Raw genomic sequence first — 135,901 nt, 5'->3', positions numbered from 1 at the left:
CATAAAATAAGCCATAGCAGGATTTTTAAGCATTCAAGGAATATAAGCCATACCCCGAAAATAAGACATAGTGATAGGCGCAGCAGCAATGCCGGTCGCGGCAGGAGGAGGAGGAAAAAAATAAGACATCCCTTGAAAATAAGCCATAGTGTGTTTTTTTTGAGGAAAAAATAAATATAAGACATGTCTTATAATATGAGAAACACGGTATATCCTCATAGTATTTGTTACACTTTGTGAAGCAACTGATTTTTTTATTGTCCCATAAGGAGATCAAGGCTTTCAAATGCTTCTTGCCTTCTATGTGCCAAATGGTTTTATAACTCCTGACCTGTAATTGATTCATTGATCAAACCACAGTGTGGTCATTTCTGTCACATTACTCAATAGTTTTCAACGGCATAACTTGGTCAGGTTAAAAAACAAACAAACAAACAAACAAACAAACAAACAAACAAAGTTGAGGCAGATTAATCACTGAATCACAGGAGCTGGAAGGGATCGAAGATACCTTGTTATCCTAAAGCAGCCCCTTTCCTTCATTAAACTATATGCACGCTGTACATTAGTCATCCTGAGCTGCGGTACACAAGATTGCACCTTGTCCTTGAAATATTCTCAGTCACCAAAGCAGATTAGAATTCCCACATCATCAATAAAGTCATGTAAAAAGGCAAGGAAACTGTTTACACTTTTAATGTGCTGGTGGTGAGCTAAAGCAGTGTGTCTTGAGTGAACCCCACAAAAGGGAGCTCCCCCTCATTCTGATAAGGAGAAAAGACACACCAGGATACCTCATGGTATTGATGTTAGATTGACTATATGTCCCAGTCCAGCTACCCTCACTCATGATTCAGGCTACAATCCTACACAAATTTAGGAGTACACATACATAGGATTGCGCTACGGTCCACATTTTACTGAAACCAAAACAAGTTATTTGTGGCTACCAAAGTCCCATATCTTTCAATGGTCTTAGCAATTGCTAACTTTAGGTGAATTAGGACCATAATCTTTTACATCTATTTGCCACATTTCTCCCTCCCCTTTTGCTTTCTGCTTGCATGTTTCTTTCCCCTACCTCAAATCAATCAATGGTAACCACCGAGGAGCAAAACAGAAAGGAGAAGCAGAGTGTACTGCTACAGAGGTTGGGAGCAAGATGAGGTGGAACAAAACAAGTCCATTAAGAAAATGCATTCGGTTTAGATTTAGATCAATGTCAAGTTTTACCTAATTTCTGGAAGGCTCAAAAATGCCTATCAGATTAAACACCTCAGGAATAAACTTTTATCGCCAAAGATGCAATCACTCACTGCTCTTCACATTTTTTACCAGTGAGTTAATATTCATGAGGACAGGGTTTTACCGTATTACTATTTAAATGAATGGAGTACGTCTAGCCATTAGTAGAGCTGAATAGACTGGGCAGATTAGTTGTGTGATATTGTTCATGTAAAGAAGCATAATTACTTCATAATTATACTCTACCCCTCTCCTGAAGGCTCAGTGGTTTAGTATTTAAAAAATACTACTCTTCCCTTAAACAATCAAATGTGTACATTACTTTAGAATGTTCAGAGCCCTTCGTGTAAATCACTTGTGTCAGTGTCATGCTTGGCTGTGAACCACTTTGAATGGGATGTACTGTATACAGAAAAGCAACATACAAATAAAGTGATCATGATCTCAATGATTTTTACAACCCTGCAAGATGGGAAGGGAAGTAATATTTCTAGATTGCAGATGAGTCGGGGCTAAGCCTATGATAACAGTGGCTTGCCAAAGCTGGCCTGTAGCTAGATCCTATATTAATGACAGGCAAGTCTTTGCTATAGGGAGCAAGATTCTTCACTTTTGAGAGGTCTACTGCCTTGATGAAGCTTCCTGTGAGAAGGAGGAAGAGATAGCTCCAAATGAAAGAATCAGTCTTCATGGCAGTCGAGTTTGCGGTAGAGAAAATAGTGAGTGGGCATTAGGTTTTTACTAGAGGAGGAAAAAATTACATTGCTGTTGTTAAACTGTTCAATCTCTTTAACATTGTGCATTAATTTCCTAGGTGAAAAATTGTGGTGCCTGATTGTCAGGTTCTGGCATCGATACTCTGTCTTATGTCAAAATTAAATGGATTGTCATTATTTATTTTTGTGCACCTCAAATACTACTGTTCCTTATAGGAGTTATGTCATAAAATCAAATGGAATTATTATACTGCATGTTTATCTTGTGATTATAATGTTAAGTGATGGTTTTTGACAGGAACCTCATCCACGATACTTTTCAGTGGAGGCTAGTCACACATTCAGTCATAACTTACATGCATTTGTGCACTAGCCTATTACCGCATAATGCAAAATAGACGGAGCTTGAGGAATCTGAGCCTGAAGCTCTGGAGAAGTAGTGGACCACAGGAAAGAATTCTGGCTGTGCTCAGCTGTAGGTACAGGAATTGGAATAGGTCTCAACAAGCAATTGTGCTGCTACTGGTGAAGAAACAATACTCTGCCAACATTCTGTTTATGTAGTGCTGTCTACTAGAGTGGTTCAAGGCCTTCAGCCTGATTTACATCACAATATTTTAAAACTCTCAGTAGCCTACTGTGACCCATTTGCTAAGCATTCTTTGGGGATGAAGTCATTAGCATCTGCCAGGACTTGAATTCCACAAATCCATCAGTTCAATCAATTAATGGGTTCAGGGTACTGTCTGGTCCAATTTCAGCTGCTGAGATTCGAGAATATGGACAAGGTGCATGGTGTGTTGTATGTATGAAAAATACTGCTGCCCCTCCCTGCTCATAAACTCGGGCTGCCATACATATGCAGGATTTGTCCGGCGGAAATAGCCTCTGGGTGGAATTTTCAAAAATTGGAAAAAAGGAGCAGGGGAAACCTGGGTGTTTGGCAACTCATGTCGGAAATGTTGATATTCTGGCAAATTTCCATAAAAATAGCTCAAAAATTAGCTCAACAGTATGGCAACCCTACATTAATAGACACTGCATAGGTGAATGCTATCAGCTGAATAAGGAATGCTTCACTTTAGTATGTATAATGCTCTACTTTCAAAGTGCCGAGAAACCAATACTTTCAAAACTGAGGTAACCCCCCCAAGTTTCCATAAGTCACATGACTTGTACAATGCTGCTCAAAAGCTTTAGCTATAGAGCAAGAAGCAGAGTGGTTCAGAAGGAAGGCTGGAGTCTATATAGAACAAATTTGTGGTTTCAAAGGTACAATAGAACAAACATTGCCTCTAATTCTCCAATCTAATTTGGAGGTCACAATTGCACTAAAGCTTGCAGGATTAAGGCACCTAGGATTAAGCTCTCTTCAGTGAACTAGAATTTACACAGCAAATATGCTTAGTATCACGCTCCACACATGAAATTTGCCTAGAAGTAAGGTTCCCTGATGTCAGTGGTGTTCACTTCTAAATATTACAACCCAACAGTGTTAGAAACTCAGGTATATAAGCTAGACACTAAATGGCTCCTTAAACCAGGGTTACAGTCACCAAAATGGAATGCCTAGTTGCTATTTGGGGGCCAGATGGCACGAAAGTTATATTTTTCAATGCAACTTATTGGTTCCTGAAATTCATTCTGATTGTGCAGATAAAATATAACGGACAGAATTCTATAGGATGTGTTTGGTATTGTGTGAAAACAGTCAAGATCCAAGGATAGTCAGGCATGAACCTCCAGATGGTGGAGAAGTCAGGCGCTATCCTGGCAGCCAGGCAAAATGTGCCTGGCGAATTTCGAATGCTGCAACCCAACACTGTGCTCAGTACATTCACCTGAAATTAAATCTCAATTTAATTAGAATCTATTTCTATGTAACTGTCCTTGCGTTCAGAGCAAAACTGAAGCATCTGAGCAAATATTGTGTGAGGAGATATACAAGGGTGTATAGAATTCAGGGGTGGAGGAGTCGGAGTTGCTTGATATGTTTTTCTATATACAGCATGTACCAAAATACTTTGAGTGCCAGGCCCTCGTGCTTTTATTTTATCTTTTTACATTTGCATTCCATCCTTCCTCAAAGGAGCTCAGAGCACAATTGAACTTCTCAATCCTATGAAGTTTGGTGCACCTAAACTAATCGAACTGTGCACCTAACTATGCATAGAATTGGAGTCTTTGCCTCACACTATCCTTGCAAAGTGGGTGGGCTGAAAGGTTTTGGCTTGCCAAGGCCACCTAGCACGCTTCATAAGTGAGAATTGTAGCCTGAATTTCCTCCACTGGAGCCCAACAGATTGGTCCTCTACAGCTAATAAGCTAGCAAATCCATCGTCGCTTGGAAAGCAACATGGGCAGAGGCATTCCATACGCACAACATGGCCAGCTTGATAGATACTTGTGCAGTTTCTGTGTGTGCTTAGGACATTTTGCTTGCATTAACAACTGCTCTGGCACTATTTATTTCCTTTTCTTCAGCCACCAAATCTGCCTCTTCTGGAACTTTCCCGTTCAGCCTTTGCCAGGTCATCAGGAGGAGATCCTGGTCTTATGCCGGTGGTTGGGGGAAGAGGAGGAGAAAAATGGAAAGCTGAAAACATCCCCAAGTCATAAAACCTCTGCTCTGAGACGAGAAAAAGTTCCTAACAAAGCAGTAATCTTAACAGGCTGTCAACACAGAGGGAAGGAGTGAAGTGTTTCCGTTTTTCTATAGTCTCCATTCATAGGAGCTACTTTTTTTTCCCAGGCTCCAATAACACCAAATGGAAGCAATAAACCAGTATAGCCATATGACTCTGCTGCCATAGCTACAGACCTGAAACTGAGCCATGCTGAACTCTCCCCTTCCTTTCTGGATCATGTTTCCTTTAGAAAAAGGAACTCGGGAAGCTTTTTCTTCTAGCTCTGCTTATAAGTGAAAAAGGTACTTAACTCCCTCGCCACCTTACTAAAGAGAAAAACTTTCTAAATAAACCTAATTTATAAAATAAATAAGGACATATAGATTTAGGCAGGTTCTAAGCCACGCAAATAACATCTGCTTTAATGGGGGTGATTAGTAATGCATTATGTTGCTTCCTGTAAAAAAGATTTTTTAAAATCTCCCCCACTCCACCCCACCCCAGACAGTAAGATCACACTATTTTGTGAGGCTCCACCTAAAAGGAAAAACCTTGCATTTCACTGGGATGCAATCAAACTAATCTAATCTGGGGTTAATTAAAAATCTTCAGTTTGAAACTCCAAATGCTTAGGCCACTAGTGCGTGCTTTCAGGTTCTTTTTAGCAAAAATGTTATGATTAAATAAATAACACGGAGAGAGAAGAGTTGTTATTGAAAAATGCTGGGGGCGGGTTTTGGCAAGACTTGGGGCAGGTCAGTCAAAATAAAAGATATAGGTGTGCTTCCAGCTGTCTGGTTAAGAGAAAAGCCCATAAGAAGTAATTAAAAAGTGGAGGGCATCTGAATAGGAAAATACCATGGCTGATCATACAAACCATTTCAGCCAATATTGGCTTCCAGTTGTTTCAGGTTCTCCTACCCCACTAACTCTTCTGATGCCATGGGCTGAATCCAGTTTTTATTAAGGTATGAGGTGCTAACCACGTTCCTAGGCAAGGTAGCTCTGAATAGGAACACAGGAGGCTGCCTTTATTGAGTCAGACCAGTGATCCATCGAGATCAGTATTGCCTACACCAGTGGTTGAAAATCTTTTCAAATCTGGGGACAGATTTGGAATTTTGGTGCTGCCGGGGTGTGGCCTAACACAAAATGGCAGCTGCCTCAAAAAAGAGCAGAAAAAGAAAAGAGATTAAAACCTAGAATGGTCCAAAATATGAAAAATCTATTCAGATTTATTTTTGTTTTTTAAAAAATGTTTGAAAATACATTTTCTTTTCCAGACATTGTTAAGTCTTGGTATGCTACTATAGATTAGAGCTAGAAAACAAAAATCAACTGCGAGCTTCTCAAAATTAGGGAAGCATGGGAATATTATTATTTCTGCCTTTGCACTGAGCTGACCCCTTCCTCAAACAATGTGGGAAAAATCCCTGCTGTGAGCAGAGCAAGAGGAAAAGTTGATAATAATGATGGCACTGAAATGCTTTCCCCAAAACAACAACTAGGGAACAACCATGAAAAAGGTGATCCTTATTATCACCATCATTCTTACAATGCCTCTGGCCTCTGCCCTGAGCTCCCCCAACCCACCCCAAGCAACCATGTAACAATCCCACTGCCATATTCAACTCAGATTCCTTTCAAGCAGTTTCCTGTTCCACATGCCAGTAAGCAGAAGAAAAACCACAACAATGGGATTCCTGCATTTCTCCCCTCCAAGTTTTCAAGCCAAGCAGCTGCATGTTGATTGTTCCTTGTGGCTGGCAGGCAGCAAAAACGTGGGACAAGTGATTCCTGTGCTCCTTCCGCTGTCCCAACACACACATTTTTTAAAAAGCCTCTCAAGTAGCTGTCTGTTTTGTGTGGCAGGCAGGCAGCAAAACAAAACAAATAGTGCAGCGTATGGGCAGATCCAAGGCCTAGAAAATGAGACAGAAGCAAGAAAAGTGCACTAGAGAGGTGGCGGAAACACCAGGTCTTTCAACACCAAGGATTTCTACAGCTCGTTTCCCCCCCCCCCTGCAAATAAGTCACTTATTAACCACAGCTCTGTGGCCCTCTAAACATTGCTGGACTCCAACTCCCATTTCCTCTGGCAACATGGACAATGGTCAGGAATTATGAGTGTTGTAGTTCAGCAACAACCACAGGTTCCGCCCCCCCCAGATATGGGAGGATGAGGGTCTTCCTCCCAATGGAGGCATGCCTGGTACCCAATATGTTTATGTTTTACTTTCTGGGTGAAGCCATTTTTATTCTAATTTCAGGAATTCTAATGCTGTATACTTTAAAATGGTATCAGGAGGATGCTATATTTTTTAACATTGGAACCAGAGTTTTTATTTTGCTGCTTTCATTGTTCGTTTAAGAATGATTTCCGTGCAAATCATGCCATTTTTCTATTACCTTTCATTAGATTACTGTGCATTTTATTATTGTTTTGTTTTAAATTGTGTTGTAAACCACTACGGGGTACATATATAGAGATTGTGTGGTAAAGATATAAAGACTTTAAACAAATGACATTTTAAAACAGAAAAGCTTTGCAATAAAGACAGCTACAGTACTCTCATGAAAGAGGCTCAGTACTGTATTAGGAACTGCATCTTGCAGGCACAGGAACCAGGTATAAAAGCGTTAAAAGGAAGAGTTCTGCTAAATACACAATGTGTGACTGCCACAAAGATGATTGAGAAATGCTGAGCCTTGACTGTTTACAAGCCTAGTACCAGTAAGGCATATACAACTGTTTGCACAGCCCCTGCTGATGTTCCCTCCAGGGTGTGAACAGTTGCCCTCTAGCTTGAGAAACACTAACATATTGTCATTTCTAATGGAATCTTAAAAATTGCTATTTTATAGGAAAATAATTTCAGATTGAAAATGGACAGGTGTCTAAATCTGTTATAGTTCATTCCTAGAGAAACAAATGCCAAATTCGTTCTGGAGAAAGAAACGACAGTAATTAATTCAGTTTCTATTTTTCAGATTCCAGGTAGCCTTTGATTTTCTCCTTGATATTAATTGCAGTTGCATTTCTGTTTTCATTCGTTTGATAAACAAGCTTTTGCTGTACCTCTTTATACTGAAGCTCAAATTCTATGAGATATGACAGACTCTTAGTAACAAAACTGACTTGTAATTGCTATTTGTGTTTACATTTATAAGTGTCTCTTTAAATGTAAATGCAGCTTTCCACTAAGGATTCTGTTACCATGGCAATGAAGGCAAAAGCTATTTCTTATGGGCTTCCCCCACCCCCCACCCCATAAAGGGCAGCACTTTCATATAAGAATGGCTCTGTAGCAGAAACTGACTGCATGCAAGCTTCAGCAAATGTAACCCATAGAACTGGTAGATGTACTTACATTGCAAAATAAGTCTAACAACTTAAAACTTGTTTGACTAGTGCTTAATGGTTTTGCACACTTCTTTTCCTAAACGGAAGAAAATACAACCCCACCCCTTTTAGAGGATCGGTTTCTGCAAGTACTGGGTATTGTATCGCCTTTGTCATAATCTGGTTTTAAACGTACAGGTAGCGTTGAGTTGATTGAATCCAGATGATCCCAGGTTCAACCCCTGGCATCTCCAAGTAGGGCTGGGAGAGATCCCAGTCTGAATCCCCAGAGAGCTGATTCCAGATGGACAAATGATCTGACTATAAGGCAGCTTCCTAGGTTACAGGGGCACAGCAGCATGACCAGGCAAGATTCACAGCAGAATTACTAATTCCAAAGCAACTCCAGCACTCACAGGCACCTGGAAACCTTTATTTAGTAAGGCAGAGCTGGAAAAGGTGCAGCAGGTAAGGACAACCCAATTTATAACGGGGCTGGAGCAACTCACCAATGAGGAAAGCTTAAAACGTTTGTGGCTTTGTAGCTTGGAAACAAAGGCGAATAGAGGAGGACATGTTAGAGCACTATTAAATTATCTATGGTATCAAGAGAAAGTGGGTGGGGCAAGTTTTTCTTCTTCTCTCCCAATACTAGAACCCAGGGCTATTCAATGAAGGCAAATGGTTGGAAATTTGGATTGGCAAAAGGAAGTGCTTCTTCACATAGCTGTGGAATTAGTTACTATTTGATGTAGCGATGATGGCCATCACCTTGGACAGCTTTAAAAAACAACTAAGACTATATGCCACTGAGGAACAATTGCTGGGGAACACATGTATGAATAAGGCCATTGTATTCAGGTCCTGCCGGAGGGCTTCCCATAAGCATGTGGTTGGCCACCATGGGAACAAAACAAGGGACTAGGTAGGCCTTTGGCCTGATCCAGCAGGGCTCTTTTTACAGCCTCTCAGCTGCTCTGACAACCAACAATTTAAGCTGTTCCTTTCCTCCCTACCTCTTTGATCAGCCTACCCTCTCAGCTCCCATTCCCATGGCTGCAGATACCTTCTCCTGTCACAAAGCCTTGTCTTGGCTTCTTGTATCTGATGCCCTGTTATAGCCACTCAAAGAGTATCTTTCTAATACCGTAAGCAAGCATCCCTAGAGTGCCATGGACTTTGGTTTACTTCACCACCTTGTTACAGTCAGGACTTTAACATTTGCAGTCAAATACAGTACTTCTTATCTCACCTGTCTTCTACCCTCTCACATTAATTTAAGATGGCAAACTCAAAATGTAAGCAGCAGGCAATTTTCTGCCTCAGGCAGACAATCAAGTGTGGCACTGTTAGTGACATTGCAACTTCTGTAGGTATTGCACACAGAACCAGAAATCACTCGCTGTTCCTACACATCCCACCTGGTCTCACATACACCCTGCCTTCAGCAAAGCAAATACAATCCAGATTAGCTGATCAAAAGAAGACACATTAGCTCCCACAATATGTAGCAATGGCAAGTATCCTGGAAGGCTTGGAAATAGGTTTAGCCATAGGCCTTTTGCCTGATCCAGCAGAACACTTATTATGTTCTTAATGAAATATTTACCTAATCTATCTGTCGAAAGCGAGCTCGCAGTGGATCACACCGAGTAGGTGAAGTTAATTATTTAAACAGGATCTGCACAGGAGTGCCAGGCCTAATGAGCACAGCAATTCAGCACCACCTGAGGGACCCGGGTGGTGCTGTGGGTTAAAGCACAGAGTCTAGGGCTTGCTGATCAGAAGGTTGGCGGTTCGAATCCCTGCAATGGGGTGAGCGCCCACTGCTCGGTCCCAGCTCCTGCCCACCTAGCAGTTCGAAAGCACATCAAAGTGCAAGTAGATATATAGGGACCGCTCCGGCGGGAAGGTAAACGGCGTTTCCGTGCGCTGCTCTGGTTCGCCAGAAGCAGCTTTGTCATGCTGGCCACATGACCAGGAAGCTGTCTGCGGACAAACGCTGGCTCCCTCGGCCTATAGAGCGAGATGAGCGCCGCAACCCCAGAGTCGGACACGACTGGACCTGATGGTCAGGGGTCCCTTTACCTTTGCACAGGAGTGCCAGGCCTAATGAGCACAGCAATTCTCTTCGAATGTCTTGCTCCTATGAGGCAGCTGTGGAGACTAAAGGTCCCCGCCTTCCCACAGCTACCCAAGTCTCCTCCTCTCCAGGGTTTTCCCCAAGCAATCTGAGACTGACTGCACTCCTGTCTTTGCTCCTCCCACTTCATGGCTTCCTTGGTCCTAGGAGACAAGGGGGAGGGGAGTTTGTCACAGCAGGAGGGGGAGACCCCCATGCTTCTTCATTCATCTCTGCCTCTTTTGCCTGATCTGGACTTCCCTCTGCCACAGACTCCCAGCTCACTAAGTCCGTCACAGAATTGTGGCAGTTTCGCATAATCAGCTGACATCACTTCTTACACATATCTATTCCATTTTTTAAAAAAATGCTAAATTATTTGCCAATGTTTTCCTTGTAGCTGTGGAGGTACTGACTCAGCCTCCCAATTTTAGGCAGCATTTGCTGAAAAATGTTTTTTCTTTTATATTTTTTCCCTTTACATCCCCATGCCCATATCTTCCCCAATTCTCCATCTACACCATGGGTCCTCAGACTACGGTCCGCGGGCCGGATGCGGCCCAATTGGCCTGCCAATCCGGCCCGCGAAAGGTCTGGGGATCAGCATGGCCATCCTGCACTTTAAAAATTTTTTTTAGAGCCGAGAGCCATTTCTCCCCCTTCGTCGCCATTTCCCCCGTCCCCCCAGTAGCAGCCAATCAAAAAGTCGAAGTGCTTCAGGCCCCAGCCAATGGGTGGGCAGCAGCTGCACGTGTACAGGAGGAAGGGGGCTGTGCTAAGCTGGCTGATCGCCATTTGCAGCAGCCGCTTCTTACCAGAGCAGAGCCAGCCAGAGAAACCCCTTTCTTTGCTGCCGCTCCACCCTCCGTCGCAAGCAGTCCCTGCTGCAAGACACAGATAAGTGTTTTGTGTGTGTGTGTGTTTCAGCGCTCCTTCTGCGACTCCCTGCACAGCTGCTTAGCCGCGTTGCCGCTCCCGCCGCCGGAGCCGGGCTGGCCCGACCCTTGAAGAGGAGTTGGCCTGGCGCCGCCGCCTCCCCCGCCGCCGCTCTCTTTCTTGAGGCCCCTGCCGCCCGGATGGCCCCGCCACCGCCCCCTCCGCTCTCTTTCTTGCGGCCGCCCGGATGGCCGCCGCCTCCCCCCTGCTCATTTTCTTGCGGCCGCTACCGCGGCCGCCCGAATGCCCACCACCACCTCCACCTCCGCTCTCTTTCTTGCGGCCGCCCAGATGGCCGCCGCCTCCCCCTCCTCCGCGGCCGCCCGGATGGCTGCCTCCACCTCCCCCTCTGCTCATTTTCTTGAGGCCGCTACCGCGGCCGCCCGGATGACCAACGCCGCCTCCCCCTCTGCTCATTTTCTTGAGGCCCCTGCCGCCACCGCCTCCCCTCCCTTTCTTGCAGCCGCTACCACGGCTGCCCCGATAGCCGCCTCCGCCTCCCCTCTCTTTCTGCTGTGGCTGCCCGGATAGCCGCCGCCTCCCCCTCTGCTCTCTTTCTTGCAGCCGCTACCGCGGCCGCCCGGATGGCCCCCTCCGCTGCCGCTCTCTTGCGGCTCTCGGCGCCTGGATCACCTCAAAGAGCTGGCTTTGGGATCCTCCTCCGATGTTGCCCAGGCCCCTGACCCTCCCCCAGTCCCGGTCAGGCTACCTTTAGCCCCGGCCCCATCGCTGCCACTCAGCCTGAGCGCTCCAAATATGGCAGGCGGAGGTGAGCGGGAAAGCGGCTAGGGGCACTGGGGTCTGGCGGGCTCCTGGCGGGGCTCTGTATGGTGTTGTTTTATTTTAAATATTATTTTGTGTTTATTATTTTGTGATTAAAATCATTATTTTAAATTTAAATATTGTATTGTTTTCCTGTTTTTGTGCACCAAATGCAGTATGTTCAATGCACATAGGATTTCAGCTCCCCCCCCCACCCCCAAAAATATAGTCCGGCCCAGCACAGGGTCTGAGGGTGGTGGACCGGCCCCCGGCTGAAAAAGTTTGGGGACCCCTGATCTACACTCAACTTACACATTATCTCCCCTGCCCATAACTGCGCTCTCTCTCTCTCTCTCTCTCTCTCACACACACACACACATACTTCCCTGGTCCTTTTACATGCATTTATTCCTCCCATAACACCCTATTTTATCCCCTGCCATTCAATTCCCAGTCTATTTGTTTACTTATTAATAGTAAATATTCAACTATCTTTTTATTTCACAACCTAATTTCCTCAGCACCTCCTCCTCTGGATATTTGTCCTCAAAGGAGAGAAACCATATTTCCTTCCTCCCACCCAGACTTCTCTGTCTCATGACCACCTTTGCTCAGCAGACCAGACCACTGTTTGAAAAAACACTGACGTCAACAGTGGAAACCTCAAAAGTTTGCTTTTCATGCAGTTTTACCTTCTAGACACAACACTCTAGCACAAAGCCTGCCAAATCACACACTCTGGGAGTTCTAGTGGTCCTTTGCTCCCTTATGTTAAAATTGGTGGAGGGATGGGCAATTCACCATAGCAATCATGCTTGCAAAATTCACCTCCAGTTCATGCGCACTGCATGATTCACAGTTCGTGCATGCTGCAGCTTCAAGCTTTCATTACATCACTTCCTGCTATTTGTGCAAATCTGGATTGTAAAAAAAAGACATCTAAGAGTCAGAAACCTCATTAAAAGTAAAATAGATAAAAGCACTATGCATAGCCCTTGAAGAGAAACAAAGCAGGATTTGAAGAGAAACAAAGAGTGCAGGATTTCACATGTCCTGTAAAAGCTAGGAAGCACTCATCTTCATTACCTGTCAGACAGGCAGATCCGTAGTTATTTATTTCCACACTTTACAACACACATTATATATTGGCAGGATTACAGAACTGAATAATAGGAGGAAGGAAGCCAAGTTTGGAACATAGCACAAGGTTATATTTGAGGAGAAAGCACTAGTGCAAGAACTGCCTGTATTTCTTCACTAATTTCAGAAAACTACATCAAAAACAGATTTAGTGCTGCTCCTTGTCCTTTGTGCGCACCAATGGTTATGATTCCTCTTTCCACCTCCTTCAACCCCATTCTACTATCTAATGCCTAACACTTCCCTGGCAAATTATGCCCAAATCCAGTGCCAAACAAATGTACCCTTGCATATATTTGCCCGTTTGAAACTGTTCAGTAGAAAGGAAACTACGAGTCATTCCAGGATGCGGTCACCATTTCCAGTTACCAGGGGCGGGTAGAAGGTGGATCAGGATCTACTGGGAGATCTCTGGCTGATCTGCAGCAGATCAGCAAGGCTTTCCGATTGTTTAACGAGGGCGACGTCAGAGGAACCTCTGCAGTGGGGAAAAGGGTTCGGCGCAAGATGAGCAAACAAGGCCAACACCGTGCAGCGCTTAATGTGTGCAAAAGCGGCATTTCCCAAGACTTCCTCGTTTTCCAATTTCACCTCTCCAGCCGCACCCAAGAAGATCGGCTGCCTCCTCCCCGCAGTTTGGTGGGGTGGGGTGGAAACGCTGACGCGGCTGGGAGAAGAAAACAACCTCCAGGAGAAAGGAGCCTCGTGCGGAAACGAAGGCGCCGCTTTCTCCGGCCTTAGCGACACGGATCCATCGCGCAGATTATCCACAGAGGCCGCTCCAAGAGCAGCGACATGGAGGAAGGTGCGCGAACGTGGCAAAGCAACGAACCACGAGCAGAAGCCACCCGGGGCCTTGTGTTGTGGCACCTGAAAGGCTGCTGCATTTGTTGCGGCGCATCCATCGGATGCTTAATGGCAAGATAAACATTTGGGAAGTCTTTTTTTTTAAGGTGCACGAGACGCCGCGGCAAACTAACTCGGCTCCCCCACCCCTCTCCAAAAAGCAATAAATAACTCCGCATGCGACCCTACGGGAAAGGGGTTTAGCACAGCCTATATTACAAGCCACCACACAGACAGCAAAGGGGGGGGGGAAGAAAAAGACTGCGCCGGCGCATAGCTGCGGCTCCTTACATACCTATCCGCTCCTCGCCGTCCAGAGGCGCGCCGCATGCGCGCTGCAGCCCAGCTCGACGGCAGGCGGCGGACGAATGAGGCTGGGCGGCGCGAGCCAATCCGTTTATGGGGAGGCGCGGCCTCCGCGCCTATTGTGATGCCCAAGGCGGGAGGAGGGCGGGGCTTAGGCTGTGTTTGTCGGGCGAAGTGGCCTGGGCCATTCGGTGCCCGGCTCGGCGGAAAGTCACAAGCCGGGACGATAGGTAGTTCCTCGGCTGGCTGGACGGACTGACGGTTAAAGGTAGAAGCGGCGCCCACGGAACCAGGGCGCCAACATGGTGTCGTGTATCATCTCCCGAGTCGTTGTGTAAGTGGAGAGGGTGAGGGAAGCGGGGCCTCAAGAGGAACCGGTACCAACGGACTTTCCCTCGGACTTGCGCGGGAGGGGGGAGGCATATTCGCTCCTGCCTCTCTCGCCGCTGAGGCTTGTGGGGGCCGGAGGAAGAGAGGAATGCGGTACTACTGCGCTTGCGCGCACAGCGGGGGTGATAGAAGTGCCCTCTGGGACTTCCTGCTGCTTTTATTCCTGGGGTGGAGCGAAGTGGGCCTTTCCGCAAAAGCGCCGGTTCCCCCCTCCAGCGCATGGCAATTTTAGGGTGCAGGGAAAGCAATCCTTATGGGCCTCGTCGTGCTCTTAGGTGCGCCCCTAACATATGCGGCTTCCCGCGTACACCTGAGAGCGTCAGGCTTCGGTGCGGAAAACGCGGGGATTTTGCGAGTTCAAGTCACAGGGAGCCGCCCGCTTGGCTCTAGGTGTCGCTGTTTTGGGCCTACAATTCCCATCATCCTTGACCACTGGCCCTGTTAGCTAGGGATGATGGGAGTTGTAGGCCCAAAACAGCTGGAGGGCCAAGTTTGGCCATACCTGGCTTAGAGGCTGCCTACCTCACGTGCGATCATAGATTCACAAAGTTGTAGAGTAAGAAAGGACCACAAGGATCATCTAGTCCAACCCCCTGCAATGCAGGAACCTCGAACCCATGACCCTGACATTTAGAGTACCGTATTGTGCCCTACCTACTGAACCTATTCCTAAGGGATATTGTGTAAGGAGAGGAGGAGATGCGCTGGAGCAGGGCGGAGTCATGGCAGTTTTTTATTTCCCAGGTTTTGAAGGGGGGGGCGCGCGATCACAGCCTGTTTAGCTTTAGACTTTCCCCTAAGCTCTGGATATGTGTATGCAGTATATCATTGTGGTCATTTGGTGGCACTCAAATTATATAATGGCCATCTTTTAAAAAATCTGATTATGATTCCTGTTCACTCTAGAATCCAGAGCTGGTCACAACTAAAACACCACACTAAAAACAGTAAAGGCACGCTTGAGGCCACAGCTACCTTTGTTGTCTAGAGCTTCACCCTGTCATTGAAAACCGGTTTGGCGACTGAGCCCTAGCCCATGACTCTAAACAAGCTTTTATGTGACTGCTGGCTCATAAGTTTTATTTGTAAACATAGTACAATGAAACTCTGTAAACGAGAAACTCCTTATATTTTTGTAGATCTCCCCCCACCCAATTTTATTAACAAAATAAGGTTTTATTAGTATGATAATACTGGTGGGTCTACTGATGAGTATGACCCAACAGTGCCAGGTCTTCAACCTTGTCTGTTTGCTTAAATTCATACGATTTAGAAACTAATTGGGAGATAGATAAATGTCCACTTGATTGGTTTGGCTGGACCTTGGATACACAATTTTGTGTTTTTATCATAAATACCTTTGCCATCATTGGAGGGGGGGGAGCAGTAGTTGAAAAGTTTGTGTACTATTCCTATTGAAAGATTAACATTTTTTGGTCATTGGGCAAAGTGTTGAAAGAAGGTATATTTTTCTGAGAAATCCATTAATTTCAATGTTTAGATGATTAAAGAATGGCTTTTAAATGCATGCTGTAGTGATTATAACCTAGTTTAACAAGAATTTGTGGTAGTCCTCATAGCTATAAGAATGTGATCTGGTAAATGTAGTTCCAGTCCCAAATGACAATCTTGTGGCAACCCCTGTATAATTTATTTCTAAATACAGTGTGATTTTTTTATATAAAAAACAGTGCCTGTTCTTATTCTGAGGACTGTTTTAAAATTGTGGTATAAAAACAACCAAAGGGTTTTTTTGTCAGCCATATAAATTAGTATACACATGTTATGATTTGGAAAAGAGTAGGCCCCTGTTTCTCTGTTTGCTGCAGAGAACTCTAGCCCCAACAACACCAAACAACCCATTTCGAGTTCAAAGGGCAAAGTGATGTGGCCTTATGAGGCCCACACTTGAAGTGAATAAAATTGTGATGTAAACCAGGCATTTTGAGTGTCTCTGCCATGTGAGCAAGCAATTAAATAGTAAATGTATATTCTTAAATGCATGTAGTCAACCAGTAGGCATGTTTCAGATATTTGGAATTCTGTAATGATGGGTATGAGGTGGAAATTGCACAGACAACCATGAAACTGTCATCTCATGGATACGTTTCTGAGCAGGCAGTGCTACGGCATATCATATCCACTAAATTATATATGGACTGAAGGTGGCAGCAGTCGCAGCTTTGAAGGTATGCATTAGCCAAGAGCTTGTGAACGTTTCCTTTTAAATCAGTCTTTCAACATTAATATTGGTCTCCTGTTGGTGCATGTGTACAACAACTTTGCAGGTTACAGCAAATTTGCAAGCCTACATTAAAAATTACCCTCCCATCTACACATCCGTAGTGACTAATTATGGAAGTAGCAATTCATTTGCCTAAGGTGAACAACCATTCCTTTTTGCTGATTAGTCTGTGTGGTTCCTGTAACTTCTTAAATTTTAGCACAATAGAAGCAAAAACCTAATAACGTTCCATACCATATATGTACAGTGCATGCTTAATTAAATTAAATTAGATTAGAACATCATTCCACTAAAAGTAAACAAAATGGGCAGGATACACCTAATCAGTCGTTTCACCATAAGCTCTGTGCAAGGATGTCTGCTTGAGCAACAGGGCTTTCCCCTTCCCTTCCCCAAGTTGATTGTGGGGAGGAGTCAGGAGATCCCCCTGAACAGCACAGGTAGGGGGTGGAATCTTGGGGTAGATTGAATTATTAGATGAGCATGATGTTGAAATCCACCCAATGAGGAAGTGAAGCTAATGTTGGTGAGAAGAGACAATGTTCTCAAGCTTACTAATGAATTAAAAACTGACACATCACCAGCTTCCAGGTGGCATCCACCCAAGAATTCTTAAAGAGCTTACACACGAAATTAAATAGTAATTGCATGCTAGTTCAGGCGCACACTATGGACCTTTTAGTTTTCTTCTTCCAAGAAGCTTCCATGGAAGCAACAGTCCTGAGGATGATATAGCAAAAGTGTGTCTGTTTTTTTCTGCAGGAGGTTTCTCTGCTTCTTTCACAGTCTAGGAAACGAAACTGGAAGAGTAGAAATCTGATCTATTACTTGTGGCAACAGTTGGCCCAGTTGAATGGGTTGTGATAATGGAAAGAACAGTAGCTGCTGGTATGGTTGTTAGAATTTTTTTAAAGGGAGGGTCCTTGGGGTGGCAGTGTCAAAGAGAATTGTTTTTGTTCTGTGGCTGACAATGGCCAAATAGTGGGAACATTAACACATGGAAATATGTCTATCCTTGAGCATATTGATGAATGTGAATGGTTACAGCTGGGAGGTAGCATTCATGTAGCACTGGCTAGGGCTTTAGCAGGTCTGTGCAGTAACACACAATAAATAGTACTTGACTCTCCTTTTACTAAATATTAGTTTTGAGTAAGATGTTCAGTCAGTAAGTTAACGTTTATGAAATCTTAAATTAAAAAACCTTGCCTTTCAATGAAATGCATTTTTTAGGACGAATGGTGGTTCGAAGAAAGCTTTCTTTTAAAAAAACAAAACAAAACCCCAGCAACTAAATATTAGCAGTGTCTGGGAGAATCTCAGGATTTTCACACATGTTGTGCCTGTTGCCTTATATTTAGAGGCGTGTGTGGACTTGTCTCATTTCTGGAACTTTGTCCAAGATGTGTTACTGCTGGCTTCTGAATGAGATAGTTTTGATCTCCACTCTAGGAGTCATGTTGATCTCACCAGCTAGGTGATTCATTACGTGTTCATTCTCCAGAGTACTCCAATGTCAACCCTGAGTACACGTCTACATACTCCCAAAAGAGTTAACTTTCATGGCCTAGGTTCTTAAGGTGCCTTGGCCACACAGTTGACAAATAAGCCTCAGCTTGGATTCCTGCATAGCAGCGGGTTGGACCAGATGACCCTTGGTGGTCCCTTTCAACTCTATGATTCTAACCAACTTGGAAACTGGGGAGATGGTGAAGAATACAGTGGAACCTCGGTTTATGAACACCTCGGTTTACGAACGCCGCGGACCCATCTGGAACGGATTAATTCACTTTCCATTACTTTCAATGGGAAAGTTCGCTTCAGTTTATGAACGCTTCAGTTTAAGTACTCCGCGAACCCATCTGGAACGGATTAATCCACTTTCCATTACTTTCAATGGGAAAGTTCGCTTCAGTTTATGAACGCTTCAGTTTAAGTACTCCGCGGACCGTCTGGAACAGATTAATCCACTTTCCATTACTTTCAATGGGAAAGTTCGCTTCAGTTTATGAACGCTTCAGTTTATGAACAGATTTCCGGAACCAATTGTGTTCATAAACCAAGGTACCACTGTAGTGTAACTACCCAGGCAATCCCCACTGACCTTTGCATCTTCAAAGTTGGAAGGAAGACTGGCTGACTCTTAACTTGCCCAGAGGATGTGGCAAAGTAGATTTTTTTTTGGAAGCCTGCTTGCGGGTAGAAGTATGTAATGAAGGTGTAAAAGGAGGAGCCGGTAAAATTAGCAACAGAGAGGCTGTGTAATTAATAACCAGAAGGATCTTTGTATGTTCTTTAATTTTAAGTGGCGGAGTTGGTGACATTTAGAGAATTGCAGGTGGGTTGGATTAAAGATACATCTATGAGTTCTGTATTTCAAATGGTGTAATGTTTTAAAGAAGTTTTCATTGGTAGCAAAAGGGTATTTCCAGTACAAAAATGCACTCATGTGGATCCAGCTTTCTAAAATGCTGTTTAAAGAATGCATGTTTTAAAATAGCCCTCACATTTAAAAAATCTTTTTGCTTCTCTGTTTAATGTGAACTGCTAGCATGTTTGTATAATGTGCATTTTGTAGCACTAAGAACTGAAACAAAAGCAGCATTCAGAGAGCAGCTAGATTTTTAAAATGGAAATCCAAGTAGGTAATTCCTTAGAGGGAAGTTGTCCTTTAAAATCTGTCTTCAGTATTTATATATGTTTTAAAAGTAAACCCATCTGTTTTTGCCAAGGCAAATCATGCCACTGAACCATGAAAAATATTCCAGGACTTTGTAGGTGAATGACGAAAGCTCATACCAATGACAAACTTACTGTAGTTGGTCTCTAAGGTGCTACTGGAAGGACTTTTTTTATTTTGCTATAGATAAGCAATGACTGTGGACTAGGAATTTCAAGGGATGCTGTGACTAGAATTATTGGCAACAAGACATGCTAGCAAACCGCTACTGAGAGGAAGAAGTAGAAGCACTGGGCTGATGGGATATTTGTCCTATGATGTAAGATGCCTGTCATTTATTCTGTTCTGATAGGAAATAGTGGGCATCACTGCACATGAGTGTAACATCCGTCCCACAGTTATCTGCAGAATTGCTGCTGAAGGATTCTGCTGTGCAGAGTGATGCTAGTTCTGTTCCAGCCAGTGAAACTGGTTGGCATTTGTCCCTTGCTTAGAATTCTTCTTCCCCCCCCTTTTTTTTTGTTAAACATGCTGCTGAGCTGTGGCTCATGTCAACCATGTTTGCAATATTTATTTATTTTTGCTCTGAAGCTGTAAGGGCTATGAAGTCTTTGGACATAGTCCTGACAATGCCTGCTTTCATAAAGTCATAAAAGAAGACCAAGTATCGGTGGTCATCCTTATCTAATATATGTGATAAATTGAGATCGACAGTACGGCACTTTGATAGTAGATTTGTACAAAAATGCTACTTCTGCTTCATGAGCTATAGAGAGAATGCTCTTCCATTAACCACGAGGAAGAGTTCTAAAGATTAATTGATTCTTCACTATGTAAATTGAAACACGACTCAAAGGAATGGTGAAAAACTGTGCCTTCCCAGTTACGGGGTTAGGTTCTGGAGATTGCGCCAAAAGTCAAAATTGTGTATAGTCAAAACCCACTGGGTTTAATGGCAGATGGGATTGTCAAAGTCATTTTTCCCAGAACCCTGCCCTCTTTTTATTTATTTTGCCATGCACATAAAGCTGAATACGTATAAGTTAAATATGTTTACGTGTAACTATTATTGGGAGACATAGTATCACTATTAGAGTGGCAAAGAGTACCATAGAGTAATCGGGAACAATAGTTTTTCTAAATATTTGGAGCCCAATATGTATCTTTTTGGCTAGAAAGTTGTTTACAATTGCACTTTGTTGGTGGTGTCCTTAGATAACAGTTTTGGCTGCTTGTCAGACAATTGTTCATGAGTGCCAGGCAGAGAACACTGCATGTACAATCACAAATCTGTCTTTTCTGTGCTCTTCAAATACTCTGAGAAGAGTTGCTGTTTAAAACCGGAATGCAAATATTGGGAATAAAAAATCAGACCTACCGTGTTTCCCCTATTTTAAGACACCGTCTTATAATTTCTTCCTTAAAAAGAAGCCACCACAGGGTGTCTTATTTGGGGGGGGGGTGTCTTATTTTTATTACGTCAGTATGGTACGGTACAGCAATATACATTTATTCAATTATAATTAAGTCGTCTTCTTCTGGAACATACAGCAATCTACATTTATTCAGCAGATTTTTAAAAATCCTCCCACCTCCAGCCAACAAACAGCAGTGGCTGGGCAAGGAGGAGGAGGGAGGCGATCCTTGGGGCAAAGCTAATAAACGGGAGGAGGGAGGGAAGGAAGGAGAGAAGCTTCAAAAGTGCCAAGTTCCCAACGGGTTCCTTCTTACCGTACCTGTATTTATCTCCTTGCGCGCAACAGTGCTTCTCTCTCCCTCAATTGTCTTCGTCGGGCAAGTCTCTGAGCCCGCGGTGGCGGCAGGACCCCTGATCTCTGGCAGGATTCGGGCGAGAGGAGTTGTTCCCCACCACCTCTCGCTCTCTGGCTCCCTGCACGCCAGAAGCAGGCTGCAAGAGGCGCCTCCCCCCCCCCCGCACCTCTCGCTGGTTTGCTTCTCCCACGCGTCAGGAACAGGAAGAGGCGTCTTTTTCTTTTGCGCCTCTCCCCTTTGGTCTCCCCACACACCAGGAACAGGCGGGACAGAACTCCGGCAAGAGGCGCCTTTTTTTCCCTGCGCCTCTCGCTGGTTCGCTTGCAACAGGGACAATAGTGGCAACATGGCTTACTTACTGGGTACGTCTTATTTCTTGCAATTGTAAAAAAAACCCTGCTATGGCTTACTTTATGACTACATATTAAAATAGGGGAAACACGGTATAAGCTCCAACATGCACAAGATAGTATTTTCTAAACTGCTGGGGGAAAGGCTGTGACACAAGGAAAAACCTTGTGTTTTATTTTGTCATAGGGGTCTGCAAAACATCCAGTGATTTTGTTGAACGCAAGTCAAAAATGTACTGTAACAAAGTGGCATTATGGATGGATAAAGGTTTTGATGTGATCACTGCTTTTTAAAGAGAGATCTGTGTCCTTTCTCACAATTAGCTGTAGAGATTTTTCCTATGATTTTTGATGTGTTCTTAAAGGTAAAGTGAGCCCTGACCAGTTGCGGACGACTCTGGGGTTGCGGCGCTCATCTCACTTTACTGGTCATGTGGCCAGCATGACTAAGCTGCTTCTGGCCAACCAGAGCAGTGCATGGAAACGCCGTTTACCTTCCCGCTGGAGTGGTATCTATTTATCTATTTGCACTTTGACGTGCTTTCGAACTGCTAGGTTGGCAGGAGCAGGGACCGAGCAATGGGAGCTCACCCTGTCACGGGGATTCGAACCGCCGACCTTCTGATCGGCAAGCCCTAGGCTCTGTGGTTCAACCCACAGCGCCACCTGCGTCCTTAGCCTTTTCTATATCAGAGGCTATTTCCATACTCTTTGAGAACTTGTCTCTCTTCCAGATGATTTGGAGATGGTCTCTCCATATGTAAATCAAGGTCCATCTCCTTGAGAAGCTGTCAAAATAGGAAGGCTCAGTATTACTTCACATTCTATGCTTATCCTCAAAAGGAAGTTGGCAACTTCATGCAACCAACAGAAGTGTTATTTCCTGATTTGGAGGATGATGCTCGTACCAAGGCCAGCAGTAAAAAATATTTCTGAAAAACTTGACTTCAGATCTAGACATTTCTTAGGGAGAAGGATATACCGTATATGCTGGCGTATAAGGCGACTGGGCGTATAAGACGACCCCTTACTTTTCAAGTTAAAATATAGAATTTGGGATGTACTCCAGCCCTTTTTTGGCGGGGAGGGGAGGGGAGGCTGTCTTCTCCAGCACTCAAGTCTGCAGCCGGGGAAATGGTGGTTTGTTTGTTTGCTTGCTTGCTTAGTTATTGAGAGGGGGAAAGAAGCCAGCGAAAGGAGAGATAGAGAAGCAGAGACATCGATCAAAAGGAGGGAGGGGGAGAGGGAGAGGGAGGCAGAGACATCGAGCAAAAGAAACCATAGAGAGGATAGCGATAGAGGGGCAGAGACATCGGAGGCTCACACAGCCAGCGAAAGACGCTGAGCAGCAGTGAAAGAGAGAGCGGAGAGAGAGACAACGAGGCTGGCTCAGTGAGCAAAAGGGGAATAGAAGCCAGGGAGAGGGAGAGGGAGGCAGAGACAAAAGGGGGGAAAGAAACCATAGAGAGGATAGCGATAGAGGGGCAGAGACATCGGAGGCTCACACAGCCAGCGAAAGACGCTGAGCAGCAGTGAAAGAGAGAGCGGAGAGAGCGAGAGACGGAGAGATCCCTTTGCTTTGCGCTGACAAAAAGAGAAGAGGCAGCAGCTTGACACCAATGAAATACACAAAACTGTATCTCTGCGCTGATCCAGGTCACAAAGCCATGAGGGAGCCATTCTCCCTGGCGGGGAGCAGCCCCCTCCCGAGCGCGCTTCTTTGCGTTCATATGGTCACTGCATACAGTGGGGATGCGGCCGTTTTTGAGCTCCCCCCACCGTATGCGGTGACTGCAGATTCTTGGACCCGGCGTATAAGACGGGCCCCCAACTTTTGAAAAAAATTTCCTGGGTTCAAAAGCCGTCTAATACGCCAGTATATACGGTAACTTGTTCGGTTCTTTACATATGTGGTTCCACTTTTGCAATAACCTTAAGTTTTATGGATGACCCAGACTATGCAAAAAATTTTTATGGACCCAGGTTTTTTGGGGAAGTAGAGCTTGGTGTACTTGAACCCTTCACAATCACCTCATTATTCATTCTTCTGCATATCCCCCTAGGTAGTGGGATAGAGATGAATGTTGTGAAATACCGTAGTAAGACTGGAAACAACTATTTTCAACTTTGCTTATGGTAGTTGCTCACTATTCTTTTTGTCTTAACATCTGTATCTTATAATGCTTATCGACTCCGCAAAAAGTTGATTTTTTGCCAGTGTTGCCACATTGGATCAATTTATCCATTATGAACAGTTGTGGTGCAATTGAAGCAATGTGGCAAACACTTGATGATGATGACGACGAATTCCTGCAACTGATGTAATCGGTAACATTTTGGAAGACCACTATAGCTCTTGAAGACTTAAAAAGAATAAAATAGCAAATAATGTTTCAGTCTGGAAAACTAATAGGCTTTGCCCTAAGTGTCCCATTTCTAGGTCCTGGGGAAAGCTATGATCTATTCCCAATGTAAATGGCAATAGAAATAGCAGTACAGTGGCACCTTGCAAGATGAATGCCTCGCACAATGAAAAACTTTGCTAGACGAAAGCGTCTTGCAATGTTTTTGGTGACTCGCTAGACGAAGCGACTCGCGGCACGAATTAATTTCATCGTGCGAGGCACCACTGTATCCTAAATGTTCGGAAATGGGTTACTGAAACTGGGCAAAGTGTTCCAAATCAAATTTTATCAGTTCTGTGCTTTAATAATTCATTAGTCCTACAGAAGTTTTTATGTTGATAGCTGAATCATACTGATGGTTTGGTGACCACTTTGTTAATAAGTAGCATCCTGTTCTCTGTTTATCATTCCCAGCTGATTCCTAAACCATTGACCCTGTGCTTTTGTTCTGTTGAATTAGCTCTTAAGAAGGAAATGCACATGACTAATGCAGGTAAACAAATCTCAACCAGTAATCAGCAGTAAATGTCAGAGCCAGGTCAGGGCTGAGAGGCTGTATCTGATTCAAGGCCTATGTGCTCTTACTAGGGAAGAGCAGAGTGCAAATGACCCTAGTATGTATAAACTGCTTAACCAGGGCTGACATTATACACCAGGGGTCCCCAGACTACGGCCCGGGGGCCGGATGCGGCCCAATTAGCCTGCCAATCCGGCCCGCGACGACCCCCGCCACCGCCCGCTCTCGCGGCGCGCAGCGCGGCAGCGCTCTTCCGGGTTGGGAAAAAAGCGCCGAAAATCCTTTCTGCGCATGCGTATGGGCCTCTCCCGACCCGGAAGAAGTCATTTCTGGTGCACTTCCGGGTCGGGGGAGGCCTACGCGCATGCGCACAACGGATTTTCGGCGCTTTTCCGACCCTGAAAGCACGGCGCCGCGCCAGTAAGCACCCGTGCGCATGCGCACGGGCGCGCACTCCCCCGCCCGCCGACCCGCACAGGCGCGCACTCCCCCGCCCGCCGGCCCGCCGCGCGATCGGCGTGGTGGGAACCGGCCCAAACGCCGGTAAGTCTGGGGACCCCTGTTATACACCATTCCATTTTGTGCTTGGAGAGCATCTGAGGGCCTGCATTCAATCAATCCCAGGTAGTTCACTAAGCTAGGTCACTGCCCTGGCTCCTGAGATTCCTGATTCAAATCCCAGGATCACTGTCAGTAAGTCTAATCTCTGCCTCCAATGTAACAGTGGACACCGTAGGTTATGCATTTAGCGTTAGTGTTAATCAATTGGCCCCCACAAACTGAAGTAATTGATTGTAATTTTTATTTGGTAGGATTGCGAGCTGAGATTATTCGTGTCTGATTTTTGAAACTATTTTGTAACTGGAACGTTACTGTAAAACAGGTGTAGGGGGCTTGTGGCCCCTCAAATGTTGCTGGACTCAAAGTCACACCACCCCTCACCTAGCCATGCTGCCTAGGGCTGATGGGGGTTGGAATTCAAAAAATCTGGAGGGCCATAAGTTTCTCATCCTTCCTTTTAAAGAATGAAAGTCCATTTTCCTGCTTTTTCTAACTTTGAATGTTACCTTATGCTTTTCAGTATCTTGGAAGACATCTATATTGATCTTTGGTAAAGTGCATATTTAATTGTTGATTAGAAGATGAGTAGTTAACATATCTTAATGTGTTGCCACTCCTACTGAATTAGTCCTCTCTCATGATATGCATGTTGGGTGGGGATAATACACCTCTATAATTGCCATAATCACAAAGGTGATTTTTTTTTTTTAAAAAAAATGCTAGCCAATGCATCAAGAACATGGCATTTTCTTCTAAAGGAGCCCAGTATTAATCTTAAAAGTCCTAGTTGGTCCTGGTTTACCAGAAGCGAACCTTGTTGTGTGTTGAATTTTATTTATTCTCTTCATGTGGCAAACTGCTGTATTGATGTAAGGCAGGGGTCCCCAGACTACGGCCCGGGGGCCGGATGCGGCCCAATTAGCCTGCCAATCCGGCCCGCGACGACCCCCGCCACCGCCCGCTCTCGCGGCGCGCAGCGCGGCAGCGCTCTTCCGGGTTGGGAAAAAAGCGCCGAAAATCCTTTCTGCGCATGCGTATGGGCCTCTCCCGACCCGGAAGAAGTCATTTCTGGTGCACTTCCGGGTCGGGGGAGGCCTACGCGCATGCGCACAACGGATTTTCGGCGCTTTTCCGACCCTGAAAGCACGGCGCCGCGCCAGTAAGCACCCGTGCGCATGCGCACGGGCGCGCACTCCCCCGCCCGCCGACCCGCACAGGCGCGCACTCCCCCGCCCGCCGGCCCGCCGCGCGATCGGCGTGGTGGGAACCGGCCCAAACGCCGGTAAGTCTGGGGACCCCTGATGTAAGGTGTATGGGATCCTTGAACTTACCTGAGTGTCTAGTGTGGGTGGGGACAGTTGTCAGAACATGTTTGGGAAGAATGTAAATGGATAGTGCATATATTTCATAATGTGAAATCTACCTCTGGTGAACTATTGCATACATTTGCTATAGACCTGTTCTCTACAGACATGGATGCCGTAGGAAATACTTGAAAGAACTGGAGTGCTGCCAGTACCTGCTTTGTATAAAGAACAGCCATCTGGTGATTTAAAGCATGTTTCGCCAGACTTCCATGGCAACCAAGTATTAAACAGTGTCTAGCTATTTGAGTTTAGAAAAACAGCTTCCTCATTGAAAGAAAGTGATTCCTAAAGCCTGACTGTTCTGGTGAAGTGCACACACTAACATAACCTTACTAGGGAGATGGATCCCCTGTTTTGGAGACTCAGAACATGAACTACGGTAGATTGCATGCTGAATGTTCTTTTCTATTTCATATATTAAAATCCAAATGTAAGTGTGCTTCTGTAGGAATGGCAAATATGCAAGTCTTACTGCAGATTGTGTAATGGGGTCATCTGTATTAAAAGTCTAATAGATTAAATCATGTTTGCCAATATTTTCAGGTGTTTTTTTAAAAAATAAACTCACTATGCAGAACAAGAAATGTGTATATGACTGAATTTTAAATACTTCCTTCTTAATCAAAGCAGCCAATCTTAAAGATATGCATCAAAGACAATCCCCAATCAACTAATTTTTTGACCGAAGAAATAATACTTGGGAAGTATAGTATTTCATATTAAGAAGGGCGAATTACAGAGGCCATTACAATACAATATACAGAGACCATAGACAGGATTATGTTGGAACTTTTGTTAAGATTGGTTCACAAGTTGGCACTGAAATAAACTTCATATAGATTTCAGATGGGATAGTCCTGTTGCTGAAGCAGTTGTTCATTAGGTTATCTTGTGTTGTCAAAGTTTGCTTTTGAAGTTACTGGAAAAACCAGTTTATCTCTTTTTCTTTCTCACGCAATATTATAGATTCATTGCTTATTTACTGTGCCCTTCTTGTCATACCCAAATACTTTATTTTTTTTTCAACAGGCTGGTTTTTGGAATGCTGTATCCTGCATATTATTCATACAAAGCTGTGAAGACAAAAAACGTAAAGGAATACGTAAGTTTTGTTGCACTATTTTTGCATTACTGAGTTGCATTTGTGGTGTGATACAACACAGCTTCATCAAAAGTCATACAGTCTCAAGTTCAGTAGTGGTATGTTTGGTGATGCTGCTGCTTACTTGAATGGGGCTGGGACCAGCATTGAAACTCCCATTGTTCTAGGCGCATTTTGTGACAGGGAATTTCATTAATGCAAGCAGTTTCTGAGCTTGGAGCACAGTACCGCACCTAAAATTTCAGATTAAAGCTGCTACTGCTGGAAGGAAAGGAGGACCTTTTTCTGCCTCCCCACTTCCAGCCACTCTCTGAAGACTGGAAAAGGGATCCTCATAAGAATATTAGAGGGGCGGGCAGGGAGAGTATGGCTTCGTACGTTTCCCAGTACATTTCCGAGCACAATTCAATATGTTCAATATGACCTTTAAAGCCCTAAACGGCCTCAGTCCAGTACACCTGAACGAGTGTCTATACCCCCATCGTTCCGCCCGGACACTTGAGGTCCATCTCAGAGGGCCTTCTGGCGGTTCCCTCGCTGTGAGAAGCCAAGCTACAGGGAACCAGGCAGAGGGCCTTCTTGGTAGTGGCACCTGGTGGAACGCCCTCTCACCAGATGTCAAAGAGAAAAACTACCAGACTTTTAGAAGACATCTGAAGGCAGCCCTGTTTAGGGAAGCTTTTAATGTTTAATAGATTATTGTATTTTAATGTTCTGTTGGAAGCTGCCCGGAGTGGCTGGGGAAACCCAGCCAGATGGGCGGGATATAAATAAATTATTATTATTATTATTATTATTATTATTTATTTTTGCAGTCTTCAGATGAGGACTAGACCATGTGAAAAATGAACATAAGGTTTTAGCTGCAGTTCATTCATTTTCAGCATTGTATTTTTGTTGTAAAAAATAAAAAAGTATGTCTAGACACTCCATTGCGGTGCCCACAACCTAGGTTTAAGCTCCATTTAGCTCCTAGCTTTCATATCTCAGTTTCTAACGCTGGGTGGGACATGACAGCAGTGAGACAGCGACTGAGCAGTTGCACCAGCAGAAGTGCTGGATTGATGACAACAGTCATCTGCATGGTCCCAATCTTTTTGCCTTCATATCCCAGCCCCATTGATGTAATCAGCAGCAACACTGATACTGAGTGAGTGGTTCCACTCCATCTCATATACTGCTACTGCACAAGTTTGTGAACAGCAGACAATAATGTATTATAACATCTTGTGATCCTAATTCATACTTGAGTGAGTCAGTGTAGATTTAACACTGACTCCCTTCTTAAATTTGGCTGCAGCTGTTCCCTAATTTGATGCACATTTCCCTCTGCCTACCTCCTGGAGTGCTCTGGTCCATGGGTCGGACACAACTAAGCAACAACAACCTTAATTATGGTATAGGGCAGGGGTGTCAAACTCAAATTCATCGGGGGCCGCATCAGCAGTTTGGTCACCCTCAAAGGGCCAGTTGTATCTGTAGGACTATGTGTCCACTCTTTATTATCATAAATTATTGTCACTGCATTCAATTATTACTGTTTTTTTGTAATAATGTAAGTAATAACTAGCTCTGAAAGCAGAAACATAGTCAGAATAATGGCAAGTAGATATTCAAATGTACAATTATTGTACAATTTATTGAAAAATGATTTTTGGTAACTGCACTGGGTGGTGGAGGCTCGCTAGGGTTTCATGCAGGAGCTTTGCAGAGCTACTGGTACCTGGAGATGCTGGGGTCCTTCTGCATGCAGGACAGATGTTCTGCCAGTGAGCCACCACCCTTCACCAAAGGGACTGGCTGAGGTTGACTCACTGGAGCTGCTCTCCTGGTTCCAGGGTTTAAGGGCCAGAAGTATAAAGCAGCATCCTATGTTTCTGAGGAGAGGAAGAAAGATGGGAAGGACGGAAGGAAGAAAGGAAGGAAGAAAGAAAGAAAGAAAAGAGGGAGCAGGAGGGAGAGAGGAAGGAAAGAGGTGAGAGAAAGAAGAGTAGGAAAGAAGGAAGGGAATAAAGAAGTAAAGAAAAAGAAAGAGGGAGAGAAGACAGAGATAAAGAAGGAAGGAAGGAGAGGGAAAGAAAGAATAAGAACGAGAGAGAGGAAGGAAGAAAGGGAAGGGGGGGTCGTCGCCTTGATTCAGCGCCAGAAAAGAGCGCGAAGGGACCCAGGGGCAAAAAGCATTTCCCGTGCAGCGTGAGGCAGCGGGTGTCCGTTTTAGGAGACGTGCGTAAAGCCTCAGAGTTGCACGTTCATGAGGCTGAGCCGCTGCTGAGCTCACGTTCATGAGGCTGAGCCGCGGCAGGAGGAGGAGGAGGTGAGGCAAGAGGAGGAGGAGGAGGAGGCGGCTTGCCGGGTCGGTGCCCAGCAGCGCCATACGGAGAGTCCCGAGCCTCTGCAACGCAGCAGTGCTCTGTAGCACTTTGAATCCTCCTCCTCCTCCACACAGCGCTGCTGGGTGCTTTGTCTGTGCTGCTGCTGCAGCAGCAGCCGTTTCCAGGCGCCGAGCCGTGGCAGGAGGAGGAGGATTCAAAGTGCTACAGAGCACTGCTGCATCGCAGAGGCTCGGGACTCTCCGTGCGGCGCTGCAGGGCGCTGACCCAGCAAGCTGCCTCCTCCTTCTCCTGCTGTGGCTCGGGGCGCTCCACGCAGCGCTGCTCCGCCCGCCTTTCTACCCCCCCCCCAGGCCCCAGCTGTTTGTTGGCGCGGCGCTTCAGCAGCAAGGTCCCGCTGCTGGGTCCCGCTGGCTGGGGCGCTCGGCGGGCCACATGACGAGGTCTGGCGGGCCGGATTTGGCCCCCGGGCCTTGTGTTTGACACCCATGGTATAGGGTATCCTTTTCCTGTGAAGCCAACCCACCTTAGGAAGGCTGAGAGCTATGCTGCATACAGTGGTACCTCGGGTTAAGAACTTAATTCGTTCCAGAGATCTGTTCTTAACCTCTGGTGTGAGGCGTGCTTTCACTAATGGGGTCTCCTGTTGCCACTGCGCCGCTGGCACGCGATTTCTGTTCTTATCCTGGGGCAAAATTATTAATCTGGAGCAACCACTTCCTGGTTAGTGGAGTTTGTAACCCGAAGCGTCTGTAACCCAAAGTGTCTTTAACCCGAGGTACCACTGTATTATTACATTGTGCACTGACCCATAGAGTCGTGTGTCTTCCTCTTTCACTCTCCCATCTGCGGGGAGAGGAAGACCATCCAAGATTTGGAGTTTTGAATAGGTGCACTATACAGTCAGTGGAAGTAAGACTCAAACTTCTATAGTGCAAAACTATCCATTACATTTCTGCTCAAAAGTAAGGACCGCTGAATTCAGGCTTACTCTTAGAGAAAAGTGTGTAGGATTGCAGCCTTAGTTGAACTTAATGAAATAGATCTTTGTTCACCTACTTAAGCAGAAACTTTTTCATGTCTCCTGCTTAAGAAAAAAATAAGATTAGAATCTGTTCTGTTACAACCAGTTCAAACTTGAAGTGGAAGGCAATGATGCAAGTATTTCCAGTGTGTGCCTTGACTGAAATTGGAAGCCTACAAATATGCAGTTTCTTAAGTTGTATTATGTCCAGTTTTATGAGACTGTCGTTATGTAGTCAAATGAGTTGGAATCTGTGATCTTCTGCCTCTAGTGGTGTTTTCTTTTTAGATTCTGTTTTTTTTGGGGGGGGGGTGGGCTTGTTCGTATGTCTTTTTCAATGCAGCAGTCTATTCCTCTCCAGGAACAACCCCCCCTTCCAGTTTGAGAAATGGGCATCTGAAGCTCTCCTTCAAAACAAGGGAGCCAGAATTGTTATCACCTTGGTTGAATCATGTTGAGAACAAGTTTTCTCCACACAGCCTTCACAAAACATTAAACTTTGACAAATTTAGTGCAGATTGTATGTCCTTGAAGGTGAGATTACACAGGAACTATTCTGGAGGTGCTTTTTTCATCCCTTGGATGTTGTCTTACAAGGGAATAAACACTTTGACAGCCTTATCCGAGATAGCAGAGAGCTGACAAATCTTCTCCAATCTAGGAAGATTAAAGGTCTTTGATTCTTGTGACCCACACAAAGTGTTTTTTAAAGTTTAAAACAACATTTTGTACAAGTTGTATATTCTTGCTTGAAAAATTAATTAAAATGCTTCCCTGCTTTGCAATTGAGATTTCCCCTACAACTTTACTGTGGTTCAAATTCTCAAAAGGCAAGCACAAACTATTTTTAAAAAATGAAAGATTTATCACCTGTTAATTACTAGTAGAACTTCAACCAACACAATCTATATACAGATTAGACAGGAATTTAGGAGACAAGGCAAGCATACGCTTTGGTCTTAATAGGATGTCTTACTAAGTTTTTATTGTTCACTTAATATTCACGGATATGCATGAATGGAGTTCAACCACATATAACCCCTTTCCTGCTTCTATAGTCTTCCTTTTCATGGGTAGCAAAAACACCCCAGGATTCAGTACAAACATTATTTTCACCACAATGCTTCCAAACAAGCCAGGAATATAAGCCAGTTTTTTATTTGGAAGCACTTCACCATGGTTCCCTGTTTCAACACTGTGTAAATACTGTACATTGCCGTTATTTGAACTAGTATCTGTATATTGGGGATGGTGAAACTTTAGCCATCCAGATGTTGTTTGACTATAGCTCCGGTCACCGCTGGCCATTGGCCATGCTGGTTGGGGTTGATGGAAGTTAGTTCCCAGCAACATCTGGAGGTTCCCCATCTTGCTATATAATATGATTGTATGAGCATGGCTAATGAGATGGGGCCTGCTAAACCTTCCGCATGTGAAACTGAATTATTGCTTTAACTTGCCAGGTGAACTTTAGTTCCTCGAGACTGAATTAGCAAGCCTGTCATCCAGGATGTTGAGTTCGTAATTGCCCCAAGCAGGCACTGCTTGAAATACTGAATTATTAAACGAGTTCTCTAAGGAAGCATGTCTCTTAGTTTAAAACAGACTCTCTTCCACAAATCCCCATTGAGGTGCCATTTAGCTCATAGCTTTCATACCTCGGTTTCTAACACTGCACTAGGATGATTAACATGCCAGTGAATTACCCTTAAGTTTTAGAGCTAAGCCATTTCCCCCTATTTCCTCTGCTATTCTTCCCCATTTCCTCTGCATTAAAGCATTCTGCTCAGTCTATGGAAGTTCACATGAAGGTCAGTTTTTTTCAGATGAAGACAGCCCATCAGTGTAGTAACTTCAGCTGGCATGTACACTAATTTAACTCTGTTCACTCGTGCTTAAAATACCCTCTAATTCCTTTGGGAATTAAGCTTAGGATATGATCACATGACTGGTGCTCTGTTCAGTCTAATGCTAAGAAATCTGTCTGAACCTGAGGAATTTCAAAAAAATAAAGTGAGCAAAGTTTGCTACAAGGGAAAATACATCTATGAGTTCCAATGGTGCAATTTTAGAATTTATTATGTAAGGCTGTCAGCCATCTAAATAACTCTTAGTTGATTAATAATATGTATATAATTGCTCAATTGGATGATTAAGTTTACATATCACAAATAAAAACATGTCCTTGCTTATTAAAATCCCCTCCCCCCGCTAGTTAATTGGCTAAAGATATACCACATTTTTCCGTGTATTACATGCCACTGTGTATAAGACGCCCTTTACTTTTGGGGACTCAAAATTAAGAAAATGGGGGGAGATTGCCCCCGTATAAAAGACTCCCCCCTTTTAACATTATTTTCTAGTTTAAAAAAACCCCACAGAAAAGTACGGTAATTAATTGATCTACTATGTAAATTACAACTTGTAGTTTTACAAAAGCTTTTTTTTTAGTTTAGCTCTGAAAATTGGTTTTTTTCTTTTTTAAAATTCAGTAGTGCTGTGTCTGTTTCAATTTTTTGTATTTTAGTATGGTGGCATTTTGATATAGTCTGCCTTGTGGAGAACTGGGGTTAGAAGTGTCAGGCTAATGAGCCAGAGAAAAATGTTTTGCTCCAAAAAATTCTACTTCATGCATTTGGAAGCAGGATAACTTTGTAGAATATTCTCACAACCTGACTTGGAGAATTGCTTTTTAAACAACTAGAGCATAACTTTTATTATAAATTGAAATCCAGTACTTATTTACCGTATATATTTCTTTGTTTTAACGGGGAAATGGCATCTGGCTATATTTGTAGTGGTTTGTATAGCGTAGTTAGCAATAGATCCCTTCTGGTAACTGCTCTAAATTATCAAGTATGACATAAATGTGTGTAGGAAATGTAAAAGAGACAGATTAAAATATCCTATGGGAATAAATCCTTGGACTTAATACTGCAGTTCATTTTTCAAGCAGCAAAAATAGTGACTACAGACGCTTTTCTTGCCCATCACATGCTTTGAGAATTTGTGCTCTCTTTAAAAGCACATTTTAAGGAACACTTTCTGGCATTTCATCCAGTCTGTGCTTCTGCATTCATCTTTTGTCTAGTCCACTTACTGATCATGTTTGGATGACTATACTGTACAGTGATGGAAAAAAGTATTTGATCGCCTGCTAAATTTGCCCGTTTGCCCTCTGACAAAGAAATGACCAGTCCATAATTTTAATGGTAGGTTTATTGTAGCTGTGAGAGACAGACTAACAACAGGAAAAACCCCAGAAACCCAGAAGACAAAAGTCAGAGATTGATGTGCATTATAATGAGTGAAATAAGTATTTGATCCCCTATCATCCAGCCAGATGTCAGGCTACCTGGTATCTTCACTTGTATGTAAAGAGCTGAGATTAGAAGCACCTGCTGTAAGGGAGGGGTCTTACCTGTAACCCCAGCTCGTTACAGTACCTGTACAAAAGACAAGTAAATGGGCAAAAGACAGGTAAACAGGCAAATTTAGCAGGGGATCAAATACTCCCCCCCCCTTCACTGTATATTCACTTAGGTTGAGATTTGAACAAGATACACCCCTACACACATCCTTTTCATGAGCTGTGATTTAAATAAGGAAGTCTCTAACACTTTCACCTTTCTTTAGAACAGGGAGACCATGCCTACCAAGTTCAGAACAAGTCAAAATCTTAAAACAATGGTTTAAAACTGTTTTAAAGAGTCTGTCTTGTTCCAGAATCAGTAAATGGGTGAAATGGGAAACTGGTTAGAGAATGTGGTTCAATCACAGCTCATGCAAAGGCATTGTATGCACAGGCCACAGACTTATTTGGAGAAGGGCTATAGCTTCATAGGAGAGCATGTTAAGTCGTAGGTAGAGCTAGGAAAGACTTGCACCTGAAACTATGGAAAGCCACGGCCAGTTATAGAGTCAGTGGGTCAGTGGTGGAACAATGATTTGGATTGGTGTAAGGCAGGTACTTGTGTTTCTGTGTCTTATTAAAGCAAGATAATGAACTTCTGAACTGGATTGGAACACAGTATCATTCAGTGAGTGGAGCATGCCAGCAGAAGTGGATATTTTGCTCATAAATTATAAGCCCACCCACTGGAACGAGGGGTAGCTCTGATGAGCCTCTGTTTAGGATGCTGGAGGTCTGAAACTGAACACAGGCAATGGGACCCAGCTAAACCACTGTAATCTTTGCAATGATCTGGTAGCTAGCTAAAGGATGGAACTGTTGGGACTGTATAGATTGTCATAGGTTATATTATAGCTATCGGCTCAGCAACAGTCCTGTTATACAAAATGAGTAGGGTTCCATCTGACACTAACACAAAATTATCAGCACTCTCACAAAATTAATTTGATATAAAATTTTATTTTGGTGGAGATATCTATCTACCCATCTATCCTGTACTGTGTACTGCTACTGCCAATACTAGCTTAAATGGATATGTATCACTTTCTGCAGCTTGCTTAACTGGTAAGAATTATATTTAGAAGATTCTCAGTGGTGCTACTTTTCTGCTTTTGTCCGCATTAAAGGCTAGGTTATCTTTTTTGAAGAATGGGGTGGGGTGGTTTGCAAGCATGAGTCCCCATTTTAAGGAAAGTGATGGGATGGCAGGTATTTTCTCCTTGTTTAACTCATGGTTAGTGATTTAACTCATGGTAGTGAAACAATAGCTGCTTATTCCAAATAGGATGTTTTGTTCATTTTCTAGCAGAAGTTGGTCAGGCTATCAGAGCTGCTTTGATTTAAGCTAGAGTAAAAGGGCTGTTTATCAGAAAGGTTCTGACTCTTTCAGCTGCTGTCTTCTACCTATGGTTCCCATCTTTCTAAAACATATGAATACAAGCAGCAAGTAAGCATAGTTTAAATCATTGCAAAATGTGTATCCTGTGCTCCTGTCACTGATGTAGTGGAAATTAAAATAGTTGTCACATCTTTCCTTTTCAGGTGCGGTGGATGATGTACTGGATTGTGTTTGCTCTTTATAGTGTTACTGAAACAATAACGGACCTCATGATATCTTGGTATGTTTGGGTTCAGAGCATAATACAATTACAGTTGTGTTTTGACATATTGTAGTATATAGTGCCACATACTCCTTATCCGAATTATCCTATGCTAGTTCTGAAAAAGGTAGAGCTATAAAATAGCAATAATACCGGTATGTAAAACTATATTAAGGATTATAGATAATTAAAGTAAAGCCAAAAAAAGCTTTTGTTTAAAATGTGTTATTATTCAATATCATCCAGAGCTTTCTGCTCTGGAAGGAATGTACCTGTTTCTAAAAAACAGAACCCAATTTTGAATTCTGATTTGTTTTGCAGGTTTCCATTGTACTACGAGCTGAAGATTGCATTTGTTATTTGGTTGCTCTCTCCATATACTAGAGGGGCAAGTTTAATATATAGGAAGTTTCTTCATCCTCTTCTTTCTTCAAGAGAAAGGGTGAGACATTGCCCTGTTTGTGGTTTTAAAATAATTTATTCCATAATATATATAAAAAAATGCAATAGGGGTGGGGTGGGGAGGAGAAACTTGCATTAGTACTTTGTATTTAACACTGAGAATGTTATGTCTAATCAGATTAATGTCCACACTGTTTGCCTGTTTTTCCCCTTAGGAGATTGATGAATATATTGTGCAAGCCAAAGAACGTGGTTATGAAACAATGGTTAACTTTGGTAAACAAGGCTTAAATTTAGCTGCTACTGCCGCAGTGACCGCAGCTGTAAAGGTAAATATTACTTAACCATTCAGTATAAAAATACATTGCGTATTAAGTTGGATAACTTTTTTCTAACTGCATGTTCTAAAAGTATCTCCTCTCTTAAACACTAGCTATATTATAATTTTTTTAAAAAAAATAGTGAAGATGACCCTTTCTTTCTCTCTTGTTGCCTTTTCTTGCTGGTAATCACACTCCATAGGATTTCTGGCTTCTTTCTGCTGTTTTCCTTCAATCAAGTTGAGGTAATTGTTCATGGAAATTAAAGCATGAAGCAGTGCTACAGTACATATGAATTGGCAAATTAATATGAATCCCCACTGAATTCTCTTTACCTTTTAGAATAAATATTAATTCACTACATGAACTTGAACCGTAACTGTTCTTGCTTAGAGTTGTGTGATATTAGAAAACATTAATTTAATTGGGCTGCTGCTCTTGGACTCAAAAGGTGCTCCTGATTTTCTGTGACGTGTCTAAGTAATAAGCTTCTCAGCTTTTCCTGTAATTCAGGCATGTAGCTAATGGACACTAATGAAGTCAACATTTGTAACTATAGCAATATAAAAGGAGAATCTATACACCTCCAATCAAGGATGTGCTTAGAATAAATGGGACAAGATAGGTTGAACAAGATGGACATTGCCTGCAGTAAATTTCCATGCATTAGTGAAGGGTAGCTTCCTCTTTTCTCCTTGTCTTTCATATTTCTAGGAAATTATAACTGCAACTAGTAGAAGTGTATAGAAGTGTAACCTTCCTAATACTTGTAGCAATCCTTTGTAGACAGTTTCACCAGCAGTCAATGGAAACAAAAAGGTAGTGGAAATGCTTAAAAATATACTTAAAGCTAACAGTGCCCCTGCTTGTCAACTTGCCGATCCGGCTAACTTTAAAGAGGTATCTTCAGAGCAAATCCCCTGCCCTTCTGTTTCACTTTCCTCAAGATATTACAAGAGAAACAAAATCAAATCAGTAGAACAGGAAACACCAGCTTGCAGCAAGACATGGATATGTCAGAGCAGTCAGGCTGAAATCCTTCCTTTAAAAGGCAGGTGAACCTGGTGCCAGAAGGATCAGTTGTTGAAACCCTAGGGAGAGTATTTTATAAAATTAACACTGCAGCCTCAAAGGCCTTACTCAACTTCAGCTGGCAGCAGGACACTGAACATAGCCTTAGATCAAGAGTGGGAAACCTTTGACCTACCTGAGGTTTCTGAACTAAAACTCCCCATCAGACTTAGCAAGTATAGCCAGTGATCAGGGATGATGGGAGTTGTAGTGCAGCAGTATCTGGAAGGCTACATGTACCCCATTTCTGGTCTAAAACTTTGCATATGAGTGGCAATGTCTGTACAGCAGTTCAGTGGCCCATGCTTTTGGGTTTGATGTGCTAAGAATAACTGAGATTGTTACCACTCCTCATGGAGTGCTGCCAAGTGAAAAGCTTTCAAACAGCCATAATCTGTGTGTTGTGTTTAGGCAGCAGGATAACGTTTGAACTGGTTGTCAGATATTCTTGGTAAACAACTATTCAAATTCTGCACACGGCCATTTTATTCAGGAAATAGCTATTGCTTTAATTGATACTAGAGGAGATTCTGAGGAGGAATCATTACTAGTCGGCAAGGATATGCAGAATTTGCCATTCTTAGGGGAAATTGTTTGACTCCTTAAGGCCTCGGTTGATCAAATCATGCCTGTCTTTGGCATATGTGCACTCACTCTTGCATCTGCACCAGGGAGAGAGCATGTGACCGCATGACTTGCTGTGGCTCTTTTTTATTTTAAACTATGGCTTAGTGTTACCATATGTCTACCTCATCCATTCTTTCTGAATTGGCAGTAGCCTGGTTTGATGTGACCACTGTGTTTTTACAAACGCAGAGAAACCACACATCCAGGATTTCCTAAGGCTGAGACATGAGACCTAACCTTCCTCTCTTGAGTCTTGATCAAGGCAGGATTTTCCTGAACCTTGGAGCTCAATTTATTGAAAGAAAACAATAATGTAGGGTCATAATGTTCAGCTTTTGTCCTATTTGGCTTTTTTATGGCTTCCATTTTTGCTGTACCTACTATTCTCAAGGTTTCTTCTCCAAACGCTGCAAACTCCTGATGGTATGCAGCCAAAGCAGCTTCTCACTTCACTTTCATACATAGTATTTTATATTTGGCCATGCTTTGTCTATTTACTCTTATCCTGAGAACTACCGTAGCTGTTTAATGAAGACCATTATATTTCCAAATACATAATTTATTGTTCTGAGATGATTCCTCTGCTTGTTTATGTACGGAGGATCATAATGGCCTTTGGTTACTGCCAATTTGTAGCTTTTTGCTCGAGGACAAAGATTTGTATGAGACGTTCTGACCATTTATATCGTGTTTCAGATCTATGTTTAAATAGGCTATTATATATCATGCAACCTCTAAGGATGTTACTACTAATGTGTTGACAGCTGAAAACAAGAAAATGAATGGTGTACAGCTACTTTGTCAGCCATAACTGCAACCCTTTGTTAAACCAAATATCTCCCAAATGTCCTTGAAAGGATGCTAGTCCTATTAGTGAATTAATTAACATGGGCAGAACGTCTTAATATAGCACATGCAAGTTTTACAGCAAGGAAATTCACAATCTGCATTCTTTAAATAATAAATTAATAATTATAACACTTTTTAAAATAGAAGATTGGGGCTCATTCATATAGAAATTGTGATCCAGATGCTAAATAGAATTTCACAAAAATGAGTAATCTGGGTTGGGTATTTGAAATAGTCCTGACTACACTTAAGATGGAGGGAAATGCTTTTAGTCGAGAATGCTGTTTCTAACAGTAACAAGCCAAATGCTTCCAGGAATCCCACAAGCAATTCATGAAAGCAACAGCAACTTGTACATCCCAGCACCTCACGTTTAGTATAATGCCTCTGAACATTGAGGCTCCATTTAGCTATGGTAGCCAGTATCCATTGATAGACCAATTTTTCGTGATTTTGTTTAATCTCTATTTTAAAGTCATTAAGCTAGTAGCTATAACTGCATATTATGGCAATCAATTCCATAAATTAAGTGTTGTGTATGAAGTGCTTTCATGTGTTCTGTATCTACAAAGTAGTTACATGACAGGGGACTCTTTGCACAGCCAATACAGTGGTACCTCTGGATACATATCCTTCAGGATGTAACCTCCTTCAGGATGTAACGTCTGGAACGGATCCTGTCCGCAACCGGAGGTACCACTGTGCTGACTATCTGGGCAAATACATGTGGTACGTACTGCAAAACACTGAATACTGTGTTTCTGCCTGCTTTCTACTTAACATTTTAACTGCTGGTTTTCTGCATTGTCTTGCTAGTACACTCTGTCACTTTGGCTTCTATGACTTGGGTGGATCTCATGATAAACCTTGTTAATCACTATAGGAATGAGGCTGTCCGAGCCTCAAGACTTGTGCCACCACCACCACTTCTAGTGCAGCTGTGTGAGGAGCAAATCAGAAACTTTTGTTCTGTTTAACCACAGTTTAGCGTTTCCTCTGAACCCTAAACTATAATTAATCTGAAACTCTACTGGATTTGAAACAAGTTGTTTTGTTTCAAACCATCCATGGATAAAATTAACCACAGTTTGCTGGGTCTGGGCAACACAACAAGTGGCAGTTAATCTAAAATGGAAGTGAAAGTTTCAAAAAAACAACAACACCTTCTTACAGCCATGCCAGAGGAAAAAGCAGAGAGAGAAGTGCAAGAGCCTCAAGCTTGCACTGCACAGGCTTGTTCACATTATGATAAAGAAGGGGTTCCCAACCTTTTGGGCCCTGGGACACGTTTGGAGACTATAGAAACTATTGCAGGTGCTACATGCACTTGCATGCTTCAGCCCTGTCTTGCACATGTGTGCGCGCACACACTCCCCTACCCTATCATTTTTTAAAAAAACAGGTGTCATATTGACACTTGGCAGCATTGCTAGATAAGAAATCTTATTTATTGCATTCAGAACTCTCAGCTTGCCCAGGACTTTTTCATGCCCCTCATAATTATTTAAGGTTTGGCAAGGGCTAGTTTTTCCAGGTGTACTTTTTGCAGCTCCATTTCTATAGAGGCACTTGTACATGTGCTATACTGCAATAGTTACAGCACGATCAGGTATAAGCTCCAGTGATTTCAATGAGAATTATTCAGTGGAAGATGTATGTAGAATTGCGTTGTCACTCCCTTAATCCACAGTTGGGAGTGTAACAGTACAGTTCAGCTCTAATACAAAATTGGGAAAACTCCATTTGTGCAGGACATAACTTTTAACATACAGTCAAGATCTGACATTTTTAAAGTGAGAATGTGATTTTATAAATTGGTTTACTAGTATAAATTTTGTATTATGCAAGTTTAAGTTTATGCTTAAGCAAAGTGCTACACAAAAGAACACAATATGTCTTGGAATAGTACAGTTTGGATTTTGACAATTATAAATAAACTTTGGGGGGAAAATGATCCTTTCCCTCTTGAAACATTTCTCTTTCCCCTCCCCTCCCCTCTTAACTTTTCAGGGTCAAGGGGCAATAACTGAAAAGCTGCGGAGTTTCAGTATGCATGACTTAACAGCTATACAAGGTGATGAACCAGTGGGACAAAGACACTACCAAACATTACCTGATACAAAAAAGAGAAGCAGAAGCTCCACCACCAATGAAACTTTAGGTTTGTATATTACTAAAAGAACTGGGATGTTTCTGTTTTTGCTAGATCAGGTGATAACTGATATTGGATATTGCCCATTAAATTGTGCATAAAGCAAGCAGAGGATGAATACAACCATGTTATTTTACTGGAAACTGAGAAAGCCTTGTTCCTGCAGATTTTATCAGGATAGCCCAGCTTTGTCTAGTCCCCAGCATTTGCCTTATTTAAAGATAATTTATACCAATGATTTATAATTTAACAAACTTTCAACTTTGCAATATCAGGTTACAATGTTCCATTAAAAAAGGATTCTGAAGATGATAAAACAGATGAGGAGAGGGAAGGGACGTATTCAGAGGATGAGACGTTCACTCAGAGAGGTCTCCGGCGAACACAAAGTATGAAATCGGTAAAAACTATCAAAGGCCGCAAAGAGGCAAGTACATCTCTACGTAGTAATATAAAATTCTGTGTTCAGATGGTACAAAAAAAAAGGGCTGTATGTCATTTACATATTGGCAACACCTCACTCCAGATCTCCTGATGGACAGTAGTAATGCACTCTCACTCCTGTTTGGTTAGGTTCAGATAAGAATTTATGCTGTCTGCGCTTGAGCAGTTGATCTTCCTGTTTATCACATGAAGGTCACTAGAGTACCAAGGCAACCTTCATGCTCCACTATGTTGGTGAGGGGACTTGGAAGCCATTTGTTGATGTCCCTTTGTGTCCTGCAGTTCAGAGCCCTTTTAGCCAGAAACCCTCCCAGACCATTCTACCCCCAGTAGAGTGGGATAGCTGCTCCAGGCCATGTCTGTGGCAATGGGCACATGACATAACACCTAATAAGCGGAATATTTCCAGCTTGTTCTGCAGCAAGAACCATATCAAGAGAAATGTGTGTTTTATGCAGCTTTTTCAACGGTTGCTACTGACATCTTTTTGTTTTGCTGATCTTTTTGGTGATTCTAAGGCTGCCTGGAAGAGAGACTTCTTTTTTCTTCTTTTTTAGTGTGTTACGCCTCTCGGGGGGAATATTTTGAAACATAGCCTTTCTTTTTAAAAAATAAGGTTTTAGTAAAGCTTTTTCATAATACAAAAGGCCTTTAAATATTAACTATTGGCTCGTCATGCTACCATAGTTGGATGATCAAATTGTTACAATTCAAAAGGTGCACCTGGCAGTCTTCACCTATGAACTTTTTCTGAGTGATGCACTGGTTGCCTTTTAACAGTAGTTAAGCAGCCTTCCCCAGCATGATGCCCATGGGAATGGAGTCCCAACAAAATCTGGAGGACACCAGCTTGAGGAAGGCTGGGTAAGCAATGGGGAGCCCCCTGGTCATTCTTTCTACTCCCTTCCCTCTCAGGACTGCATTCCCCCTTCTCTTGTACCATAGGCCAGGGTAAGTTGGAACTGACGAAACATTTGGGTTCAACGCCTGCTTAAAGGAATGATGCTGAAATCCCTCTGAGTTATGCTGAAGCTGGGAGGGGGGGGAAATGTTTTCCCTAGGAGGGAGGGAGATTGCTGTTCCAGCAGTTGGCTCTGGATCTCTTTAATTGTTGTTTAAGTGACATTCACACAGCATTAATCTGTTCCAGCCTTCAGATATATTTGCTTTTATCTGTTTCTTTTTCATGTCCTACTTTGCCAGGTTTTTCTGTTCAGTGTTTTGTCAAATCATTCAAAATCTAAGGGAACTAAAAATGGGAAGGAGGTGCTATAGCTCTTGATGACTTTACTGTTTGCATCGACCTTGTTGTGTGTTCTGTAGTAGTCATTTGGGGGTAACCAACATAGAACCATCCAGATGTTTTGGCCTACTATCAGCTGGCATGTTCAGAGATGATGGGAGTTGTAATCAAACCACATGTGAAGGACACCATATTGGCTACCCTTGAGCACAGACTGGCAGTTTTTTAAAGGCTGCTAATGATCTGAAGCTGTTTTTATTGCACATAATTGGATTAACACTTTCATTCATGTCCTTATGCTGGATTCTATTCTTGACAGAAAATAAAGAGCCAGTTTTACAAATTTTGCACCAGATTTTGCCCTGCGTATCTAAATCTTCCATGCCATTTTTTTCTTTCAGGTGCGGTATGGCTCATTAAAATACAAAGTGAAGAGAAGACCACAAGTGTACTTCTAAACAATCTTCACAATTCAGCATGTCAAACTGCTATATTAGTTGCTTCCTGCAGGCCCACAATAGGGCCTGGTCCTGCATAGGACTTCTCCATTCTCTGAAGGGAAACACTTGGCACACATGTGGATTCCCATTGCCAGTGTAGAGCATTTCCTTGATCATTGAAGAGGAAGGGGAAAGCTCTGCATGCACAGAGCTCTGCGTGCATACCTGACTTAACTGGCCACTATGTTTAGGGATTATCCATATCAATAATTCAGTCATGGTGGTAAGAATATATTGCTTTAAAGAGTGGAGTTATGTTTAATCTCAGTTTCTTAAAACTAATTGCTAATATGTTTAGGTTAGCACATTATGCCTTTGTACTTCATAAGTGTAATAATTTAACGGCTGACTCTTAGAGACTTTTAATTGTGGCTTTTGTGGATGAGCATTAAGTGCTTGGTTAATGCCAACACACTGAAAATCTCAGCACTTCCAGAATTTCATTTTTATACTTGGAAAGCTTATACTTGAATGCATCATTGTGCTAGATTCCTTTAAAATGCAATGTAAGAGTAGTGAGTGTGAAAGAAAAAGTCATTCACAATTAATCTTCTTAATGGCTTGGATCCAAAGAACAACTTGTGGCCATTCAAGGGAGTTTCTGCTACCTTGTGGAATTCACTTTCTTAAAGCATGACAAACTGCTTTTGATAATTTCCTTACTGCTATGTGACATGGGGAGGCTGCTTTATTCAATCTGAAGTTGGTTTTAGTTGAAATTCTGTACACTGCATAGATATATTTGTATATGAATTTGCAGTACAGAACTAAAATAACCACCACCCCAGAAGGCTCACATAACTTGCTTCATTGTTTGGAGGTCTGTATATTGCTTTACTGTAACCAGGGATTTGAGGGTAGCCTGTGCATACAGCCGAGTTGATCACCCAGAATGCTATCTCTTTCCAGAGCAGCCCCTGTGCTAGTCTTTTGCAGCAAAAATAACAGGCATGAGCTTCCATGAACTACAGTTCACAGATACATGAAGTATTACCCTGAGTTACAGGTAGATGTGCACTGTAGTCCATAGAAGTTTGTGCCATAATAAATGTGTTAGGCTTTAAGGTTCCACAAGTCCCTTTGTTATCTGTATCTGGACACTTGCATGCTGTGATCTGTAGTATTGCAGTTCTAATTGGTTTTTCCAATGCAGTGTTGACCAAGGAGCATAGAAAGCTGCAACACACAGTCAGACCATTGGTCTATCTAGTTCAGTATAATCTACACTGGCAGCACCTCCTCTGTGTTTCAGACAGGTATTTCTCCAAGCAACACCTGGAGACCATCAGGGATTGAACTTGGCACTTTCTGCATGCAACTCTTACCAAGTTTATCTTTGTGTGGACTCTCGAGTTCACTGCTGCATGTAAGAGCACACAGCTAAGTAATATGGGCCAGGGCCTTTTCTTTTTGGAATGTATATAAAGGAATATAACTACAAGTTGAAGACCCAAAAGATTTCAAACCTTTTTGTTGGTTACCAGCAATCATATGGTGTACCGTGTTCTAGACATGTCAAACTCAAGAAACAGGAAAAACTTGCACACTCTAAAGTTAGTAGTTCTGTTATTTTAGAGTCCTGTGTTTCTAATGTTTAAGAATCATCATGCATATGCTTTTTATTGTGCTTGTGTGTTTTTATTCTTTTGTAAAACATTGAAGGTTTTATGTTGGGACACTGCAGAGAACTGAAGGCCATTTCAGGAACACAAAGGGTGGTATGCAACTAAGCAGTTGCAAAAATTTTCATTTCCAGTGTCAAATTTGCCCTTTCCCTGAATGTCTTCCCCAAATCTGCTGCAGAGGGTTGTTGAGGTCTCATGGGAGAAGAAAGAAGAGGGAAGGAAAGTTCAGCTACACAGCCAGATACTGAAATACTTTGTTGGATACAATCCAGAGCAACTGGATAGTTGGGTTTACGTATATGTACATATCTTACTTATGTAAAACAAGCATAATCTGTAGAGCTTGTGTTAACTTGATACACTTCTGTGGTGTTCGTTATGCCATTCAAGAGTAGCACTTGAAATGTTCTAAATCCTGATATACTTAATCACCACTTAAGTGCTGGCTCACAAAATACTATTCTTTTTGGCTCGATTCCTGAGGAATGTATTGTCCTTTTTAGACAGGTGAATCTTCCAACTCTAATTAGAATAGCCAGGAGTTTTAGTATTGCTTCTGGATGCAAGAACCATGTCAGACCCTCCGCCATTAAATGTTATTTAAGAAATCACGAAAAGAGATTCACATTTTAAGCCTGATCTTCACAGCTTTGAGTGCTGCACACTTTTTAACCGAACACTTGAAAAAAAATTGCTGCTGTTATATATGTTGGTACTATAGTTTTAACTTGGTAAAGTGGTTCCAAAGGAAGCTAAGTTTCTTGCTGCAAATACTGTAAATTTTCTCAAAATATGTATATGCTTCACAATTTTTAATTCATGCCATGTAGGAGTATCTCTTCTCCAGAGAAGAATTTCCTATTTATTCTGAATACTGACAGCTTGCCCCAAATGAGGAACTAAAGAACTGTTTTCTCTTCAGCTTCAGAAACAGGATTTTAATAAGAAACAATGCTTGCTTTTACATTTTTGTACCCAACTTGCTAAGATGCTGTTCACAAAATTAGAAAAGTGATTGATTTTTTTAAAAGGTAAATTATAGCCACCTATGTAGCTGCTAATTGTTGAATGGTATCTTCTCTAGTTTGGCCCTCAGAGTAGCTACTAACGTGGTTACACTGAGTGTAGGGAGAAAGTATAGTAGTCTTTCTGTTGTATAATCCCTCTGTTAACAAAATTTAAATCAGCATTAGGTTTTTTGGAAGCCTACATACTGGAGGACCGTAGTTCTAAAATAAGCCAGCCTTGTTTTCAACTTGTATCTTCCACTTTTGCTTTTAAAATCACTTGTGGCTTGTTGTGTAGAAGCACACCATACTGGGGTCAGACAAAAGAGTTTTGTATCTTCCTACAACTGATCCAACCAGATAATTTCAAAGGAAATGTATAGGAAGTAATTTTGAAATGATGTGTTATTGTATTTCTGCTATTTTTTAAAATATATCCATGCCTTTTGTCAAACAGACTTTGTAAGTATTAAGGGCTGCTTTGTATGTTCTATCATTGGTGTGTACTTGTATCATGAATATTCAAAAGTTACATGTAGTGCTTGCATGTGTATGGTGCAGGTGTGATTGTACTTGTATGGTATGGGTGTGATACAAAGGGAGCTCTTGGTTGGCTGAATCTTCCTGGTTCAAGTACATCGAAAGACTAAAGGCTGCTTCGTGCACACCCATGGAAGCTACAAGTGGCACATTCCTTGGACACTCAGTGAGGTTGTCCTTCAGTGAAATGAATGAAAAGCAATTCCTTTCTCCCATTTTAAAAATCCATTTTTTAGCTTCTTTGATTCAAATAACTTTTTGGATTCAAAGAATGGCAAAATAATTGCTGCAAATTAAATATAATGGTTTTACAATGTCAAAAACTAGGTATTTTGTTGAAATATAATAGGGCTTCCACTAGATCAATGTTGTATGAAGTACTTACTATGCAAAAGAAACAAACTATTTTCAAGGACTGTTTCTACTTACCAGCTCTTACAAATGCAATTTCAACATATTGACTATTTGCAGCTTTAAGACTGTAAGCTTTAACTTTCCCATCTGTAACAGACTGTCAACTTGTTTACATATTTGCAGTACTGAGTTTTGTACTGATACTTCTTTACCTATGTATATGCTATTTTTGAAGATGCAATGCCTCTTAAAAGATTTTTTAATAAAAAAACTTAATAAAATGAATACTTTCAATGTCTTTGTCCTGTCTCATTCAAATGCCATGCAGCTTAATATCTGTAGGGAAATAAAAACATTATAGGAAGTAATGTCATTCTTCCACATCTCTCTTTAAACCTGCTCTGATCTCGTGAATGCTTGCAGGGGCAAGACTCCTTTAGCCTAGCTAAAGCCTTTGTCTCCTCTCCAGAAAAGATGCCAAAAGTGATCTGATACCAAGCTGAACTACTTCACTTTCAAATGCAGTTGAGGGGTGGGGGTGGGGGGTGAACTGGTTGAGCAAGAAATAGCCTGAAACCTCTTTAGTTGTGCTGAAATAGTTTCATGATTGTTTTAGATCCTGATCATAATCTCAGACATCTGTCTAAATGTGGTGGGGTCATTTTTAGTAATGGTGGCACATGGTAGCATTTTATGGAAGAGTAAAATGCACAAGCTACTATTTATTTTGAGCCAGAATATCCTCAGAATATCCTCTGAGTTGCAGTGATCATGTCTTGCCAAGCTTGAGAAAATGTTCTCGTGTTCCTTTCAAAACTAAAATATAAGGATATGATTTCATTGTTCTTATAAAAACAATTTTTATTTTTCTTCTGATCATATTTTTCACTTCTATATTTTTTATTTTTTACAAAAAAGCTTACGCCAGCACTGCTGATAATTTTGGGAAGGAGCTTTTGATTGGAAACACTTGTGTGAGTGAGCTATATGTGACCTCCCAGCATTTTTTCTCCACTGGGATGGGAAACGTGCAATTTTGCTGAAGACGAAATGTCTTGGAATCAACTACGTGGGTTGGCTGCTCACTCCACCCCCTGAATTCTTCATGTGCAATGCTTTTAACTTTTGTATTAGATTGTCCGTGCATCTTGTCAGAGACAAGTACATCTTAGGATTCTGTTGATTTGTGTCTTGCCTTATGGTAGAAAGATGTTTGACAGTGGGGATTTGTAATGTTTTTGCTTTTTTCGCTTAAGATGTTTAGGGCAGGCTAATTTATTAAATAACAGAATGAATTTTTCGCTAAACTGCAATTTTGGTGTCAATGAACAGAGGGAAGTGGATTAGTGGAACTGCTGAGCAGGCAGGATCACTTGGAAAGATGGAGATACAGGCCACCATTTTTATATTTCTGAACAACATGGATATCTTTATGCTGTCTTGTTGGATGTGACCAATTTTCTCATGGGAATGCTATAGAGCAGGCATCCCCAAACTGCGGCCCTCCAGATGTTTTGGCCTACAACTCCCATGATCCCTAGCTAACAGGACCAGTGGTGGGAATTGTAGTCCAAAACATCTGGAGGGCCAAAGTTTGGGGATACCTGCTATAGAGCAATAAGAGGGATGGAATACATGAAAGGAAAAATGGGTAGTTTAAGTGGCATACATTCAACTAGCTGTTGGGTGTTGCCCAGGAAGCAGAACCCAGTGCCCAATGGCACTGTTAAGACTTGCAATCATGGTTCATAATTTTAAGTTGTACCAGTTTTGTACACTTGAAGAACTGCACATGGAAAATATTGATCTGCAAAGAGGGGGAGAGTGTTTGTTCCACTCCTTTTCCACTGTTCTGGTTTCTGATACCCTGTACCAGGCATCCCCAAACTTCGGCCCTCCAGGTGTTTTGGACTACAATTCCCATCTTCCCCGACCACTGGTCCTGTTAGCTAGGGATCATGGGAGTTGTAAGCCAAAATATCTGGAGGGCCGCAGTTTGGGGATGCCTGCCCTGTACCATACATGCTGCCTGTCTCTAACAATCTTCCTCACTGAATAAACCACTGGGTATGCTGCCTTAGAGATTAGAAAGGTTTTCATACATTTTATGAAATACGAAGCTGAATGCTGGAAGAAAGTACTTCTTCACATAGCGCATAGTCAAACTACGGAACTTGCTCCCCCAGGAGGCAGTGATGGCCGCCAACTTGGATGGCTTTAAAAGATTAGACAAATTCACAGAGGAGAGGGCTATTGTTGGCTACTAGTTGTCTCCCTCCATAGTTAGAGGCAGCAATGCTTCCAGATACCAGTTGCCAGAAACCATGGAAGGGGAGAATGCTCTTATGCTCATGTTCTGCTTACTGGTTTCCCACAGACATCTGGTTGGCCACTACGAAAACAGGATGCTGGGCTAGATGGGCCATTGGCCTGATCCAGCTGGCTAATCTTAGGTTCTTATGAGACTTAGTAGGATTGCATTCGGCACCAAACTGTTTGCCCTGCCCCCACAATATACTGCAGGCTTAAAGAGAAGTCTCTTCTCTGTTTCTGGCTTCCCAGCTCTTAGAGATGGCACAGTGCAGAAGCCCTTGAATGGATGCTTTTGTAATTTGTAGTCTTGTAATGTCAAATTGCACAGGATGAATGGGTATTGTGGCAATACCGTAATAGCAGTCACGCAGCAGCAGCAGCAATCGGACCCCACAACATACAGCTCCCCAAAGTCTCAAATGTCAGCAGATGCAGAAAACTTCTTTTGGATTGTCTTAGGCATTAAAAGTCCAATCCAATATTTTTCAACACATCTCTGCCTTCTATTCTTTGAAGAGTAAAGTATAACTTCCCTAGCAGTATTCAATTCTAGCCAAGCTGGCAATGAGAGTGAGAGAGTGCTTCTAAGAAAATGGCCCATTGCATGATCTTGAAGTACTGTCATTCCTGTTGTGATGCCCTAATTGGAAATTCAAAGAGAAAACCCCAGAGCAGTGTTTCTGTTTACTAAACTAAAAATCATCAAACTACAATTATCAGTGCTATTTGCATGCAAAGAGGAGAGATGCATGTTGTATAATGTTACAACCCTAGTCTCTTAATGGTGAGAAACTCCAAGGGTCCCAAGTGTTTTCCCCCAGGGTGTGGTTTCCTTAGAATGAATGTCAGTTAAGGCTGTGGATGTCTTTAGGACATATGGTTATATTTACATATACAATACAGTGGTACCTCGACTTCCAAATGCCTCGACTTACGAAGGTTTTGACTTACGAAGTCGGCAAACCTGGAAGTATTTTCGCCATGCGTGCATTCTGCGCAAAGCGCAAAATCGCGCTTCATGCATGCGCAAAATGGACGCTTCAACATCCAAAGCTTTCGACTTACGAAGAGCGCCGTGGAACGGATCGCCTTCGTAAGTTGAGGTACCACTGTATATACAACCTGAGCATAGGATGGAGGGGCATGATTAACACCCCAACAGATCTTGCTTTGCCTTAAGTTTCCAGGGGAACCCCAAAGTCCAGCACAGAGAAAAACATGGCTCAATCTTCAGCTTTTCAGCTCACAACTGTCTATTCTATGTAGCAGCAGGGTGTTGGAAGAGAGGCCCACCCATTAGCTTGGATAGTACCATTACTTAGTTGTAGCTCTTGCAACCTACCGGTAGTTCATTCTTTTACAGTAAGACCTGTTCTGACAGTGGAGCAGACTCCCTCGGGAGCGGGGGTGAACTCTCCTTCCTTGGAGGCCTTTAAGCAGAGGCTGGATGGCCATCTGATACGGATGCTTTAGTTGAGATTCCTGCATTGCACAGGGTTGGGCTAGATGACCCTTAGAGTTCCTTCCAACTTTATGAATCTCTTAATAGTGGATGCCAAGAGAAATAGTCATGTCGTTCTCATGCTCTGTGTGCATATTGATGGAGGGGTTGTGTGCATCTTGGAATGTTTTTGGAAGACCCACACAGTGAGACATAAGAGAACTTCCAACCACAGTGGTCACTAAAGGACAACAATCCCAAACTCTTGTTTTTTAAAGCAGGGGCTCCCTGATGAAAACAATTCTCAGATCCTGTATTATAACAGCCAAGAAAAACATTGGAAATAGTATACATAAACTTAGTGTCAGTTAAAGTGGAGTCGATTTCTTTACAGAATTAATTTTATGTTGTTTCACTACAACCTATCTCAAAGGCTTAAGATACAATGTATTTAATATGACACATAAAAATAAACTTTATCTACCCAAAACGGGTGGGCAATCTGTGGCCTTCCAGATGTTCAACTCCAAATCCCATCAACCGCAGTCACTGGTTAGTTGCCAAGGTTGCTGAGAGTCATTAGTGCCCCATCCATGATCTGAAAGATGGAATGCACACATCCCAACAAGCTCAAAATATTGCAAACAAAAACCTGTCCCTTGCTGCCTCTTTAGCCCCACCCACTAAGGGATGGGGTTTTATCTTCGGTCAGGTTGTTTTACAATGATTTTAAACGTTATATGTTAATTTGGATTTCGTATCTGTATTTGTGGGCTGGGGTATTGTGTAGCTTTCGTTGGGGAATGTTTGTGGGGGTTTTTTTTAGCTTGTATTGTTAACTGTTTTAATTCTTTTTATTACATATTTTGTACTTTATGTTGTGAACCGCCCTGAGGCCTAAGGGTATAAGGTGCTTTATAAAGAAGAAGAAGAAGAGGAGGAGGAAGAAGAAGAAGGCACAAGTGGCTTTCAGAAGTTGCTGGGCAGGCTAGTGAGAAGAAGGAGGAGGAGGAGGAGGAGGAGGCACAAGTGGCTTTCAGAGGTTGCTGGGCAGGCTAGTTTTCATCATCTGTGGCCATTGGCTATCCTAGCTGAGGCTGATGGCTGCACTGTTGCAGCCAAAACCACCACATCCCATAGGGTAGTCACTTCATACACACATGGCTTTTGCTGCAGTTTGACTTCAGATGATTTGGGCTTTATGGCAGTACCCAACCTGCACAAGCAACAAGAGTGAACTGGATGGGCTTTCAAGACTTCTATTTCCAGAAAAGTGCTGGAAGGCCTGCAAGGAGGAATATATACAATTATAGAAGGTGCAACGTCTTATAGAACTTCCTTTACACATTGCATATTTAGAGGTCCATCCTGTAGAAATCTTGAGTGTGGTCCCTATACTACATTTGCTAGACAATTCTATTTATTCAGGTGGTTTTGTGTTGTTGTTTTTAAATTCATTTTATAAATTGGCAAGCAATTGTGTTGTTTTCTTTTGTATTCTCTTTTTCTTTGCAGGGATTTGTTTCGGTAGCATTGCTTCAGTTGAATATATAATGGATTCATCTAGTTTCATGCCCAAAGCACTGTCATGATCTGCAAGAGACTTGGGTTGCCCTACTAACACTATGCCTTTTTTCTTTTTCTTTTAAGTAGAGAATGAAAGTGGAAATATGAGGTTCCCAGAAGGTGCTTGAGAGAAATCAATTGGGTCAGAAATTTAAATACGGATTGTGTGTCTGGTGTAATGTCTAAGCTCTTAAATCTAGAGTGCACCTCAAGGTGGTTGTCCAAAGAATAAGGGAACTGCGGCCAGTTCCGAGAGCTTATGCAAGCTTTATTTATGAACTGCTCTAAAATTTCAAATGTTTATAAACATTGGGTCATATTAAAGAAAATTATGTATGTAGGAATTTGCTGGAAACCCTTTCTATTAATGCCTAAGCACCACCAGCTGGTTTGCTGCTAGCTTAGCCTCTTATCAGGCAAGCCAGATGATACCGAAAGATACTGTTTTCCTACCATATGTGCCTTGAGACATAGGCATGCTAGGCTAAATTAAAAACAGCTTTAGTGCTATCCAGCCATTTCCTGACTTTTGTTAGTATAAGCCAGACATTTGTCACAGTTAGTTATTTTCTTGTGGGTATGTCTACATAAGCTATTGTGTTTGGGGGTTCATCCTGTTCCCCCTCCTCCCTCCCCATCCTATTCAATCCTGCCTATATTAGGTATGAAAAGGTAAGTTTGCATGAAGAGGAAAAAACAAGTAGCACACAGATGATCCACTCTGTTCATAAATGATTATAGGCTTATTTTTTACATTAAAAGGTATTTCTGAGCTGGGAAAGCTGTGCATATTATCTTTGCTTAGCCTAATTATGTATCAGTGCTACTCAGTCAGATGACATCCTTGGCTGCTTGTTTTATAGCAGTTATTCTCTCTCCCATAAGGCATGATCCTGATTCATGATCAGAACTTGTGTGTAAAAATAACAACAAAATCTACAACAGTGCTCCAAAGAGGATTGGGAAGAGATTAAACCATAATCTTCAAAGCACACATACTCCCAACAGAGAAAATATTTAGTCTCCTTATTTTTGTGAACAGCATAATATGAATTCCGGGAGGGCCCATTATTTGGCGTTTTGGTCTTAAATCAGTTTTTCTGATGCAGAAATATAAATTTCAAGAATGAGATGCTCCTGGTTTGTTTGTTTGTTTAAAAGCTCCCGTAAGTGACTTAGTATAAGAATGCAATAAGAAACCTGTGGGAGAAGTGGGTGGCGGAGTTTTGGTAGAGAACTTGCCCTCACACTGCAGGTTGCTTTGCCAGTGGGCATACCTTGTGTACATTCCCCTTGTCAGTCTCCCCCACTGGTTCCTGCTATACTTGCTCCTTTTCCTCTGTGTGGGGCTGATGTGATGAATGTCACAACCTTCCAGTTTCTCTCCATATTTATTCACCTGGAATGGAAGTATCTAGAGCATGGGTAGGCAAACTAAGGCCCAGGGGCCAGATCCAGCCCAATCGCCTTCTAAATCCGGCCCATGGACAGTCTGGGAATCAGCATGTTTCTACATGAGTAGAATGTGTCTTTTTCTTTAAAATGCATCTATGGGTTATTTGTGGGGCATAGGAATTTGTTCATTATTTTTTTCCAAAATATAGTCCGCCCCCTCCCCAAGGTCTGAAGGACAGTGAACCGGCCCCCTGCTGAAAAAGTTTGCTGACCCCTGATCTAGAGTGCTAATGAAAACAGCTGTATGTTAGCCTTATATTGCTATCCTTATGCACACTTACTAGTAAAATGGTTACAATGAAATATTGTTTCACTTCAAATTGTGCATGAGAGAGGATGACGACAACAGCAGCAGTCTAGTGACTGGCCCTCTTCGCTACCCAGCAGTTGCTTCCTACGGCTTATGCAGTGTCTTTTGCATGGGAGTTCATTTGCTCTTAGATGAGTCACCTAATTTTCCAAACTGAAAATTAAACAGCATGTTCTCCAGAGCAGCAAATGCATATGTACATCCATATGGAGTGACAATATTTCTAATTTTGGAAATTAGCATATACAAATTTTAGTGTTCTTATGTGATGTAAGTTCCTAGAACTATTATTATTATTATTATTATTATTATTATTATTATTACTACTACTACTACTTTAGGATTTCTTCAAATTAGATGTTAACGCTACAACTAATTCCGCGCAGACGCTGTCCCATTAGCAGCCTTTTGTCCCAGAAACCCTTGCGCGCTCAGCCCCCCCCACGCCTACTTTAATCCTTGCTGCTGAATCGGGGAGAAAAGGGGCGGGGCAGGAATGCGAGTGGCGGCGCCCTAGCCCCGCCCCCAAACGCTCCGGCATTGTCCTGTCAGCAACCGCCGCTAGAGGTCGCTTAGGAACCGCTTCTCTCTTCCTCCTTCCCCCACACTTCGGCCACCTCACCACCTCTAGGCGGCGGCGGCGGCGCGCGGCGGCGGCGGCGGCGGCGGCGGCGACCCCCTAGCGCAGAAGCGCTCGAGGCCCTACGGCGCTCGCTCGCTCGCTCTGACGGGGATGCTTCGGAGAGGCCCGACGGAGCAATGGACTTGGACGAGGCCTTCGGCTTGGTGGGGGAGTTCGGCCCCAGGCAGAAGCAACTCACCGCGTTCCTGGTGCTGCTGCAGGTGGGGGCGATGCGCGGGGCCCGCCAGGCTCCTCCTCCTCCTCCTCCCTCCCGCCCGAGCAGATGGCGGTAGCCCCCATAATTCCCTCCGCCTCAGACCCTTTTGTCACGGGGTGTGTTTTTGTGTGTGTGTGTGGCGCGTGGCGCGCGTTGCCAAGGCAACAGCCGGGGCGCTACGTGGACCTGGGCGCGGGGCGGGCAGGAAGCGGCTACGCTGCCTCGTGGAGGTTCGTGGCGCCTCCCGAGGGAGGATGCTGAGTTCGGTGGGGGGCGCTTTGAGGGGAGCCACGTCGCTTGTTTCTGCAACGCAGCTGCTTGTGAAAGGATGCTGCTTCATTTGGAAGCACCTGACCAGCGAGACTCACTCTCCGGGGTGCTGGGTGTGTGGAGAGGGGAGAGACCTCCCCCTGTGGAATATTTTATAGAATTGTAGAGTTGGAAGGGGGACCACGAGGGTCATCTAATCCAACCTCCTGCCCAGCGTGGGCCTCGGAGGACCCACAACCCTGAGGTCAAGATTCTCAGGCTCTGCACGTGCTGTGGAGAGGCTTGCCAGCCTGCGAAAGTAGCCCATTTGGTCCTAAACCTCCGCAGCCATGAGGGATATATTGGGGAGAAGAAAAGGCTGATGAGCTATTCCCCCCCCACACACACACACTACTAATTGACCAACTCACTCCCCCCTCAAAAAAAGTGCTGTTTAAGATTTTGAAGTCATTTATTGTTTTTATCTTGTATATTTATGTTGTGAACTTCCCTGAAATTGTGTATGAAGGGGGGAATACAAATTTAAAAATAAATAAATAATTTGCAGGTGGTGTTTCTAGTGTATCATTCCCAAGTTGTAATGGCAATATTAATAACATGATTATTACCCTGGCACAAATGTTAATGTTCTGGTTCTGATTAGTGGGTGTATGCTGGGCTACTCTAGATACAGTAAGCCCACAACTTACATTCATTTAACTTGTGCACATTCAGCTTCAGGCAAGTGGCAATAATAATAATAATAATAATAATAATAATAATAATAATAATATATATTATACCCCGCCCATCTGGCTGGGTTTCCCCAGCCACTCTGGGCGGCTTCCAACCGAATATTAAAAACAGTACTGCATCAAACATTAAAAACTTCCCTAAACAAAACTTCCCTGGAGAAAAAGGGGGGCAAGGTTCCAGGAAAATGACTTTGGTAATCCCACCCACCATTGAACCCGATGGGTTTTGACTATACAGTACGTGATTTAGGAAAGTGCACAAGTTGTGGGCATGCTGTATGATTCCTTTGAGTTCCACTGTTGTTAAAGGCTACAAAAAAAAAACCGTGGAAAAGGAGATGTGATCTTTTAATGGAAATTAAGATATACAACACTGCTGTCATGACTTGGGGATACTGCATTATCGTTTCCATAATTGGAGCCTTTATTTGAAAAATTATTTAGAAACTTGGAGAGGCCTTCAGCAGCACTGATTAAGCTAAGTCCAGTGGAACAAACTCAATGGGGTTGTAGATTCACTCAGTGGCAAATCATTAGTCTTCTCTTTTTTGTTGTTGGAATGCCTTTGTATGAATATTTCGATGATGCTAATTGTTTTGAAGGCCAGTGTGTTTGTGAAGTAGAAGATTATTGCAGACTGTGTGGTCAGCTACACAATAGAACCCATTGCAGGATTCTTGCCAGTGAGAGAAAGTCCAGCAAGCATCAGGTCTTGCCTTTACTGAAACAGTGGTCTCAAGTACAGTGCTTTACTTGGTCCCATAAAAATGAAATAGCAACCAATCATATGTATGGCAGACAGTAAAAGGGCCTAGACACAATAGGTGTAGGAGCTACCGTAAATTCCATTTTTCTTGTCTGTACAACTCTACTGCGTTCTGTTTCTTGGTCACACCAGAGCGTGACTGAATGTTGGGACCTGACGTGTATTTATTTATCTGACTGATTGCTCTAAATAAACTCCTTGTTTTGCTTTTAAGGTGTTTGTGGCCTTTCAATCTATGCTTATTGTGCTAGTGGGAGCAGTGCCGGAATATCATCTCGACCTGGAGGAGATTCAAACTAGTAGGGAGGCTCTAGCAAAACATGTCAGGTTTACCAGCAACTTCACATCCATAGCAACAGAGGCAAGTATATTTTTCTGCTCTTTCTTAACATCCTTTTCTATTTTTTAGGTTTCTTATTTTGCCCATATGGCTTCAATATAGGATGCTGTGTCTTAAAACCTTGGGCTTGTGTGTGTGTTGCAATTCATTTTTAAATGAGAACATGGAATTCACTGCTAAAGAAAAAGTCACTGGAACTAGTACTCTAATCTTTAGTGTTTCATAGTTCTAAAATTTCTCCTTATGCGGTTCTCCTGAGTAAAAATAATTTGTTAATTCTAATTCTTCAAGGCTTAGAATTTACTACAGTATGATCTGAATCCTTTTATAATGAAAGTGTCATAGTGTAACTTACACCACATGAAGAAATGTGCATGCACACGAAAGCTCATACCAATGACAAACTTAGTTGGTTTCTAAGGTGCTACTGGAAGGAATTTTTTTTATTTTGTTACACCACATATTTATGTTTATATACTTTAAAAGTCTCACAAGCCTAACTAGTCTGTTTAATGTATACAGTCAAATACTGCTGTGGGTATTTTGAGCGTCTTTTGCTGTTCATTTGCTCTTGGATCTCTATTCTCTTTTGTCGTCTGTATTTTTTAGGATCCAAAGAATTTTGCATCATCTTTCATGTGTCCCAGGGTACTTTGAGTTTATAGTACTTAAACAGCAAATGCCCCTGCTCCTGCTACTGGCAACCTTGCTTATGGAACAGATGAGTTTCACAAGTAGTTTGTAATATGTCTGGCCACAGTTATCCATGTCTAGGTGACTTCTCAGTTTGAATACTGCAATACCAGGCACCCCCAAACTTCGGCCCTCCAGATGTTTTGGACTACAATTCCCATCTTCCCCAACCACTGGTCCTGTTAGCTAGGGATCATGGGAGTTGTAGGCCAAAACATCTGGAGGGCCGCAGTTTGGGGATGCCTGCACTATACATGGGGCTGTTGTGGAAGACTGCAGCTAATGAAGAACACTATGGCTAGACTCCCAACTAGGACCAGGTGAAGAGATCACATTTCAGCTGTACTGAGTCCTATTCTTATTCCTATTCCTATTCCTATTCCAAGTCCTATTCTTATTCCTGAAAACCTCAGCATATTGGAACCTGAATACCTATTGCATTACTTCTTCCCACATGGGCTGAGATTGTCATCTGAGGCTTTTCTCCAGCTGCTGCCATTTTTGGTAGCAGGTAGTAGTCAGGATGAGAGAACCTTTCAGTTTGGTCTCATCACCTTTGGAATGCTCTCTCCAGGTACCCAGGCACCCTCAAAATTATTATTTCAGCATCAGGCAAAAACCTTTATGTTGAGAACCACTCTAGTTTAAACATAGAGCAGTTTTAACTTTACTGCCAATTTAACAATAATGTAATTTCCATGGTAGCCTTGGAATGACTGGCTTATAACGCAAACTTATAACTTACAAGATATGTTGGTATGATTGGATTTTTGATGTACAAAAGAGACAATAATAAGACGAAGAGGAAAGTATGTACATTAGTAATATAGATGAGGCGCACTCCGGGAGGTGACGGGAAGTCAATATTTTTGATTTAATTTGCTAGGTTTGACTAAGGATATTTGAGGAAATTTGATTTTAATATATTTGATTTAATACAAATAACACAGAAAGAAGGAAAGAAGAAACAAGTACGTTGAAAATGTAACAAATGTTTAATGATGTAGTAGCAATAATGTATATGTGCATAAGATTGTATAAGAAATAACATAATAAAAAAGCAGTAAAGTTAAGGCAGTAAAATGCAGGCAATTTTCATTCATAAGCATTGTTCTATATTCCTTTAAGAAGGCTCCGTTCAGTGAAAAGGAAGGTTGCTTCTAGCTGGATGTCTCTGGGAAGAGCATTCTGTAAATTGGATATCACTGTAGAAAAATCTCTGTTCCACATTTCTTTTAAATTGTGCCTCCACAAAGGAAGATCCACAGAGGAAGGCACCAACTCTCAGAGAATGTGGCCCCACGCACAGTGCTCTTGATTGCACCTGTTATTTTGTTTTTGTTTGTTTTAAGGTTCAAGAGATACAGGATGATGATACTTACGTTGCATTAATCACAGTTGACTTCAAATATCATCTAGAACATTTAATAATAGGTTCGTGCTCCACATGTGCATGTTTCTTACTAAAGAGGGAAACATTTTTTTAAAAGCAAAAATGATTTTATACCCTTGCTTGTTTCATTTTTGCTGAATAAAAATTAGACTTTTTGAACCACTCCTGCTGCCCATTAAAAGAAGGTTAGCAGTAACCACTTGATTTTACAAAAGAACAAGAAGGGGGGAGGGGCTTTTGCTAGAATCATCATGTTGATAACATAGAAAGTTAAACAAAAGTTCGATCATGCGTACTGCTTCTTCCTTAGGAACAATCTGGTCTGTTTGCCCAGCAGGAAATTAGTAGATTGGTTAGTAAGCAGAGTCTGCATTTTGGAAGTCTGCAAGCTGTTTCTACAACATGCAATTCTTTTAGCTCTGGTTCTATTACCAGCATTACCAATGTGCTTCACCACCGACAATTATCACTGTTTTTAGGGCAAATGCAATAAGGATTATAAAGTGCTTTAGAGATTACAAAAACCCTGGGAGCCACTGCCAGTCATTGTAGTAGGCAATTCAGAGCTACTTGGACTAAAAGTCTGACTTGGTATAAGGCAGCCTCCTATGTCTGTGCTCTTTTTGTGTCTCAGGGTGTGGTCTGAAGGCACATAAGTCTACCACCTTGCTGAAGCTAAGCAGGTCTAGGTCTGGTCAGTGCCTGGATGGGTGACCATCTCGGGACCACATGTTCGCTGCCTTGAATTCCGTGGCAGAAGAGAGGCAGGAAATAAATGTAAGGAAATAAAATTAATAAAGCAGTGATGAAAACCTATGGCTATAGAGTTTGCGTTTTTATCACCTCAGAATTGTATGTGAGGAAGTGATATTGTCAGGTAGCTTCTCTGACCCTTAGTGCTCTCTAGTGCACCTTTAGATTATTTTTAAACTTATTATTTCTCTTGCTACTTGTTAGCCATGCTTCCCTGCCTCTATGTGCATCTCTTTCAAACATTGTTCCAGGCAGCATTTACATACTTGAAAGGGCTTATGTAAAGCATGGGATTGGGTGTGTGCGACGCATTTGCTCATCTAGAGTTCCATGTGTCTAGCCTGATTTCAATGTTTAAGAATCATTTAGATTATTTTCTAGCCCTTATCCATGTGGCACTTGCATGCTACTGATTTGTGTCTGTTTGAAGATGTACATATGTGCTAGCTGTGTACATAAAGGGTGCTGCCCAGGTTATGAACCTTTTAAACATGGAACTAGGCTGCTTGAAACCCTTTGATGGTGACTGCTCTTGTGGGAACCAGCATTTTGTTTAAATTTGGGCCCATCATTGAAAGATGTCACGCAATTACTGTAGTATCTTCCAAGTAGCCTCATGTTGGTATTCATAGTATTTAAATTGATTTGTAAGCACATGCAAATATGGATACATTTTCTGCTTTCCTTCTTACTACAGTACACTCAAGTGTTTGTGCTCTCTAGCCTTAAACAGTAGCCAGCGTAGTGCCTTCCAGATGTTATTGGACTCCAGTTTCCATCAGCCCCAGCCAGCATGACCAGTGGCCAGGTATGATGGGAGTTGCAGTCTAACAACATCTGGATGGAACCAAACTAGCTACATTACATTGCATTCTGGAGAATTGAAATGGTGGGAGTGAGGGGTGGCTCAGTGATTTTTAACATAATAAAATTCCTACTTTTGCAGGTGTATGCATGGAAGTGCTTATGATTATTTCGAGCGGTGTACCTCTGTGTTCTGGTTAAAATCACTGCTGGAATAATCATATAATATTCTGCACATAAATCCTGATAGTTAAACGTCTATTCTTCATAAACTAGATGTTCTTGGTCATGTCAAAACTTCTGTTACATCTTAGCCAGATGGCTTAGTTGGTAGAGCATGAGACTTAATTTCAGGGTCATGAGTTCAAGTCCCACGTTGGGCAAAAGTTTCATGTATTGCAGGGGGTTGGACTGGATGACCCTCGTGGTCCCTTCCAATTCTACAATTCAAGAACTTGCCAAAGGCCTGAAGGTATGATGGGCTCACAAAGTGTATTAAAATTATATTGGTGTATGCTTTTCTCATCTCAAAACTAATATAAAAATAGGCATGATAAGGCTTGATAAATGTAATACTATGTCAGTTTTTGAAAACTGGCTCTTGTATTGCTTTGGTAATTGTTTAAATGTTTTAGTGTTATGGAGGGGGGTGTCATGCTAATATCTATATTTGAATTTTGTGCATTTATAAACTGAGTGAGAGCCAAACATGTAACGGTAGGTAAGAACTACAGATGTAATAAGAAAAAAAAATATGAGTTACAGAAACCAAACTTGTAAGAAATGTCAATGTAGATTAATAAAATGCTGGATGTGTTCTTAGCATCACTCTTAATTTCAATATTTTATCCAACTGCATTTTCATTTCTTATAACGGTGGTTCCTGTAGCTCGTCTCACCTTCCTGCTTGGATTAACACCCAATTGTATGGTGTTGTTTGTTTTTGTACTTGTACTGATCACTAACCTACATATCAATGACTTCATCAGAAGCTCTAAATCTGTAGCTTCCTAGAATTACACTGAAATATGAGGGCCAGCTGTTTAAACAAGGAGCCGTTATGAATTCAGCTCGATATTTTGCTAGTTACCATAGTAACCTATGTCAGACTGCAGTTCTTTCCTACGCAAAACTCCAAAATGTATTCCAGACCAGGGAGCTCTTCTATGTCCCTAATGGTCTGAGATGGATATGCTTCTGTGTTCTCTTCTTGAGATGACTTCTGACCTTGGGGGTTGTAGAAGGCATTTTACTGTTCCCATTGTGCAATTCTACCATAGTCCTTGTTCATTCACAGCCAGGCAGTTTTGCATGCCATGCGGGTATTAAGTAGCCTCTTGTAGAAAAACAACATATAATATGAAATGCATTGTAAACAGATGCTTGGGAAGTATAGTGCACCAACAATTTACCTTTAAACTTGAAATCATTTTTTTATTAAAAAAAATCTGATGTGGGAAGGTAGAATAAATTTATGTTCCGTGTGCCAGAATATGGGTCTTGTCTGTTTCCTGTAAAGTGGGAGAAAATTTTAAACTGCAGTTTGTATTGGCAGGAGGGATCCCTGCCTCTGTCATCTGGTAGATATTACTTTAGCCTGACTGGGAGTTTAATGAATGGGGAGCAGCAGTTTCAGGAGTATGTAAGCAAGTATGTATGCAAGCAAGCAGAGACAGGATTCAGCAGTCACTTCCCAACCGATCTCCTGGCTACATTGGAAACGGCAGCAAGTTGTTTCTGACTAATGGGCCTGTTGCCATTACACTAGTTTCTGATTAGTAGGCCTAGATAACTTTTCAGTGGTTTGTTACTATGTTTTAACTGAAAAGATTCCTTTTTTTGTTTTTAACAGTGGTATTTAATCAGAGATGAAGCATATAAGGTGAGCCTGGCAGCATCCTTGTACTTTGCTGGGTTGCTTATTGGAAATATATTATTTGGTCAACTATCAGATAAACTGGGCAGGAAGCCTGTGTATCTAACAGGTAAGATGATATGGAAAACTGTGTATCTAGCACAGTCTTTTGGTTGTTTCAAATTTGCAAGTTAATATCAACTAGGTTTTGGGTTTTTTTTTAGATTTAAGTGATTCATACTGATGGTGTGTGAGTGCCTTATTTGTGTGTGTATACACTTATACACACACATACACACATTATATTTCAGAGTTGTTTCAGAATCAGTACACAAAATTATGAAATTACAAAATAAAATTACGCTGTAAAACTAAATGCACTTAACTAGGGGAAATCCCCATTGGATGCTATGGGGCTTAACCTCTAAGTCAGCAGTCGCCAACCTTTTTGGGTCTGGAGCACACTTGGAATTTCCAGATGCTGCCAAGGGCACCACTCACAAAATGACTGCCAGCTCCAAAAGAATAGAAATAAAAATGAGATGGAAACATAAAACATCAGCTGAGCAGCTTAAGAAAGCCCTGCCGCTGCTCCAGCTCATGTGAGATGGAGGGGAAGTGGGACTTACTCAGCTGACATGCGGGGATGTTTCCTCCTGCGTCAGCTGAGCAGCCTCAATAGCTGCTGTTTTCTGGTACATCAGTTAACCAGGAGGTTGAACAGCCTCAGGGTTGCCGTACCCTGCCTCCCAATATTCAGCCGAGGCCCCTCTCCTGTAGCTGCCTGATCCATGGGAGCAACAGGCAGCAAAACAAGTGACAGGTGATTTCCACACTTCCTCTACTTCACACATTTGAAAGCCTCTGAAGTAGCTGCCTGTGAATGCTTCACATAGCCGTGATGCAGCAAAACAAACAAACAAACAGAAAAATAGAGCAGCAAGTGGGTGGATCTAAGGACGAGAAAATAAGAAACAGGCAAAGTGCATTAAAGGGAAAGAGTAGCTCTGTAGGACACATGGGATTCCTGCTGCCTGGTATCCAAACAACTCATCAATTGCAACTCTGATTTCACAGGAAGGAGCAGCCAGGCTTCATAATTTTCTTTCAGGGGGAATGAGGGCTAGAAACTTCTCCTTTTTGAATGAATGCTCAGTCAGGTGCCAGGTTGGCAACCCTCTGCTCCAAGTAAATATGCACAGAATTGCAGTGTTGTCTTGTAGATTTCCATTTGGACACCTTTGATATTTTAGATATTGCTAACGCATTTGCAAGTAACTGATACATTTGTGTCCATACTAAAATAACTTAGTAGGAAGACTTTGGGGTTAAGTGGTAGCTACATCCTGTTATAAATATAACATATTTGATTATTTCTAAACAATAAATCTTAATTTTGGGTACTGTCAACTTATGTGTGTATGCATAATTTGTCTTTTGATGTTTTAAGATACTTAAAGTACAGTATGATCTATTTCAGTGGAGCTAAGTTTTCACCTAAGGTGTGGGGAAAAACTTATTATTTCTCCTTTCACCATATTTTTTCTTCATTGAAAGCTGCAATCCTATACATACTCAATGGGACTTACTTCTTAGTAGACATATGTAGGATTGCACCACAAAACTAATATTTCTTTTTACCCATTATATGTTTTGTGCAGGTCTTTTCTTAGATGTCATTTTTGGGTATGTTTCAGCATTTGCTCCAAACTATGACATTTTTGCAATGTCACGCTTTTTCGTTGGAATTACAAATGGTGGTATGTCTCTAGTGTCTTTTGTTTTGACACAAGAATATGTAGGAAAATCCTTTTGGGCGTTGACAGGTAAGATATGAGAATTTGATTCAGTCTGCTAAATATGCAGTTCCTAAAATTCTGGCAATTCTTAAGAATATATTTAGTAGGTCTTTATTTCTGATGGGAAGTTGATTCTGTGATTCTGTAGAACCAGTTACTAAAAACTGTAAAATTTTAAGACTTTGAGGCTTTTTGCCAGTTGTGTCCTACTCAGAGTAAACATATTGGAAATAATGGCTATGACTAGCTTAGATTCATTAATTTCAATGCATCTATTTAGGTGGATACAACACTGAATTTGTTCAGTCAACTACGGTATGTTTTTTTATGATAGACATTTTTTCTTTACAATAGATATTTTACTTCTTTGCTTTTAATACTCCTAATTCTATTGCTCAAAAACTTAAGCATTGGCAGAAGCACATTCCCACTCCCCCCCCCCCATAAATTTCTACTGTGGGCTTCTTTTTCTTTTCTCTCCCTCCACCCAGTCTTCCAAGTAATGATTCTCAGTGTTTGAATGAGACTTTCCTGCCCCTTAAACCACACATGATGTTAAATTACTGTCTTGGGGGAGACTGAGCAACTATTAATTCCTCACACACCCATTTTGGTTTTCAGCAGGAACCTTAGAGCATTCAGGGAAGCCTTCATGACCTTTTCATTTTCTTTCTTGCATGTTGTCCTGCCTGTGACAGATAGGCACTGCATAAAATTACTTTAAAATGTTATCCTTGGGCAGGATCATATTCCAAACACTCTTGTTTAGCACCACTGAACTAACCGTATGTCAGAAGGCTAGTTTATCACTGAGGACAAATGATAACTTGTACTTTGCAAAGAATGGGCTTTCATAGATCGAACACAGCAGCTAGACTTCAGTGCTTTTCTCTGTGTATTTCTCTTTCCAGTGGAATTTGCCCAAACCCTCCAGCCACTATAGGCATTCTGTCCTTGTCCCATTACCATCATTTGGAGGGAACAGCATTCACTTGCCCCACACCTGCTGTTACATCCTCATTTCCACCCGCCATCAACTTCAGCAGGAGTCTGAAGACGGGAGCCTGCTCTACATGTTTAGGCCTCCCCGTGTCATTGTAAACCCTTCAGGATCAGGATTCTGAATGGTGCAGCAAGCCTACATGTGTAGAGAACGCTTCCCACTTCAGACCTCCCTGGCTTTGATCATTGCCTTTCACAACTGTGTTGATGATGTGTGTGTTGTCATGACAGCAGCATCTGAGACTCTGTAAGCTACAGGTTTTGAACTGCAGTTGTGAACTGATCTTATTGGTAACTAGTGCAGTTAATAATACATAAAATAAATAGCCAAGCTTTTTGTTAATCCACAATTCCCTTGACTGACAGATTGTTTAGAAAATTCTGAAAGTCCAAGTAGCATATAGATTAAGGTTGCAGTCATAGTAATGTGGCGACTCGCTGCACAATCTTAAGCATGTTTACTTGGAACAAGGTTCCACTGTCTTTAGAGGTGTTGAACGTAAGGGTGCATAAGATTGCAGTCTTCGAGTAAAGTGTATTAAAATTGGTGGGATTCTCCCTCCCCACCCCCCAATAAATAAATAAATAGTTCAGTTTGAAATGTTAATACTTTTGAAAATGGCTTTCGGTCTATTGCCTACATAATTTATGTAGTTCCTATCTCTATTCTGGATTATATTTTAGATTATGCTGAGAAACATCAGTTACAACATTTTCTTGCCAGTGTGGTGTAGTGGTTAAGAGCGGTAGATTCATAATCTGGTGAACCGGGTTTGCTTCCCTGCTCCTCCACATGCAGCTGCTGGGTAACCTTGGGCTAGTCACACTTCTCTGAAGTCTCTCAGCCTCACTCACCTCACAGTGTTGTTGGGGGGAGGGGAGGAAGGGAAAGGAGATTGTTAGCCACTTTGAGGCTCCTTAGGGTAGTGATAAAGCGGGATATCAAATCCAAACTCTTTTTTTCTTCATCTTTTTTTCAGTTCATGTCTGCTGATTGTTTTTCATTTTACTCACTTTAGAGTAAAATCCCCAAACTCCGGCCCTCCAGATGTTTTGGACTACAATTCCCATCATCCCTGACCACTGGTCCTCTTAGCTAGGGATCATGGGAGTTGTAGGCCAAAACATCTGGAGGGCCGCAGTTTGGGGATGCCTGCTTTAGATGCTTGAATTTCAAAAAGTGTTCTTAAACAATTGGGATCTAATTTCTTAAAGTAAGTTTGCTATGGCTTGCTAGCTTGCCTAAGATTCAAGAAGGTTAGAGTATGTAGTTAAGATAGTTTATTGTACTTGATTCAAATACTAAATTTTATTTCCTAAATGTTCGAGTTGGTTGCCAATTGGCAAAGTCCACAAAGGTGTTTCAGGTCTTTTAGCTTATAGGCTAAAACATGCATAAAGCACTTAACTAAACAGTTTTGGACTTCTCATGAGTAAGGGTTTATGAATTATGGTCTTATTATACAGTGATGTAGAAAAAAATCTGCTTCTTTTCCCTTCTGGGGTATCCAAGAGCCTGCACAGAGTCCTTAAGTGGGTTCCCTATCAGTAGGAGAAAATAACAGGGGCCAACCAGAGAATATTGAGAAGCAAAGCAGCTAGTAAGCCTGATCTTTATTAAACTGTTGCAACAGGGTGCTCACTCATCACATGCAGGAGGGAGGAGGAACCCAGAACAATGGTGTGCAAGCTTCTATATAGACTTTTGAAATTGCCCACCCTGTAGCTCACGGGTGTCAGAGACAAGGCCCGCGGGCCAAATCCGGCCCGCCAGACCTTGTCATGTGGCCCGTGTAGCCGCCGCTTGCCTGCCCGCCACTTGCCTGCCCGTTCGCCCGCCGCTTGCCACTCGCAGCTTTCCCTCCTCTTGCTGCTTGCTGCTGGCTTGCAGAGGCGCTTCCCTGCAATGCCTGCAATGCCCTGCAGGGGGCGCAGGGCCCCGCAGGCGGGGAGGCGGTGGAACCTGAGAGCGCGCACGCCCAGCTCCTTCCCCTTCCTCGCCCTGTCGCACTTCCTCCGTTCCTCCGAGTCCGAGGCGACGAGCAGCAGCTGCAGCAGCGACGGCGCTGGCTGGCCGAGCGCCAGGGCTATCTTCAGCTTATCTGGCGCCGTGGTGCACAGATTCCTCAAGCGCCCTCACCCCCACGTTTCCCTCTGGGCGGGCAGCGGCTGGAGGGCGGCTCCTCTGGCTGGCTGGAGGCTCCGGGCACCGTGCATCACGGCATGGTGGAGGCGGGCAAGCGCTGTGGGGCTGAAGGGCAGCTCCTCCAGCAGGGAGGAGATGTCGTGGAGGAGCCGGGGGCGTGTGAGAACCATGCACCCCTTTTTGAACTCCTGAACAACAAGAAGATATGATTCTGGGGTTTCAAAAGCAACTTTAAAAACCCAAACCAGAAACTTGTTCGTTACAGCAAATGGGGAGGAGCAGCAGTGAGACTGGGCGGGGAGGGGAGGCAGAGAGAGTATGTTAAGATTCAAGAGAGCAAGAGTGAGATCGATGGTGGGGGAGATGTTTAAGAGAGGAGGGAAGAAACTTTTTTAAAAAAATCTGCACTGATCGAGGGAGGATCTCCAGGATCTTTCCAGCAGTTCTCCCGAAGTAATCACCCATGTAAACACAGCTGCTGCAAACCCCAGGAGTTACGAGAGAGAGAGAGAGAGAGAGAGAGAGAGAGAGAGAGAGAGAGAGAGAGAGAGAGAGAGAGAGAGAGCGCTTTTACGCACGTATCTCTGCACCCTGCCGAGGTTTTCCCCCCCTCCCCGCACCCTGCTTTTCTTTTGAAAGGCGTTCAGAATGAGTGGAAAGTAATCACCGTGTCAGTTAAAGTGAGTGTTGCAGGGAAAGCGGATCCTAGGCGCTGTGTGTGTGTGTGTGTGTGTGTGTGTGTGTGTGTGAGAGAGAGAGAGAGAGAGAGAGAGAGAGAGAGAGAGAGAGAGAGAGAGAGAGAGAGAGAATGAATGAATCCTGGGCTGTAAACGCCTCCTCCAAACACAGCTGCTGCAAACCCCAGGAGTTACGAGAGAGAGAGAGTGCTCGAGAGAGCTTTTACGCACGCATCTCTGCACCCCGCCGATCTCTCGCTTTGGGTGGAAGGTGTATGTATTTAAGACCCAGACAAGCTGGACAGAGGGACCCTGCTTGGGTCACTTTCCCGCAGGGCCCTAATGCACCCCGGCTTCCTCGCCCCGGTGGAAGAAGGCGGCTCGCGCTCCACACTCTGCTCCACTTTTGTGCGCTTCATGGAAGCAAATTGTAGAGAGACCCATCGCTATCCTCGTCCCCCTTTCTCTACAACCCAGCCCACCAGTAGCAGATAACAGGAAGTCCAGGTAACTGGACTTCCATTAGACTGCAGCTTTGTGGGGAATTACATGACTGAATGCTCCTCCACTTTTAAAATAATACACCAAGACAGAAATTTAAAAGTCAAGAAGATGGTGTCTAGTGTTTGTTTTTAATCTTTGATTATCTCTTCCCCATTCCCATGGAGGAATAGTCAAGCACACAAAATCCCATCTGCAGTCCAGAAATAATTTTGCTACATTATTTCTTTATTTGTCCAGCCAATATCAATTTGATAGTAATCACTGAGACTTTCAGAAAGTGACACTTGACTACAGCCTTTGTTGGAGGTAGAAAAAAAAGATGATTCACACACTTGTTTTTACATAGTGATGACTGTGTGATGGAGCAGTTGTGAGCTATTATTTTTCTCATAGCAACTGGTCTTTTGAATGCCCACTAAGTCACTGTGGTTCACCACGTCCTGGAGAATGTTCAGCATACAAGTCAGGGTGAACACATGAAACTGCCTTATACCGAGTCAGACAATTGATCCACTGCCTACTCTGCCAGAGACTCTTCAAGGACTCAGTCTGCACTATACAATTGAAACAGTGTCATAGCATAATAATAATAATAATAATAATAATAATAATAATAATAATAATAATAATATTATTTGTACCCTGCCCATCTGGCTAGGTTTCCCCAGCCACTCTGGGCGGCTTCCAACAAAGATTAAAAATACATTAAAATGTCACATATTAAAAAGCTTCCCTAAACAGGGCTGCCTTCAGATATCTTCTAAAAGTCAGGGAGTTGTTTATTTCCTTGACATCTGGTGGGAGGGCGTTCCAAGGGGACTACATTATTACAAAAAACAGTAATAATTGAATGCAGTGACAATAATTTATGATAATAAAGAGTGGATACATAGTCCTACAGATACAATCGGCCCTTTGAGGGTGACCAAACTGCTGATGCGGCCCCCGATGAATTTGAGTTTGACACCCCTGCTGTAGCTCAAGACCACCCCCCAAAACATCACACATAAATCACTGAAGGAGGCAGTCTACAACAGAAATCCTGTCTGCCAGGATACCTGACAATGGCCAGCATTACTTACTTGGGCAGCTGGACCATTCTTTTGTGATGGTAAATACTTTAATTCCTGAATTAATAGGCTCACCCTATTAATAAACAAAGATGCCCCAAAGACAGGTAAGCAGATGACAATGGAGAGGCTTTCCGATTTTCTTCCTCCTTGCAGAGAAACATTTGAGGTCAATTTGGGAGAGTCAAAATGGTTTTAGGATTGCTCTCCTGTACTATTTCAGATGTGGTTTATATACTTATGTATGTGTTTGCCTTGTAAATTTATGAACATTTAATTTATATATATATAAGACCTTAAATTCTTACAACAACAGGGTGGCCCAAAAGTAGGTATACTGCGTTAGAATCCACTTGCTTTCATCATTCACAATAATCCTTTTATCTGACTCCACTATTCTTTCCAATTGCCAGCCTGAAATTTAACTACCACTTTGTTGTATGTCAGTTATGTGTACCCATATAATCTGTTGTGATGAATTTCATTGATTCAACTGTATACCTACTTTTGGGTCACCCTGTATGTATACTTTCTATGTGGAGAGACTTACAGCCATAGTTAATGAAACCTCTTCGGTTTTTTTTTCTATTTTCAGGCTCATTAACAAATTTCACATTTGCAGTTGGCATAGCGATTTATGCATTATTGGGTTATTACATAAGAGAGTGGCGTTTCCTTGCCTTCGTGTCAAATTCTCCAGGACTTTTCTTTCTCCTTCTCTCTTTGTAAGTGATTTTTTGTGTATGTTATGTAACTTGCAAACCAGAAGTAAAGTATTATTACTGGAGAGCAGACTAGTAAAGGTAGAATTTTGAAATGACTTGTGTTCTAAGTAAAATAAGTTAGAGGAACTTGGGGTTTGTTTGTTTTTTTGCTGTCCATAATCAAATGCTTACATACTGCTAATGGAACGATATAATCAGAAGAAAAATCCAGTTGCTTGTGATTCTCACAAACACCCATTTGTATGCATGGAAGTCAAGGTTGGCGGTGTTTGCATATGCAGTATAGCTTTATTAGAATTAAATGATTTAACAGTTTTTGTACTTTTACAGATTTATGAAAATAATTTATGTCTATGGAATATGACCATAATGGGTGGATATATAAATAATGTGGGGTTGTGGCTTTGCTAATTTGGGAGCCAGAGAACTGGAAGTAGTCTTGTTCGTTGTCATTTCTGTACCAGGATGGTTAAAATATTTTGATAAATTTGGCTAATCTCACAGTGGTTTGCAGATTCATAATTTTAAAAGACTGCGAATCACTAGCATACACTAAGTATTTTTACCTGCTTTACCTGCTTTCTGATAGATTTTGTCAAGCTTTGAAAGGCTAGTGATATATGATGATCTAATGAAAAGACAGTTGTGTTAATATACAGATTAAAAAAACCCAAAGTAATTATCCATGGACATCTCGGTTTTGATGTTTCTTTTTACAGCATGCTTCCAGAATCACCAAGATGGTTATACTCCCAAGGGAAGACAACAGAAGCAGAGAATGTGCTACAATACATAGCCCTTGGTAATGGGAAAGAAAGACTGTCTGTGAAACTGAAGCAATGCACAGGAGCAGTAAAAAAGGATGATTCAGCATCTGGTGTCCGAAGCCTCGTTAAGCATCCAATCCTTCGGTGGCGCACTGTCATCTTGATGTATATTTGGTAATTAATAAAAAGAGCTTCTCAGGGTACATGAATTAGTTGCACACACAAAATAGCAAACTTTGGGCTGTTTGAAAAAATGTTGTTCTGCTGATGCCCCATTGGAACATCTTCAAAATTACCTGACATTTCCAAAAGTAAATAAATATTTAGAAAGAGCTATGAGTTTTTCTGAGTTGTGAGGCATTATTCTTTTGATTCTGCCTCTTCTGCCCCCAGAGCAAAGTTGAAGTTTTTCTTTCTTTCTTTTTCTAAGTTTCATACCTTCTGTGGCATAATGCTTAAAGAGATCATCATTATGAGTATAATAGAACTATTATTATGAATTCCATTTAGAAGTGTTTATGAATGTGTGTCTTAGGGGATTTAAGAGCACAAGGTCCCCCCCTTTTTTAAAGCAAATTTATTTTTTAAGGGTATCACTCCAGAAAGAAGGTTACAACTGAAATAACTACCATACAATATTCTTTCTTGATGGACTGCTTCATATGAGTTGGTTTTGTTTTATGACTGTAGGTTTTGGGTCTCCCCAAATTCTTTGGTACTAAAGATTATACTGGATGTTGTTGCAGTCAGAACCAGGTGCAAAATAATCACTTGCGGTGGACATGCAGAGAAATTTTCTTTCTCTAGTTCTTTTAGGGATTGAGAAAGAGAAGAAGTTGAGCTGCCTGTATTCTAATTTGATTTTGATCTTTCTGTATGTAGTTGAAATGAATGTTGGCGTGATTGAGGTTTTAAGGGGTTCAACAGAATCTTAATCCAGTTGTCTAAATTTGTTGTTTATGGCACAGTTACCTTATTGGTGTATTTGAAATGCACCTGAACAGGAATTGCACCACAATTGGTAAAATAACATAAAATAACGTAATCGGACAACTAGCAAAATCTCAGGTGGAGTTCTGTTTTGGTCCTTGCTGTTATAACTGGTACATGTAGCATTGTTGTATGCTTTCTTCTGCTGTGTACATATTCTTTATATATATGCATGCATGCCTGACCTTTGAGGATCTGCATTAGCTGATCAACCTTTAATTGATACATTTAGGTATGTGTGCAGCCTTATCTATTATGGCTTAACGCTGAATGCTGGTGAATTAGGAGGAAACCTGTATCTAAATGTGGCTCTTTCTGGCCTTGTAGAAGTTCCAGCATTTCCACTCTGCATGTTCTTCATTGAAAAACCATGGTAAGATTTATTTATTTATTTCCACCCTTTGACATCATTGGCTTTCCTTCACTTGTATAGTTGACCCTTAACAGAAAATATAATATCATTTCAAATAATCAAATCGTAAAATACATTTTTGCAGAGATTTCAGCCTGAGCTTCTGCTACATTTTCTCTTTAGGTCAGGAAGACGTAAAAGTACAACTGCTTTTTTGATATTTTCAGGCCTTGCCTGTATATTCACCTTGTTCCTACCAGAAAATAGAGGTGGTGAGTATATGTCCTTTTCTAAGTAAACATTACACACAGAGAATTGATCTCATCAAAAGGCATGAAATCCAAGTGCATGCAGTGTTTTAATGCTAAAGAAGAACTTTTTAAAAAAAGAACTTCTGACACAAGTTAGAAGCTGCCACTTGAACTTAAATACTGTAAAAATGTCCTTGAAACAATTTCCTTGTTTTCAGTGGAATCTTCTCCAAATGTGGCCAAATCAGAACTTTATCTTTGTGTGTCATTTTACTTAATGGGGGAAGGTGGAGCTGATAATGGTAACACATTTCTTTCAAACTCTGTTTTAGGATTTTTATTCAGTCCCAGCATCTTAGCTTTATGTGGGAAATTGACTGTAAGTGCTGCTTTCAACATCATATATATTTACACTTCAGAACTCTACCCAACAGTAGTGAGGTAAACAATTTTCTTTTTGTATTTTTTTAAAAATGTTTGCTTCAAATCCCATACGATTCTCATATACCAAGAGCAATAATGCACAAAGAAATTAAACCTTATCAGCAAGTGCATTCAGCATACAAGCTATAGATGTGCCAGCATTAACATTTATGTTCCTGAGTTACATGTTCAGAGGCTTGAATATTTTAAATCATGGAGAGTTCTCCACATTTCAAGTCTTTCTGGGACAAAATGATTCATATATACTGCTTTTTAAGGAAGCGGATTCCATATGTGATCAGCTAATCGCATTTGAAACAATATTGCATGCTTGAATACATTTCTCTGCTTAAACATTTGTGTTGTTACCGGCCACCCCAATCCCTGCCAAGGCATGCCTGGGATTCCAGGCTCTGTGCTCCTTTAGAGAATTGAAGACGTGGTTGAGGTTATTGTCGGGATTGTTGTGGCTACTCCCGAGTAAACACGCCCAAGTCCGTTCTGTCTTTAACGATTTTATTGTGCATAGTATTTACAGTGCAGAGATAGCGGAAAACATGACCTCCTAGTCACTCACAGAATCCGGCAATGGCGTCCTTCTGCTTCGGGGCCAGCATAATAGCTTGGGCACCCCGAAACGCCACCCTCTAACCTTGCGTTTGGGCGCGCACCTCAGTTCGGGCGCTGGAAGCGGCTGTGCTCCCTCTCCTACTTGTTGGCTGGAGTGGTGCAGGGGCTCTGATACATCGCTGAGCCATGCCTCCTCCACTCTGCTCCCATCCTCATTTCCTCCCCGTGACCTGCTGCTGCCACTCTCGCTGGGCGAAGTGCTGGTCAGAATGATGGGGGGAGGCTCCCTGTAGGGAGGTCCCCTGACAGTTATCATAGTTTTAAGAAATATTATTTATTCATGTATTTACACCTGAGTTTGGAGGGAGGGAGTCCAGATCTTATAGCATTGTCATCTCAAGAGAGACTTGTTCCCTATAACAGTGCAGCACTGGAATCCAAGACATCTTTCCAGCACACCTTAGCAATCTGTCTGCCCAGGACCAAGGATTCCTCTCAGATGGGCCATCAAAACCTTTTGTCATGTTAATTGATTTGTTCTTCACTACCGTAGCTGGGCCAGGCTGGTTTGCATAAGCCAACCCAGGGATTCCTTGTCTAGCACAGTTCTGCAGCTTGTTATTTTCATTCATACCCCAAATAATCAAAATCCTACCATTTATGAATTTCCAGGGTTTAGGGGGGTCCCACCCCAAACCTATAACTATCATTTAGTGAAAAATATGCTTTACGAACTATGGAGAAATTTTAAAATGGTGTTTTATCACCACCTAGTGGTAAGATGCCATTTTCGAAAAATCACCTTGAAAGCTTTCTTCCAGGTTACACAGTATGATGATTAGGAAGTCAGTTGTATGGAAACTAATATAACAAGATAACCAGTATTGTAATACATTGGGATTTTTTTTTGATGGGGTAAAGAGTCCATGATTATTTCAGCCCAACAATCTTGTTATGCATTAACTGTTTAAAAAAATTAAAAGGTTTCAGTGTTGATCCCCTCTTCTCAGGCAAATATTTTGCAGATACTTAACACAAATTATCTTTTTGAAACAGAAATGCTGGCTTAGGCGTATGTTCAATGACTTGTAGATTTGGTGGTATTTTGGCTCCATTTGTCCCTTCCCTGGTAAGTTTACTTCCCTCCATTGTATTGCATTACACACACACACACAGAGAGAGTTCTAGTTACAGGTAGGTAGCTGTGTTGGTCTGAGTCGAAGCAAAATAAAAAAATTCCTTCAGTAGCACCTTAGCATCAGCAGCCGTTATCAGCCATCTACAGGTTTACCACTCCCATCAGCCCATCACCCATTCCCACCCACCCCCACCACCCTCTGTATATATATAGGGTCTGACACTTCTGTTTCTAGTGTATCTGAAGAAGTGTGCATGCACATGAAAGCTCATACCAAAATAAAAACTTAGTTGGTCTTTAAGGTGCTACTGAAGGAATTTTTTTATTTTGCACACACACACAGAGAGAGAGAGAGAGAGAGACAGACAGACAGACAGACAGAGACATGATATTTAACACTAAATGAAGCAGGGATACATATGCTATAGTTATCCAAGGCCATAACTGATGTGACCATACTCTTGCACTTTCCTAGTAAATGGTAGGTTGCCTTCTATGGACTGAAAATATTTTAGCAAAGTCCATTTTCTTTAGCAGTAGTAGAATATAACTGTCTTCAACAACAGTCCTTTAGCACATCAAAAAGGTATTGAGTTGTATCCAACTAAGGTATACACACTGTAGATCAATTGAAATCAAGAAACCTAAGTTAACCACAGCTGTAAATTTTAAAATTGAGTAGGACTAGGATTGGATACAACCCATTGATAACAGGACTTAAAGTGAGCTGTCATTGAGTTGTTGTTGTTACTGTATAACCTATGGGGATCTGTATATATACAATTATATTTTTTCAAATGCCTGTCTTGGGAATATGAACTGAGTGGGTAATAGATTTGTTGGTATTTGTTCTTCAGTAACTTGTGTAAGTGTGTGTGTGTATCAATTATGAATTTATTACTAATTTCTTCTAGAAATCCCTTGGCCCATCTGTACCATTTGTGGTCTTTGGAATCAGTGGATTGTCAGCTGGTTTTCTTACTCTTCTACTACCAGAAACTCTGAATAAACCCATTGCAGAGACCATTGAAGATTTGCAGATACCTACCTACCAAATACTTAAAAGCAAAAAGGCAGAGTAAAAATGATTATTTTTTATTTATTTTTGAAGTAACCCCTGTCCCTATTAGAATCTAGGAAGTCTCTAATTTATTTGAAATCTGACAGTATTTCCCCCCCTTTCTCCTTATTTCTCAAATGTACATACTTAATATCTTTTTCAATGTCTAACGAGAAACAATTCTCCAAATGTTGGATGTAATCTGTTTTTTATTTGTATATAGGAAATGATGTTCTTAGCAGAGTTTCTGTGTTATCTCATTCACTCGTCTCCTTGCTTGCTTTTACTTAGTCATGCTGTTACTGATAGGCTATTTAATGTGTGGTATCAGGAAGAGCTCTTGGTTTCATATTTCTCATTCCATCATTATGGAAGCCATCTGGAATATTTTCCTATAGCAACAGACATATGGCAAATAAAACTGGAAATGGTTAAGTGTCTTAGTTTTGTCTGTTTTAGTGGTTGTCATGGATAGGTTTCAGCAAATTTGCCATGGCCACTTTAAAAAGAAATGTAATTCTGATCCCATCATAGCAGTGGCATTTGGGAATTACAGTTATTTAATGTAAACTCTTTAAATCTATAGAACATTTCAAAGTATTCAGTCAAGGTTTTCAGATGAGAGAAAAGCTTGTCATTTAAGAGGAAATGAACATTTTTGTGAAGATATTTTAAAATTATTTGATTGATGTAAAATATACAGTTACTAATTCTTAAAGAACATGCATTGTACAAGTAATTTATTTCTATTTGACATATGTAGCTATTAGCTGTGGCAAAATTGGTCAGGTAACTTTTTCAGTACAGTTGTACCCTGGAAGTCGAACGGAATCTATTCCAGAAGTCTGTTCAACTTCCAAAACGTTTGGGAACCAAAGCGTGGCTTCTGATTGGCTGCAGGAAGCTTCTGCAGCCAATCGGAAACCACGCCAGACGTTTGGATTCTAAAGAACAGTTCCAAACTGGAACACTCACTTTTGGGTTTGCGGCGTTCGGGAGCCAAAATGTTCAACTCGCAAGGCGTTCGGGATCCAAGGTACGACTGTATTTAAATGCTCATGTAACTGAAACACTTGAAATTCAATTGAAATTAGGTTGGAGCATTTAGTACTATTTTTGCAAAGACTTTTGTAAAAACACAATTAAAAATCACTTTACGTAGCCCTATAGAAGCAGTGTTATTTATAATTTGTCAGCTCCAATTGTTCTAGGACAACATACCCAACAGGAAACATGCTTTGCACTCTGCCATGTTATCTGTCAGGGCTACTGGATTCTGTGTGTAATGATCTTTTAAGGCAGGAGACCTACTAGTATAGATAATATTTCTGAGATTCAAGAGTTGGTACCATAATTTTCTTGTTTTTCTCTTCTCTCCCCTTTCCTTTTGTGTCTTGCTAAGATTGTGAGCCTTCAGGCAGATAATGTCTTCTCTTTTAATCCCTGTATAGCGCTTAGAAAATGTTAGGTATTATATGTGATTAATAATAATAGTGACTAGTAATAATAGTAGATAACAGTAGGAAAAACAACAACACATTCTAATAATTTATTTTCCATCTGCTTAACAGGTAAATCAGTTAGAAGAAAGCAATTAGTGTGCAAAAACCATATCTTGGTTGAAAATGACAACAGTACTTCCTCTGTTGAGGTGTGGTGCCATCAAGATTCAACTCTAAAAGTATTTTGGGAATCCCAGTACACTCAATAATGTGAACTTAAATTGTGAATGGGGGGGGGGGCGGGTTATACACACTCACGAGGAACAATGAAGGAGTGAAATATCTACCTTAAACTGTCACACTCTATAAACGTTATAGGGCATTCAGAATTACCTGGTGATTTATGTCTTTGGTAACAAAAGGAGGACCAGTCCTATATTGATTAGATGACTTGACTGTGTAAGTGTCAAATTATACTGGGGATTTTTATGGTAATCCTAAACATGCAAGCAAGAGAAAGGTATTTAATTGGTGCATCTGGCTTATTTAAATAGGCTCAGGATATCCTTAGCACACGCTTCTTAAAGCACCTTCAGAATGGAGGGTTACAGGTCAGCCTGGAATATTTAGGCGTTCTCGAAGCCACCAACATGAGTCTGACCAAACTGTGGGAGGCAGTGGAAGACAGGAGTGCCTGTCGTGCTCTGGTCCATGGGGTCATGAAGAGTCAGACACGACTAAATGACTAAACAACAACAACTTTTTACACTCTTCATGATGCCAATATTTTTGTATTTATGTTTTAAGATGAATGTCCCACAATATTTATAAAGACCAAAGATGCCTTTTGTTACTGTTTCAAACTGTTGCTGCAATATGACTTGTCTGTAGTAAGAATTGAATATATTGCAGTACCAACCTGCTGTTAGAAACAGTTAAGTGCTCATTTAGGAAATGCAGGTTTTTTGTGAAGCAAGTTATCAATGACTTTCCATGTATCATGGCAGAAAGTGTTATATATGATTATGGGTTGGATACAAATATGCCCATCCATCTGCAGAAAGGTTCTCCGCTCAGAAGGGCTGTTATGTAGCCCACATCAGTGGCATAAAGTATAAAAGTGAAAGTAAATCCAAAACTGTTCATCTTTTTGCACAAGAGCTTTTTGCATAAACTGAATCATGAGAAACACCATAGACCAGGCATAGGCAAACTCGGCCCTCCAGATGTTTTGGGACTACAACTCCCATCATCCCTAGCTTGCAGGACCAGTGGTCAGGGATGATGGGAGTTGTAGTCCCAAAACATCTGAAGGGCCGAGTCTGCCTATGCCTGCCCTACTACACTATAGCATTGCATGAGCTGCAAACTGTTTGTAATGTTGCATTGCCACTTCTTTTCCTTACGGTTCTTTGAATCCAGTCCTAACAAGAGTTTTCACAATATGACATCATACCAAAGGGATTTCTTTTCATTTTGCCTTTGATATATGGGACAATTGAAGGTTAAAATGGTGTTTTGATAGCCTGCTAGAAACAAGGCCCACAATTTATAGCATTCAAGCAGACTGCTGTCAGCTGTCAAATCATTTGGGTGTCTGGCAAAGACTCAGCTGACAACCATCTACCTTTACAGTTTATGATTTCAGTGTCAACTATTAAAATAAAGCATAGCAAAATAATAATGATAAAACACCCTTACGATACCTGGCTTACAATCCTTTAAATATCTATTATTTATTTAAACACCTTGCTTCAGCACTTGGTTATTAAACTTGATTGGGTTTGTGGGGCTTTTTAAATATACTTCTGCATATTTCATTTTTTAAAGCCCCAAAACAGCAGCCAGAACTTTTTGTCCATGTCATTGGGTAATTCATTAATTTATGATGGTGTTCATGTCCAAACAACAGAAAAAAAGATGGAAGACCCATTTTTAATGTGGAGTTTTGCTTATAATTATGGAAAGCTTTATAAATCTATATTTTTGTAAGAGAAAATATAGCTCCTGTGGAAGCAGAAGTGAGTTGCTCCATCAGCTTACTGACACATAATGAAATAGTTCTCATGTCTGATAAATAATAATGTATCTTTAATGAGGCTGTTTCATTCCAATGATGTTTCAAATGGCTAATAAAAACACATTTTAAATGCTGTGGTTTCTATTCTTTACTGTTAAAACGTTTCTCTTCCATTTATATTAAAATTTTGTAAATCTGTCTGAAGACAGGCTAACATTCTGCCTATGTCTTTCTGTGCACAGGAAGGAGCAGAATCATATACAGTAAATCCTTTGGCAAAGGGAAGGGCAAAAACAGGATACCACATAAAGCATTACTGGCAGCAACAGAAGCAGCCTCTGGACAATAGAGAAGAATCAGTAGGCTGACTTACCCTGAGAAATGAAGTATGTAGCTCACCAATTTTGCTAAACTGAATGACCCTGTGATTTTGACTTCAGAGGTGTCTCATAATAGTTGGCACCTTTCTGTGGTTTGAATTCTTGCAGTGTTGCTTTCCCATCTCAGATACACGTTGTTGCAATTACTTAAGGCTCAAGAACACAGCCAGTCCTCCTTGGTATCGCATGGTCTACACACACTTGTAGGGCCTGCATATTTTTTTGGGTGAAATCCCATTCTTCTTCATTTTCCTTGGCATTAATCTTTATCAGAAACACTAAACCAGGGGTGGCTAGGGCATGGACTATTGGAAGGCAGCCTGGACTTTATAGCATCCTTGCTAGTTCAATACCGGTATGCAGCCTCTAAGGGGGCTGACCATGGGTCATTGTGGCACACGGTCTGAAAAGGGTTAGACCTCCTTGCCGTAAACTGTTGGAATCACTGGGATCTCTTGTTCAGGCTGATATCTCAAAACAACTATGGTATCTCAAACGCTCAAAAAGGTGAAATCATGTACTCTGCCGTCAAGAGAGTACCTACAAAATTGATCAAACAATCTGAGGGAAGGCAGGCAAGGACCCACAGCCAAGGTGGAGCTCGCTAGTTTGGGGAGTAGGCATGTGATTCCTCAACTGGAGTAGACTCAGGACAGGTGGGGGTCACATGCCTCGTCAATCCCAGAAGGTATAACAGGAAAGTCATCCTGGCCAGGCTGTAGCTCTCCTGACAGATGGTTTGGTCTGTAGCCATAGTGTGGAAATATAGGATGAGATTGCCTCTACTTACTCCGCCCAGGGTCTCCAATGAAAAAAAAATCCCTGCCTGTGGTGATGTTTTGCTGGGTGCTATCTCCCTTATGGGAAAAGGCTGCAATCTGCCATTTCCCACAAGATTTGTGGACCCCCCCTGCCCTCCCTTTGCTACACCCATGGGTAGGGGAGATGGGGAGGAAAGGGGGAGGAAATGAAGCGACAGGCAGCCTTTCATGTGAACAACTCCAAATCCTTACCTAGTTTGGAATGAGGCATCACTTATTTTTATGTTTAGACTGCTCTTTTGTGCAAGCATGATAGATCACAAAAGGTGTATGTGCACATGGGAACAAATACCCATAGATCTCAGGTTTCCTGGCTTGGAGCAACACACACAAACACAAACATACATATGGCTGCTGTTTTGTGCAAAGCTGGTAGATTGACAAACTTGTATTTTATTTCTTTAAAGAAAATTAGAGGTGTATGTTTACAGGTAAGCAGATACCAGTGTGCATGCCCATAATGACCTCAGGGCAAGGCCAGCCCACCCATGAGTTTTTCTTTGAGAAAAATAAGTGGCTTACGTAAATGTAAACTAAGCTTTAATAATAAAGAAAATTGTAACAAAATAACATCATGAGAGAAACTAAATACAGTGGTACCTCGGGTTACAAACACTCCAGGTTACAGATTCTGCTAACCCGGAAGTACCGGTAGTACCTCGGGTTAAGAACTTTGCCCCAGGATGAGAACAGAAGTCGTGTGGCAGTGGGAGGCCCATTAGTTAAAGTGGTACCTCAGGTTAAGAATGGTTTTGGGTTAAGAACAGACCTCCGGAACGCATGGGTGTACCGGGGGAGGGGAGCTGCCCCCCTAGAAGCTAAAAAGGAAGGGGGGGAAAGGTATAAATTACAGCTCACGCCGCGAGCTGTAGCATCACACTGGTTTTTTTCAGTGCAAAAAGTGGCCGGCAGGGAAAAGTGGTTGTGGAGAACCGTGTGAACGCTGCCTCCCCTCCGGGGGGGGCATGGACATCATAACCAGCCAATTGCGCGAGGAGGCGGCACACAATCCCGCCTCTTTCCCCTCCCACCCGGCTCCTGAGCTTCGGTGGGGAGGGGTGTGTGTGTGTGCTTCTCCGCGGTCGCCTCCGCCACAGGATCGGGCTCCAGAGCGACCGCTCTGCACTGAGGAGGAAGAGGCTAGCTAGAGGAGCCTGCTGCAGGGGCTCCTGTCACCCTCTTTGCCCTTGTACTCGCGGGCAAGTTTGGCGGCAATCGGTGGTTGCAACTTGGAGTTCGCAGCAGGAACGGAGCGGAGTGAGTCTGAGGAGCGGCGGCAAGGGCGGGAGAGAAAGCACTTGAGTTGTGTGTGCGCGCGTTTCCTCCCTGCCACCTTCGCCAGGCTCCTCTCCGCCTCTCTCTCGGGATGACCACCCCCTCCCCTCCGGGGGCGTGGATGTTAACCATGCCTCCTGGGGGGGTCCCGGCTACGTCATTGCCAGCCTCCCCCCCCCTAGTTTTGATCCTGGGTACACCCATGCCCGAACGAAGATTGTAACCAGAGGTACCACTATACAGCAACAGGAGGCAAGTCTGAGGCAAGAAACAAGAAGAGACAGTTGGTCCCTCTTAACTAACTGAACTGAACAGAACAGAACACACACTGAAGGGAGGGGCTGATTCTGGAGCAAAGCACACAGGCCCCGCCTACCAGATACCAAGCACTCTACTATACAAATTAGGCCTCAATGTTTTTCTTACAATTTAGCATGTAAATTCTCAAAACTTTCTTATTTAAACATTCCGTGTTTTCCCCCCTGGCTTTGCTTGGAGATAGAAGGCCTTCCCCACTATTCAGGTCAACTTTACAAGGTTTCATTTCCATTCCTCTCACCAAACCTTTCTTTGGCAGGTCTGCTATAATCCTGAAGTCTCTATGTCCAAGCCTTTTGTGCCACAGATGAACACAGGTTGCACTTGAATTCTTTTTGACCATATTAACTCGCTCCAGCACAAAGACTCCATTATTTTCAAAATCTTGTGCATACAAAACTCCATCTTTGGTGAGTGCACATTTGTTGCGATTAAAATTCACATTAAAACCACACTTGGTCAGGGCTGGCACATCCAGCAAACTGTTAATTCTGGCAAGTAAACTACATTCCTCTCACTTCATTACAAACAGTTTTTATACCTGCAACACACTTGAGCAAACTTGCTTATTTTCCTTGCACAGGTATTTTGTTGCCATTTGCAACTGTAACTGTCTCTGATGAGTTTTCATTTAACTCCCTGGAAAAAATTAGCATCACACGTCATGTGCATGGAAGCTGCTGAATCAATTAACCAACTACAAGAGTTAACTGTTAATAGCATCAGTTTGTCCTGTAACTTGATATTGCAAGATAATTCTGACGAACTGCAAAAGCATTCTTAGTTTGCCTTCTGTTGCCACCCTGGAACTTTTCTTTATTAGTGCCACTTTTGTTTTGTACAATTCCTTGCAAAATGTTCTATTTTTCAACATGAGAAGCATCTAGTTTTGTCATTTTTGTCTGTTCCTTGAAAAACAGTTTTATTTTTAAAGCACAAGCCCCGCCCACCAGATACCAAGCACTCTACTATTCAAATTAGGCTCCAATATTTTTCTTACAAGAGCACCCTCATGAGTGCCTCCTTTTGTGCCCCCACCTCTGCCAGAGAAGCGGTGCCAGTATGGGTGCTGATTTCCTGCAAGATCTTGCAAGATCTCATCAAAGTCTTGCATTGTAGGAATTTTGGCTTGACGTCTCTCTTTCGGTCCCTTCCAACTCTATAATTCTATGATTACATTATCTCCCTTTCACAGCCTGTCACAGCACAAGGCCATGAACTTTGACTGTTACATTCTGACATCAACAGAGGTCACTCCCCCCCCCCCCCAAGTGCAAAACAGACATACCTATATACCATCTGCAGGTTCAGATGTGGCATACATGTTGCTGAGGAATAACCAGCAGAAGATGGATATTGCCCTTGTGTGCTGCTTGGAAGTTTTCTCAGAGGTGTTGTGATAGCCACTGTGGAAACAGTGTGCTGAACTACATGGTCCAAAATATAATGCTCTAGAATCCCTGATCATTGAGTACTTGTTCAGTTAGACAGGCCATGTGCTGTTTCTGACTTCTAAAAGGAAGCTCCAAGGTTGGAGTGGCCACCAATTATAAAGTGCCAAAGCTTGATGGTGCTGGTCCATCAAAGGCACTGCTCTTGGAAACCTCCGGCCAATTTAAAAAGAGCAACTCTTCCCCTACATATACATTCCAGTTCATCATTGCCTCTCCTTTCATGAATGTAATTCATATACATACTTATAAACGTACTTTTAAATTATCAAACATATTAGCAATCAGCTAGGAAGGTAATAATATAATTGGCATGGATTTTGTGTGTGTGGATGGATATGTAAAAGTTTGGTGTTGGAAAAGGTAATTGCACATTGCAGGTGCTTTCAATCAGTTTAATAGGACAACATTCAACTACCAATGTTACATTTACAAAGAATCTAATTACATGTAATTAAATAATGTTGAATTTACAAACAGCTGACTATATGCAATTATCTTTCAGCAGCTTATAGGCCATACATCATCAAGTACTTATCATTTTAAAATTGCTTCCCAAGTGAGCAAACCACCTTTTATTTACAATAATGTACCACTTTGAAGCCAAGCATTTCGTAGTTAATCAAGTTTGTAGAACTTACAAATTGGAATCCTGAAATAGATGAATCCAGGAAGCATGAAAATTGATATATCATAACATAAAAAAATGCAATGAAGCTAATTACTTGTGTAATTGATTAAGCTGTTCTGTTCTGCGTTGTAAATTGGTTGCTGGTTACTTAGGAGAATGGAATCCCATTCCAAATTTGACAGGAAGTTGACAGCAGTGATCAACTGTTTGAGACAGTTCTAGAAATTTGATTAAAGTAGTACTTGATCTCATTTCTAAAATATTAAGCTAAATAATTGAAATGGGGAGGTACCTTTCAGAATTTGGTGTGAGTGCAGTCATTTAGAGTTGCTAAGGAAATGTGTTATTTATTTATTTATTCATTCCATTCCCTTTTTCCAAGGAGCCACTGGTGACTCTCATGGTCCCTACTCCCCTTTGTCCTCAAAACAATTCCTTGACATGGGAGGAGGCTAAAGTATCATGGTAGCCCAAAGTCACTTAGTGAACTTCATAGCTGAGTGAGATTTTAAATCTGGATCTCCCTTGCCCAAGTCGGACATGCTATCTACTAAATGGGTCCTCAACATTGTGTTAAATGGAGTAGGCTTAATACTAAATGCCTTGACATTTTGACCACATTGTGTTATGCAAGCCATACTGAGCACAGGATGAGGCGAGATATGCATAGGCTGAAGTCCAAAGATCCATGGATGGACTGGAAATCACTTCCATACAAGCGCAGGGGGTTAACAAAATTTCCTTTACCAGCTGCAGCCTCTTGTGCTACATCAGTGGCACTCTGGAAGGTTCTCTGCTTTTCAGGAGTGACTTGAGTCTCCTCCTGTCCCCCTGAAAGCCCTGAACTGTTGCCTATGTGGAGAAAGGAGCATGATCCTTTGGATCCTGTCCATAACATTAAAAAAAAAAGCAACTCATTGACATCTATCAGGAGAATCAAAAGGAAATTGTAACTTGAGATAACGGACAACCAGAACAAACAATATATTAGCCAGGGTTAAATGGGAGAACTGACAATCAAGCTGTTATGTAAGGGAAGTGCATTTGCTGGTCCTGATCTTCTCATTGAAGAACCCTTAAAAGGTTACACCAGAACCCTGAGGGTCCCTGGCACACTGTTTGAAAACTAACGCAGAAGGATTTTGGATAGTTAATGGAGTCTCAATTCCTTAAATAAAACCAGAGAGTTTTCATAAGTTCTCTGAGGAGCACATTGAAGGAACAGAAACACTTCACTTAACCTAGAAAATGGAGCATTAGCTTGCTTTTTGGACTGCTGATATCCCAGTACACACCTAGGAAGGGCAGAATGGAGGATAATAACCAAGGTCGCAAGATGAGGACACATTAATTGGCAGTAGTACATGGGAAAAGGATGCTAGGGCTGTACTTGCACACAACCTGAAATATGAGTTTGCAGTGTGATGCTGCTGCTACAATAAAGTCTAATACAATTTTAGGTTGCGTTACTAGAGCCATGGTTTCCAAGACACGCAAAGTCAAAAACCCACTTAATTCTGCGCTAGTCAGACCTAATCTGGAAGACTGTATCTAGTGATGGGTGTGGCACCTTAATAATAATAATAATAATAATAATAATAATAATAATAATAATAAAGTCTTTTGAGGAAAGGTTAAGGCTGGAGAAGACTGAGGGGAGGGGAAATGAAAGCACTCTTCAAACACCCATAGCAGGGCTGTCCAACAAGTCGATTGCGATCTACTGGTCGATCGTGGGATGCCCCTGGTTGATCGCGGGATTTCCCCCCCCCCCCATGATGAAGCTTTGCCAAAAAAGCTCAACAACCCTGGTCAATCCAATGGGTAGATCACTGCCAGTTTTTGTTTTTGTTTTATAATGGTTGTAGATCGCAGTCTCTTGAAAGTTGGGAAGAGAAGAGGGAGAAACTATTCTCTACTGTCTCAGGGAGAAGGATTGGATCTATAGGCTGAGCATTAAGAGAAACCTATTAAGACCACCTTAACAATGGAAGCAGTTATGTAGAGGAATGGTGGGCTCTCCCGCGGCAGACATCTTGGGCAGAGATGAGACAGCTATCTAATATTGTCAAAAGTAGCAACTGGGATGTAGGTTAGAATGCTGAGTATGTTTGGGGGGAAAGTAAGCAAATAAATATAGAAAATAGACTACATAAATAACTAGGGAGGACTCATATCAGCAATACAGTACAGGGGAAGCCCTCCAGAGGCTCCTGGACTCGGATTCTTGTCATCCTTGACAGCTATAATTTCTGGGGCTGATGGGAGTTGCAGTCCCACAACATCCAGAGGTCACCGTGTTTGCTTACTCCTGGCATGTGCTTTGTACCTGAATGCATCTGTGGGCTGCAGGTCTGGAACCTTGCCTGACACCCTCTGCCAGTCAGAACAAACAATATGGGATAGATGGACTAGCAGTCTGTTTCAGTATAAGGCACCTTGATAAATTCACAAAGATCTGATTCATTATCTAATTTATCTTGTATCGTCAGTTCACTGCCACTTTCGCAGAGCTGTTTTAACCTACCATATCCTCTGTTCTGTAAAATGGGCTTCAAGATTTAGAACCGAAAGGGGATAAAATATAATCCACAAATGATGATAATTCTGCAAAAAACAACAACAATCACTACCATCACCACGTACTTCACTTAGTGTCCATGAATAGTCCCTATTAGACTTATCTAGATCTGGGATGAGCAAGCAGAAGTTATCCAGGTGTTGCTGGACTCCCAACTCTCATCTGCCCCAAACTGTCCCAAGGATGACGGGAGTTGTAGTCCAACAACATCTGGCGGGCCACGGATTGCCAACTCCTGGTTGTTTTGGTGGATCCTGGCCTACTAAGAGGTTGTTGAGTAACAGCAGCATAGACAGGAATTCACAGAGAGATTATTATTTTGCTTTTACGGTGTTTCAGTGGAAACCCATGAGGACATTTATGTTAGAGGCAGATTTCAGCTCATTCTTGGCAGATTGCCAAGTAACAGCTTCAGCATACCCTTTAGAAAATAGAGTCAGGCATAGCAGAGCCTTTTAATGACTGTAATATTTATTCCTTGCCGTCTTCCAAACAGATATGGCAGCTTTGCACCAGGGGAGCAATATCGGCACATCCTTTGAAGGCAAACTCGATTAGCATCATCTGAAGAAAGATGACATTTGGGGAGCATTATCACCAGGCAAACTCAGATCAGACAGGGTTGAGCAGGATTCAAAGCAAACAACAACAGGCTTGGGAAAGGAATACTCAGAAGAGACCTGTCAAGGCAAGCTGATATAGATAAACAGTAATAATAATAATAATAATAATTTATTATTTATACCCCGCCCATCTGGCCAGGTTCCCCCAGTACAGGTTAGTTCAGGGAGCTAAAGAGGGCAGGTACTGCAAGTACCACGAAACAGTGGTGGTGGTGGCTGGGTAATGGAGGAGAGGAGCACCCACTTGTAAATACCAAGAAGCGGCAGCAAATTATGCCCCAGCATTTTGCAAGTCCGCAGTTGCCGTTTGGGTTAGCGACTCTGGCACAGGTCATAACATCATAATATCTTGCCAACTAAACTTTGTGATATGGCAGTATATTACAATGTCAGAAAGGAGAGGATTTCGTGTCACCGTGTACATCTTCTGCCTCTTCCCGATGAAGGCAGGTGGCACTGCCACAAGTGCAGCACATCAGCCGGGGCCCCACATGGCAAGTCACGCTGGAGCCTCTGGCCTCTCCAGAACCACCAGCTCCATTATGCAGGATGGGGCTTACCTGCCCCCCGCCCTCAATATTTTATTCAAGTTGGCAGGCTTGGATCAGAAGAAATTAAGTTAGTGTGTTTAGATCTGTCTTGTGTCTTGAGACAAAAACAAACACTTTATACTTTAATCTCAACTGAGTGGGGAAGGAGTTTTCTTAACTTGGAACTCTGGAGAAGCCTGACTACTGGAAAGCAGGAAAACTGATGTTCTGTTGGGACACTCTGTTGATCACACTGGTTGAAGTGTGCTGAAGTACCAGCAAATGGTGGGCCCATGTCTGACAGGCCAACTGATTTCTACACCAAATGGCCTTAGAACTTCAAATACAATCGGTTGACTGGCAAAGCCCAGTTTGTGTGTCATATCTGTGGGCAGAGAATTATGCCTGTTGCCCTGACCTCTGCACATTTAGCTGAATGTCTTGACAATACATGCCACTCTGTTCATATAGAAAGGTTCCTAATGGCACACCCAGAGTCTTTATTCTGGCCCAGTTCAGATTTTTGTCTGAATAAATTTATTAATATAAGAATATTAAAAGTTTTGTACCAATAGATAACCTCAACACTTTATGTCCGGCACATGAGTGACAGCAGAATTTAAAGAATGGAGCTAATCTCAAACACATTAATAACTCCTTCATCAAAATCTTGAGCCAAAAGAAGTGAGGACCCATTTTGCCAGTCATCGGGATTGATTCTCTATCAAATAACAAATGGCTTCCATGAAGCTGAAGACATTACTCAAAGGACTGTTCTTCATTAGTTCAGCTCATGGGTCATATGTGCAATTATAGTTATCAACATTGTCTTATGATGGATGGATTTCTCTCTCTCTTAAATTTCCATAAAGACAAGTGGCATTCTTCATCTTATATCTACTTCTCTGTAATTCAGAGTGCTATGAAATCTTCGTCAGAAATAATGCTTATTATGTGCAAACTGATGGCCCATCAGTTTGACGGGTAAGACTGTGGTGGTGTGAAGACAGAGGTCTTGTGCCTCCATATGCTAACCAAGGGTTGAGGAAGCAACCCATACCAGGTTCACCCAAGAGCTGAGCCCACCACACTTTGACTTGTGATAGCAGAAATCATGTTGTGCCAGAGGAAGGAAGCACTAGCATCTCAGTTTAGTCATTGTGTCTCTTCATTTTACAGTGGCAACGAGTCTAGGTTTCTCCAGTGCCAGCTGATGACAGGGAAGAGGGTACTGTGGGATTCCCTGGGTGGTATTGTCTTCTCATTATGTCATAATGATGTCAGAGAACAATTATGGGCAGCTGCACAGATTCTAGAGCTGCTCTGTAAGTGTCTTCCCTGGGCTATATAGAAAAATGAATGGACCTCCTTTCACTCACCATGGACTACTTGGTTCTTTTGTTGGCAGAGTTTTCTCCTGAGAGGCAAGCTAGCCATGAAGAGACATAGAAGCCAAATCATGCTGGAGATCTGGCTCCCTGATGTGGATCATTCTCTGGACTGAATTTGTTACCACTCGTGCCACTGCCGCGGAGTGAGGAGCAGGCCTACACCTGGAGAAGCACTCACCCCTGCTTCTTGTCAGTTCTTAGTAGTGATGGAAAGCATTTACCAGAGAGTAGATAAACACTTCTGGCTGCAATCAGCGAAAATGTGAACTTGGATGCATAAAATGTAAGTGAAGAAGAAATATGGGGGAACCAGAATCTAAGCCAGATGAGCAAAGGACCCATGCCTGACCCTGGGCTGTACCATTTGAAACCGTAAATAAAGGGATCTCCCATGTAAAATACTCCACAGACCTGCAAACCTGGCATGCTGGGAGGAACTTTCCAGAAGTCATTAGAATAGTAGTGGTGGTGGTCATTAGAATAAAGTTTTATATGATAGACTTAAATTTTGGTTTGGTTTGACAATGGTGTGGGGAGCAGAATGAAATGGAATGCCTGATCTTTATTTAAGCAATCTTGATAGTTCAGTTGAGTGCTCCAGAAAGTTATTTGCTGTCATTCTGTTTCTTCTTCTTTGGTGATCACTTGTAGCTGAGTAAGATTGTCTTCCATAAACACGGTTTTAACAATGAGTCTGTAAGTGACTGTGGAGGCCAATTCTGGATCCGCACGTCCTTCCACAGTGGGGACATTGGTTTCTGGGTGGGAGTTGATCACAGTGTTGATTTGCCAAGCATGCCTTCCTCTTACCACGTTTCTCCCTTGCGTCCTGAGTTCAAGGGTCTTCAAATCCCACGACACCTTTGGTATAGGCTGTTCTCCCATTGGAGCTCTCGCAGGCAAGTGTTTCCCAATTGCTGGTAAGTTTATACTACATTTTTTAAAAATTTGCCTTGAGACAGTCTTTAAACCTCTTTTGTTGACCACCAGAACTTTGCTTTCCATTTTAAAATTTGGAATAGAGTAGTTGTTTTGGAAGATGATAATCCACACAACTTGACCAGTCCAATGAAGTTGATGTTGAAGAATCATTGCTTCAACATTGGTGATCTTTGCTTCTTCCAGTACACTGGTATTAGTTCGCCTGTCTTCCCAAGTGATGTGCAACATTTTTCAGAGACACCGTTGATGGAATCTTTCAAGGAGTCAGAGATGGTGTTTATAAGAGGTCCATGTTTCACAAGCATACAGCAAGGTAGGTAGTACAATAGCTTTGTAAACAAGCATTTTGGTTTCCCTGCGAATGTCCTGTTCTTCAAACACTCTGTACTTCAATTGGGAGAAAGCCGCACTTGCAGAGCTCAGGCAATGCTGGATTTCGGCATCAATGTCGGCCCTTGTGGAAAGATAACTGCCCAGGTAGGAGAAGTGATCGACATTTTCCAACGTTCCACCATTGAGTTGGATTTGTGGCGCTGCAGAGGGGTTATTTTATACTTTTTGGTGCAGCACTTTGGGTTTTTGGATGTTGAGTGATAGGCCAAGTTTTCCGTAAGCTTCTGCAAAGATATTTAGGATGGTTTGGAGGTCATCCTCTGAGTATGCACACACTACGTTGTCATCGGCATACTGAAGCTCTGTGATGGAAGTTACAGTAATCTTACTCTTTGCTTTCAGCCTGCTCAGATTGAAGAGCTTTCCATCTGTTCGATATAGGATTTCTACTCTGGTGGGAGTTTCCCTTCGACAAAGTGTAGGATCATGGCAATGAAAATAATGAATAGAGTTGGGGCAATAACACAACCTTGTTTAACACCTGATCCCACTGTGAATGGTTCACTTTGAGAGCCATTATTATCTGTGATTGTTGCTGTCATATTATCATGGAGGAGCCGAATCATTCTGTTTTATTAGTAATAGGAAGGCTGTGGAATTGGCAAGGAGTTATGATGCATACATTTGCACTTGTCTCTGTGGGATCTGAATGATATGCAGAGCTGTCAACCAAGGCAAACCTCCTTGTATATTTAATTGAATGCCTTTGTTTCCTTTGCAGCAGAGATAGCTAGCTTCCAAATCTGCAGTCAGGTCATGAGTCCAGTCCATGCTGATTTCTGACTTGGGACTTTTAGCCAGAAGGAAAACAGAGTGGAAAATTTACTGTTACTGGTATTGTTAAAAATACTATAACAGCCCCTCCAAATGTCCCTATTTTCCAGGGACAGTCCTGGATTTACAGAAACCATCCTGGTTTCTGATTTAATCTTGGAATGTCCCGCTTTTCCTTAGGATGTTCCTATTTTCATTGGAGAAATGTAGGAAGATATGGAGTTATGTGACCCTTGAACCAAGGAGATAAATAAATTGCAACCTTTAGAAGACATTTGAAGGCAGCCCTGGATAGGGAAGTTTTTTATGTTTAATGTTTTATTATGCTTTTATATGACAATAAAGATATCTTATCTTATCTTATATGTGGAAAAACCATCCATAAAAAAAGAAAAAAATGCACTAAATCCACACCAGCAGTGACTATGGCTATATAATGGGTTATTTACTTGTTGGATTTTCCATTGTAGGGTGAATCGGGATTAAATGTTTTTTTAAAAAAATAAAAATACAGGCTGGCATTTTGATGCTAACAATGCCATGTGAATGCTGTGAAAAACATGTATGCATAAGCAGCATTGATGCTGTAATAAACTCATTTGGAAGCACTTGTCACAATCACAACATAAAATTCTGGACTGCTTGGAGGAGAACTGCCCACCCAAGTAACATCTCTATTGCATATGTATGCAGTGTCAATTTCAATGCTCTAGATGGCAGTAAATATCTAAAAACCCACTATTTCAACTTGCAAGGTTAACTTTTTCCTCATAAAAACTGTAAAATACGAATACACAATGGAAAAATCTAAATGCACTGTTGATGGTTCTAGCTGTCTTTTGCTGCTGTTTGGGGGGTTGAACTCCAGTGATTAGAATTCCATGCCTGCTATTACCTTAAAATTGATGCCAGTGCTACCATAACACTTGCCTTTCATCTTCTGCAAATGTTCATATTCTAAAGTTACCAAACAAGCAAACCACCTCTCCACTTGTTATAAAAGCATTGAATAATGGCTGAAATCAAAAGAGTTCTGTGATCAACTAAAGATGGCCGCCCTTCTCTCCTACTGATTCTGTCTCTTGTAACTAAACATCTCATTCTCTTTCATTACTGAATTACTGTTGGACAAGTCTAAGACCACATTCGTACCACACTTTCAACAGTCATGGCTTTCCCCAAAGAATTCTGGGAGCCCTAGTTTGTTAAGGATGCTGAGAATCATTGGGAAACCCTTCTTCCAAGAGCAAATTCACAACCAAACCATCTTCACAGAGAACTCTGGGAATTGTAGCTTTGGGAAGGGAATGGGGTCTCCCCAAAACTCTCAGCACCTGTAAGAAACTACAGCTCCCAGAATTCTTTAGGGGGAATCATGACTGCTGAAAGTGATAACAAGACTAGGATCACATACCCTCCAATATTTATCCAATGTCCTATTCTGTTGTTGTTGTTGTTGTTGTTGTTGTTGTTGTTGTTGTACCACACCCATCTGACTGGATTGCCCCAGCCACTCTGGGTGGCTTTAAACATATATAAAAACACAATAAAACATTAAGCATTAAAAGCCTTCCCTATACAGAGCTGTCTTCAGACGGCTCAGGGTTCGGATAATTCCATAACCTCCCAACATTTCTCCAATGAAAACGGGTGTTTGAAGGAACAGCTGGACATTATGGGATCAAATCAGAAACTGAGATGGCTTCTGTCCCTGGAAAATAGGGACACTTGGGATCAGGCCCAAGAAGTTTAAATCCATGCCCACATCTACAGCACAGGCTGAAGGAAGCACATAATGCAGAAAGTAGCATGCAAAGTTAAAAGCTTCAGATAGGTTAAAAACAGGGCCTTATCATGTTATGAAATGAAAACCTGTCAAGTAATATAGTTATTTACTGTGGGACTGAGAATGGTGCTTTTATTGGCAGTAGGCAAGATGTAAGGCGTTCATGAAGTGGAGTGTTCATGCTCTAAGTGAATGTTGATGGTAATACACATCTGAGAGCGTTTCTGGCTCTGAGCCTCAAATCACTTATTTTGGAGTGGTCTCAGAGGGAGACAGAAATACCACAGAAACACAGTAAGAATTATGACTATGGTCCACTGGGAAGTTTTCTTGAAGAAGCTCCAATTAAATGTATTCTTTTGGGGCCTCTGCAGAAGAAATGCCCAATTAATTGTGCCCTGTTGTCTTGGGGGACCTGCTTGTCAGGAGCTTCCATTACACACACCCCTCAATTTTTTAAAACTAGCAGCTAGCATAAATGGAGGACACCCCCCAATCCCATTCCCACCCGCTCCTCAAATAATTATGTGAAGCACTGGACAGCTAAATTAAAATGCTCTAAAATTCAAAAAATGACCAAACAATGTTTGTATATGACCTGCAGATGGCAGTAAGAGATAAACTACAGGAAAATATTCTTAATGTAATTCTGGCTTTTTCTCTCAATGGGCTGCCAGGTTGCAAAATTTGTAATCGCTGCATGCAACTTTCTTTTAGCCAGGCTAACACCCATATTTGTTTGTTTTTTAAAAGACTTGGCATCTCTTGTTAGGAACGGAGTAACGTATTCCCATAATGTGAATGACTTCCCAATGCTATTGCTCACTTACGCAGTGAGGTTTTATTTTCATCAGGGTTATGCTTTTAGCATTATGTGTCAACAGCATTTATTGGACATGCTCACATCATATTACCACAGGGGAGATGCAAACAAAAATGGGGAAATCATCTCCCAGTCAAAATCATCACGGTCATCTGATTTTATTTTTTAAAAAACATGCTGGGCTACTTCAAAGGTTTAAGAAGAAGAAAAATAGTGAATTAGATTTACTGCCCAACCCTAGTATGCATGTCTCCTCAACAATAAGTCCTGTGACTGAAATGGAACTTACTCTCAGGTAAGTATGCACAGAATTGCAGTCTTAAAATGCCATCCTAATCTCAGTTACTAGGAAATCAACCCCATTGAACACATTGCACCTTCCTTCTGAGCAAACATTATTAGGAGTTGACACTTTTACCATATAATCTCATAGCTGTTGTCCTGCACCTGAGTTCAATGGGACTCACTTCCAGGTAAGTGTGCATAGGATTGCAGCCTGGGGGCAGTCTACACTTAAGGTCTTTAACGTTAAGGAATGGTTTTGATAATGTAGATGGACACATGATGCCCTACTTTTACGTTCATGGCGTGTTATTACCTTGTCTTTTTTTCGCTTAACTTTTTATCGTTTTATGCTGCTATATCGGTGAAACACTGCTCATATGTCCCTACGTAGTGTTTTACCTTTTTTTTTTTACTGCATTCAAACTGTGACCCCCCCCCAATGGGAGCAAGGAAGAATTAAAATGGAACACAAGAGCAACCAGCAGCACAGAAAGAAACAGCTTACTGGGAAATGGTTTGGCCGGGTATTACTTACATTTGACGGGAAAAAAACCCCAAGGTAAGGAACTTTTAAAGTAACAAGCATGCCCTGTGACGTTTTAGAACGGCATATCTAATATTGTTCTAATAGGAGGAAATAACGTTAAACAGGTCATAGTAGATCCAGCCTTAGAGATGCATATATTGTGAGCTGCCCACAGGCATCTGGTTGACAAAAACAGGATGCTGGACTAGGTGGGCCAGTGGCCTGACCAAGCAGGTTCTTCGTATGTTCTTATAATTACATTGTTATGATTAATAAAAGACTATATATTCTAGACTGAGGCACAGGGACTCTCATCAGAGCCCTGGGTAGAAAGAAGGAAAAATGCAATTATAATAAGAATAGCACAGCGAAGACTTGGTAACAAATAGTTTTTTAAAATCAAGATGCAGGAAGAAGTGTGTGTATTTTGCAGTCTGCATAAAGGAAGGCGTCCCTTTGTATAAAACAGAATGGAATGTCATGATCTGAAATGCACCCAGAGGCTGCATCATTGATTGCTATCACGCCTTTGTATTACTGAGGAGGTGATATGTTTCTCAGTCACACTACCTGTGGCTGGCTGTGTTGTATTGAGGGATTTGAGCATTATAAATGGGTTGAATTTTCTGCTCTGACTAGGATTGCTGTTGGTTGACCTCTAAAACACATACACGCACAGAGCCCAAAACTATTACATTCCAAGGGAGAAGGCACTCTAATACGAAATAGGACTTGTAGGTCAGATTAAGGCTGCAAAGCCCTATGCCCACTTACCTGAGAATAAGCCCCTACTGAACTCAGTGGGACTTAAAATTGGGTCTACAGACTTGTATAAGATTAAACTGTAAAGCCCTTAGCATGTTCTGGATCCCTCATCCTAGAAACATTGGAGGGTATATTGTTGTTGCTTTTGGTGAGGGGTGAGGTTTGGCTCTCAGTTTTTCTTTTAAACAGCATCTGCAAACCTCTGGGTTTGCATGCCAACATTTCCTCTTGTTTCTCAGTGGGCTGACTCAGTGGAGTGACTATTCTACTCTATATTCATGCTACTGTGATTGTTCCATCTTTCTTTAATACTGAATTTTAAATTGCTGAAGAGTAATTAAATTGCTGAAGAGGGACCCAGGTGGCGCTGTGGTTAAACCACTGAGCCTAGGGCTTGCTGATCAGAAGGTCGGCGGTTCGAATCCCTGTGACGGGGTGAGCTCCCGTTGCTTGGTCCCAGCTCCTGCCAACCTAGCAGTTCGAAAGCACGTCAAAATGCAAGTAGATAAATAGGAACCGCTACAGCGGGAAGGTAAACGGCGTTTCCGTGTGCTGCTCTGGTTCGCCAGAAGTGGCTTTGTCATGCTGGCCACATGACCTGGAAGCTATACGCCGGCTCCCTCGGCCAATAATGCGAGATGAGCGCGCAACCCCAGAGTCGGTCACGACTGGACCTAATGGTCAGGGGTCCCTTTACCTTTACCTTTAAAGTAATAATAATAAATGTTGGCCAGCCTGCCATTACTCTACCTTTCCTCAAGCCTAGAACATGGTTGCTCCTTCTGTGGTTTACATTAATATTTCTAAGCTGCAGAGAATTTTAAAGAAACCTGAAAATGGGGGGAAACACACTTTTAACCACTTGGAAATGCCGTGCAATTGAACCACAGCAGGGCCCCCAGTTGGGCTGGTGCATCAGTCTCAACATGACAGTACATCTAGTTTTGCCTGTATCATGACTTTAGTATTGCTTTGAGCAAAGAAAAAAAACACCTTGTCACTTTGAAGTGGTGAGGAAGACTCGGGTTCCTGTGGTAGAAACACAGGTTTGAGTCTGTCTTATGGGTATGGACTGGGGGAACGCAGTTGAACTAGGGAATTTATATCAGACAGTAGCATGGAGTTGCCTTCTGGCTGTCACCTAATGATCCAAGCAAGGAGGATACATGGTGTATTTAGTTGAACTGTCTACAGTTCCTTTACAGTCCTGATGGTGCCCTTAAATTATGCCCAGTTTAGGGGTGGATAGGATGAGTTGGAGCTAACTGCAAAAGGAAAGGATAATCCATTAAAATATACAGGCCACCCAACTGCAATTTAAACCCCACCCACATATGATGCAGTTCCAGAACATAGCAGAAACTTATGGGCTGATATACCTTAGATGGTACCATTTTTCTGGTGGCTTATGGCAAACTTTCTGACCCTCGTTTTTTGGGCATTGTGGTAGAGCAGCAGCATTCAAGGTGCTACGTTTAATATTTTATTCAGGTAGGTTCAGAAATGTGCAATAAATGTAATTGGAAGAGTGTTTTCCAATTAAAATGTCGTATAAAAGTACTTAAGTGCATTGCTTAGCATTAAATACTTACTGAACACTAATTGCATTTGTTTGCCATTTTTCAGAGACATTTAAAGTGGCTGCAGATAGCCTGGATTTCAATCTGGCTCATCAGTTTGTTGCTGCTATGCATTTGGAGTGCTCTGGAATGTATGTTCGTCCTCTGAGGTCTTGCTTATGAATCCTCACTACCAAATTCAGTGGATCAATGAAATAAAAAACATGGCCGACTCCTAAAGGTGAGTTAAAAGCCCTCCTTGCATAAGGTTTTGCAATCTCTTCTCCCTTTGAAATTTGATGTGTGAGCACTGCAGGATGTGATCAGAGCTTTGCTGTTGGCATCTGTCTTGGGAGACAATGGAGGAGTACACTTTTGGGGGTGAAGTCAAACTGCTGGAAGGTTGCAGCACCTGCTGTGGCTGTAGAGACCGATACAAGAGAGACATGTTTTGTTGCAGCTGGGGAAGATGAAAGCGTATGGCTGTGCCGCTGTAGATGCACCATGGCTTTTCTTCTCTCTATGTCTCTCACAGAGGTCATTCCTCCTCTGGTCACTGCTATGGATGCACAACCTGACTGCCTGTCTCTGGGCACTGTGGTCATCTGCAAGGGATTCCCACATGGTAGGATTATGTTGCCAGCCTTCAAGTCACATCTGCAGACATTTTTGTAACTCAGAGTTGGTCTGCCAATGGGCCTAGTGCCTGAAGTCAGCTGCCCATAGAGCATGTCCCTGGGAGCCAGCATGGCTCACCTCTCCATACCCTTTTGGAGAGGTGAGCCATTGCTGTAGCTGCATTGCCAATAGAGCTTTAGGTATTAAAAATAGTGTGGGTGTTAGATGACCATTCAAACTCTGTGCTGGGAAAGCTGAATTCTGTGACCTTTATCTATGATACAAATCAGATAAATTTGCGTAGTTTCCTCTACATTCCTCTGCAGCTTATCCTGCGCACAATTCTTATTTTGTTAGTTATGGGAAAGGGCATAAAACTATGTAGATCACTGTGCCTCTATTATGGATCACTGGCTATCTTACCTTGCTATCTCATCTTATCTGGCTTCTAAGATTTCAGCAGGCATTGCCCACTCAATTTCAGACATGTATTTGTTTACCAATGAGGGCTAAAACTTGCTTCGTTCAAATGAAAGCTAAGGTTCTCAGGAAGTTGGATTTTGCAGCCAATACCATGTTCTACACTCTTTCTATGTCCCAACTTATTCATTGCATGCACACAGTTTGGGTTATGCATCAAAGCACATGGTGCTTTGCTTTATACGAAATGGAGCTTAAAGTCTTAATTTTGACAATGAGGGATATGGCAGAGCTGCCAGCGGTGAAGAAATAGTAGGTCTCTTGAGGTAGAAGATTTGGAATTAGGCTGCTTATGAAACAAGAAATTTTGAAGAGTTAATCATCAATCACTCAGTGATTGAAAGTGAGGGAATCCTAAGAGTATTGCAGAAGAGTACGAGGGAACCCGCAAGTTCATTGCAGAAGATTTAAGTGTGCACAGTCAGATTTACTGACAGAGTAGGAATATCAGAGAATTCATGAAAACAGAAGCAGAAATTCCCAGTGATCGCTTGTTTGTCACATGTCCAGAACAGTAATCAATCCAGTGAATACTATTGACGTTTGCTTCTACTGTTACTTTCAGTCCACAAATGGTATGTAGCTGATTAGGTTCTCCCATGCTTGCCCACCCACCCAAATTTGCATTGTGTTTTCTTTGCATTAAAATAAACAAAGTGGAATAACATAATGACAACTATGGAAGTTACATAGTTTTGCCGCAACTGCGAGATGAACAATGTCATTTTTGAGTGTGGAGGGGGAACTGCTGTGGAATGGAAACAGGGCTGCATGCAATGAGTAAAGGATGGAATGGAAAACGGGAGGTGGTTGTGAAGGGAAACAGTGTTAGAGACAGAAGTGCCTGCAGCTTTGCCTGCACTTGAAAAAACAGTAACACTGCCCCCCCCAAAATACAATGTAAATGCATTGTTTTAACCAGATACTGTAGTGTTGTTCCATTTGAAAGGAAAGGCAGAGAGGGTAGGCAGTTGGGGAAGTCCACTGACCTTCAAACGGTCAGGCGGCATTGCAGCCTGGCCATGTCTCTGATTGCGATCCGGAGTGTTATTTTCTTGCCTGCTGAACTGTGAGTATAATCTCACCTATTCACCAGCTTCTTCTTCAAATCAATAATTTCAAGGGTCTTTGGATAGGGAAAACCCCCTCAAGTGATCACTATAACCTAAAATGATAAGGCAGAGGGCCTTCTCGGTAGTGGCACCCTCCCATCAGATGTCAAGGAGATGAGTAACTATATAAGCCTCTGAAGGCAGCCCTGCATAGAAGCTTTTTAATGTGTGATATTTTGTTATGTTTTTATATATGTTGGAAGCCACCCAGAGTGGCTGGGGCAAATCAATCAGATTGGGGGCAGCATTATTATTATTATTATTATTATTATTATTATTATTATTATTATTATTATTTTGTGTTGACTTGAATGCTAGTTACTAATTAATGTAAAATATTATTATTTTTAGATAATGCCAGAGTGAAATATCCCCTCCACTCATTTTCAGATGTTTCTAGTGTGCGACTGGAACGCAGTGGGAGATGCCCTTAAAGGCAGGTTCCGACTGCATCCAAAATAAATAAATAAATCCATAACATTTTGTTGGCAGGACTTTTCACATATCCAGTAAACTAGGTGTAGTGGACCTTTATTAGTCCAAGGTGGGCAGGGCCAGAGGCATTTTCACAATTTAAGGACACATTCCAGCCAGGCAAAAACTCTCATGGATGTTGCAAAGCATCCAGGGAGAGTTGTGTGGCCTGAGCAGAATTTAATGGGTCAGCTAGAAAGGTCGGGAGAGCTGCATTTGGTCCCCTGCGGCAAACTACCTGATTATGGAGAATGAGACCATGCCATCCTCTTTAACAAAGCCGCCTTCAGAAGGGCAGCAGCAGTCATTAAGCCTCATAGCTCAAATGGCAACTAAATGTATCATAACAGCAGGGATGATTTCTCAATTGCTGGCTGCCAGGGGCAAAAGAGCATTAAGAATGACAAGATGTTCCTGGCTTCAGCAGAAGAGGTCTTAGAAAATGCTCATCTCATGCCTGACTTGTCAGGTGGCATTCGGCATTTTCGGAACACATTTAGAAAATGTGGGTTGAGGAAGGTAAAGTCAGTAGACTTTTCTATTAGCAAAATGTTGAGGAAAGCCAATGAGGCCAATGCTAAGAAAGCTACCATCAGTTTGACTCTATAGAAATTACCTCTGAAAGTATAGTCTTTATGAAATATAGCCATTGATTTTTTTTTATATGTGTAGCATTACAATTTCTGTACTTTTTGACCTACTTCTTTTTTTCCTATAATGTTTTTGACCACAATTTTTATAAAATCTGTGTATTTTTATAATTTAGATGAATTTATTTATTTTTTTGCATATTAAGAAAGAAAATACCTTCAGATTTTTAAAAGATAATCTCCATGATTAAGCTCCATTTCACAACTCTCAAGTCAGGCTTGGTTCCATAAAAGTAAAGTAATCCTTATTAAATTCACTGGATCCTGGAGCAAATCTCTTACTGTCCATGCTGATCATAGGTAAGCTTTCTAACACTATATACTGTATAATGTTAATACATTTTTATTTAGCTTTTCATTAATTATCTGGGACAGGTTGAAGTTGGGAGCTAGGGTGAAATTAACTGTCCACAGTACACCAGTTTCTTGAGTTCCTTGAGTAATTGTACCGTAATGCGTAGCCTTTTGTATCTGCCAAATAATTTGGAAGGTTTTTCAAAAGAAAGAAGTTGAAATTCAGCTGTCAGTTGCAGAGTGGAGTACCAGTGGGCTTGGAAGCTGGAGACCCTCAAATTCACAGCTTTTCTTGAGGGTATAATGGCATGGTATCTTGCGGGAAATGCTTCTCTGGCCTCACCTCCAAAAACTGCTCACTGATTATTTGCATATTTAAATCATTTAATTTCTTTCAAAATCGTGTAACTAAAAGCCCTTCAGAAATTAGAATCTATGCATTCAGAGAGAAGGTGAGACGGCGAATCTTATCCCAAATGTCACTGCCCCTGCAAAATATTGCTGCTAGGTACAAGGTACCATCGACACACCACTCCTGTGCTCAAAGGCTTGCACTGGTTGCCTATGCGCTATATAGAATCAATGCGGTGGTGAGCTATATACAACTTAAAATTACATCAAGCAAGTTGGGGAAATGATAGTTAAAAATAAAGCTGCATAAAGATAACAGAACAGTCAACCATGAAGGCAATTAAAAGCAATTTGTTTGACAGGCAGATGCAACAGAAATGCCTTTGCCAATTTCCTAAAACTTATCAAAGACCAGACCTGGTGGGCCTCTTCAGGGAAGCAGTTTCACAAGCAATTCACTACTAGCATTGGTACTGTGGAACAAGAGCATAGAAAAGCCCTAACATGCCTTCTGTTTTAAAATATGTTGATTGGAGGGTTGCAAGTTCCCGGGAAGCTTTCAGGAAAGTTGTGAACAAATATGGCCTTTAATTTTTGTTTTAAAAAAATGGAATGGCCTTTCAAAACCAAGTGCATTGCAAGGAAAAATAAACTGAAGTAAATCTGTGTCATCTTGTCTATAAATTATAGTGTTTGCATAGTTTTGCCTTTGTTATCCAGCTCATTAACACTGGGAACAAGTGCTTGTTATATGCTATTTAAGTAAGCTGCCATTTCTTTGTTCACACACTTTTACTGGCATAATTAGATGTCAGATGAAGTTTGATGCTCACTGACCTTTACAGCAAAAAGGAAAGTATACACTCCTAAGCAAAACTTTAATTTTTTAGCCAAGATGACATACAAAAAAAGGCTGCAAAGTGAGAACAGAGATCTGTTATATTGGATGAGCGTCTGTTGATGATAGCACACAGCTCTGATTGTGTGTTTTCAGGGTTGTTGGGTGAGTTTTTTGGGTACCTTGCCAATTTACATTTTTTAAATAACTACTTTCTTAACTACTTTCTACCTAACCCACAACTCCTTGCAGTCAGTTATTCTTCTTAAACCAGTCTGCTCTTTTTGCCAATCCTATTGCTTTCGCTAAACCCTAATATTCTATTAGGTTGTAGTTCCTTCTGCAAGAGAACAAACTGTTTTGGGGTTGTTGTTGTTTTTATTAAGCTCTGCTATGTCCCTCCTGTTCTCTCTCTTTGCTGAGAAATTGCTGTTTCTTCAATCTGTGGCTTTCCTCTGAGTCACAGAGTTGTTCCTTCTGTTTGCTTTTCTAATTCTCTTACTTTCTTCCTCCTAAGCTGACAGGGGCCTGGATTTGATAGTGGTTCATTCTTCTAAAACCATCTTGGCAAGAATACAGTCTATAGTCTAGCAAGTAGTCCTTTATTTTCAGGTAGGTAGCCGTGTTGGTCTGACCAACTAAGTTTGTTCTAGGTATAAGCTTTCGTGTGCATGCACACTTCTTCAGATATACTGAAACAGAAGTCACCAGACCCTTAGATATAGACCCACCCCACCCTCCCACTATATATACCTAGAACAAACTTAGTTGGTCTCTAAGGTGCTACTGGACTATTTTTTAGGCCTTTATTTGTTTGCTTGTTTGTATAACGCTTAAACTGATACCGTAACCACAGATATCACAATCATAACTGAAACCTCATGCCAGCTTGAAGGCTTACAATCAAGCTATTATTAACACTGGGGTCATAAAACTGATGATAGGCAGGAAATGAATCTAAATAAATAAATGCTAAGGGCAAAGCATCAGGAAAGAGCAAGGAGAAATATGGAGAAGGGAGATACGGCTATGCAAAAATATGTAATGTAAGTTTGTGGGGTTAGCACAGGAATGGATTATAATGGAGCCAGAAGGACTACTTGAAACTATATTTATAGTTGCCAGGAACATCTTCTGCTAGGAGAATTATAGGTCAAATGCCTGGGTGTGGACATGGTTGGAGAAGATTCTTCATCCTTATCCTCTCCCTTCCAGTCAGAGAGGAGACTGCAAACTAGAAATACCGTAGTTTTAGAGAGAGAATGAATGAGAGAGCTGGAGAATACATGGTTACCTTAGGAATCATTGTTTGGTGTTGGCTATCCGACAATCCACAAGAAAAGGTTAGGTCTTGAGAGGTATTCTGAAAGATGAAAGAGAAGAACTGAGGTAAAGTGCAGGGGAAATATAATCCCATTAAGAGGCTAAAGTGAAAGAGAGCAACAAGTGTACAAGCAAATGACTCAAAGAGATGACCATAGGAAGGCAAACTCTAGGTTTACAGGACAGTAAAATGCTGACTCCTGGACTGTCTGATAAAGGAGCAATATGAAAGGAAACCAGCAATTCAAGTGGACTGGCAATAGCTAAGTGGTCAGAGTATACTATGCCCTCCAAGCTTTGCTGTGTGACAGTCAAATCACGGAGCAACCTATATTGCCAGTTCTGGAATCAGATTTTTCCTATGGAGCCGTTTCCTTTAATCTGTCTTTTGGTTACTTTTACCTCTTCTAGCTCTCTTAAATCAGAGACAGGGAATCTTTTTCTGACCATGGACTGGGTGGGAGCAGCAGAAGCCCCATAAGTGGCCACAATCACACACTTTTAATGTACACAGACATGCTTCACACATGCGCAAGTACACACACAGCAAGGTTGAGAGGGAGGAAAGAGAGGGAGGTAAAGGGATGTGTATGAGAGCGAGAGAGTTTCTGTGTTGTGTGGTGGCTGGCGAGACTTAAGAGTCCCTTTCTCACTGCAGAGTGCAGGAGCCAAGCAATTTTTTCTTTTTCTTTTTTAATATAAACAAAGTAGGAGCCAAGCAATTTGGGGGTCTTAGCGGACCACAAGCTTAACATGAGTCAACAGTGTGATGCAGCAGCAAAAAAAGGCCGTTGCTGTTCTAGGCTGCATCAACAGAAGCACCGTGTCCCGATCAAGGGAAGTAATAGCACCACTCTATTCTGCCTTGGTCAGACCACACCTGGAATACTGTGCAATGGTACCTCGGGTTACAGACGCTTCAGGTTACAGACACTTCAGGTTACAGACTCCGCTAACCCAGAAATAGTACCTTGGGTTAAGAACTTTGCTTCAGGGTGAGAACAGAAATCGTGCGGCAGCAGCGGGAGGCCCCATTAGCTAAAGTGGTACCTCAGATTTAAGAACAGTTTCAGGTTAAGAATGGACCTCCAGAATGAATTAAGTTCTTAACCCAAGATACCACTGTATTCGGTTATGGGCACCACAATTTAAGAAAAATGTTGACAAGCTGGAACATGTGCAGAGGAGGGAAACCAAGATGATCAAGGAAACCAAGCCTTATGAGGAACGGTTGAAGGAGCTGTTTAGCTTGGAAAAGAGGAGACTGATGAGATATGATAGCCATCTTTAAATATCTGAAGGGCTGTCACATGAAAGATGCAGCAAGCTTGTTTTCTCCTGCTCTGGAGGGTAGGACTCGAATCAATGCCTTCAAATTACAATAAAGGAGATTGTGACTAAACATCAGGAAGAACTTTATGACAGGAAGAAGTTCAACCGTGGATCAGTCTTCTTTGGGAGGTTGTAGACTCTCCTTCCTTGAAGGTTTTAAAGAAGAAGTTGGATGACTATCTGTCACTGGATGCTCTAGCTGAGATTCCTACATTGCAGGGGTTGGACTAGATGACCCTTGGGGTACCTTCCAACTCTACAATTCTATGATTCTATAATTTGGCTATGTAGAAAGAGAGAGATCATTCTAAGAATGATAAGAAGCAGTGAGCAAAGAAGAGGCTGAGAGGCTACAAAGGCAATTGGGAAGACTTCTTGGGGCAGCCCACAGGACGCTGGTTCCCCATCCTTGGCTTTTATGTAGGAAGGTGGATCCACTTGATTCCAGGATCTAGTTAAAAGAAGGTTAAAAGAAAAGCAGACATCTTGGGCATCACTGATTTGTTGAGATAGACCAGGCATCCCCAAACTTGGCCCTCCAGGTGTTTTGGGACTACAATTCCCATCATCCTTGACCACTGGTCCTGTTAGCTAGGGATCATGGGAGTTGTAGGCCAAAACATCTGGAGGGCCGCAGTTTGGGGATGCCTGAGATAGACATTCTCCATTTTTGTGGAGGTGGAGGCAACTTGAAGGTTGTAGCAAAGAAGGTTATAACAAAGTACTCAGAAGTTTGGCTACACTGTCATAGAGCACTTCAAAATTGCCTGGCAAAAGAAGTTGTTGGCAAGAACTAGTAGTCTCTTCATGTGACATGCCCAAGCATTGCACTGACATATTGATGCTTTGCTGTTCCAATATTCAAATGAAAATGATAAATAGTTGCCCATTTGAGGTACTGGGCCTCGGGAAAATTCTTGTCTGAAATAGTAGCGGGCTGCCAGATGTTGCTTTAAGCAGTGTCGTTTTGTTCTTGTCAGCTCATCCAGTTAATGGAAGCAATTTTTGTGCACTCCCTAGAGCACCTCATGTATATGTCAAAAATAATTTGCATGTGTTGGAATGAAATTAATAGGGTTGATTAGGTGGAGCATATTTCTTGCATAAGGTTTCACACAGGGTTTTCTTCAGCAATGTGAGAAGTTATTCACGTCAGCAGGTACAAATCGGTGCTTTGTGGCCACAGCTAGAAAAGGGATGGGCAAGTGGCAATATGCAGGGCACATCTGGCCCTCAGAGCAATATTATCTGGTCCCTGGCAGTCCTGACGAATTTTAATCAAGGCATGATCAAAAGTTCTCAGCTTCACTTGCAAGGAAAAGAAAAGTTCCTGCAGTAAGATAAGACATACAGAAACCCCACACATAATTAGTTCTCCCTCTTGGATTTTGTACATACTGTGTAAATATGCATATTTGTGTATAATTTTATGACAGACTGCATAACTGGGAAGCCTTTACTGCTTGATGGTGCCAATTTTGTTAGGGAGTCTGCCCATTTGTGAAGGAGTCTAGACAAAGCACATTTTGAGCTTCTGGACCACTGTCTAGAGAACAGAATGAGCCACAAGCCATCCCTTTGAAACATGTGCATCTAAAGTGTGAAGTAGAATGTTGAAAGATTTAGAGCATATAAAAGGAAGTATTTATTCACATAGTGCATAGCTTAACTGTGGAGTTCATTGATACAGGATGTTGTGAAGGCCACCAACTTGGATGGCTTTAAAAAGGGGGGTTAGATAAATTCACGGAGAATAAGGCTACCAGTGACTACTAGTCGTGATGACTGTGGGCAGATCTACATGCGTCATTTATAATGTTAAAATGCATTATTAAAATGTGACACCAGAGGGTGCTTCAGACCAGTGAACCACCAGCAATGGGAAACTGCATTAAAGGTTTTGAACGTTATTAAATATAACATTCTATAAGATCAGTGTAGATCCAGCCTGTGTCCTACCTCCTGTATCAGAGGCAGTATGCTTCTTAACACCAGTTACCGGGGATGTCTCTCTCAGCTTCTCATTTTTTCAATCTTAAATTCAGTTTTCCACATTAGTGGGGGGGGGGGAATTCCTCATAAAAATTCTTCAGCATTTTAGTGCAATTTCTCCTAATATGCACATTTTTGTATGCAGCTTTCTCTACGCATTTTTCTATGTTATTTTCTTGAACATATGCATTTTAATGCACATTTTGTACGCTTCACTTGGATGCAGAATTGAAAAAATCAGGGAAGCGCCAGTTTCAAAGGATGGCTGCTTTTTGGGTTGCACTTTGTTTAAAAATTGTGCACTAGAATCACCTTTAAATGCACATTGCACAGTATTTTCCCCCCACCCTTAGTCACTGCCACCATAGCTAGTGTTCAGGGATGATGGTAGTCGTACTCCTGCAACATCTAGAGCAGCGTTTCTCAACCGCTGTTCCGCGGCACACTAGTGTGCCCTGAGACGCTGGCTGGTGTGCCGCGACGTGCGGTGACGAGAAGGGCGATTTGCATTGTCACGTGCCTGGCGGCCGCCAATAGTAACAGCTGACCCGCCGGAAAGCAATATTTCTCCTCCTCTTTGCCAAAGCTCAGTGCAAACGGCTGGAGGGTGATTTTAGACAAACTTAAAGAAGCTGGCTGGATGAGCTCAACCTGAAACTTGCTGAGCAAAGGATTGTGCTGGCAGAGAAATCAGCGGCTTGTGAAGCCTTATTACAGGAGATTGCAACCAACACAGCAATTGGCAAGTGTTTCTTACAGTCATAATTATATAGTCAATATAGGGCGGCACAGAGTTAAATTTTTTAACTTTTTTAATGGTGGTGTGCCTCGTGATTTTTTTCATGGAACAAGTGTGCCGTGGCCCAAAAAAGGTTGAGAAACACTGATCTAGAGTGCCACAGGCCCCCCACCCCTGCTGTATAGTGAGCATCCATTTACCTCTGCATTTTCTATCGCTAGCTAAATAAATACAATTCCAGGAGGCCAGTTAGCCAGGAAATGAATACAGTGCACAAAGCGGAGGTAGAATCAGCATCTTTCATAGAAAGGGATGGCAGATATAAGAAGTGGATGGATGTTTAATTATGCAAATAGAGTTCTCAGATCTGATAATGCAGTGACATGAAACTGTCTTCACTTTATAGTCTAAAACATATGACAAGGAAATTTTTATCCCAGGGCTCTGTCTTCGGAAGGATATATATATATTCTAGAAGGGCTGGTCCCTTTAAAAGCACCAAGAAAAATACATCTGAGATTTTAATATGCCTTGCTGCTGCCAAGCCCCATTCATAATGACAACTGAAGTAGGCAGACAGTTCTGTCTCCTGTGCATTTATTAATTTGAAGAGCAAAAAAATAAAAATCATCATGTCAGTGAGAAAGTTTTATAACTAGCTCTAGGAGATTAAATTTTGTATAAAATATTGGGCCCAACCCAGCCTAACTTAAAACTCTTATCAATCTGATTAATTTGAAAGAGCAAGATTTAATCTCAGTTGATTAAAAACAACATGGCTGTACCAATCCATTGTCATTTGACTCCAATTCAAAATGTACCCCAAGAAATCCCTACAAATAAGATACTGTACCTGGTGGAGGTAATTAAGCACAACACCATTAGCAGGTTAGAAAACAATGTCTTTACTTAGAAAAGGAGTCTCAATATAACAATATTGAGTTGTTGGGGTCCACAATACCCCGATGTAAAGGACAAAAACCTACACAAACAATATGTGATCATTATACACCTTTAGGCACCAGGCGAAAACATTACTTTGGCTGATTAACATCATATATCCTTTTAAATGTGTTTGTGGGAGAGGGGGTTATTGGTTTGGTTCATTTTTGTTCTGGTTTTTATTGTATATTTTGTGTTTTTATCTTGTATTTTTATGCTGTGAACCACCTTGACATCTTCAGATGAAGGGTAGTATATAAATTTAATAAGTAAATAAAAATTAAAAATCTAACTGATCCCACTGGTTTTTAAACACACCAAAATGTGTCATTAACATACATAGAATATAACAGTTTATATTCAGCTTATTTGTCTGATTATCACGTCTGTGAGAATTTTATGAGGTGTAAGAACATTCCTATAATAAAGTGGACCTTGACTGGATCTTGTTGAGGAAATATTCACCTGCAGACTTTGAACCCAAGTGCCACATGGATCGAACACTTCAATGGACCTCGTGTTTCTTGCAAAATTGCTCAGTGAGACTGTGGTGACTTTAAGAATGACTTGGGAATTTTGGAGCCTGATTCAGGACTGAATAAGCCAAACTGCTAGCATGTGACTGTGAGTACACTATACTATACCTATACGAGAGTAAAGAGGTAAAGGGGACCCCTGACCATTAGGTCCAGTCGCGGACGACTCTGGGGTTGCGGCGCTCATCTCGCATTATTGGCCGAGGGAGCCGGCGTACAGCTTCCAGGTCATGTGACCAGCATGACAAAGCCGCTTCTGGCGAACCAGAGCAGCACACAGAAACGCCGTTTACCTTCCCGCTGTAGCGGTGCTTTCGAACTGCTAGGTTGGCAGGAGCTGGGACTGAGCAATGGGAGCTCACCCCGTCGTGGGGATTTGAACCTTCTGATCAGCAAGCCCTAGGCTCAGTGGTTTAACCCACAGCGCCACCCGCGTCCCATACGAGAGTAGGGAAGAACTTTAAATATTAAGCGTCATAGCATCAAACTTAGTCAGAGTGATTTGGGCACCAGTGGGGAGGATAGGTCAGTCGCCAACAGAAAAAGGGTTGTATGAATCCGTAATATACAGTAATCTGAATGCTAGTGTTGTTTGTACGAAGGAGAATAAAAAGAGGTTTGTATCAACTTTAATTAATTTAATCTGAACACATTGACTACATGTTTATATAGTCTACCTGATTGGGTCAGCAATAAGGCTAAGGGTTTATCAGTGAGGAAAACAAGTAATTAATGGGTGCTATTATGTATAAATAAATATTGCAAATCCTTATTATGTATCCGAGAAGCAAGTTTTGTAAAATAGTAAGCCCCTGTGAAAGTTTCCTCAATGGAGAACATGTTTTAGAAAATGAAAAGCTCCTGTAAAAATAACAAGATAAAATTTTGTTGGAGCAAATCTCATTGTAGTAATTTATAAGCTATGGACTGCACAGGTTGTTTTCTCCCTCTCCCTCTCTCTCATTTTGCAAATCAAGCGGCCTAGGCACAATCACCATACAGTATTTCACAATTCCAGGAGCAGAACAGGCAAAACAGTTACATTAAGCACATTGTTGCTGTGATGTTTTGTAACTGCATCATCCGCACAGGTGGCACTTCCCTCTCTTTTTTTGGTATCGGCAATGGCAAGCCATGGCCAGGGTTTGTTTGATCAACTCTCTTCTAGGAAAAGACATCTTTGGGGATGCTTACAGCATTGTGGGTTGTTCTGCTTCTCCCTGTATACTATCTTACTGCACATTTTAGTTAAGGAAGTTTTAATGCTGCTGTGGGTTTTAATTATGGATTGATTTTATAGTTGTAAACTGCTTAGAAGCCATTCTGGTATATAAGTTATATAAAACAAATTTTCCCTGAAACTCCACTTTCTGTTCATTTTCTCATGTGCCAGTCTAATCCTTCAAAAGCAGAGAAAGGTGAAAGAGCAATACTTCCCCAACTTCCTATTTCACCTTTATATTCTTCGGAAATTTCACATCAGCAGCTTGAGTGGGGAGCTCAACCTTGAAAAGTATCTAGAGCTGAAATAAGAAGTAGAAAAGAGTGTCAATCTTCTGTACTTCCTCTTTCACCTCCATCTGCTCTTCACAGGGGGGCAGTGCCGGATTTATGTAAAAGCTAAACAAGCTATAGCTTAGACGCCCCCAAAAAAAATTAAAGGAAAAAAACCCTGGATGTACATTTCCAAAATATAAGATAAAAAACAAATAAAATAAAACCTACATACAACAACAGTGTTTTGTGTTGTGTAGGCTTCTATTCCGTTATGTGCAAATGGCTGGCTTTAGGTACCTATTAGGTCCATTCTCTAATAACTGGTATCTATAAATTTTACATAATACATAACTGTTTGTTGTTGTTGTTGTTTAGTCATTTAGTCGTGTCCGACTCTTCGTGACCCCATGGACCATAGCACGCCAGGCACTCCTGTCTTCCACTGCCTCCCGCAGTTTGGTCAGGCTCATGTTCATAGCTTTGAGAACATTGTCCAACCATCTCATCCTCTGTCGTCCCCTTCTCCTAGTGCCCTCAATCTTTCCCAGCATCAGGGTCTTTTCCAGGGAGTCTTCTCTTCTCATGAGGTGGCCAAAGTATTGGAGCCTCAGCTTCAGGATCTGTCCTTCCAGTGAGCACTCAGGGCTGATTTCCTTAAGAATGGATAGGTTTGATCTTTTTGCAGTCCATGGGACTCTCAAGAGTCTCCTCCAGCACCATAATTCAAAAGCATCAATTCTTCGGCTGGTTATTTTACATAATATTATATACCATATGACTATTAATTATGTATTATCAACCTATTTATTTGATTTAAGAACGTTATATCTATCTTGTGCATTATTGTAAATACTCATGAATATCCACTAATCACTACCCTCCATAATCTTACATTCAGACATTACTTGAAATATTTCTCGTCAGCATGAGAGTACATTTTATACCTGGTTATTTATTAAACTGGCATATCACATGAGCATCATCAACCCCTGTAAATAAGGCCCCCTTCCCTCGTATCACATCCATAACTTAGTTGCATCACTTTCTCACTTTTTCCAAGGCCTCTGGTTAATTGGTTAGTTCCCCTCGTACACTTGCTCATGGCATAACTGGTTTTCCTGGCGGTTGGTATTTTTTATTTCTTTCCCTTCAGATCACATCCCGGGTGCACACACCAATCCAGTTTCTAGCTTGGAGTCACAGTGCAATGGTCTTCGTGCAAGCTTCCTATATTGTATTGTTGTCTTAATGCTTGGTAGACGTATTTTTTTACACCCTTAGTGCAACCCTGTAAAATTCCCTGCAATTTTTAACCCAGATCTTCTAGTGCAGTTTTTTTAACACCAATTCTCCACATTCCATACTCATCACAAAAAACAAACTTTTAAATAACAAAACCTCTACAACAATCAAACTAATTCCAATACTAAATTTTACCATACACATTAACATTTAACTAAAATAAAATACACTTTTTAATGGCAGCCCCCCTACCCCCTGTTAGCATTTCACTCCTCCGTTGCTGATGTGTGACTGTTACATCACATGTCTGAGTTTACTGTCTAGGCTGGGAAAGCCTGAGAATGGAAGCTAGCCTTATCTCTTCCGCTCTGTTGTGTTTTTGTACTTTTTACTTTCTGTTCTCTCTCAAGCTGAAGGAAGAGAACGCCATGATCACTTTGTCCTGTATATACTGCTTAATAAAAGCTTAGAATGAGCACACCAATCTCCACTTCGTTTCTGCTGATCTCTGCTGAGTGTGCGTGCACACCGGCATCTGCTATGTGTTGCTGGAGCGCCCCAGGGCTGATTATTTATGGACATCCTAGAGCTGCGCAACACCAGGAAGACGCCAGGAGAGGTTTGTCTCATCCTGGGGGCTGTGTGGACCCCTAGAGGCATATCCTGACACCCCCTACCAATAATTTTTCTTGTTTAATTAAATAATAATAATTCTTGTCAAACTCCTAAAATGAGATTCAACTAAATTGTTAGTTGATTAATTGTTGGTGAATCATAGTGACCTGAAACCTTCTAACACACCTAAAAAAACTTGTTAATTTTTATACAAAATATGTTAGCTTTGTCAGGGCCAAACAACAAAGCTGTAATAGTGATTTACTATGCTTGTCTGGCCTAAAGTACATTTTTACAACAAATTTTTTTTTTGCTTCATATATATACATTAAAATGTTGATGTCTTAAACAGCTTTTATCACACTTCCCAGGACAAAAACCTTCACAGACAATAGTCTTGGTCCTGTACTTACTATTGTTTTTTTATCATATACATGCATGCCTCAGCACACCAGTGAAAATGCCCACAACCCCTAAAAAGACATCTTGGAGCAGGCAGCAGTCACTACCCCTATGCCCATAATGCCTTGACATGCCACACCCCCATGGGCTAACCAGCAGTAATGAACATTGGGCCATAAGTGAAAACTTGACCCAACTATGATAATATTGGGCTGGTAAATTTTGTGCCAGCCACCGCAGCTACACAAAAAACCCGAAATAACGGCAAAACGGCTTAAAATGTGACTAGAGATTCTTAAGATTAGAGATATTATAACCCACAACCTAGTTGTAAAACACTTAGCTAGTGGGGAAAACCGACACAAATCTTTCTAATATATATCATTGACCACACAAAAGCTTAGAAAAAAAACTAGGATTAGAAACCCTACTATCCTAAGCCCTGAACATTGATGATCCATAATACAATGCTTTCAACCAGAGAACTACAAGTGAAAAACTTGAAACTCAAAGGGTGTCCCATATCGACCTAGAGGAGAGCGTCCTATAATCGACACCCACTGTTCCACCCAGGCCCCACTAGCACCACATCAGCCTATATACCACCATCGGCAGTCTACCCCATGAGGGCACAATAGTAGACACAATAGCCCCACCGCTATTACATCAGGTCAAGGTGTAGCAAATGTGAGGGAAGAGATTGGCTACATTTTAAATGATAAAAAACAGGGAAAGCACTATAAAACCCTGCATGAAGGCAAATTTAGTAAAATAGATAAAGAGTATCTCTTTTAACAATGCTCTGGGAGGCATGCACACCACCCGTCACCCTCCTCAACAACCAAATTCAACCTTTATAAACTAAAAGTAGTAAAACAGAGGAGGTAAGTTGTAACATGGTACGCGTACCAAAAGGTGTGCTAGGACTAACAAAAAGTAGCTTATTTAAAGCACCCAGCTTACAACTAGGAGATGCCGCACAACCACAACTTTTTTGAGCCCCAAAATAAGCTGACTAAACCCCTACAAAATCACCTATCTGTACATTAAACCAAACCATTTACCTAGGTTAGTAAATGAGATTAAAAACCACCAACCAGCCTTATAAGTACCGCAAGGGAGCAATGAAAGAATAACAGAAAACTTTAAGCAACACATAGCAAAGATAAATTGCTGTACCTCTTGCATCATGGTCTAGCAAAACACTATCAGACAAAGAGAACCTTTAGCCTGATCCCCCGAAACCAAACAAGCTATTTTTAGGCAGCACTAAACCAGAGCACACCCGTCTCTGCAGCAAAAGGGTGGGAAGACCTAAAAATAGGGGTAAAAAACCAATTGAGTTTGGTGATAGCTGGCTACCCAACAAAAGAATTTAAGTTCAACTTTAGGCATAACATGAACCTACCACTAAAATTCCACTTCCAAACCTAAAGAGAATTAATGGGGGTACAGCCCCATTGAACCAGAATACAGCTCGAACGGAGACCCTTTTACCCCTTTCCCCTACCGTAGGCTTCTAAGCAGCCACCAAAATAAACCACGTTATATAGCTGAACCAAAGCAAATCCCAACAATCCAACCACCCAACCCATACCTTGAGTTATTCTATAATGATACAGTAGCACCAATGCTAAAACTAGTAATAAGAAACCACTCTCTACGCACTCTTTTAAATCAGAAGAGAAAAACTACTGATAATTAACAAACCAAAAATGGATTGTCAATCATTTATTATCTTCCCAAGGCATCACAGTAGCTGCTCATATACAGCTGCTCATATATCGCTGCTCATATTCTCTTATACTTGGCTAAGTAAATTAGTTGTGTAAAATCATCCTATAGAATAAGACATGAGTGTTTTTATTACATACACACCTGCTGTAAAATCACTGCTACTATAGCCTCAAGAATTGACATCTTTGGTTTGATTAGGATCCTGGATGGCTGGCTCATGGCAGATCGTCTTGCTAAATGGATACAATCTTTGTACCTTAATCTTTTTCAGAGCATCCCTATACACACCTATTCAGAACCGAGCCCCACGGAATTCAGATAAATGAAATTGAATTGCACTCTTAAAATAGTTTAAACGTACATCAGCATAAAGGAAAAAGCAACCTTTTGGAGCTGATTGCTTATGTAAGTAATGTGGGTTTTTGTTGCCTAACGAAATGAATCGCTTGTAAAGCAAGCCTGCCAGTTGCCTTTATAATTTTGGAAATAATAAATAAACGATCTACCCATGACAATTTAAACTTGATGTGAGTAATGAACTCAAACTTTAAGGTCAGTGGCTGAGGGATGTGGGGTAGGGATTTAGCATCACTTGTTTCTATTTTAAAGGTTATTTCAAGTTTTTTCCCCTCCCTAAGGGAAAGAAACACAGAGGAGCTGGTCTTGTCTGGAACATCAGGAGTCAGACATTGTATATACGGACTGTCAGTATAATTGTCAAGCTAAATGAAGCCGTCCCTGGACTCTGACAGTCTTGTTAGAATGGGCTCCAGAAAAGCACCATTAGCAGACAGCCTGGTAAAATAAATATGAACAGGGAATGGATACTGGGTGAGTGTTGTTTCTAAATAGGCTTTGGCTGTAAATAATATGTGCAGAATGGCTTACCCCTTTCCCAGGTGGGCAGCAGTTGTGGCCCCTCATGTTTGGCCAGCATTCCCTGAGCATACAGGTTTGGGCCGGCCATTTAGGAACTCCCCTGGCCAGCCAGGTTGCAGGGTGGGACTGCCCACCAAAAAGTCAAATTAAACTGGTCAGAGTCCCTCCTAGTGGCCAGTGCCTCACTGGCTGATCGGGTATTGACTGCTCCCATGCCCAGTCAGGCAGGGACACATAAAAGCCAAGAGCAGAAGCAGAAAGATAGAACAGCGTGGGACAAGGATCAGCGAGGGACAAGCAGCAGGTAGTGGACGGGCAGCATCTAAGCACCTGGAGAGAGAACAGCAGCATCTCAGGACTGCAAGTAAGAATGGTTTCTTATTTCCCTCATTCATGCAGTATGTACACACTGTTTTGGGTAGCTTTGCGGCAAGGCTTTTCAATGCTAATACGCTGAGTATTGTTTTAAAATAGGCTTTTGCTGTAAAGAATATGCACAGAAGAGAAATATGATGCAAGTAGAATTGTCGGCAGTTGTATCCTGTCACAGAAAAATTGCTTGCAAAAATGCATAAACTAGACAAAAACGGGTAGAAAAATATGTATGTTAGGGAAAATTGCATACAACTTTTCCCGTGGGTTAAAAAAAATGAAATTGGACAAGCTGAACTTAAGATTGCAAAAATAAACTGGAATTGACAGATTCGCCCATACTTACCTCTCACCAACCCAAAATGTCACCTGGGCCTGTTTTCCCTCTCAGTGCTGCTTGTTTTACTTTGTTGGTTGCTGAAATCTAGGCACCAGCCACACAAAGGAGAGAGGTATTGATCGGTAAACTTCGGAAAGTCCTACAGTTTGCGGAAGTGAAAGAAAAAAAGAACAAAAGCCCTTTGAGGGAGGGGATTGAGCATGCTTAGTGGCCATGGAATTGCTGATCTGCAGTCAGAGTGGGGGGCGGTAACAAAAAATTGATAGTGAGAAGTGGGGGGATGGAATGGAGCATCTAGAATTCCGAATGGAAACGTTCCACATTGCAGCAGTGCGGCCCACAAGTTCCGTGTCGAAGTACTCTTGCGGCCCACTTGGTATGAAAAATTGGACTGCCCTGTGCGACGAATGTCCCCCTCTCTATTACTAAAATGTGACACAGGAATCCAGAGGTGAAGCCACACACACTCTTCTCCCGCCGCCTCCCAAATAAACCACTTTATTCTTGGGAGTTTATAAGTAAAGAGACTCTCCTTCCAGCTCACGTGGCCTGGTATCAAAGAAAAACTCTAGGCTGTTTGATAGAATAACCTCCTGTCACCAGTAAAGGGTCCCTCTCGGCCTGATTCCCCTTACCGAAAATGTTTGCCCCTTTCCATGCTGGCAACTTGTTGACACCCCAGGTTATCTTTCTAAGCCTCCTCAGTGTTACTCTAAGACACAAACTTTTGCCTCTTTTCCTGAGGTAAGTTTTGTCCTCTAATGAGTTACCACTTCTGTGTGTCCTGATACCTTGCTGGAAAAATAATGACGATACTCCTTGGCACAAAAGAGAAGAATTTTATTAACCTTAGAACATAATTATTTATTTAACGTTTCATATGCTTATAAAATACATTTCGGTTGTGGGTAATCTCTGTCAAACACTTAACATCAAGCCTTCCTGAACCTCATCTAGATCCCCACTATCCTGGCCTCTCAACATTCTTCACATCTATCCACTCCCTCCCCCTCTCCTCAACTGACAAAACCGCTGCTCCCTCCTTTTAAACTGGGAACAGTCCCGCCCCCACCAGAATGTTATGTCAGTCAGGCTGGAGGTGGATTAACTCTTTTCCAGCCAGGTAGGAATAAATATTTCAAAACCGTGTCAATCCGTTACACCCTGATCCAGACTAACCGCAAACTGTAACCAAGGTTTGTTTGGCTCAGTGTGACATGCGAACCGAGTCACTGTCACACATAAGTTCTAGATTTTTTTAGGGGGCCAATAATGTCTTAACACTTGTCCAACACTATGTCCATCATTTTGCTATTCCCAGGAAGGTTTTCTGTATCTGCCTCAGTTCCAGAGGCAAAGATAGAAAAAATGTTGAAGAGACTGCTTTTGCATAATTGACTAAAATAATGTAATTATAAAGTTTTGTTGAGCCCGCCTGTGTTTTTCTAATGATAGCCAGAATCTATGGTGTCAACTGTAAAGCAGTTCATTCAGTGGACATGCTGTGTTACAGCCTAGGTACAACATTACCTCTGAAAATAATTAGTGTCTGATCTGCAAGACTTATTTTTTTTTAACATACTGTGTGATTTTCTTGTTCTTATGCTGAAAAGTATGTTATTTCTTTGGCAGTTCCTAGTGACCTACTAGCTAATAATTCCACATTGCTTTGTTGATGTCAACTTTTTCATAATTGCCAACCAGGGCAGGGGCCATACGCTCCCACTTATAGATGGGATATGCTGTATTTTTACAGCTGGTCTTCCTCTCTCACTTTTATGACTAATTTTATACTCTGGTTGAATGGTAAATTGTAAAACCGTGGCAATTTACACTAGCAGAGTGATACATGACATGTTTTCAAATCAAAGTTGTTTGCATGCTATTTCAGATGAATAAATGCAGCTATATGTCAGCAGTTTTAAATTCTGAATGTGGAAATGGGTTGGATAAGCAAATAGCAAGAGAGGCAGCTCAGGCTTCTACTATACTTGGCTAAGCCTGCAAGAGTCTAAGGTTGTGTTATAATTTTGCCATGACTAGCACACCAGCGTTGCAGGCAAAGTGACCACTAGTCACACCACTAAGGGCAGCTCCTATCAAACAACGTGAGCCAATGAAGACTGGATGTGAACTGAAGCCTTGTGAGCTTCTGCTTCCAGTCCACCCCAAGCCCCCTTAAAGGACCAGCATCCTGGGTTGCAGATGACTCACAGTGTGACTTCCTGCTTGGCATGCTTCCTGTGCCATTGGATGGTGATTCTTGGGCTCAAGGGAAGGTGCTTGTGAGGGTCATGGCACCAGTTTTGCTCTTCTGCAGGTTCCTGCCCATCAGCTGTAGGTGCTGTGGCCTCAAACTCAAATGTCAGGAGCCCAGTAGAGAAGCCTCAAACTCCTCTGACTGTGGAGCCAGAGACCCAGTAGGCTGCCATTCAGTGATGGGAGCAAGTCCCATTGAACTCAGTACTTCCATGGAAGCATGCATAGGTTGGGGGATAGGTCCACAACCACATAGTTCTTAAAGCATTTACTAATTCTATTTGTGTATCAGCAATGTAAGAATCTGGCTGAGAGTGTTGATGGAGCCCTGGGAACTCCAGATCTCTTGTCATGCAGAAATGACACTTGCTGTTGGAAAGGTATTCCTCACTAGGGGTGGGTGGAGTGAGTCTTATAAAGGGGAAGCTCAAAATGGTGTACATTTTAACCCATCCATGTCTCAACACCACTGGAGTTCAGGCCTGGCTTTATATGGCTTATAAATCTTTTGTAGCCATGGGGCCCTTCCCCACCCTTTGAACAAAATTTATTTAGTGACAGCATCTGTGAGGGACAGGGGATATCGCGAAGTCCCTCCCCTCCTGAGTTCAAGCCAATCCCCGAGCACAGGGGAAAGCAGAGAGAGTTCCGATTCCAGTGGGGAAGCAGGAAGTCGTGTCCGAGGCTCAGGCAAGGTAGAGGAGCCAGGGTCCCAGGTGGGACAGGAAGGGGCGAATAAGGGGGGGAGACCCATCCCCCCAACTCCGGAATTACGCAGAAAGAGGAGGGGAAAGAGGATGGGTCTGCCAAAGCTTTTGTGTTGGAGAAAGACGCGCCAAAAGCCATTCGGAGGTTCTGAAACCGACTGACCACATCACTCCGTGTAAATAGCAATGACTTCAGCACTGTAAATACGCAGCACCAATAAAAGAATAAAATGCAGAGCTGAGTAGCGTCGTTACTCTGAAGTAGCCCACTCCGGCCACTGTGACAGCAACCTCCGAATCCTTTTTGGGCTACTTTGGAGTTGCCGGGATGAGCGTGTCAGAGGCGGAGAGATGGCGGCAGATCGCGGAGCAAGCCCAGCAAGAACTGCAGCAGCTGTCGCTGCAGGCGCAGGGGGAATTGAAGGCAGCTAAAGAAGAGACTAAGAAGGTCCAGGACGACCGGCTACAACTTGCGGAACAGGTGAGAGCGCTACAGGAAAGAGAGCAGGAATTAAGGGCGGTGGCGGTAGACCTCCAAAACAAGCTGGATGCAGAGAAAAACAAGGCGGGAGGGGCACCCCAAGTCCAAGTGCTGCCAGGAAGGAGAGCCGGGACCCTAGTAAGCAAGTTCAATGGAGACCCGAGGGAATATCAGGGCTTTGAGACTGAGATTGTGTATGCTCTTGAGCTGCACCACGATGAGTTCCCTGATGATGAGCACAGGGTAGCGTTTATTGTGGAGCACCTTGCCGGGGCAGCCAGGGAGTGGCTAAGACCGTTAATCGCAACAAAGAATCCTTGCATGAAGAATGTCAAACTATTTCTAGAAGGTTTGAAAACGATGTATTCGTCCGATAGTCATATGGACCAGACTAAGGAGGAACTTCATAATTTACGCCAAGGAAATATGACAGTTCGCGCGTATTGGGCGAAATTCACCATGCTGGTGCACAGATTGGGGTGGGAACTAGAGTCACCCCCAATGCAAGCGGCGTTCTACTTGGGGTTGCATGAGGAGGTGAAGGATGAGCTCTCGAGAGGTCCAAAGCCCAGTAATATGGATCAGCTGAGCAAAGCGGCTCTGGCGGTGGGGGTGAGACAGGAATCCCGGTGGAGCGACAAGCAAGCAACGCGCGCAAAGCGGGCTTGGTTCCCACGGTCGCAGGAGAAGCCACTCCCCCAACAACCCTTTCAAGCCACGCCTGGGGCCAGTCAGGACCAGGAACCCATGCAGATTGATAGCGCGCGCGCGGGGGCTTTTCAAACCCCAGCGGCGCCAAGACGCAAGGAGGGAAGGGGTGGGAATTGCTTTCTCTGCAACTCCCCCCAGCATCTCGTCAGAGACTGCCCACATCGCAGGGAGTGGCAAGGAAAGGCGGGAACGGTTGTGCCCTCCCCCACTGACGCAGCACCACAGCAGGGAAACGGGAAAGCCTGGCTGCAGGAGACAAGGGGCAGCAGCCAGGCACAGTCAGCAGACAACAGCCCCAGCCCACCCACCCGCACAGAGAGGAGCAGAGCCAGCCCACCCCTCCCAGAGCAGGAGTGGTTCTAGAAGTGACGCTCACGCTCCCAAATGGCTATCCCCTGACGGTCCTCGCCCTAATTGACAGTGGGGCGTCAGCGAACTTCTTCTCGAGAAACTTTGCAGAAGAGCACCAGATCCAGCTTCTGCAGCTGGATTTTCCTCTGCACGTGGCAACCATTGACGGCAGAGAGCTGCTGGGAGGGGCCATCACTCATCAACCCCCCCCATGAGAATGACGGTGGGAAGGCACTCAGAGACACTGGCATTCAACGTCACCACCATCTCAGACCCCCCCATCGTCTTGGGCATGAGCTGGCTGGCGCGCCACGACCCCTCCATCAGTTGGCACCAGAGATGCATCACTTTTGGATTGGACTTTTGCCTGGAACATTGCATGCAGCACCAACCAGGGGAGGGGCCTCCGATAGCCACGGTGGCCACCATGCACGTCAAAGGGGGTGAGGCGATACCCAAGCCGTACTGGGACTTGCAGGAGGTCTTCAGCGAAGCGGAGTCCGACCACCTACCCCCACACAGGCCTTTTGACTGCCAGATCAACCTGGTGCCGGGGGCAACTATACCCCCAGCCAAGCTGTACGCCATGCCAGACCAGGAACTGGAGGATCTGCGCGCTTTCATCGACAAGAACCTCAAGCGGGGGTTCATCAGAGAAAGCAAGGCAGCAGGGGGCAGCCCAGTCTTCTGGGTGGACAAGAAAGACACGCAACAGCGCCGTCTTGTGGTGGATTTTAGACGGCTGAATTCAGTGACAGAGCCAGTGGCTTTCCCCATGCCCAGAGTGGATGATCTCCTGACAGCGGCACGCAGGGGCAAGATTTTCACCAAGCTAGACCTGAGGGGGGCGTACAACTTGATCAGGATCCGGGAAGGCGATGAATGGAAAACCACGATGTTCACGCCTCTGGGCTCTTTTGAATATCTGGTGATGCCCTTCGGGTTGCAAGGGGGCTCAGCATGCTTCCAGGCCTTCATGCACCACGTCCTGGGGTCCCTCCTCTTCAGGAAATGCTTGGTCTTCCTGGATGACATCCTTATCTATTCCGATGACCCAGTGCAGCATGTGAAAGATGTCAGGGAGGTGTTGCAGCGCCTGAAGGAGAACCACCTGTATGTGAAGCTGGAGAAGTGCAAGTTTCACACCAAGGAGGTGGACTTCCTGGGCTACAAGCTGTCAGACAAGGGGCTGGCGATGGACAAGGACAAGGTGCAGGCCATCCTGGACTGGCACAGCCCCAGGACGCGCAAAGATGCCCAACGCCTACTAGGCTTCGCCAACTTCTACAGGAAGTTCATCAAGAACTTCTCTCGCGTTACGGCTCCCATCACTGACTGCCTGAGGGGCAAGCAGAAGTTCAGGTGGACACCAGAGGCGCAAGCAGCGTTTGAAAGCCTCAAGAGGGTGTTCGCCTCAGACCAGAACCTGTTCCACGTGGTTCAGGACGCGCCCCTACGCGTGGAGACAGATGCTTCTGATAAAGCTGTGGGCGCCATTTTGTTGCAACTGGACGCCAACAGAGAGTGGAGACCCTGTGCCTTCTTCTCCAGGAAGTTGACCCAGCCAGAGCGAAACTACACGGTGTTTGATCGGGAACTTCTTGCGATCCACGCTGCGTTCCAGCACTGGAGACACTTCCTGGTGGGCGCCAAGCACCCCATCCAGGTGTGCACAGACCACAAGAACCTGGAGTTCTGGAGAACTGCCAGGGTGCTCAACCAGCGGCAGATACGGTGGGCAGAGTTCTTCTCGAACTTCAACTTCTCCATACACTACATCCCGGGAGAGCAGAATGTCAGGGCGGATGCCCTCTCCCGCAAGCCAGAGTACATGGAGGAGGAGGCGCCACCGGCACCCAGGCACATTTTCCCCCCGTCAGCATGGTCCTGCGGAGCAGCAGTGGTGAGCGAGGCAGAACTCACAGCACTGACGGCAGCGGATGAATTTGCCAACCGCATCTTCAGAGAACTGAGAGGGGGGGAGCAGGCAAAAGACTTTGCAGAACGCAGGGGGCTGCTTTTCTACAAGGGTGCACTGTACCTGCCCACCACCCAGCTTAGACGTACGGTCCTCAAGCAGATGCACGACAACCCAACGGCGGGTCATTTTGGGAGGGACAAAACCACTCACCTAGTCATGAGACACTTCTGGTGGCCAGGGGTGCGGGAAGATGTTCGAGACTATGTACGGGGCTGTGACACCTGCCAGCGGGCAAAGGTGGTCAGAGCAGCGCCACCGGGATTGCTGGAGCCCTTAGCCACGCCACACAGGCCGTGGGAAGTGGTGTCCATGGACTTCATCACAGATCTGCCTTCTTCCAGGGGCAAGACCGCAGTGTTGGTGGTGGTGGACCTCATGTCCAAAATGTGCCACTTTATACCGTGTGCCAGGGCGGTCTCTGCAGAAGAGACAGCCAAACTGTTTGTGGATCACGTATTCAGACTGCATGGATTACCTTTGAGGGTTATTTCGGATCGTGGCCGCCAATTTGTTTCCAGGTTCTGGCGGCGGCTCATGAACCTCCTGCAGGTGGAGGTCAGCTTGTCGACGGCTAGACACCCGCAGACCAATGGACAGGCGGAGAGGGTCAACGCCATTCTGCAGCAGTACCTGAGATGCTACGTCAGCCAGCGGCAAACGGACTGGGTGGATCGCCTGCCACTGGCAGAATTTGCCTACAACAATGCGGTGCACGTCTCCACAGGGGTGTCGCCCTTTAAGGCCAATTACGGGCGCGACCTCAGATCTTTCCCAGAGAGGGAGGGGGAGGAGGAGGAGGAGGGCCCACAGGCTGAGGATTGGGCAGAGGAACTGGAGACGGTGCACCAGCAGCTCAGAGAACACTTGGAGAGAGCCAAGGAAGCGTACAAGAAGGGGGCAGATCGCCACAGGCGACCGGGGGAGGTCATTAGGGTGGGGGACAAAGTTTGGTTGTCCTCGGAGGGCCTTCCCATCAGAGGGCGGTGCAAAAAGCTGGCGCCCAGAAGGTTGGGCCCCTTCACGGTCACGCAACAGGTCAACCCGGTGGCATACAGGCTGGCACTGCCAGAGGACATGAGGGTGCACCCAGTGTTTCATAGATCGCTGCTGTCGCCGTACAGGGAAAGCAGCAGGCTCCGAGGCAGCGAACAAACCCCTGAGGGAGGGGGGGAGAGGGAAGGCAGGGAGCAACTCAATGAGGCCACGGCCATCCTGGATTCAAGGTGGGGGGTGGGGGGACTGGAGTACCTCATGGCATGGGAGGATGCTCCACCGTCCCAGAATGAATGGGTCCCAGCCACTCAGATACAGGAGGAATTCCTGGTAGAAGAATTTCACGCCCTCTTTCCCCATAGACCCAAGCCCTGGCACATGGAAAGGGAGGGGGAGGGGGAGGAAGCACGGGAGAGCAGTTCACCATGGCACTGGGAAGCGGAGTTTGAGGAACCAGAGGATGAGGTATGGGTGTCACCGAGATCCACCCAGTCAGAGGAAGGAGCAGATTGGCAGAACATTTTTACCCCCACCAGCTCTGACGCCACGGACTTTTTGGGATTCCCGTCCTCCCAGGCGGAAGGGGGGGGCTCGCAGGACTGGGGGGAGGTGTTCACACCAACGGGCTCGGAAAGCACTGAGTTCTTAGGCTTCCAGTCGTCACCGACACCTGGGGGGGACCTGGGGAGGGGTGAAGGAGAGCTTGGGAGGGGGGTGGATGTGAGGGACAGGGGATATCGCGAAGTCCCTCCCCTCCTGAGTTCAAGCCAATCCCCGAGCACAGGGGAAAGCAGAGAGAGTTCCGATTCCAGTGGGGAAGCAGGAAGTCGTGTCCGAGGCTCAGGCAAGGTAGAGGAGCCAGGGTCCCAGGTGGGACAGGAAGGGGCGAATAAGGGGGGGAGACCCATCCCCCCAACTCCGGAATTACGCAGAAAGAGGAGGGGAAAGAGGATGGGTCTGCCAAAGCTTTTGTGTTGGAGAAAGACGCGCCAAAAGCCATTCGGAGGTTCTGAAACCGACTGACCACATCACTCCGTGTAAATAGCAATGACTTCAGCACTGTAAATACGCAGCACCAATAAAAGAATAAAATGCAGAGCTGAGTAGCGTCGTTACTCTGAAGTAGCCCACTCCGGCCACTGTGACAGCATCCATGAGCAAAAAAGTTATTTATTTAAAATAGATATTGCTTTATTCATGCCTGCCTGTGTCTGTATTGCCCATTCCTGTTCCTTACAGCCTCACTTTATGCTAGTCCTTCTGCTGAATAAAATGCCACAATTTATTTCTTTTTAGAATGTTAAAAAAAATCATTCACCATGCACAAATTTTTCTGGATATTGTAATCTTTCTAAATCTACTTCAGTAGTTTATAAAGAAACCAGAGTTCTGCAAATATTGCTTTTAGTAGTGAACAAATAGGTTGGCAGTGATGTTTTTCCTTAATGATCTCTGTATTTTACAGATATATATTGTTTCTGGGGGAATGCTTCTTTGGGGCTTAAGGTGCAACAGTACCTTAGCATCTAAACAGGCCTGAACCTAGCTTTCCTTTCAGGGTGGAAACTAAGATATTCCTATACTTCATTCTCAGCTCCGTGCAGAAAGTTCAGGACACAAACAAAATACAATTACAGTTCAATCCTATTTATGTCTACTCAGAAGTCAGTCGTACTGAGTACAGTAAGACTCCCAGGGAAGGGTATATACCAGGGGTCAGCAAACTTTTCTGGAGGGAGCCGGTCCACTGTCCCTCACACCTTGTGGGGGGCTGGACCAACCCTCTCCTGAAAGCTCCTGAAAGCAAACCCCCTCCCGAAAGCACCCCCTCTTCCGAAAGGACACCCCCCTGCCACTCATGCCACAGCCGCCGGCGCAGCCTCATCTTCGTCAGCGTCGTATATACTTCTATATACTTGTCTGGGAACAAGTCCCATTGCAGTTACTTCTTAGCAGACCTGTGTAGGATTGTACTGCAAATGAGCAATGTTTTGACAAAATGGAACAGTTTTGTTAGATCAGATTATCCACTGCCTGTCATATTGTTAGTTCTGCACTGAATTTCTTACCATTTTAGTTGTAAAGGAGTCAACTTTGCAGCCTGAAATCTACCCAAAACATGTTCATTTGAAATACATGCTTCTAATTTATGCTTCTCATCTTGTTTCACCTGACCTCAGGAATCTTACATTTTATTGAAATACTATTTTCAGTTTAACATATTTTGTAATAATAGACTAGAGGTCGGCTACCTTGTATTTCTGTGTTAGTGACACCCTGAATCTAATTAACTGTTCATTTGAAATACATTTGCATTTTCAGATGATACGCTTTGAAAAGACAGAATATTATTCTCCCACATCTGTAGCAAGATCTTAGCCTTAACAACTTTTGCGTCATATGAAATAGCCTTAAGATAAATTGCAGCAATTTCCTTCAAGGTCATCAATCGAATGTTAAGGCACTGTTTTTTGTAAGCAAAAATCTACAGACAAATGAATAGGTAGCTCAAGCTTGCAGAATTTTAACCCACCAAGCAAAATACAGCCTCTGAATATGTGAGCTATGTATCCATCAGACGCATCAGAGGCTCAGTAAAACTCTGTCCCCCTGCCAGCGCAAAGACATTTTCTTGTACTTGTTTCTAAAGGTGCAGCAGCAATAGGAGATGTTTAGCCCTCTAGATGTTGCTCTCTAGATGTTGCTGAACTCCAACATCCTTCAGCCCCAGTCAGTATTGTCAATAGTCTGGGTTAATGGGAGAGAGGTTTTCCTGATCTCACTTTTCAGTTTTCAGGAATTCTCCATTTTCCTGATCCTCTGGTCATGGTTTTCTTTGCTCTTAGTTTTGTCAGAATTTTCAGTTTTTGTTTTCTGCATCTCTCTCTCTTTCTCTCTCTCTCTCTCTCTCTCTCTCTCTCTCTCTCTCTCTCTCTCTCTCTCTCTCTCTCTCTCTGAATTTCCCTTTTTCCCTTTGTTCATTTTTCACATATATTGGAATTTTCTGTTTTCCTGACCTGGCTCTCAGGTGTTCTTTGAATTTTCAGTCTTCCTAATTCACTGATCATAGTTTTGTGCCTTTCCCCCATTTTGTGGAATTTTGGGTATTCCTGACCCTCCAGTCACAGTTGTTTCCTGTTTTCACATTTTTCTGAATTGTCCGTTTCCCTGAAACACCAGTCGCAGTTTTGTTTGCTTTTTACATTTCTCACAATTTTTGATTTTTCTGACCTGCCAGTCACACTTTCCTGCATTTTTCACATTTGCGTCAGTGAACTGAGCTAGGTATACCTGTAGACTTCATTCCAGTTCAGTATCTAAAGTGTATATGTAATCTATAACTTCTCTTCAGAAATTAAAAGGGAAGAAATATGCCAATTGAATTCTTATAGAATTGAAAATATGCATAGCTTTAATTAAGAACTATCCTACCTTTCCATAGTTGTTCAGGTAGAGTTGGAACAAGGGCTCATTTAGTTCAATATTGTCTACAGTTGTTTGGCAGTAGCTGTGTAGGGTTTCGGACAGGGAGCATTCTGAGCCTGACCTGGAGAGATGGGGACCTTCTGCATGCCAGGCAGTAGCTCTTCTCCCTCAAAGTATGCTTTAAAATGTGCATACAGACCTGATAAACTAAAAAAAAAACCTTCAAAAACTTAGTTGATAAATAGAACAAGTTTTCCCATCCCATCTATCCAACTCCCTTTAGTAAGCTACGGTTGCCATTCATTCAGAATTTCCCAGACATTGCCGGTATTCAGTGTCCAAGCAGAGATTGCTCAAATGTCTGGGAAATTCTGGACATATGGCAGCCCATGTTGGAATTGTAGATTATTTCATTAAAAAATAGCTCATGTTGTTGTTGTTGTGTTGTTGTGTTGTTTTTTTCCAAAAGCTCACCAACTTTGCCCAAAAAAGTCAACAACTTTTGTGTCCTGATTTTCACTTTTTGAAATATGGCAACCCTGTGTAAGCAAAGGGACTAGTACATAGATTTCTAAAGACTGGACAGGACGAGCATAGACCTACCTCCTGGGTTAGGTCGTTTTATAGAAGTGTTCCTTGCATATCATAATGTACCTCGATTATATATCTTTTTAAGGGATTTCTGAAGCAGGTCCCTTTGAAGGTGGAGCAAACAGGCTCTTTTGGGGAGAAACTATTCGGGAGAGTCATTTTAATTATCAATGCAACAACCATCCGGGTTGTGACAGACTCAAAGTGCATTGCATCTGCCTTTAAAAATGCAACTCACGCCAGCAATCCTGATTTTGTGCATTCATTGCCTAGTTAAATGACTAGAAAAGCTAAATGACAGCTGCTCACACTACTGAGTTTGTTACTTTCTTTGAGATTCATGATCCCATAGGTACGGCATCAGGCCTGCCATTCTCTACAACACATGTTTTTCTCTGTGTACTTAGGAGTATGATTAAAAGTCTATTTGTAAATACATGCAAAGCAGGCTTTCATTAGTATTTGGGGGATTTTTAGAACATCTTGACACATATTCTGTTATTCGCTTTGTGTAATTGTCAGTACATACTTGTCAACATATGGAAATCCATGCAAACTAAATTGCAGCTTTTCACCTGGATTGAAAAATCCCTCAGCCCCAGCGATTCACAACTCCCTCTGCTATCGGGAAACATGCTCTGGAATCCTAAAAAAGACAAACACAACTGGGTGTGGTATTCAATATTTGCATTTCTTCTAACTGTATCCTTCAGCATGTGGTCACGCTTTATCTTTTGATTTAATCATTTAATTTTTCTAATTTTTCTAAGTTGAAAGCCTGTGACTGACTGCTGTTCAGCATAAGGCGGACTTTAGTTTGCCTTAGGGGATAATTTATTCATTCTGGTATCACACTCTTGTTTTCATTTGCACAGTCATCTGAAAGTTTTACTGAAGCCTTTCAGAAATCTTATGAAGCAGATTCAACACTTTGATTTTAGTGGGTTTACATCTGAGTAGAACATTGGCCTATTCAGAAGCACATAGGGTGGGGGAAGTCATAGTCGATCATCCTTCCACTTCTGGCCGGGATAGGGATTTTCAGGGTCTGCTGCAGGTGGGGCCCAAAGGAGATGACATTAAAGGGAAGGTGAGGGCTGTCCTCTTTTTCTTGGCAAGAGAGTGGGATCCTTATCCCACTGTGAAGATGGGAGGAGATGGTGTACATTTGATGGATTGCTTAGAGCCAGGTCCATGGTGAGAGAATGACCTGGGAATGAGCTATTGAGAGCAGCCCCTTCCAGGTGGGCAGACTAGATAATGTGTTTATATTGTTGTAAACCTCTGTATCACACACACACACAGTGCTTTTTTTTCTGGGGAGACGCATACCCCTAAACATTTTGTGAATCTAAGTTTGGCCTCATTGAGGGGCAGTATTTCAATATGAGTAGGAAAATGAGAGTACGCCTAAACATTTTTTTTAGAAAAAAAAGCACTGTACACACACACACACACACACACACACACATGATACAGCAATATATAAATGCTTTTATAAATAAATAATTTCTGCCCTTGTGTTTGCAATCTTTTTTCAGCAGAGAGGAGGAAGAGATTGGGGAGAAGACTTCGGATGCCACAATCTGAAGTGTGATAGGGAGAGGGAGGTATGGCTGTGAGGGGTGAGATATCTGATGTCCTCCTTTCTAGTTTCATTCCCAACCAGGAGTAACCTGGTTACCATAGCAGTATCTCTCTGCCTGGTATTTTTGCTGCTTAATGCTGGACTGCTTAATTATAAGTTTATTCCATTGCAAGATTTAATAACCAGCTAGAAGTTCATCATAATTTTATTCCTCTGTTTTGCCCTTTGCCTGAGGAGCAGATGGCTCATGTGTTACAAATAACTTGGGGAAAGCAGAATCTGCTTGAATAGCAACATGAAAGAGAAATTATTTGTAGTACTTTACTTTGCAGATCCTGAATCCACCGATCTGGGCCCTGCCATCCAGATATTTTGTCAACAGTAGAAAGTGATAAATTCATCAAATGAATTATTCACTATAAATTTATTTTACACAGCTCTGTTAAATATATAGCTTCCCACCCCTCCACTTTTATTAACTTCTTTACAGCTGCCGTGTTCAAAATGCCAGCGACTGGCACACAATAAATATTAATGGTCCATAAATTAAGGCATTACTCTTCCTGACATCCCACCATTTTTTCAGGGTCCAGTAGAAAAGACACAGGAGGCTGCTTATCAAACAAGAAAGATCAACCTAGAAATAGAGAGGAGGCATTTTAAAACAGTTGATGTATCAAGATTTAAGAATAAGTGTGGAATAGCACATTCATTTACCATACTTCCACAAATGTTAAAAATGAAAGCATTTGCTGTTTAACGTATTTCTTCTTTTAGAGGATGTACATTTTATCAGTCAGAACTAAAATAAAAACCAGTCAGATGCATTAAACAATAAAGTGCATCGACACTAACTCAGCCCTTGCAGTTTAAGTTAAGAGGTGATCTTTGAATGTCATATTACGCTGGCATCATCATGATGGCACTAGAATCTGTGGGCCACGTTGGACAAATTCATACTGCCAAAGCCACTTCAAGTTCCTGAGGGATGAAGTTAGCCTGGGGAAGAGCTGCAGTGAGGACTCTTTCCATATGCCCTGTGGCATCTTGTATTATCCCAGGATCGCAGGAAGGAGGAGCACTGCCGCAGCTCTCAAATGTAAGACGAGAGCCCTTTGTTGCACATGAAATAAATATTCTGATAGACTCACTAACCTATTTGGTGTTATTACCTAGAGGTAGCTTTAGCTTGTGCCTAAAGAAGAGTAAGTGAGGAAAACAAAGGTATAACATTCACTGTTGAGGTCAGGTGTTTTACTGAAATCAGTTGCACTCATGCACATTTAACAGTCGCAGCGATGAAGCCCAAGTGTATGGCAGTAAAATTGAAGGTGAGAATGCATGTAATGAGTGTCTGAATGCAAACCAGGCCCCTTCTGAAGGACAGAACCCTAAGGCTTCCCTTACTTTGGTTGTCCCCACAGTCAGGAAAGACTTAAAGTGCTTACCTGTCCTTTTGGGAAGAAGATGCATGTCTGACTGATCACTTTCCTTCCTTGGTTATATCTGTTGCTGTTCATCTTGCCTAGAGCAGCAGATGGGATAGTTGCCAATATGTGCACTTGACAAGCAACTTACTTTCATCCATCAGCTAATGAGGAAAGTACTGTATTTGTTTAAAAACCAATGAAAAATAAGGAAAGCTTTTCTTTAAAAAGTGACACACACACACACACTGCCTCAAAACAATGGAATCTCACATTTTGAACTCTAGTTTAAACTTCAATCCTGCATTTCAGAATTAAGGGCCAAATTTTATCAGAAAAATCCAAATTGTGAAATCTGAAACATTGTCCTTTTGTGTAATCCTCCTAGCTGCTTCCTGCCATAGTGGTAAAGGTAAAGGGACCCCTGACCATTAGGTCCAGTTGTGACCGACTCTGGGGTTGCGCGCTCATCTCGCATTATTGGCCGAGGGAGCCGGCGTATAGCTTCCAGGTCATGTGGCCAGCATGACAAAGCCGCTTCTGGCAAACCAGAGCAGCACATGGAAACGCTGTTTACCTTCCCGCTGTAGCGGTTCCTATTTATCTACTTGCATTTTGACGTGCTTTCGAACTGCTAGGTTGGCAGGAGCTGGGACCGAACAACGGGAGCTCACCCCGTCATAGGGATTCGAACCGCCAACCTTCTGATCAGCAAGCCCTAGGCTCTGTGGTTTAACCACAGCGCCACCTGGGTCCCTTAATGTAAACAATGTCTCATTTCCTATACTCTTCACTTCTGCCTCCTCATTCTTCAAACACCACCCCAGTCAGGTGGACAAGTGAAAGACAGCAGCAATTTCCACTCCATCCTGTGTTTGTCGCACTGTTTCCATTCTTCCACATTTCAGTTTCTGTTAACACCTACCGGTATGTTATTTGTCTTGCTACCCACGTTGGCTGGAACTAATGTAATTAATTATGTGGTTAATTTCAGTGCATGACAATGTCAAAAACAATTCAGAAAACAGTGTAATTATTTAGGTAACAGTTGCAGACTGAAAAACAATGATAGTGGGCTTCCGGTTGACCGCGCCATCTTGATCAGACGGGGGTCCGTTCAGCGGAGCGGACCTCGGCGCCTCAGAGGTGGAGGGAATCGTTCCAGCGAAGCGAAACCTCCTAAAAAGCCCCAAATCGAGCTTTTTGGGGACAGATTTTGCCTGGCGGCGCCAAAAGCGGGTTCTCTCCTCCCCGGATCGGCTTTGTTTAAGCCCCCGAGAGCGAGGAGATGAACTGCGGCGGACAGGCTGACATTGCTGCTCTGAGAGCGTGAAGCTGCGTGTCTGGGAAGTGGAGGCGGCCAATTCTTCTAAGAAAATTCAGCAAAAGATTGGACTGTGATTAATTTGGACTGTTTGGAATTAAAATTAAGGTAATTTGTTTAAGGACTGGGAGAGAGGGGGGAAAAGAGGAAGCCACCCCCCCCACGGCAACATAAGAGACAGTAAATAGAAACCCGAAGCCGTAAATAGAAGATCTCAACTTAAAAGGATCCCTCAAAGGCATCAAAGAGAATCTCCCCTAAATGCAGGGTAAAAGGGGAGAGAGACTGTGGTTGTGAGTGCCCTGCAGAAAGAAGTTAAGACCAAGAAAGACCTTTCTTTTCCTCAGGAGCCGACAGCCCAGACAACCCAGTGAGCTGATCAGGATTTATAAGTCAAATTTTATTTCTATTTGTATTTCTGGACTTTTTGGAAATTCCTTTTTGGTTTATATGCTTTTGAAATGCGAGTTCGAACTTTATTTTTAATAAGACTTGAAGAATGCAGCCAGCTTGTTAAAATGGAGTCGAGAAAATAAACTGCGACCATATTCCACCCCATGTGACAAGTTTTGACCTTGACAGGATTGAACTATGTCAACAAAAAGGTACTCGCCTGAGTTCCAGCGGACTGTTTTGACCTTAATGTGGGAAGTAAGAATAGAACTATGTCAAGAGGAGACACAACAGCAAGAGTTACAGCAACAATTCCAGATGGTGATGGCAGAATATGACTTCTTAGAGGATGAAGCTATTGAAACCGAAGAAGACGAGTGTGAGAATGACAATGATGGGGACTGTGGTTTGGAAGGAAAAGAGGAAGATGAGGACTGTGATAATATAACACAAAATGAAGCCCACCAGGAAAAAAATGATGATTTTACTCTACCAAAAGTCGGATGGAGTGCCTCCCCTTCGAGGGGGGCACAATTGGATTTATTGGAACTCCAGAATGCCCACAGGGAAGAGGGAAAAAATAGGCAGAGAAGAGAAGAAGCTCAGGGGTCTTGTATGGAGGCCTGGATGGCAAAAGGCTGTAAACAGGGGGTGGGGTGAAGGGAAAGTGAAGTTGTGATTATAAGGATGGATTAACAGGATTATAACTGGACTGCTGACTACGGAACTGGCTGGATTGGGGGGGTGGAGCCGGTAATCGGGGATGTAAGGTTAGATTGGGAATAGTTATAGTTTTAAAAGTGAATTGATTTTGGAAAAAGGTGAAAATATGGAGGCTTATAGAGGGGGTAAAAATTAGGCACGGGAAGAAAAAATGGGAGTTTGATTTTTCAGTGATTGGACATTAGGTGAAAATGATAATAGCTAATTTAAAAGTAGTATAAGGTATAAAGGTGTATTTTATAAAGTAAGAAACTGTTGAAGATGATAAAAAAGGGAGGAAAACCGGGGAAGGGGGGAGGGTGGGGAAGCCCACAAAATATGGTTTAAATTATGAATGGAAAAAAGATTTTTTTTTCTTGTTTTGTACTGTCTTTTTTCTTTTTTGTCACTTTTTTCTTTTCTTTTTTCTCTTTTCTCTTTTTTTATTCTTTTTTTGGTATGACAATAGATGGTTGGATGGATGACCTCCTGCGTACTGCCCTGGTTTACTGGAGCTCCCTGGTGGCAGGGGGGGGCTTTGGGGGCAGGGGAGGGGGAGGAGGACAGAAATCCAATCATAAAATGGACCATTTCTGACTGTTCACCTGCGTGGGATACTTCTGTGGCAGGGGAGGACCCATGGAGGGGGGTGGGAAGAAGGTGGAAAAGGTGTTCATGTATGTACCGTCTTTTGTAATTTGTAAAATCAATAAAAATTATGTTTAAAAAAAAAAAGAAAAACAATGATAGTGATACCTCTCATATACTCTTGCATAATTTCCATTCCTGATCTCAGACAAACATGCAAATTGAAGCAATTTACACTCTCATTTCCATTTCTAGTAGAATTCTCTGACAACCCACAGAGACATAATAAGGCTTGTTTTTCTTTTACATTTCCAAATCCACCTCTCTATATACGGGCTCTGTCTAAACGAGATCTTGCAAAGGTCTAAGCTAGTTGGTCCAATACCATTTCTATGAGGAGAAAAATTAAAATATTGTATGTATTTGTTGAAAACAGGTGTGTTCCTTATTAATGAAAGCATTTTTGTCATGTGAAGAGGCCAAGGAAGAGAGTACAAATTTCTCTGTGTGTCCACAATGGGAAGCATTCTGGCCAGAGCTATAGTTTTGAGTTATGAGAAAAGATGAACATTAATAAACTGGGAGGAGGTCAAGGCACCCAGTGTACAAGGTATATTTCTATTCTGCCAGCGTTTGTCACCAGATGCTAGCCCTCAAATAAATCTTGCTTTGAGAAATGGTTGTTAAGACTTGCTTAGATCCGACAGCTGTAAATGTCCCTTGTGAACTATGAAAAAGCAATCTCAATCCAGCTGCTAGTGTTTAGGGCAACACAAAATGAAAAGTGCTGTAAATGACACCATTTCCCCCCCACTAATAGATTTGACAAACAGTAGAGTTGAGCTAGCAAATGATGGGGGCTTTTTGTTATTGAGTTGCCAGTAGCAAATGCTGTTGTTTTTTTATTGGTGTAGGTTAAACATAAGATTAACAGCAGTGACATGGAATTATGTACAGTACACAGATCAGTAATTATCCACATTTCCCCAGAATACTAAACTCCCTTTCTCACAGTGCCTGCAGACTGTCAGTGTTTAGTCAGAGGGATTCTTTTTTATTATTATTAAATTTTTATTCACTTTTCTTTTTCTATCATTACATACATCTCATATCAATAACATTTATATTGCATTACCTCTTCCCTTCGCTCCCAGGCTTCCCTCAGCTTCCACTTCTGGTTTGTTTCCCCCTTATTACATACTGCTGTTTCTTAAAAATCCACGATATCATTTCTTCGTTATTTTAAATGTTCTTTGTTAATAAAGATGTGAGCGTTTATTTAAATCCTGCCATCAAGTCAATAGTCTTCCTTTGTTTCTGCAAATATATTCCCACTCTTTTTCAAAGTCACTGTTGTCCTTTTCTCGAAGTCTGTCTGTCAATTTTGCCAGTTCTGCATAGTTCATCAATTTCTCTTGCCATTGTTCTTTAGTTGGAATTTCTCCAGTCTTCCATTTTTGTACTATCAGAATTCTCGCCACCGTAGTAGCATACATAAATAATGTCCTCTTCTCTTTCGGCAGATCTTGACCTAAAATACCTAACAGGAAGGCTTCTGGTTGTTTAACAAATGTTATTTTCAACATTTTCTTCAATTCATTACATATCATTTCCCAATACATTTTTACAATCCCACCACATATGATAAAAAGTACCTTCAGCCTCACACCTCCAACACTCCTTCTTTTCATTTTTATACATTTTTGCTAGTTTGACTGGTGATATTTACCATCTATACATCATCACCATGTAATTCTCTCTCAACAATATACAATCCGTAAATTTCAAATTTACTTTTCACAATTTTATCCAGTCTTCAAATTGTATATTGTGGCCTATATCATTTTATCATTACCAGCTTTACTTCTTCATCTTCAGTTTCCCACTCCAAAGGGATATTGTATGCCTTTTTAAAATAATTTTGAGTTTTCTTCTATCACTTCCTTTTGGAATTTGGAAACTGAATATGAAAAACCTTTCTTATTGTCCTCTTTAAAAATATTCTTTAGCTGTCTATGGTGCAACCAACTTTGGAGATGCTCTTTTATTTCTTCATATTCTTTCAGTTTTAATTTTCCCTCCTGTTCTACCAATAAATCTCTATATGTTGGCCATTCTCCCTTTTTTCCAATGTTTTAAGTGACAATGCCTCAATTGGTGATAACCACCAAGGTGTCTTAGGTTCTAGTAGGTCTTTATATTTCTCCCACACTGTAAACAATGATCTCCTTATCATATGATTATGAAACCCTTTATGTATTTTTGCCTTTTCATACCATAAATAAGCATGCCATCCAAACCTGTTGTCATGTCCTTCCAAGTTCCTCCCTATCTAACTTGATCCAATCCCGGATCCAT

General features: G+C 42.4%; 2 protein-coding genes across 5 annotated transcripts; both read left to right on the top strand.

Moving 5' to 3' along the window:
- Positions 1-14,205: 14,205 nt before the first annotated feature.
- REEP3 (receptor accessory protein 3) lies at positions 14,206-49,711 on the top strand. Of its 2 annotated transcripts, XM_035137858.2 has the most exons (8): positions 14,206-14,377; positions 27,361-27,433; positions 35,742-35,818; positions 36,122-36,242; positions 36,418-36,531; positions 41,080-41,230; positions 41,497-41,648; positions 43,310-47,775. In XM_035137858.2, the coding sequence occupies exons 1-8, from the start codon at positions 14,346-14,348 to the stop codon at positions 43,364-43,366; spliced, it is 777 nt and encodes a 258-aa protein (XP_034993749.1). In that variant the 5' UTR covers positions 14,206-14,345; the 3' UTR covers positions 43,367-47,775. The 2 variants fall into 2 exon arrangements, with proteins under 2 accessions (XP_034993749.1, XP_034993748.2); XM_035137857.2 differs by having other exon boundaries at positions 41,497-49,711.
- Positions 49,712-54,689: 4,978 nt separating this feature from the next.
- On the top strand, positions 54,690-90,434 carry LOC118096503 (solute carrier family 22 member 15-like). 3 transcript variants are annotated; one of them, XR_004693931.2, is made up of 14 exons: positions 54,690-54,862; positions 56,843-56,989; positions 62,464-62,596; positions 64,128-64,292; positions 70,260-70,389; positions 71,109-71,330; positions 72,379-72,519; positions 72,682-72,770; positions 73,082-73,190; positions 74,799-74,871; positions 75,795-75,953; positions 77,512-77,591; positions 79,645-79,788; positions 89,421-90,434. XR_004693931.2 is itself a non-coding variant. In XM_035138419.2 (12 exons), exons 1-12 carry the CDS (start codon positions 54,779-54,781, stop codon positions 77,536-77,538), a joined length of 1,479 nt encoding a protein of 492 aa, XP_034994310.1. In that variant the 5' UTR covers positions 54,690-54,778; the 3' UTR covers positions 77,539-79,532. The 3 variants fall into 3 exon arrangements, 2 of the variants coding, with proteins under 2 accessions (XP_034994310.1, XP_034994311.1); XM_035138419.2 differs by lacking the exons at positions 79,645-79,788; positions 89,421-90,434 and having other exon boundaries at positions 77,512-79,532; XM_035138420.2 differs by lacking the exons at positions 79,645-79,788; positions 89,421-90,434 and having other exon boundaries at positions 75,795-75,958; positions 77,512-79,532.
- Positions 90,435-135,901: the final 45,467 nt, after the last annotated feature.

The sequence above is a fragment of the Zootoca vivipara genome, chromosome 5 (assembly GCF_963506605.1).
Source record: "Zootoca vivipara chromosome 5, rZooViv1.1, whole genome shotgun sequence".
Taxonomy (NCBI): Eukaryota; Metazoa; Chordata; class Lepidosauria; order Squamata; family Lacertidae; genus Zootoca; species Zootoca vivipara.
The sequence above is the reverse complement of the archived record's forward strand: the minus strand, read 5'-3'. Positions and strand labels throughout refer to the sequence as shown.

Coding starts and splice junctions, on each gene's coding strand:
- REEP3 (XM_035137857.2), top strand. CDS start 14,346: ATGGTGTCGTGTATCATCTCCCGAGTCGTTGT. Junction 27,434..35,741: donor CAAAAAACGTAAAGGAATAC/GTAAGTTTTGTT, acceptor TTTCCTTTTCAG/GTGCGGTGGATGATGTACTG. Junction 41,231..41,496: donor CACCACCAATGAAACTTTAG/GTTTGTATATTA, acceptor TTGCAATATCAG/GTTACAATGTTCCATTAAAA.
- LOC118096503 (XM_035138419.2), top strand. CDS start 54,779: ATGGACTTGGACGAGGCCTTCGGCTTGGTGGGGGAGTTCGGCCCCAGG. Junction 70,390..71,108: donor TTCTTTCTCCTTCTCTCTTT/GTAAGTGATTTT, acceptor TTCTTTTTACAG/CATGCTTCCAGAATCACCAA. Junction 72,771..73,081: donor CCTACCAGAAAATAGAGGTG/GTGAGTATATGT, acceptor ACTCTGTTTTAG/GATTTTTATTCAGTCCCAGC.